The sequence below is a fragment of the Leptosomus discolor genome, chromosome 4, assembly GCF_034619465.1.
Source record: "Leptosomus discolor isolate bLepDis1 chromosome 4, bLepDis1.hap2, whole genome shotgun sequence".
Lineage (NCBI taxonomy): Eukaryota > Metazoa > Chordata > Aves > Leptosomiformes > Leptosomidae > Leptosomus > Leptosomus discolor.
The window spans coordinates 17,814,728-17,958,906 of record NC_141394.1 but is presented as its reverse complement, the minus strand read 5'-3'; the positions used below and the strand labels follow the sequence as shown (position 1 = coordinate 17,958,906).

Here is a 144,179-nt window from a genome sequence, read left to right as displayed (position 1 = left end):
CTCTTCACTGCAGCATATTCAGATCAGCTCCCAGAGGGCCCTTGATGAAATATTAAGTTACTGAGCTGGAAAAAACAAATATCTTCAAAGTTTCATTTCTTTCATTCTTGATTTCATACTGACCTACTCTGAGACATGACACAACATGGGATATGGAACACTCTGCAATGCAAAACACCATAACCACCACTATTGAAAATATGGGGGGGGTTGCCAGCTGGAAGCTGAGAAGGAGCTTTGTAAATCTCTGAAATCCTTTGTAGCCTGGTGGTTTATGTGAACAGATATTATCTTAGAATACTGAAAACTTCCATGCAATTTGTTGTTAACTCACTTCTTTTCTCTCCAGCTTTTATCTTCTAACTTAAAAATCACATTTTCACTTACAAAAGTGCAGACCAACAGCACTTATAGCCCAAACTCTGCAGTCAGTAAGGCCACTCTGTAAGTGGCATTATATGCTTATTCCTCCTTTCCTAGCAACATCTCATTAGTAAGAGAATTCTAGCACAGGATAAACAGAAGGGGATGAATATCTGAAAAATTCTACATGTAATGGTGATTTCTAGGCTGCTAACTTGTTCCTGAGGAACAATTCAAGCACAACAATCTCTTCCCAACTTTGAAAACATTTTTCAGAGCTATCATGAGATAAAACAAGCTATGTATTAAAAAAGCTGCTGAAGATATTTAAACTCTAAATAACTTACCAACGTCTCTCCCAGATACCAGATCAATCTGAATAATACATAAAAGGATAGACTTACACACTATCTCTTGTTCACCAATCTACTGCAAAATCATTTTGTGATCATGGATGGAAGGAGTTATGAACTTCTCAATGGTATTTTGAAAGGGACCTTGAAAGAGGAGTTCCAGCTCTATTAGCTTATCTAACAAAATCAGATTAGATCTTCGTTGAGACTCTACAATGTATAGTGTAATGGAGACGCCCTGGTGCAGTAGTGTTTGAATATGAGGGGCGTTCACAACTCCCAACTTTTGGGAGTTCTGACTGAAGACTTTTCAATGCCTGTGATCGGTAAAGCTCAGTTTCCTCTTCAGTGGTTTTGAAAGATCAATGTACACTTCAAAATTACAGTGTAAGAATCCATAAAATAAGCTCCTGGTCTTACAATTTTGGGAGCTAGCCTAGCTGGACTCTGTAAGGAATGTGTGATCTCTGCTCACTCCTTTAGGCAGATCATTGCCAGTGTAGTTCCCACAATAATTTAAAATAGTTCTGGACTAGTCATACCTTCACCAGGTTATAAAGGCATTCAAGGAACCAGTATGCTGATTCGGGAGTACAAAAGCTTAGCAAAACTGTTGCTGTGATGCCTTCTTTCCTAATCAGCTCTTGGTACGGCTCCTAAGAGAGTGATTTATTCAAATGTTTTTGATTGTCTTTCAGCAGTTCCAAATTAAACTCCTGTCCAAGGTGAAGTCTACATATACAAAACAATAGCTTTAAGTCACCTTGACATTAAAAGATTTGAAATGCCAGTGATGAATTAGATACGTTCTGGGGTTCATGTTATTTTTCTGTACTGAATATTTTAAATGTATCACTGTTAGTCTTCTAACATACAGGAAAAAACCCAAGTTGTATAGACATATATACATGCAAATATATCTATATCTATATATATATCCCAGTACCCTACCTGAAAGCAGTCATGGTGAATGTTTATGGAAAAAAAAGAAAAGAAACGGGCAAGCATAAGTGAAACTTCTCACACACTCTCCCACATCTAGTCATGAGTGACCTAGAGAGTTTGAGCTATTCATGTCATCCTCCTTCCCTTTCTAAAGGACCATTAAAAACAATTTGCAGCTCATATACTACTTATAGATCACTGCAAGTTGTTCTACAGAACCACTTCCTGACTGAAAACAGGAGATTTACAGTTCATTATCAAATACACATATATACATATATAATCAAGGTCCACAGATAATACAAGACAAAAATTCCCCTTGAATTCAACGGAGATCATGAATATATTACAGTCCTGTAAAGCAGAGAAGTTTGAATGACATAAGCACAAAATAATTACAAGAAATAGAGTTCAAAACTTCTAAACCACAGCAACTTACTTTAAAACCTGATGTCAGCTGAGAAGTCTTGTCTTAGCTTCAGTGTGAGATGGATCAGGCTCTAAAGATCTGGGTAGCTGATGCACAACAGAACTATTAAATCTTCATTAATTCTATAGTAATGTATGTTCAAGTTACCTCAAAGAATTGATAACATTCATAGAATCACAGAATTGTTTGGCTTAGAAGGGATCTTAAAGATCCTCTAGTTCCAACCCCCCTGCCATGGGCAGTGACACCTCCCACTAGACCAGGTTGCTCAAAGCCCCATCCAACCTGGCCTTGAACACTGCCAGGGAGGGGGCAGCCACAGCTTCTCTGGGCAACCTGTGCCAGTGTCTCATCACCCTCACAGTAAAGAATTTCTTCCTAATACCTAATCTAAATCTCCCCTCTTTCAGTTTGAAACCGTTACCCCTCGTCCTATCACTACACTCCCTGGTAAGGAGTCCCTCCTCACCTTTCCTGTAGGCCCCCTTTAAGTACTGGAAGGCCGATAAAAGGTCTCCCTGGAGCCTTCTCTTCTCCAGGCTGAACAACCCCAGCTCTCTCAGCCTGTCCTTACAGGGGAGGTGCTCCAGCCCCCTGATCATCTTCATGGCCCTCCTCTGGACCCGCTCGGGCAGGTCCATGTCTCTCCTGTGCTGGGGGCCCCAGAGCTGGACACAGCACTGCAGGTGGGGTCTCGCCAGAACAGAGCAGACAGGAAGAATCACCTCCCCCAACCTCCTGGCCATGCTTCTTGTGATGCAGCCCAGGATGCGACTGGCTTTGCAATTGATCCAGACAACAATCACAGTGTTTTCTTATCTGTGGACAAATTGGTATTTTTTATTTCATTAAAATGAAGTTAAAGTAATTAGTCACTAATTTCCACTTTGTGTTGGAGATGCCACTTTTTAAAACTTTCAGTGCAAGCTCAGTAAGTTCTTCGTATTCCATGTAAAATGGCATCTTTAGTAAAGCCTCTGATGGAAATATTTATATATTTTTCTAATGTAGAGGCAAGATGCTTATATGAATTTTGCTTTTCTTCTGTTGTTTCATGTTTTAGCCCACTTCCTGGCTCAGACCAGAACACTCTATTTAAAAATCTTTTGTACAAGTTGCCAGTTCAAGCACAGTTCAAAATGTTTGCAGAATTTTTGCTACCTGCTGTCAAGTACCACTTACAGCCATATGCTGCAAATGCTCAGTTATTAGAGAGATGCATCAAGTGTCATCAAAAAGAAACCTTTTTTTTTATCTCTAACTTAACATTTTCTCAAGAGTGCAAAAGTCCGTATAATTTGATGTTTGAGTATGTTCTAAAATATTAACATATATTTATCAAAAAAGCATGTGTTCATTTTTCTGACACAGAGTATCGATGAGTTGCATCTTAGAGCAATGCATACTCCAATGTTTCATAGTAGCACAGTATGCAGTTATCATCTGTGTATTGAAAAATGTATAAATAGCATTTGTAACACTAAAGTTAATAATGAAACATCACCAGAGCTGCCAGAAAAAAAAAAAACAAAAAACCCCACACCTGAAAAGTAACATGACATCAAAGATAAAAACAAATACATAGCTATTCAAGGAGAATACATTCTGCCTTAAAGGGTTTCATCTCCTTTAAGTGAGAGATTTTGTGCCTTATTAAGATTGCAGAACTCCTAACTTCAGAGCACAGACTATGAGTAGATTACTTTCAAAGTAAACAACATAAGCAACGTATAAAAAATTAGTCAGCAATGTTTTTTATTGTGCATTCGAAAGCAAAGAGAGACTATGCACAAATATCAGTGTCTTACTATTAAAGTAAATGCATTTATAAAACTGCGTTTTACTAATTCTAGAAATCACACAATGTAGTTTAAAAGACATTTTTACATTATTCTTGGAGGAAATCAATAACTGTTCACTGTTCTCAGTAAACAGTCTTGTTCCACTGATGTGCAATATGCAGCACAACAACGTGTGACTGTTGTACCTGATCTCCTTGGGTGCTGCAAATTCTAGTTATTCTGTTGTAGTCAATGAAACCACTTCAATCAATGTAATTATACAGGTGTACACCTGGTATCAACTGTGAGAAGATCAGTCTAGCTTACTACTACTTCAAATAGATATAAATTGATATTATCTAAATTAGTATATATAATATTAATATACTTCTAATAGGCATATATAAGATAGAAGTCAGGACTGGAGTGGATGACTTAAAAGGTGTCTTCCATCCTGTATCTCTATCGTTACTAAAAAAAAAGAAGTTTCCATGACTATGTCAAATGAAACTGTAAGTTAATATTTAATGATGTTGGTTTGTGAGTTAGTGATAATGACAAGTAATAAGAACAAAATGAATTATGAATTCTACTTTAAGGTCCATCTCGTCAGTTGAGAACCAGACAATTGGAAGGATTCTACAAAAACCTCTTTGAAATGATAGTTAAAATAGAGAATGCTATTTCTCCACAGAGTATGGAAGGAGGGTAAGTATCTCACAGAAGAACGTACTAGTCTATTAAATTTCACAGCTTGAAAAAATGCTGTAGAATAGTAGATATTTAGTAAAGTTTTTTGGTTTTCTGTTTAAATCTCTTTCTGCCTTCTTATTTTTAGGCAGTAGACACATTAGAAATTCTAGACTTAATAGCTTACATTAGTTGAGGACATGCCCTCTTGGGAGAAAATGAGTTCTGGTAGCATCACCAGCTCAGTCTTATAGTTTCAACAACTGTTAATTATTCCAGTTCATCCAGATCCCAAATATTGAACTGTTGGAGAACAGCACTTCACACAACTGAAGAAAGGAAGAAAATCTAGTTTTAAATATAAAGTATTCAACCTCGCTCCACCTACCTCCAGTAATTGGAGCTGTTTCGGCAGCTGGTGACTGCTGTGCCTGCTCATTTTTCACCATCTCATTTTTCACCAGCAACAAATCTTACCAGAATTTGAGAAGAGGTGATGCAGGGGCCACTGTGGTACACACGTAGGAGAATATCTATCTAGCTTTTATACCCACAGAAAGCATGACACGGTAGTTTCCAGCAGCTTATCAGCAGGCCTAATGTCTGCTAAGCATGTAAGGAAACTAACATTTAAAAATTCTGCTCTGTATTCAAAAATATTTAAAATAACACTCCTCTGCAAGATGAAAGCCTGACTAGAGATTTGGAACAACTGTGTTGAAAGTGGGAATGGGAAAATCTACAACTACAGAAGCTCATCCAAATACCAATTATGCTTAAAACTTTATTGATACTGAATAAATTTGTGAATGAAGAAAATATAAGTCCATGTTCTGAATTCTTCATTCATATCAATCAGATGGAGTATTAGACTGTAATATTGATGCACCAAATTCTGTATGAGTGATACAGCTAAATCCCCACTGATTCAAGCATATCATCTCAGATGGGTTTTCTGCAGCAAGAAAGTGATTTTTTTAATTGAGAGACTTGTTCTATTTGTACATTAAAAAGCCAGGACAGATGATAAATTGATAAGTTCAAGCTTATTTAGGGCATATGGTCCAAGAAAAAAAACCTATCTGCATCAAAAACTCATATAGCAAGGGACTTAAAAGACTCTTACATAGTGATTAAATGGCTAACTGTATTCCCACTGCCCTTTAGAAGCATGAGAAATCCAGGAAAAGAGGGTGGAGTAAGCTGAAAAGAAGCTGCTAATTGCTCAAGAACAGTTTATGCCAATTTAAGAGAAAAAATAGAATTATTTCCCAAAAAAGGGAGTATAAGTGAAAGTCACAATCTGTGCTTAATCCATTAGTTTGGAATTTCACATTAAGTGATGTATTATTCACCTTTCAGGAGAAGCAGCCATTGCTACAGTAATCTCAGACATACATAAACTTTATTAAAACATATTTTATAGCATAGCCCATAAATTAACACTCCAATTCACTGCAGTTTTGTACAGAGTCACATTTGATAAGGCTTTTCTTCTTCCCATTCAACATATCTTTCTCCTGCAAATAGGGCTGTGGGGACCACCACCAAGATCCATCCTTCAGAAGGATCTTCTGTACTTAATATTCTGCTTATTTATAGATGAGTTCTTACCTGCCACTGTAGTAGCATCAGCTTTCCTCAGGGCTCTAAACCAAGATAACTCAAATTGTTTTCCCTTTCCCAGTGACAACCACAGCGCCAAGCTGGCTGCCTCAGTTCCCTTGGCAATGTTTGGTGAGAGACAGGCACTTCAGAAGACAGTCCTCAAAGGGAGTAGGTTGAGCTTGGAGCTGTGTAAGTCTTGCCTACAGCAAAGTCCTTGGAAATGGATTTGCTTTTTTCCTGGAACTAGAGTATGTTTACACAACGCTAACAATTCCACCCAGTAAATCTACACCACCAGTATCTGTGCTGTGGTTTCCAGTACTGATAGCTTTGGATTTGTGTGCAGACAGAGCCAGCGGCGTAGATACGCTCCTAAAAGCTAACTCTGGGCTACCGGAAGGAACACTCCTTGAGAAGCACCCGGCCCTGGGGTTTGACTGGACAGTGGAATTCCCTCTCCTTTCACCCTCACCCACATGCAAGGCCAGAGTTCATTAACCTTTCTGATCCAGCATGATTTCAATCCACATCTATCACTTGCATAACAGGTCAGAGATGATGCAAGAATAAGGAAAGCAAAGGAGAGAAAATAGCTTATTGATTTTTTTGTGTTAAACTGACCCACTTGAAGGAAACATTCATTGGGCCAGTGCAGGGAAGAGAACACAATTTTTCCCCGTTCCTAGAGACAGGCCCAAACAACTAGCCTGGAGTATTTTCCTCTGCTCTTTCTTTAACACACACACACACCTGTGACTCATAATAATTGCTGACTAAAACCAGCTGTGGATGATTCCATAGAAATCTAGAGGAAATGACCAGTGAAAATAACAGGTCCTATGGTTTTTAGATACAGCCAGATAACAGAGTGGGCCTTCTGGAGATGAAAAAATTGTGTTAGGAAACAGAGGATGGCTCTTAGATAGCATTTAAGCCTCTAAATTGACTTTGTGATCTAGTCAAAAACTTTCACATAGATATGGGAATAACTTAAGTTCCTGGGGCTTCACAGAGCTCAGATGAGCCCAGTGAAAGATCACCGCAGGTTTTCTGGAACATCTATGTCTCGGAATTTTGCTCACCTAAACTATGTTCCAAAAGATTGAGAAATTGATGCACTGCTGTTTTACCTACTTTATATAGCATTTCTGCCAAGTTCTAAATTATCACAGAAGAAGAGATAGCTTTAACTAAAGTATCTAAAGTCAGATATCATCAGAAATCTAGCAAAACAGAGCATTCTTCTGGCATTCATAGGTTCACCTCCCATGCACAATAAGCACACCAAGACAAGATCCTCTGATCAGCTAAACAAAATTGATTTGCCCTTAATAGAAACTCTGTTTTTTCCTGTCTTCTAAAGTCAAAAGGACATTGTCTCCTCTCCTCAAGAAAGACTGTCATAAACTACACTGGCAATAGCCTGGCCTTCAGAGTATCTTACATTAAACATGTTAATATTACTTTTCATATTACTTTTATAATTAATTCTGGTTTTGTATTGCAGAGATTCTGTTTTTCTGTTGACTTCTTACTTCCCATATGTCACTTTCTATAAGTGGCACATAGCTTCAGACGTGTTATGCACATTCAACTCATGGAACCACAGGTGACTCTCTTTTTCTATCATTAAATTAAAACCAATTAGGCATTTCATGCCAGGAAAGGAGTTGATATGGTGCAATTTACCAGCACCAATCCTTTGTCTTACTCTGAATATCTCATCATTGTCCCTTCCTCATCTTATATCAGGATCAGGAAGATAACAGGTCTAAGAGAAGTCAGACTTTGTAAGCTTTCTGCCACACAGGGAATATTTTTCCCCATGAAAACTCCTAATCCTAAGTGTTCTTGGTATTATACACCTCCTCAGCAGAATGGAAAATATATTCTTTGGGTTTGGTACAGATCGGTTTCTGCAAGTTTTGACAAGATCATCCATAAACATCAAAGCTAAGCACCTGTAAAGTTCTGCACATTTCATACTCCCTGAAAGTTTTGACTCCAGAAAATCTGATGCCATTCTGTGACCTGTACGCCTTACTTCCAGAGCAATAAAAAGAATTTTCAACTCAATAGCCATCTCTGCCACACGGAGTAAGTCTTGAGTGAAGGCTAGAAATTAGGTCATTGACATGCCAATACAATACATTAAATACAGATTAATGAGACTGACCTTAGTATTTTAAGTTAAATAACTGATTCACTTGCAACAGTTCTTTAATACAGTTCTGACAAATATTGTGTGCATAATTTAATGTTAATTTTAGTTGTACTACTGACTTGCATGAGACTGATTCTGCTAAACATGTATGAGTAATAAAAAAATGTAAACTGTCGTTACTTAGATTAGTATGTCAAGACTAAGCAACTTTAAGCATAAGATGAAGCATTCAGTACCACAATGCCTTCTGCATGGTCCTGCAAAGTTCATTGGAAGAATTAGATGCAAAATTATCACACAAATCCTGAAGGCGTCATTTGTAATTAAAGTGAAGCTCTACAGAAAAAGAAGCCTGCTTGGTTTCCCCTCCCTCTAATAACAAGAGGAAATGGTAAGTGTGTGTTTAGAGAAGATTAAAAACAAAAGTCTGCTGAATTTCTTTAATAGTCACAAATGTACTTCAACAACTGTTTTATTTTCTATTCTTTTATAATATAATATAAATAACCCGGAAAATGCTGTGTTTGGAGACTTAATGAACAAACCATAGAAAGTGTAGTTCATTATAAAAAAATTTTCATTATACACATCTCTTCTATCTTCTTGAGTATCAGCCAACACATCCCTTTACTATTATTTACACAAAATTCTTTGATAATGATACAACACAATGACATCATGTTGTCTCATCCACTCAGAGTTATTAAAAATATTTACATTATAGCAGTTTTAAAAAACCAAGTTTTGGTCCTAACCCTTTCAGTGGAAGTGTCCTCAAGCACGCTATCACTGACAAAACTCCCTGATTTTGAAAGCTATTTTTTCCAGCATTAGCAAAGTGTAGCCTAACAGTGCCTTTACTGTAGTCTTGCATGAAAGTAATCACTTCTCTGTACTTTTCCTATGACAAATTTATTTTTCCTATATGCTTTTACTGGCTGGTGCAGTTGGCATGTCTTGACTGACAATGAGCCAGAAAGATGTGCGTGTAGGGAAAACTCACAGCTCTCTCAGCTGTTGGCACAGTGGAGGGCAAGAGCATACCAGAAGTGATGCATTCAAGCACAGCCCTGTGAGTTAGTATTACCTGCCTGCCAGCTTGTGAACACTACTGGCAATGCATCCAAGTGCAGATTATTCACACCCTTGTAAACCAAGAAAAGGTGTTTGAAACTAACTGCATAGAAAAATGTAACAAAATGTTGTTAAGTATTTATCAACTGTAGGAGCGAGTGAGTGCTGTTATTCGATCCCAGGAGGTGAAGTAAATCCATTTGCAAACTAAAATGCATCCCGATTCATGCATAAAACAAAACTTTTGTTAAGGATGTTAACAGCACATCTAATGTTTTACTGCATATTGTTACCAGCATAGAATTATAGCCCTATTAGGGCAGCAACCTCATGTATTCTTATAATTTGGGAGACAATCTTTGAATCATGATGCTACAGTTGAGTCTTATGGAAAGCATCTTAATAATTCCACCTGCCTACTCTGAAGGTGATACAATGCCAAAGGAAATACCAAAGTTGGTGGTACTGAATAATAAATTCATATGACAACAAATCATCCTAAACCTCCAAAGTCTCAGTTCAGTACTTGCTGGGCATTAGCGATTTGAAAGTATCACTACCTACACTTCTAAGTTTTAAGATGAGATTCAAATAAATTTTGTGAATTTTCATTTGTGCATGTGAAACAAATTGTAAAATATTTCTCTATGAAACTGGTTCCTCTGTTTTCTAAACAAATCCTAGTTAAGCACTTGCCTTCAGAAAAGTATCGTAGAAAAAACCTCAGGAGTACTGAAAACACATTAAAGAATTATTCTCATACTTTGTAAAAAACAGGGGAAACCCCATGATCAGATGAAACAAAAAGTAATTTTGAATCAAGGAAGCTGAATAAGAACACTCCCATGGGTTTTATGATTTAGGAAAGCCCAGAAGATGTGATAATGTCACAAGGCCACGTTATAGGAGAGAGCACAAACACACAAGCAAGATAAGCTAATTATCCAGTCCCACAAATGCCCATAAAGTTAAGTCTTTTTCTTTCTACTTCAGTAGAGCTCCGTGAGCTACAAAATCTATGAGAAAGAGAAAAAGCATACTGTAACCAGAAGATGATACAACTGGAGAAGAATTTATCTCAGTAAATGCTAAAGTAGATGTGAACAGAAGAATACATACATTAGGATCAAAAGCACTTTCTTTCTTGAATCAGTGATGACAGAAACCAAGATGAATATGGCACTATCTCAGTAGCCTAGGTTTAGTTGTAAGCAGCACTGGCCAAAAACCGCATTTAATACAGTATGTTTAAGATCCCATAATGAATGTGGTTGAAAATTAAATGGCAGGGAGGAATATAAAGAGATCTTCTGCAAATACAGTCAAGTAGATACCAAAGCTAGAAGTGGAAAAGCTTTAGAAACTACATTACTTGTGATATTTTTGAGAAGCGGGAAATGACAAGTAAGTTCTGTGGCAAGGAGTTTATTTTAACGGAACAGCAGTAAAAGAAATGACACAGTGGAAGCATTTTGTGTGGTCCTGTTCATATTTTCACTGGATGGACAGAGTGCCGATTCCACCATAAGCTTTTATTAACAGCCAAATCCGACAAAATGTGATTTTAAGCTAAAATATATACATATATAAATTGTTTATTATTTAAATTTCAAAACAAGCATAGCATTCAGACTAAGAACTACGCTCTTGCCAATTTTACAGAACATAACACTATGAAGGTTATATATCAGTCTAAACATTTTTCTCAGTGTACTGTGATGAAAAAACAGTTAGGGTCTCTTCCCCCACCCCTTTCTTAAACATATTCCTCCCTCAAAAGTTTGCTTTTTGGGGTTAGAGAAATGCAATGCTTAATTCTCAAATAACAATATTTCTACTCTCAGTTGGCTTCACATTCTAAGCAAATTTTGCCAACAGCCAAATGTTCAAGAACTTAAATCACTGAAGAATATACAAATGGCAGCATCAAGTAAAACCACAAAGACTATTTAGTTCAACGACCTGTCCCTGATAGGAGGCTCTGGGAAGTATCCACCAGGTCCTCAGATATTTTCAAGAACTCTGAGGGTGCTCTGGAGGGTGCTCTGAACAGCATCCCTGCCACTTCCTTGGTTTTCTATCTTTGATACTTTGAACCTAACACCCCTCCTCTTTATCACATTTGTTGTCCCCTGTAGTCACTTCGTTTTTCCAAGCTTTTGTTTCCCTTATCCCTTCCTCTTCCAAGCACAAGTTCTTAAGTCTTGCTAGGGCTTGACACCAACCTGTTCCTAAAAAGGAACTGGTGTAGACCAAGGCCAGCAAGCAAATGCCTAGGGAAGACAGTATGAGGACAAGCATGGAATGGTATTTCACCCAGTACTACAGAAATCTCCAACATTTATGGCCCAATATCTTTTGTATTTCATAATCTTCAATGGATTTTCCTGTGAATTTGCTCAGTCATGTTTAGAAACTGTGCAAGCTTTAAATGTCTACAACCTGCTACAGTCAGGAGCTACACAGCTTAAATACAGCTTTGAGAACAATATTCTTTTACTTTTGAACTTCTCATCTGCTGACACAACTCTATATCCTCTCATTTTGGTACTGAAAAAGACATTGGGGAGGGGCAATGAAATCAATCCCTACTCACTCAATGTATTCATGATTTTAAAATCAGTCAATTTGACAGTGCTCAGTTTTTCAGTTTTTCGCAAACTGCTTGTTAAGAGGTGTGTGAAAGAAAAAATTGCATTCAGTTGAGAGATTGTCTTGAGGTAGCACTCCTCTATCCCAACTCACCCATCCAAATGGTAATAGATAGGAGCTAACATTAAATAGATGGGGAAAGACTTTCTATGCCTTAACTATCTTCCAGGATGAACTGAACTTTTTTTTTTTTTTTTTTGGCTGCTTTCATTTTGGTTTGATTGCTTCAGGACCACCAGAGAACAAAAAGGCTCAATGTGACCAGATTTGTCTTTGTCAAGTACTTTCTTGTCTTCAGCAGAGCTTTTGGGGTTAGGAGGTTCAGAGTTTAGAAACTCTCGATAGCCCTAATGTGCAGTATTAAATCTTGTACTTGAAGGCCAGATAGATAAAGTACGTGAGGTTTGTACTTTGAGACAATAAAGATCTTTGGAATAGTTATCCAGTAAAGAGAAGCCTGAATGACAGAAGATACTGTTTTTTTAACAGCTTTGAATAGATTGGGCAGGTCACAGCCATATACCAGGAATCAAGAACTATCAGTTAGCCCAAAAAGGTCTGCAGTAATGATGGTAAGCCTGGGTTGAAACCCAGTGAAAAGCTAGGGCGGGTAAGAAAGAAGAAAGAAAAGTTTAATAATGACAGAGCTTGAAAAACAAGAGTGTGAATAAGTCTGGCTCACACAAGTAGTTAAGGAGAACTGGGCAGGAGAAGTGTACTTTGCTTCTTTTATTACTGTACGGACTGCACGCTAGGGAAGCAGATTCACAGCGTGGTGCTACAGACGGTGGTAGGTTAAAACTGCCTAAGAGAGCTAGCTCTGTGACAGTGCTGCTCTAGCACAAATCCCTGGTGTAAGCTACAAAAAGGATAAAAGAACAGTTATTTCCAATACAAATGCCCCTGACAGATTATACCTATATAGAAAGCTACTTCAACTAGACTGGGGAAGCAAATAAATTATTTTTAAAACTCTTTGACTCTGTAAACCCCAAATAAAAACAGCTCTTCTACTGTACTGAAGCTTAGCTAATTACTATAGAGAACAAATTTTAAACCAAATGGGAAGGTCCACACAAAGTGACAAAGCACATTGCCTAGAAGACGGTATTTGGTGAAACGTGAAACGTTACCCAGGATTAATTCCCTCACAAATCTCTTCTGAGTTTCTCAAAACTTAGCCAAATTGCAACTCTTTGAGCTGAAATTTCCCACAGCAGCTGTCTGCCTCAGGCTGAATTTATTTTGGAAAACTCCAGCCAAAACTATTCAGCCATTTCAGAGAAATACTCTCACAATCTTTTATTTGGAAACTTCCAGCACTCTAATGCTTTACAGTAGAGTGTCCGAAATTAGACGGGAAAGGAGAGAGAATGGCAGATACACCTATAACCATTCATGAAAGTCTGCCCAATTTCAGCCAAGCCAAAAATGCACACCCCACAGAACAATCCTGAATACGATCTGGTGTGAAGCTATAGGGCAAAATCAACCTTTTGCTGTAATAGCTGCTTCCAGGTATCGTATCCTTGGGCTGGGTCGACTACTATAACCAAAAGCAGAAAAATCTCTCCCCTGTGCACTCAATCTCATCATCTTGCTACTTCAGCAGGATGGGAAGAGAGCTGACAGGCAGAATATGTGTTATGCAATATGGGGAGGAAGCACGTGGTATTAATTGGGACTAGCTGGGAAAGGAAGGAAAATCTTCAGGATAAGTGGGGGGCAAATGGGAAGATTAGAGGATTTTGGGGGGAAACTGAAGAAACAGGTATTGGGTGAGAAAAATTATGACTAAACTAAACAGGATACAAAATGCTGCAACAGTGAATCTGGAAAAGGGACAAAGACAGATGAGAGCTCTGGGGAAAGAGAATGGGAGCAAGGGGATAACTAAAGGCTACGGTAGGAAAGCACTCAGACTTGGAGATAAGCCTTGGCCCAGTTTGAAGACTGGAGAGGAAACAAGCACTGCAAAAGTGGGTGAACCAGGGTCCAGAGATGATGACTTGTAAAGCAAGAAATTTAGGGCTGCCACCAGAAGCCCGAGAAATAGGCTACGTGAATGCAAGCTTTTGTCCCCAATATAAGTGAATTACATTGGGTTTTATTCATTTTTATTTTTTTTTTTTAAGCAGGCCAGCTCTGTAGTGGAATAGAATGGATGATGCAAGCAAACCTCTGTCTTCAGCAATGTCTGAGAACACTAAGTACTTTAGAAAATCTAAGCCAGGGGTTTCAGAGTAAATCCTCCAAGAAACAGACAATTAGTGATCACCTATGAAAATATTCAAGTGACTTTCCTAGAATCATTGTGTGAAAAGCTAAGGACAGAGTCTAACTTTCCAGAACAGCAATCTGTCTTAATCAAAAAACCATGTCCTCCCTTTCTGCAAGACTTCACCTCATTCACTCTATACTTTTCAAATTTCCAGGTGAGCCAGAGGCAACAGACTCCTTTCACTATGCTATTTTGATTCATTCCTAAAATAAGGTGAGGAAAAGAGAATACATAATTACATAATGACCATATCATAATTTATGGGAACAAGAGGATTCCACAAACAATGAGGATAATCATAATTTTTGACAACGTAGATAAACCTAATTGTCACTGCAACCTTTACAAGAGATTTGTATCAATCTTTTTTTCATTTAATATGCAAGACCTGACTCTCTCCTCACTTACACTGTTCCACTGGTTTAATAAGATTGCCCTTGTTTTATGTTCACATGAAAGCACAACTAATGATTGTAGCTGGAAGAAATGAAAACTACAGCATTTGGAGGAAATCAGTCTAAACAGATACTTGATGGGAACGACATACTCAGAAAATAGCATTTCTGAGAGATCCAGGGATGACACAAACACTTTGTTGGTAAATGTCAACAACAAATCATGTGATTTTTTTTCAAGTGTACTCAGAAAAACTATTTCCTTTTAGAACTACCACTACTTGATAACAAGCCTTCATAAAATCTGAAAAAAGGAAAAGGAAAAAAAAAAAAATAAATCACAGACAGGGAAGAATCAAAACCAAATTGCTACTAGAGGTACAAAAGGGAGGTGAGGGAAGAAGACAAAAACTAACAGAAAAAATTATTCTTCGATTACCTACATCACAGGTTTCTTGTGGGCTCTAAAAAACCCACATTGACTAAAAGTATGAAAATACAGTAAGATTGGGTGTGTAGGATACAGCAAGGAGATGTGGTACATGTGCTTTCACTGAGGTATACATATTTACATACTAGGAAGATGAAGAATAACTTGAGACTTAGCCGAGAAGCAACACAAAAGATTCTCTCCTAGCTTTTCAATACATTGAAGGACAGAAAATCAAACATAACGAAGGTATACATAACTCATACTGAAAGACTATCTGGCTCTGCTAGATTAACAATAGCCCGTAAGCATTTCCACACACTTAAGATTTTGGTTTAAATCTTTGCCTTTTTTAAACTACCAGTCACGTTGGTGGTTTTCCAATGGAAAATGTACCTTTAGAAAGTGCTGTAATTCTCCACTGTCACCTGCTAAATAATGGGAAATAATATCTGCAACAGAACAGATAAAGCATAATGTTTGAAATATTTAAGACTAGTCTCAATTAAAAGCAGGGGAATAAGCTTTAATACTGAATACAAGCTACCACAAGATTCTGGCCTAGCCGCAGGTATTATATTAAAGATGACATTGGTTTTAAAGATAAAAAAAAATAAAAATCAAAAATCACACCAAACAAAACGTGAGGATTAATTTAAAGACAATTGAAGGATTAGATTGTGTGGGCCTATTTGTTCCTAAAAGTAGGAATTCTCTTCAGTGGTCTAAGATTAAAGATTCTACCCCAAAGCACCAGAATGAACACCTATTTATTTTACAACTCATTTTCAATGGCAGCAAGACAGTAACCTCAAGCAGTTGTACAGAAAAACAGACAAATAATACCTTTGTGAAAGAGCAGTAAGAGTTTATAGTTCACCTTTTACTTGAAATTTCTCATCAGTTTAAATAGAGTGAGAAACACATTTTTAATGGAAATGCACAAATGCAGAAGACAATTCCTTTCATGAGGTGTCCTCTAATCAAAACATTATTTTTCCATAAATCCATTGCTTGTCATGATAGTGCTTGTTCTAGGTGAATTGAGAATCAATTTTACACACCGCTTTCCTCTCCACTGCTTCAAATTACAGATTATATGAAACTCCAGTACAAAAATACAGAAATATTGAAATGAAACAGCCATTAGCTATTTTGTTTGGTCACTTCTGTAAGCCAGATATTGTCTCTGAGGCAATATTACAGTCTTAAAGTCAAGAAACCTTGGTAACTCCTTTTGTTAAATATTCCTTTTAGTTTAGTAGTACCTTCAGTTGTAAAGACATGAATTTTTGATTACAAACTTCACTTTGTTTGAATTGATCAATTAGCTAAATTTATATTAGCTCTAATTTTTTTTACTGAAGTTATACACATTATTTCTTTTGGGGTTATCTCCCTTAATTATTAAGGAATAAATTGATGAAAACTAGGGAATTAAATTGTTCTTACCTAGTTTGGTTTCAGTAATCAAAATCAACTCAAGGAATTGCACGAAATTCCATATAGTTCTCTCAGTAAGCTTTTTACTGATATGTAATATCAGGGTCTCTGTAGAGCTCAAACCCAGTGCTTTTCCTTGTCAACTTGCACTAGTTCAGCTGCCAAATTTCAGTTCAAACAAGTAGCAGTGAACAGTTAAACACTACTAATGCTTAAAACACACCTCCTAGCTCTATAAGCAGCAACAGTAAGAATACTGCATCCATGTCCACCTCCACCTGTAAGCCAAGCCGCTCATCAAACCCATCCCGCCAGCAGTTACTACCCTTCACATATGCCAATTACACGAGTGAATCATCCCATACACTGGAGATCAAGCCTTAATCAAAAGCAAGTGATCATTTATATAAATTGTGTTTGTAAATCAGCCCATCTTTCCTGGGGGTGGGGAGGGTGGAAATCACAACTAGGCTGCCAGATTGAAGTTACCACTGAGCTTTCCTGCAGACGGGGGAAGATAACCAGTCAACGGTGTGATGGTGGCAGGCATCTGCAGTCAACACTAGAACTGAATCTATAGCCATAAACTGTCTCAAAACTTAAGTGTTGTGGAGCTCTTGATGCTCTCATCTTACACAAGGAATCTTTACCTTCCAATTTTAAGATATTTCAACAAATGATGTGTTCAATGCTACATTGCATGTGCCTGGAGTTTACTCCTAAAGGAGTTTTGTGTATTGAAAGAAGCATTTGAGAAAGAAATTTTCAAAACTGCTCCAGCTCAGCCCAATTTTGTCTACATAACTGGGAAGTCACTGATCCCATTTAATTTACTTGAATTAAAGTATTAAATATTGGCTTAACTGTTCCCTACTATAATTAACAGTGGTAATTCACTTCAGTGGGATCAGAGTTCAGATATTTAATGCTTTCACTGATCTCAAACTTACTTTCTCATTTCATATGTAATTGTGTCTGGATTACATCCTCTAGCAGCATTGAGTATTAGCATAGTTTTCATTACCTGGGTTCCCCCCCGCCCCTTCCATTAAACTAAAACATGTTAATATTGTTACCTGGCTGCAAGAAATGTTTATTCTTTGGTGCAAATGGAGAAACTGTCACAGGTAATTGTTAGGCTGATGTAAAACAGCTTGTTGAAAAGTCAGCCTGGAACTACAGCAAATATGTCACCTGAAGGATTACCTTAAAATTTACTTCAATGAACAACGTTTGATGATGGTTTATACAGTTTTATAAAAGCACCTTAACACCTTTCTGATCTAAAACAGAACACTTAAGTATTCCAAACCAACAGCAGACCACCCAATACCTTTGCCTGGAAGCCTCAGCAATTCCACCTTTGGAGGGCAGAGTACGTATTCTTAACACTATGAACATTTTAATTGCATTTAGATTATTATCTCACACTCTAGCAAACACCTATTGCATTTAATTAAAGAAGTAAATAATGTGTTAAATATTAAACAGCTATTTTTGTGTATACATGCAAAGGAATGCAAAGCATTCTTGTAATCTATAGATCAATGTTTAATAACCATTTACATACAGTGACAAAATTCAGGAATAAGAGCCCAAAGGTCACCACTAAACAAGTCAGCCTCTCGAAGCATAGCATTCTACTGCATGTTATAACCACGTACTCTTCAGAGACCCAAACCTGCATTTCCCCCACATAGGCAAGCCCATGCTGATGTCAATCTGCAGTCACTCCAACGATCCCAAAGAATTCTGATGCATTCTACTTAAGCGGCAGAGCTGGATGGTAAGTCCAAGAAAAATATCCACTAAAAATGATCTCCATAATTCATTCACATACCAAAACACAGTAACAGCAGTGATAACCAATCATTCTTTCAGTTAGACCTTGCATAGCAACAAACTCTCACTTTTTGTATTACTAATCCAGATCCATCACAAAAATAGGAGTTACAGGAAAAATCCACTGGTCATTTTGAAACAAACACACATATTTACAGTTGACAATGTCTAAAGTCTTTGGGATTTCCTGAGAAGTTTACTATACAAGCTTCTGACTCTCCTCCTTTCTTTATAGGAGGTCACGTGATTCAGCTGTAATTACTAGGTCCAGTCTTGTCACCCTGACTTACTGCAAGTGGCACTCTGCTCTGTAGGAAGCCAAACTTTCTTCACGAGGTGGTGGTATAAATTGCCTGAGCACCTGTTTCATTTGCAGATCTTGACTCAAGACAATCACAATCATTGCTGGCTACTGCTTTGTGTGAGGTGTGGATTTTTCAAGCCACGGCCTGCTGCCTAGAGATGCGGCTCCCTCTGTAGCAGGCAAAGCGATGATTTGCCTTCCCCATACCCGGTAGCTCTCCAAGGTCCTTCAGCCCCTTCAGTCCCTTCCTTTACTGCACACAAGCTCACGAACTTTTCCTAGTCAGTCCTGGGGAGCTAGACATCTGGCTCGATCTCCAGTGTACAAAGAGATTTCAAGCCTAAATCATGTTTCAATTACATCCCTTGAACTATCATACGCAGATGAAGAAAAACAAGCCCCAAGACTCACTTCAGTTCTTGATCTCTCATACTTTGTTCATGTCAGATTAAGCCTTTGATTCTCAGCAAACTACCTACATGCCAACAGTAAACACCTAGTCTGATAATCTTCGTGTTGGGTTACCAATGACCTGAGCTTGGCTTAGAGCTCCAAGAAGCCCACAGCCTAGTAGCACGCCTATTTGTGAAGACTAGGGCAACTACAGAATTAGGCAGCAACTGATGCTTTAAGCAGGTCACTCACATCTAAGTAACTGAGGGTCTGGGCAAGAGCCATCCAAAGTTTAATGTACAGAGTAGCTATTAAAAAAAAAAAAAAAAATCAACAGAAGTAGAATATTCTACATTTACACCAAACAAAGCATGGAAAATGGCATGTACACAGATCTTCAAGCCAGACCACAAGCTAGTATCAATCTCACATCAAGTATCCTACATAAAATGTAAGGGAGCTTATCCCTCTTTCACTAAACGGTACACTATGCCTTGTTGGTAAGAGAAGAGTAAGCACCAAGGCAGCAACTAAAAAGCTTCATAGACACGATGTTGGCAAAAGTATCTCCCTACATATTGAACTAGAACAGCAAAACCCAAAATAGTTTAAATTTTAAAATATGATTACATACAGAAACTGCATTCCTGCAAAATGTCTTGAAAAACAGTATCATTATCTGAAAATTTACTGCACAGTGAAAGAGCATATAGACAAAGGAGATATGGCGTCGACTTCCAGCTCTGATAGAGACTCCCTATGCAAGCTTAAGCAAAACATAAAGGTTTTGCTGTTCTCCATTTTAGAAACCAGGAGCTGCAAATACCTCTTTTCTCCCTCTCATGTCATCTACCTTTTTGTTTACACTGCAGTACTGAGAAGACACATAGCCATGACTTAGTTAAAGCACAGTTACTCTCATTCATTTTAACAGGAGTTCCTCGAGATCCTGGTCGTTCAGTTACCTCCCCCCTCTTAGTGTCTACAAACAGAATTATGCCAAGGTTTAAATTAAAGAAAAGCTTTTTCACTTACACCACGAATCAAATTTCTGTTCTGCAAAGCAGAAAGGCCTAGCACGGTATCTTCCAAAATAGCTTTATAAACCCTAAATTACTACTATTTGAACTGTGATTCAGATCACTGCCAAGTCATGATTTCTTAGAACAAATACATCTTCCATCTTGTCTCTTATTTATTTCAACATTACCTTAATCTTATACTATTCAACATTTAACAGATGTTTTTCACACAATAGAAAAAGAGAAAGACTACTTAGCAACAACATCTTTAATGACAAAACTAAAAGTATGGAAAACACAATCCGGTAATCAAGGACTGATATTTGCTATATAAATACAGCTAATCATAGCAATTCACACATAATATACTAATTTTGTCTGTTATTTATCCCTTTTTATGGTACCCTAGTTTTCCAGTGAGTCCATTTAGGATTATAAACTGTGGCCTGCTTTGACACTGAAGGACAAAGCTGCAGCTACAGCTATGGGGAGTGGGGAATCCACATTGCACAAGTTAAAACAAGATGATTTCTACCTTTCATTTCTCATCTACCCAGTAATTCTGCTTTTGATACTGCAGTTAAACATAAAAGTTCAGGGTACACTTTTATACCTTGCCCAAAGTCAGAAGACTGCTAGCTTTTCAGCCATGGTGCAACTTGCAATTCTCTTTTTCTTTAGTATTAGCAAGTGAAGAAAATTAAAAAATGCAAATTAAAACATTGAGGTAAAGTCATCATGAGATAACACTACTAGTCAGACTACAACAAAAATTTGAAAACTTAAGAGTAGATGTAATCCAATATGCAGAAGGAGCTAACCCAATACTCTATTGAAATTAATGAGCACTATTCCATCAACTTTAACAGAAACCAAGTAAGTTAAGTGCTCCTCCACTTACCAGAGTGCATTTTCAAAAAAGCAAAGCAGGCATTAGTGTTCTGAGTCTTAACTCGGAATTTTTCTATAATTCATTGTTAAAAGAGCCTTTCTACCTTTTATAAATATCTCTGTAGTTTCCTCCATTTTTCACATTAGTCACAAGGGACTACAAATTATCAAGTATTTTAACGCATGGCCACAATAGGCCATCACAGAATAAACGTGGCCTCCTGGCTACCTCTCCTCTCCCCAATAGCATTACCCTCACAGCTCTCACAAGTTTTATAATGCTCAAGAAATAACCAACTCTGAACTCCCTTGATGAAGTTTCTTGGATAGTTGCTACTTGATAAACCAGCTGATTTTGATGCTGCTACAGTAATAACACAAAATCATCCACTCTAACCTTAGTCTCCAGCTGGAAAAGAGCACCAGTGTAAAGACGGTATCTGTCTTTATAGACAAGGTTTGTAAAAACAAATTGGGAAATTACTTATGGGTCTGCTGGGAAAGTGATTTGAGGTGGTGGAAAACAGCCAAAGCCTCTGAAACATCTTTCACATAGGGACATACCTATAGTATACTGCTCACATCATTGTTTTAGTAAGAACAGTTACTCAGGAAGCATTTAACCTTTATTAGCCTAAAGTATTGGCCATTATTGAATACAAATGTACAGCCTCTCCCCCTCTCTAAAACCTTTAATCAGACATGTCACTGATTTGAATTAAATTCTAAACTTTTATTATCTCCAGTTAGCAGTCAGCTTGCTAAAATCAATGCTAAGACTGCATGTTTGTTTGATAAATAGCAAAAAAGTCTTTCTGAGCATATATCTTGTAAAGTTTTAAAACTGTTACAAAAGCACTTTTCCAGGGATCAAAATTATTTAAGATCAGTAATCAGTACACCTTACTCTTTCCTATTTGGAGAAGCAAGCCAAAACACTCAAATAAGTACCCTAAGGTTTAGGCACAGAGTTATAATTCTTAGCAAGCCACCTTTGTGAATCTGATTTTTTCCTCATGACCTTGAGGACACAGCCATTTTCATTAAAGAAAAGTATGCTTCAAGCTGGCAACAAGCTGACAACCTGTATCTTCTCAGCATCCCCTGAAGTAACATTTGTAAAACCACCTTGCGGGATAAATAGATCGATTGTTGACTTCATGCTTTTTAGAGACATAGCTCTGTATTCATTTCTACTCAGAAGCTGACCACTTGGACATACTAAAGACTACAGATTCCCCAGACTTGTCTCCTTCCAAACAGCAACCAAAGTGTGAATGTGGGGAAAAATAAAACAAAAGTTATAAATGTAAGATATTGTTAAAGGATGCCAAGGAAATTTCTTTTTCAGATCAAGTGGGAAGTGAATATGAGAGAAAAGTATATTGAGCTAAAGTGTTATTCCCATTTTCACTAAAAACTTACAAATTCATGATCAATATCAAAATGGTTCTAGTATTCTATCAGCACTATTTATACATGAGTCTAAATCTGTTTATTTTTGTAAATTTTCACTGCAAAGGTAACTCATTCTGGCTTCTCTTTAGGTTTGCAATTTTGGATCTCCTGCACACATTAGCAGGCAACTAATTTACAGCACTTGACACCTTCCAAAGCAGCATGTGGCTAGGCAACATACAAGCTTTAACTAAATCAGTATTACAAGAACTTTCTGTTCTCAACTCAGTCTTTGGAAAAACCTGTATGCTCAACAATTTTGATGCTTAGTCACATAAAATTGCTCTTTCAAGTGCTAAGATCCGAAACAGTTGTCTCTCCAAGAAAATTAGCAAGAAGAAAAAGTAGCAGCTAAACACAACGTGTGCGTAGTGACTTCCTGCAATGGTTTGGCAGGCCAGTTTGTTTATCCCGATTCAAATACCAAGTACTATATTAACACACAAAGGCAGTAAGCTCACTTTATTTTCAGACACAATCCTCTAGGATCTCATCACAAAAATCAGCAACCTTATGTGACTAAGCACCCAAAATGCTAAAAAACATACTTGCACAGATGTTAACTTCCAATGCAAAGTATCTACAATTGTTACAAGACTACACAGAAAAGACTTAAGATGGATTTGGAATGGCTGCTGCACTTGTTTTCAAGTAGTACTGAATATCAAAGAGCAAAACACAAACTGTAGTAAAGAGTTTGCATTTTTATACTGCCTTTCAGGCATGGTCATATCTTATTTTGTCAGCAGCAGTTGAAGGAGTCACTAGCTGCACTCTCCCTTTTAATCTACTCCCACCCTCATCATCATGACTCACTGTTCACACCCCCAGTCTTACCACAGATTACTTGCTTCCACCCAATACTAAGAATACACTTATTTTAAAGGGTCAAGAAAGGACCAAGGATCTCTTAACTGTTTCACAGATGCAGTTTATTGAACAGCCATGGAAGCATCTGAAGAGGCTCAACAAGGGAGATGGTGATTTCTGGCAATAAAGTAGAAATAAAACACTGGAATATGCAGCTTCAGGCTGGATCTGCTGCAGATAGAAGAATAAAGCATAAGTACAGACTTAACCTTTAAAGAGCCTTGTGCATCTTAGCACCTACTAAAAGACTGCATTAAATTTAATTTGTAAGTACAGCTTCTCTCCCCAACAATAAAGCTTAACATCATCCAGGGTAACATAGGTATCATAGGTTCTTAAAACCACTTGAACACCATCTATGATTTCAGAGCAGCAGGACAAGTAGTCAAGCTAAGTTTCAACTTATTCAACTACACTGTCAGGAGCCACATAACCTGCTGTAGGTGAACTGCTCTGGCAGGGGGGTTGGACTAGATGATCTCCAGAGGTCCCTTCCAACCCCTACCATTGTGTGATTCTGTGAACAACAACTCCAAATTTGAGACGAATACTGGCACCTAACCTGCAAGGACACAGGAGCCCTGAAAAATCAACACAAGCAGGAATAGCTCTCTAAAGATCCAAACTGTTGCCCGCTGAGGCAAGGGAGAAATAAGCAGAACAAGACTGCACTGACAGGCCTGTCCTTGTCTTCTGGATAATGTTCATCATAGAGCAATACTACTTTGACTTCATTAGCCTAAAGATAACAGGTGCTGTTTGAAATATGTACCCTTAACTTCGGATGCATTTAACTGTTTACGCAACCCTTGAATCCCCCTGAACCGTTCTTTGGGATGGTTCATGCAGAACATATTCATGTCCATTTCAAGGACTAGTCTTTTCTGAAGTGATGAGAAAATAAATGCATGTATTATTGAAGTATGTAACAAATAACGTAGAGGGACACGTGAAAGAGAAGAATACTTCAGTTTCTTTGAATCAAAATATTTTGTTACTGACCTTACTGACCAGAATTCAGAATTACCACAGAATTATCTGTAGTAGAATCATTAAGCAGGGAACAGTGGCTTGACAATACAATGCTAGGATGGATAACTGCAATCTTACCCATTCTTGGAGAAAAACAGGACAATTTCATGCCTAATAATCTTAATCTCCTTGCTTAAAAATCTATCAGTAACTTAAAATAACTGGATAAATATTTTTTGTGGGGGTTTTTTGGTTTGGGTTTTTTTTTTTTGACAGAAAAATATGAAGTGGTACGTATCTGCTTCAGTTAAGTGAACAGTAATGTACACTATATAATAAAACACACCTTGACACTATGTAATGAAAAATACTGAACTGACAGACTTGTGAAAAGCGCTAGTTCAACCAGCTTCTGCTGAACAGGAATTTTGCTGTTGATATGGAAAGGTAAAGTACCATTAAGGTCCTCCTGAAATGACTGAATCCGCTTAAATAGAGAACTCAGGCTAGTCATGAACTTCCCTACAAGGTTCATTATCAGGAAATTTTAATTGCCTTCCCAAAACTGTGGAATTCAGCCAGAGGACAAAACTGTTTCAGTAAGACAGCAGCTTACTTCATTAAGTATATAAAGGATTTCAACAGCTGAATCTTTATCCTTCGTCAACCTCTATTTCACCTTCTTTCCCCGCTGAAGGATGCTGTATCACTGTTCGATGAGCCTCCACCATTGTTAGCCTTTCCTTGCTCACAACTAAGAGCAAAGAACAGTGTCAGAAGTTTTCCTTGGCTGACATTAGTCCGGATTTACCATCAATTTTTATGGTGCTAGGAGGAAGGGTGCATTTGATCAGTACAAAACATTTCAAAAGAAATCCCTTGTACTTCAACAGCTTCTCTTTCTAAAATCTAATTTTTTTAAAAGGTGAAATAAGCAGTAAATAATTATGAGATATTAGTAGAGGTGTTAGATATTCCTACTCCTAGCAAGTAGATGAAACATGCCTTTTCCTTGCAATACTTTTCACTTTAAAACACATGTTAAAGAAACTCCATGCCACGAGTCTGAGATTACCTTGTGTTAAGGTCTCAGTACTTTAGAAGGTGCATGGGACCTTCAGGTTCATTCCTACTGTTATTGTAGGATGTTGGAGCATTCCTAACTCCTCCTGATTTGAACAGCTATCACATTTAGATGACCTACACTCAGTATATCTATCTTAATGTATGTACTATATTGAGTAATTTGGAAAGTTTGGTTCTCTTCATATCATTATCATCTTTGTTGCATTACTGGTCACTGGAACAGGCTCCCCAGAGAAGTGGTCACAGCACCAAGCCTGTCAGAGTTCAAAGAGCATCTGGACAAGGCTCTTAGTCACATGGTTTAGTTTTAGGTACTCCTGCAAGGAGAAGGGAGCTGGGCTCCATGGTCCTTATGGGTCCCTTCCAACTTGAGGTATTCTATGACTTCTATGACTTTGCAGTCACAAAGGCTGCTAAAGCCATGCAGACAATCATTAAGCAGGAAAAAAAAACCTATACAGAAAAGGATACAACACAACAACATAAGCAATGATGGAAACACACTACCAATATTGTCTTTAAACTATGCCTGCTCAAGAAGAATGCTCTTTAAAAACCAGAGCTTTTAGGTAGATTTTTAGTTCTTTGCTTTATTACTTTGAGGGTGGCAGAACACTGGAACAGGCTGCTCAGGGAGGCTGTGGAGTCTCCTTCTCTGGAGATATTCAAAACCTGCCTGGACACAGACCTGGGCAACCTGCTGTAAGTGAACCTGCTTTAGCAGGGGGCTTGGACTAGATGAACTCCAAAGGTGCCTTCCAACCCCTACCATTCTGTGATGCTGTAAAGGAATGAACAGTAACACTATAGAATAAACTATTTCCAGGCATACCCATTAGGGGAAGAAATCACCTGAAAGAGAACTGTATTATATCAAATCAATTATTGATTCCCAGACACAAATAGGTTCCTTTAAAGTGCCCAGGTTTTTTTTCCTCTCAGATAGTACAAGAGCACTCAAAGACTTCAAGCAAAAGTATAGTAAACACAAAATTATATTTATTTCAAAATTGTACAAAGTACAGAGATATAATTACACTGAAGTAAACCCTGCTCTAAGTATTCGAATACTTAAGCAATGATACTGCCATCAAAAAATGCCTTTATTATTTCTCATTACAAAATCTTATCTTATGGACCGATACATCATGAAATCAATTGTTGTACATCTAGGAAATTTACCAATAGAGCTCTCTTCCACTGGGGTGTACACTTTGATTTGTCTCATGTGAGTGTCTCTTCCATTTTGATGATTAGCTAGAACAGCAATCTGAATCATAAACGTGCGAATAGGCTTCTTATGAGTATCTGTTAAAGGAACATGAATCCAGCCGCTTGGTTCCACTAATTCAAGTTGCTGCCAAAGACAAAAAAGCAACATGTTCAGAAACAGTTAAAGTACTTAATATAAATGATCACATATTAAACCTGTTTAATACAGCAGTCTTGCAAATCAGATTTTAGTTACTTTTTCAAATTAATTTGAAATAGCATGGTTGAATAGTCACAGCTAATTAGTAAATTAGCTGGTATAAGCTATAAGTATAATTAGCTGGTATAACCGGATACAAATTAATTTAGTAGACTACAGTTGTGTTTGCTTTTGTCTTTCAGAATCTACCCTTCATTTTGTGCCTTAACATTAAAATAAAAATCAATACTAAAAAATATAGACTGGAGTAAATTCCAGAAAGTCAAAACTACTTGGATCTTGTTACTGAAGTACGCTGCACAAAGATGACCAAAAATTATGTACCTTAAATTGTTTTATCTAGGCACTCTGGACTAAAATATGCTAGAATGACTTATGTAGGAAACTAAAGCCACACAAAGTCTGAGTTTTCAGAAATTCCTTAAGTTATTAGGGCGACTGGGGAAGAGGAAGAAGGTGACAGAGGAAAAAAATACAGGATAATTCACAATCTTCATATTACCTATGTGTCAAGACAGATGCTTGGGCAATTAATAATTGTTGCACAGCCATTTAAGCACATTCTAAGGTCCATTTTGACTCGGCTTTTATACAACAAACCACATGTAATATGATTTTTTTTTTAATCCTACAGAAACCAATGTCAAAGCAAGCAAAGAATTGTATTTCATCAACTCTAAACCACAACACTGACACGTCAGCATGCTGAAATCAAGCTAGATGCTATGCAGAAGTGTAGTAACAGCTTTTGTTTAAAGCTAGTTGCTCAACTTCAAAGCACAGTTGAAAACACATATGGAAGTGCACACGAGTAAGCAGAAGTCTTGAGGGGTGGGGGACAAAACCCAAAATAGTTGTCCATAAGCAAGTGGATTTCACACAGCTAACCAAGTAAGACTGCTGTTCTTAGCAGCCAAGTTCCTCTAAGGAAAATCTACGCTTTGAGCAGCTCAAAATTCCCATCATTCTCCTGAAAATACATTGTGACAAACATCCTGTCAAATGCCTTGCCTTTACTGAAGCTTTCAAAAGACCTATCCAAGACCTACTTCATCAGAGGCAGCAAACACCCTGAGGGAATGACCCAGAAAAAAGTTTGAGGACTCCTTTAAACTTAAAAGGTCAAAAGCCCTCTCACACCTCCACCTTAAAAAAAAAAGGAAAAAAATCCACAACCCAAAACTCTCCACTGCTGCATGCTCGCCAACAAATAATTTCCAAAGCATTAAATCCACTAAACCTTAGCAGCAAGTCTTTTCACTCTGGGAGCTAGACACTTCCACAAACACACATTCACTTATTTGTTGTAACCCTGTCCCTTTCAAAAAAATCTACAATTTTTTTTTTTGCATAAGAAATTTAAGGTAATGGTTGGCTTTACAAAGTGACAGAAGTGATGTGCTATTGGAGGAGCTTTACAAAGGGGAAATGTATCATGGTGAGGTAGTAGTCAACTGAGTGAGTACACTTTTCATCTCCACAGTGAACAGGAAGGATGAGGATTCCAGTAATATTTTATTCAACTCTTACCATGGTAAAGTGGCTATGATTTAGAAGAGAATTAAAAGGTTCTGGCTAATTAAACTTGCATTTTAATGTTATTCTGACTGTTTACAAGTTTTGACTGCTGATTCAAAGTCAAAAATTTAAGTTCCAGAGCTATGATAGTAGGATTTTTAGGCTTGGATTAGTATGAAACAGATTAGTTCATACAGTTAAAAAAATGTACCACTTCCTACAGGTTGACATCATTGGTTTCAGACAGATCCAATATAATTCAGGTTTGCATGCTTCATTGGGAAAGACATTGCAAAGGGTGAAATGATTCCACCTCCAGAACCAAGCCAGCTACCAAGGGATGGGCAAAATTGGACTATTTGTACAAAAGTTCTTAAATTCAGAGAAAAATCACATCTTTCATTTTAAGAGAATTATTAGGGTCATAAAGGTAAGCATTGCAGAGTTAGGAGTTGCAAAGGTAATTTTACTGATTTAATAATATACTTGTATCTCATCACAAACTTTTGATTACATATTTATCAATGCTTTGGTTTATCCCTGATCCATGGGAGGTGGTCATATGCTTTATTTATAGCATATTATTTTTCAGTCCTGCTACAAAGGCAACCAATTTCTTCATGAGCCTTTCTACAGAGATGGGACAAGTAATTTCTGCATCTGTAAAATAGGCAACTGAGGCATTAGGTTAATTGCATTAAAATATTCCCTAGTTCCAGATGTCAAATTTCACATACTTTGAACCTGATTTTTACTATCCTTAGTAACATACAGTATTTTACATGAGGTTTAGCTCCCATTGAGTTCACTTGCAGCCGTAAGAGTCTGTATTTCTGCGAATTACTAAGAATTCTCAAACGAGCCACTAGAACACACAGTATGAGCAGCCACCTAGGAACAGTTATTTGAGTGCGGCATGTAAAAACACCATGACTAAGCACAGATTGCACACAATTCAGCAAACAGCATTCAACTGTCTTAGCCACAAAGCTTTTTCTTATTCCTGAAATCTCTGCTTCACTTACTCCACATGTTCCAATCTCTAACAGATGAATACACAGCCTTTACTGCACAAATCCTGGACTCATCCTCAGAATAGACCTGTTTCCCCATTCCAATCAAATAGATGCCTCCTGGACAAAGCATGCAACACTTCTGACGAAGTTGGTGGCTGTACTGCAACGTATTAAGGGCAAGAGGTGTGAGTGAGACTTAAGCATTTGAAAAAATGAGCTCTTGACTTTTGCCCTCTAAATAGCACTGTACTGTGACATTTTTGAGTTTAACTTCTTTAAAATTGATGCCCACATGGCTCAGTAAAATAATAAAACCTTGATATCCACTCAACTACAGCAGTTCAAATACAACAAAACCTAACAATTATTATCTGAACATCCACTAGCAAACAAAGTCATATTTTGCCAGTGGAATACACACATTTTCAGTGACCAAAGGAATGGTACAAACCAGACATGCACACACTCCTAAATTCTTCTCTTCCACATCTCTCATGCTCTTTCAGATGAGACTGTTTCTTTTTCCCCGAGGGCCCACGTCTTTCCCCAGGGAGCAGGAATAGGACATGGGAATAGGCAGTGGTGGTACAAGACAAAATGCTGCCCACTCTTAGTTCTATGTCAGCACTCAGATCCAGCCGTTACAATTCCTAGCAGAAGTGGGATGAAATATGCTGCTCTACTCTGCCTGGAGCATTCCCAGTGTGAACAGAATCTAAAGGAAACTTACTGTGAAGTTTTAAGAAATTCCTATTAAGCCCATGCAAATGGCAATTTTTCAAAGCCTTGTAAACCGTTCTGGAAATTTGGGTGGATTTTTACGGGGAGGCAAAAGGCACATCCTCTACACAAAGGCTGAACTATTGCCAAACTTCAAATCCTTGCTTCAGAGCTTGGGGGCACTGGAGCATCAAAGAAGGACACCAGAATATTCTCACACAAGCTAAATAGCATACTTCTCACTAGCCTTATTCTTGGAACCACTTTGGCTGAAACTTTCAAAAAATTCAACCCAAAGCAGACATCTGGCACAGAAAAATCTGTCTGAACAGAACTCTGGCAAAAGTTAAAGTAACTAAGAGTTAAGCCTTAAAATGGTGAGGGTCACACAACCTTCAGTACAGGTGGCACTAGTAGCTGTACCTATAGTAGATACTATACTTCAAATCCATTTCAGTTGACTCTGCTGTTAACCCTGATCTTTAAAAGCACTAGCCACTCTATATACATACATATACACGTTTCACCCCAACTCTACAGCATAAGTCCACTATGAGAAGATACCAGATTAAGTTTCCTCCTATGTAGGTCAGTAAGAATCAGTCACAACTAACTGGCTTCCAGGAAAGTTTTAAAAATCAGCTATATGATTAATTACTTGAGTGAAATTAAAAATTGGAAGTTTTTCTGTTATGTGTTTTACCAGAAAAGGTTAAAAAAAGGGAAACAAAGGGAAGAATCAATGCAAGTTCAATATTAATAACTCAGGATAGTTCTGGTGGCTCTAGACTAGTCTTACATACAACATACTAAAAGCCTATGGTTTTGGGGTGTTTTTTTAAATTTGCTATCATACATAATAACTATATATTATAATACTATCAATTTTATTACAATTGGTAAACAAGAGGATGAAAGTCAAAGGAACAAAGGAATAAAAATTAAAATTGAAAAAAATCACTCACTTGTCCTTTGCTGCTGCTGTATACTCTTATCTATCTCTTCTCCCGCTTTCTCTCCATTGCTGTCCGCTGCGTGCTACAGCTTTACCTATGAACATATACTCCCACTCCAGTAATCCATGTTATTTTGAAAGCCAGAGCAGAAGTAACATTCTCAATAGAAATGAGAGAATAGAAATCCTCCTCAGCCAATTTAATATCCCTTTTTCTTCATTTTATTGTATAGTCCAGAGGTTCTACAGAATTCTGTACACATTTGGCAAGGCAACTAATGGGTGTTCTATCAAAGACGATGCAAGCCACAAAAATTTAAAAAAAAATAAAAAAATCAAAGCCAAAGTAACTTGGGGCTGTACTTCAGAAAGATGACTGAACACAAGACCAGAGCTTTTGGAGGAAGCTTGTTCTACATTGGTATTGATCGCTTCCTTATAGGACAGGAAGTTATCTACCCAAAGAAGTATTTTTTATTGCACTTAATCCTACTTAAATTGAATATTGACCTCTTTTCCATGCTCAGTGATATCCTGCTTAAAGTCTGTGATGTCTTCAAAGTGGCATATAATTCAAATTGCTGCTTCTACTAGACTTATAAATACCCAACCAAGCTGCTATATTTACAGTAGGCTAACACCCTTGAAACAACACATGATTTTTGTTGCCCTGTGAAGATACCTTTTGTGAAGACACAGAAAGGAAAACCACCACTATAAGCAGTTTCATATTCAGGATCACTACAAATGCATCCTAGAACATATGCCAGACAGGGCTCCCAGATTTCAGGGGAGTAAGTTTTTCTGTGCATACACAGGAAAAAAAAAAGAATGCAGTTTGTGTTCTTCCCCTGGACAAAAAAAAAAATCTTCTTCTACACAGATGTACTGACAGAAAGCTGAGAATTGCGTCTGCCATCACAGCTTCAGCTTGATACAACACGATTCTGAGATGTTGGTACCTCATTGCATTTCCATTTAATCATCTGTACTACTAGATCCAAATGGCAACACATTTCTAGGAGCTGCCTCCAAAACAGGCTGTGAAACCAAACAGCGTTTGATTTTACTCCTCCTACTTTTCTCATAAAACTGTTAAAGCTGCTTCTTTGTATTGTAGTGACTTAACCACCTTTGAAATTAAAAGTAGTGGCTAGACTTTTATCCACAAATACAATTTTGCCTGTGTTCTTAACCAGTTCTTACCATACAGTTATACAAGAAACTAAGCTTTTCAAAGCAGGTGTTCTCAAATAATGTATTCTCCAAGCAGAAGATTATAAAACTAATTTCCAGAGCAAGCAAATGCTGTTTTCAGAAATGAAGTATTTATCAACACACACACACTTTGAGTTGAGTGATCAAATATGGGAAAGGCTTTTCCCTGTTTAGCTATTTATTTTATTTTTTTTTACAGCTATCCAAATACGTTTTCACAACAACTGGCAAGGAGAAAGAACGCTGGCTGAATTTCTAAAATTCTCTTTGCTTAACTGCCATGTCCTACCATACAACTACCAGGATTCAGAATCAGTAGACCTCTGCATAATTCCAAGTATTGGAACTGTCAACACATGAAGTAGCAGAGCTTGGGCTTCAGCCATCACTTCACTTAGGAAGGAAGAGAACCAGTTAATAGCAGTGATGCACCAGTTCCAGCAGAAAAACGAAGCATGTCCAAAAGAAACTTCACAAGTTCCAAGTGAGTCAAAGGAGGGACACCACATTAGCAGCTTAACAAGAAACACAGAAACATGCTCAAAGGACCCACTGTGAAAAGCACACTACTTTGCTCTAATGAAACAACGACCACCTAAGGAGGTGGCTCTGTGGTCTTAATCAGTCACCTCCTTAAACGGTCAAGAAATCTAACTTCAGTCCATTAGGTAAGAGAAGTTTTCCATTCTTCCAAACAGCAGTTCCTGAAGAGTCTAGAGGAGCACAGTCCATCCCTCAGGAAGATTCAACTATGGATTTGGGCAGACAGTAGACTAGTTGCGGAATAAGCTGTATTAGGCAGTGAAACCTGCAAATACTAAAAATTTCTAGTGCCTATAAGCTTTTTGTTCAAGTGAGCTGAACAAAATAACTTTTGAGAAGACTGGGAAGGCTGAGAAAGATAGAGGTCAAAAAGAACCTTGCGAAAAGTTTTATAGAACATCCTTCTTCAGACTATTCTGCTCCAGATTAAAACAGCAAAAATTAAACAATGCCTAGATGTTAGAAAGTTGTATCCAATTAAAATAAAGACAACACCAAGCCAAGCTAGAAAAAGTAGTTCACTGATACAAATTAATCAAAATAAATATTTGTCACAGAATATGTATCTGAGCCTAGAAGTAGCATAGAAGTCAATCAGACCACAGACACTGAAAATATACTAGAGAAGTGCTCAATCAACTCAACCTAACAGAGAAACACAATGAAAAATGACAAAAATTAGGCCAAATTTTCACGAATGCACTAAATTTGTACTTCATTTTGCACAGATCAGTTTTCAACACATCCTGCTCAGTTTCTCTGAATCATTTGTACCCATATAAATAATCAAATGCATCAAGTGTGCCAATTCAGTTTATTCAATTAAGCTGATGGTAAGTGACATTGTATATATATCCAGAATCACCCACAGTTTGTCTTCATTTCACTCATTTCTGAACTGCTGAATAAAGCGGTAAGAAGTCTTGCAAAAATTAAACATCCTTCAGAAAACGCTCTGTAAAGTGACACTTCTGCTTTGTTATGTTAAGCAAAAGAAGCTCACCATCATCTTAAGGATCTTTTACTGTGAACTCCTGGCAAAAGGCAGACATCTGAAAACTGGACTTACAGCCTCTGATGGGGAAGGAATAGGCTAAGACAATGTTATCCCACTATGAGGATCTCATCCTTTAAAATATGATTGGTCAAGTTTTAAATACACTTGACAAGTTGTGAAAGAGCAATGGATTGAGGTGTAAAAAGGATTTGAACCAAAGTAGATTTTTTTGTTTTTTTAAAAACCAGTATGTGGTAAACAGCATAAAACCACTAAATTGGAGGCTAGTGTAATGCTTGGAACTAAAAAAACAATGCTTCTACACAGGTATCACTGAAAACTTTCAAGTAGTTTTTACACCAGACATGCAGCTAGATGGACTGAGATCTGCAGACAGATCACCGATACAGGGCAAAAAAAACCCCACCATTGACAAACCTGTCTGAAGTTTATTCGAATGATGCTCCCTCTCTGACCCCCAGCTCATTGCCATCATTAACAACCTGAGCATCACTATGAGTTTGTCATGGCTATCCAACAGGAACAGTGACACATGATTGCCAGCAGGCATCCCCTTCGAGCATCACCTCAGGGACACAAAAATATGTTTGAAGAACTGGAGTTCCTCAAAACAGTGTCATGTGTAAGTCCTATACTGCCTAGTGGTCCCCTACATAAAACCCAATCTTGATTCATTCTAATTTCCCTATGATTTAACATCTAAATTCCTATGGTTTCTTAAAACAATGCAGGTTCAATCATAGCAGCTAAATTAGACCACCTCCCAGGAATCACAGTTACTGTAGGTAAATCGTACTCTACAAAAATGCATTGATAGCCTCCCAGTTGGGTAAACCAGCAAGCCATATCCTCCTTGTATGGTGGGCCAAGGATTTGCATCTATGATGCTCAAATAGAGATTCTTATACTGCTTTTCCACAGTTAATGTTTGGATTACAGAAGCAGCACAACTCGGACAATGTCAGCAGGTTATATCACATTGCCACCATGTAAATCACAGAAACACATGTTTCTGAAGTAAGCAGATTATGTCAATTGAGCTATGATGTAACCTAAGTTTCATTTAGCAGAAGCGATTCACCAGCCAGCTCGTGGAAGAGTTTCATTGACTGGTCCATTTTGATATTCATCCTGACTAGAATTTCCCTATACAGTAAAAAAAGCAAGGAACCATTTGATTTGATTCTGCTGATAAAATAATGCAATCTCTTCCCACGTGTACTTCACTGATTCACAGACAGAATTTCAGTACTACAACAGGAATGAACTTAGGAAGAATATAGCATTGAAATTGAAAGGAGGTTTTGCATTATTATTGCCCTCATAGTTTGTCTTTGAAATCTTCTGAACTCAGATGAGGAACACATAAGAGGACAAAAATTCAGTCTCAGACAGGAGAGAAGTCCCTGGTGAGTAAGTATGCCCATAGGGTTATTGTCAGATGGGAGAAAATGGGGTAAAGGCACCTGCTGCAGAACACCAAGAATTTTATGACAGATTCCCAGGAAAACCAGCTGTTTCAAAAGTATCAAGTGATAAAGAATCATAAGTACCAATGCCTGCAAAAGAGTCAAGGCTGGGCTGAACTGTCCACAGAAAACACCTTCTGACAGACCAGTCAATTCAGTGAAAATCCCCCAGGTGGGTACACAGAGGCCTATCCACAGGGTGTAGGGGTGGAAGGAGACAAACACACCCCTGTCTGTGGCACTCAAGCAATCACCACCCTGCCCGTCACACTCACTACCCTGTCTGCTCACAGTACTCCCCTGTAACACCTGAACAGTCAGGTACATGCAGCCTGAGACACAAATAAATAGCCTGGCAAATGCTCAGCTACTGCAGATTTGTCGGCCAAAATTGTCTCGATCGTAATTTCAGAAAACGTTGTCTGCTTAACTCTGGGTGGCAGAAAGTGCAAGCAAAAAGGGAAAGAAAAAGAAAAAATAAACAATCTTTGAATACTTTGTTCTGGCTGAAAACAGCTCTTCATTCTAGAAAATGTATCTGCAGAAACCATCAGGAATTTGTCACAGATTGTTTGCTACGGAAGTCCCTCTGGAAAGACAGGAACTCTTTGCAATTGTTGTACCATATACACTTCTTTTTTAACAGGTTCTATGAGGAACAATGTATAGGCAGCTCAAAATTCACTACAAAAATATATGTATCAAGATGTATATAATGTTTCAGAGAAGGCCAAAAATGTTAAATAGGCTTGGACAATTTGGTTTCAAGTTCAACATCTTTGAAATCCTATTTTTTTGTTGAGCAAGGTCACTTGAACTTTCACATAGAGTTTATGCTTGACACACCCATAAATTAAAACCTCACTAGAGATGGACTGCCTGTCTGTGTGTGTTTAAAGTGGCAGCCATCCTACCTACTGGAACTTGAGAAAAAAAAACAAAAATCTTCTCCTTGTCCCTTTGGAAAGCAGAGTGATCAAATCAGCAAATACAGAGTGACACCAGTCTAGCATGGAGTTTCGTGCATGCATGTATGGAAATAAGGCCTAAAACTCCAAAGGAAGTCTTCAGCCCACAGCAGGAAGTCATCCAAGTTTAGTTTGGTTTCAGCTAAAACAGATTCCATCTTAACAGGAATCTGTTGCTCCAGAAGAAATACTGTCTTCAACTGGAATCAGTCATAACAGCTGTGAAATTTCGGGTCTTCGATTTAATGAAAAATGGTTTTCATAATTCATTTAAGGATCAGTCAAGAGTGGAGTAAGGGAATGGCAAACATACCCTAAGCTCATTAGCATTCTCCTGCTGGGACCTATGCCTCATTAACCAGCTGTCACAATAGACAGGAACACCATCCCCTTGCAGGTGCACCGCTATTAAACTTCGAGAAGACTCCTGGTATCAGGGGAAATCCTTCAGACCTACAGGGACTTGGCTCCAATGTGAATCTCAGTTACTTCCCCTGAGCTTGGCAGATAGCATGCTGAAGCTGAAAAAGCAACAAAAAAATTCTTGAGCTTATGCTCTAGAGAGGTGGCCTGGCTGACAGTGTCAAAAATAAGTAATGCAGCCCAAAACAAACTTTCTGCTTCAGTTTGCCTACTTCTGGTACCTAAGTTGTTTAAAGTCTAAGTTGCAGACATACTGGAACAGGCTGCATCTGGAGAGTCTGGACCTAAATATGAATGGCAGAAAATCTATGGTTTGCTGCTAGTCTTTAAACTTTCCAAAATTCCAGCATTCTGAAAGAGAGATAAGGGATTTTTTTTTTTTTTTTAAATAAAATAGGGTACTATCCAACTAAAATTATCAGTATCTCAGAGTATTATAGATGCAGATGGGAGAAAGGAAACAGTACATTAAAAACACACCACAAAGTTACTAGAATATATTTAAGCCAACACTGCACACTTAGAAAGAAGTGCACATCTCATTTAGCAAAATCAAAACTTTTGTACTTTTTGGGAAGCACTTCCAATCATAAAAGCTTATCCCACTGCGAATTTTTTTTTTCATTTTATGGAGAACTAAGGAGGAGGCCCCATATACACAATGTAATCCACTAAGGAGGAGTCTGGCAGATGATGACCAACTGATAAAAGTCCTTTTTGGTGACTGTGTGATGATACAAAATAGAACCAGAAGATTCTCTAGAAATGTTTAAAGGATTAACTATTGTAGAAATGGAGCAAACTACAGCATAAACATGGCAAATGCGATTCATAGAACTGTTTCTTCAAAAACCCTTCCAGTAACTTTTACCTGATCAGAAGACAGGAAAAAGACTGGGAGACTGCTTTAAAAGCATCAAACAACAAAAAACCCTACAATTTCCCAAGTTCATTCCAGCAAATAGCACTATCTGCATTCAAACTTTCTAGACACAAAACAAAATACAAAATAGTGACAAAACTATCAAAACCACCACCTGGTTAAGTATGTGGACTGAGGTTTTCATAACACAGGAAATAAGGCACAAAGTTCTTAAGAATTACTTAACATGACGGATTACTAGCCCTTTTATTTAAATTCTTATCTTAGTCATGAATTTGAGATCCACCCAAAAAAAAGCACTGAAAAGCCCTAAGATTTTCCAGTTCTGTACTAAGATCTTAGTCCCTGTTCAAAACCGTATCCATCCAAAATAAGGACATCATCTCCTATGATCTCCAGGTGAGTCAGACTCTCAGGGAAGACAGTAGCACTTCAACCACCTACTGAAGAGAGGTAGGGGAAACTAGGAAGCAGGACAGCAGAAACTGAAAGAGCAGACAGCTATACAAAGAGAAAGAAGACAGACTGAACAAGAGCAGTGGAACATGCTACAGCAAAGTAGTCTAAAAATATATTAAAACCAACTCTGAAGTTCAGGCAAGTTTATATTACAAACGAGACTGCTGACCAAAGAAGGGGACAAGGCGTTAATACTGGCAGCTGCCTTTTATGAAAGGTAGCAGAACACCACAGAACCCTACACAAAAGGAGAGTATAAGCAGAACTTCCTGCAAGCAATGAAAGAAGTGCTTTAAAAGAAAATTCTACAGTAGCTACTTGCCAAGCGATGGCCTTATACATATAAGATGACCTTAAAGCAAACAGAAACCAGGCGATAGAAGAGCATAAAGGAAGAGGTCCTATCAATTCTTCCAAAGCAAAATTGCTGGATACAAGCAGAAACAATATAGATGGACTGTACGGATGCACTGCACAAATTTATTGCAAATGGAAGTTAAATGACTGAACACACTACTGGGAAATAACTAATCTTACAAAGGTGTGGAAGTTTGCAAAATGGATGAAAACTGTACTTCCAACATCTGCAGTTCCCATTTGTTCTAACGCATATAATGGAACGATATTATGTTTGTGTGAAAGCGCTAAGAAAACCAGCTCATACTTTACCTTCAAAATTGTTTAGCCATATCCAGGAAATATGTCTAGACACAGCTACAGTTAAATTATACAGAGAAAGTATTTGAAAAAAATCAGATTAGGAAATGAATATTAAAGATTTCAGTGTCTGAAAACTAGCCACACTGAGTTAATCCTGTACCAAATCATCTTGAATAACTTCGCAGAGATAGCCTAGTAATCACACTTCATGCCTTGCACTTTACATTGCAGACAATGCTGGAATACTTCAGAAAATTAACATGGGAAACAAAAGAAAAAGGGAGTATCACAAGATTTAAAAAAACCTTAGTAGTAGTAGGGGACAGCTGCTAGCTCTCAAGCGCCCTTTATAGGTAAGGGGAAGAAAGTACATCTAAGACAAGAGAAAAACGTTTCACTCACTGAAAAGGGCTCTTAAAGAGAACTAGATTTCTAATCTTCTACCAGAAGACCACAAAACTGCATGGCTCTAGCATTTTATCCATTACACAAAAATGTAGTTTCTGAGTGACTTCAGTCGTTACAAAAAGACTGCAATAAATTACATGAGAGCTACCAAATTAAAAAATCCTACTTTACCAGCAAGAGAACGAGCTTTTGCTTTATAAGACACAAAAACCACTGGGGTTAAGTGAAAGCATTTCTCCTGGTTCCACAGGAATAACATGTTTCTGAGGAAACAGAATGAAAGAGGATTGCCTCTCCTAAAACGTAGGAATTTAAAGAACCTAAACCTATGTAAATAATCCCCAAATCCTGCAGAAATATAGTATACAAACAAGTAAAACATTTTTACACCTACATAAGGACTCTGTGGATGCAGATACTCAGTAAAGGCAAGTGGGGCAAAACCTGATAAACTGTAACATTACTCAAGTTCATTATAGCATGCCAGATTTCAATAAGCAAATGCAGAGTAACATTTCGCAGGATCCAGAACAGATGTAATGCTCAACTCGAGGAATATTTACTCATTGGAAACAAATGCAAGAGACTGTTGTGAAAACTATTTGTGTAAATTCAAAATGCAATGCCTCATCTGAGAAAGATCCCAAATTCATAAACATGTCTCTGCAGATGTATTTTCATAGGAATGAACTTTAAAAGAGAAAAAATAGGAGTATATCTGTCAGAGGTTCAGCTGGGTAGTTTTACATGAGCCAGAATACACTTTCATAAATTTGCAAAGCTGGAATCAGGACTGTTGCCCAATGGAAGCATTTAATTTTACATCTACACACAATTTCTTTTTCATTAACATACTGGAATAAATGCAGTAGAGCTTTTACCTTCTGCTTGTGCTTTCTTACAAATCCATATGTGTGTCCAGAAAAATGCAAGGCTATGTCTCGCTGTTTAATGTGGAGGTCAGACCCTGGACTCTCTTTCTCTCAATCTAGATGAATTTCTTGATTTCCTTCTAGGAGTCAGAGTGTCCTCAAGTTACCATTGACTCAAAGAATACACCATTCAAAGAGATATTCAGATGGAGCTATACAGTGTTGGGCTAGCAACTACCTTATGGCAACAGCATATCTACTATAAACACCATTCTGGAACAGTCTTAATGCTACATTCAACAGATGTAAGAATATCAGCTCTTCAGCATAAACTGTATGAGAATAGAAATAAAGTTACACCTTGTATGCTCCTGGAGAATGAGGGGGCAGCGAAAAAAACAAAATACAAGAATGACATAATTGAAAACTTCCTTACCAATAGGCCTAAGTCTTAAACCCAGAGCTACTGTTGGATACCATCTCGCTGCTTAGAGATGTGAAGTAACAAACTGATGGAATTAGACTACAAATGTATGTGACTTGCTGTATATCTTAAAGTCCTGTGGGTACATATGCTCCTCTGCTTAATTTAATTCTGCTATGCAAGTAAATCTATCTCCTCCTGACATCCAGTATAAATAAAAAGAAAGTCTAATAATTCCACAATAGACATTCTTACCCCAGCAATGCTGGATTTACCCAAAGCTGATTTATGAAAACCTCTCCATTAAACATGGTGACCATCATAATCGCAACAGAGACTCGTTCAGAGGGAAGCCTACTCGAAAATTTTACTAAATCATTTCTCCTGATACCGAACTGCAACTCTTTTTGCAACAACAAAAAAATGAAATATTATTTGATTTAACCTTACTAATTGTCCTCAGTAACACCATCTTGCTAAGTAGTAAAAATGAATCTCAACGTAAGAGAAACAAATGAGGATTTTCCGCATTTGCTAGTAGGAATTATCAAAAAAGTCCTTCATACATAGTTGCATTTGACCTCTGACAGAAAGAGGGGGGGAAAAATAAAAAAGGAGCCTAATAAATATTGGGGGCTAGACTCTCATGGTTCACTCAGACTGATTGAGAACACTGTTCATAAAAAGCCTTAATAGAAACTGTATTTGTTAACATTCTTTATCATGAGACATGAAACACTCTCAAAACTCATTCTGAAATAAAATGGGAGTGTGACATAGCCCTAGTTTATGAACTGGATCAAGAAGGCTAGAGAGCACAGGCCCTCAAGCCAGACATATGCTACATTATAACTCATTCCACCCTCTCTTGTGTGCTCCTGCAGGAAACAGGGAAATCCTAGCAAAGGCTTTTCTGATTCAAATGCATTATCTTGCTCATCATATGACAGAATGAGACAGAAAACAGTCCTCAAAGAAATAAATTATACTTCCAACCTATCAAAACATTTCCATGCACTACTTTAGATAAGGAACAGAATAAAAATCACATTTGACACACCCAAAAAAAAAACCAACTTGGCAAAGATATGATGTAGACACTGTTTAGCAGCATCCTCAAAGCTCCTAGCAGACATGTGATCCCTGGCCAAAATAACATTTCAGCAATCAAGGGAGCAAGACCTAACTCTAGAAAGGACTGTCATGATGACAGCTTTGAAGCAACTGAATCTCTTGCTCAAGAACTCTGTATTCTTTCTAGTATCTATTACTTGCCACATGGCATTTTCTTCTGAACCTCAAGGATTGCCTTAACTTGTCATGTAAACACCACTCCTTTCCATAACTACTTGAATGACACTGTGAATGATCTGGTTTCCACAAAAATGTTAAGCTTCAGAAGTAAAAAAAAAATTTTATTCATAGAACCCCCTCATATACCTACATGAAATATATTTGTTCATCTTTTACCTGAAGAAAAAGACTGCCTTTTCATTTTTAAAATACAGAATAATATATTCTTACTACTGTTCATGCATGTCAACACTACTTCTGAATTTATGGAAATTTTTGGTTGGTCATTTTGGTGCTGGCCTGACACAAAGCACGGCACATCCAGTGCCTCTTATGGATTTGTTCTGGGGTTTCGCTTTTCCTTTTTCTAAATCTTGCTTAGTAGCAGCACCCGGTAACTCCGCCAAAAGGTAACACCTATTACAAATAGTTAAATTCGATTGAATTTTTACTGATGCAAATTAAGATACTTAGAACATGGAAGCCACACATAAGCCAGAAAATAATAAGTGGTTGACCAACTGGCTCCTAATTTCTTATACATTGTGGTCACTCCCCCCCACACCCCATTGCTAAACTGTTAAAGAAGAGTGGTTAAGATAGTCAACAGGATGTTCCCAGCTGCTGTTGCTTACAAGTTTAAGTGAAAAAGAAAACAGAATCATAGAATCATTTAGGCTGGAAAAGACCTTCAAGATCATTCAGTCTTATTAACCTAACTTTGTGAAGTCCACCACTAAACCACATCACTAAGTGCCACCTTCACATGTCTTTCAAATACCTTCAGGGACGGTGACTCCACCACTTCCCTGGGCAGCCTGCTCCAGTGCTTCGCAGTCCTTTTAGTGGACAAATTCTTCCTAATGTCCAATCTAAACCTCCCCTGGTGCAACTTGAGGCCATTTCCTCTCATCCTGTCATTAGTTACTGGGGAGAAGAGATTGACCCCCACCTTCACTACAACCTCCTTTCAGGTAGCTGTAGAGAGCAATAAGGTCTCCTCTCAGCCTCCTCTTCTCCAGACTATAAACAACCCCAGTTCCCTCAGCCGCTCCTCATAAGACCTGTTCTCCAGACCCTTCACCAGCTTCCTTGCCCTTCTCTGGACACGCTCCAGCACCTCAATGTCTTTCTTGCAGTGAGGGGCCCAAAACTGCACACAGCACTTGAGGTGCGGCCTCACCAGTGCCCAGTACAGGGGCACAATCACCTCCCTGCTCCTGCTGGCCACACTGTTGCTGATACAGGCCAGGATGCTGTTGGCCTTCTTGGCCACCTGGGCACACTGCTGGCTCATGTTCAGCTGCCTGTCAACCAACACCCCCAGGTCCTTTTCTGCCGGGCAGCTTTCCAGCCACTCATCCCCCAGCCTGTAGCGCTGCATGGGGTGGTTGTGACCCAAGTGCAGGACCTGGCACTTGGCCTTGTTAAACCTCATAGCTTTGGCCTCAGCCCATCAATCCAGCCTGTCCAGGTGCCTCTGAAGAGCCTTCCCACCCTCAAGCAGATCAACACTCCCACCCAATTTAGTGTCATCTGCAAATTTACTGAGGGAGCACTCAATCCCCTCATCCAGATCATTGATAAAGACATTGAACAGAACTGGCCCTAATACTGACCCCCTTTGGGAACACCCCTTGTGACCAGCCACCAGCTGGATTGAACTCCATTCACCACCACTCTTTGGGCCCAGCCATCCAGCCAGTTTTTTGCCCAGTGATGAGTACACCTATCCAAGCTGTGAGTAGCCAGTTTCTCCAGGAGAATGCTGAGGGAAACAGCATCAAAAAATAAGGTGTAGTGCATCAGTTAACCAGCATCAGTTGATATGACAGTACAAGACTTCCTTGGTTCTTAGATATCCTAGGAAGCTCCCATTCCTTTTATCTCTCTTCTTATGTTTAACCCAAATTGTCAACTGCTGGCTTTGCTCCAACAGATTTTAATACTGTGTTAGTAGTAGCACCCAGAGGGATCAGAATCAATCTTTGATTTGACCTTTCTGCAGATATTTAGCACTTACTGTTTGAAATTATCTAGTACTCCCTCTAAGGATTACTTTCCACAATTAAGTCTGTGAAGACAATCAGGTAAAACAAAGCTGATTATTTATAATTCACTGACTTTATCTTCCCAATTCTGATCCTAGTTTGTGGGGAAAAAAAAATAGTTCAAACGCCACTGCAAGCTATTTCCAACTGGCTAGCAATCTCTCCAAAAAGAAAAAAGGAGTGAGCAAGCAATGTCTTACTATCATCTGACACAGAACTTTGTTTTAAATCTTTCAAGGAAGATGCTAGCATTTAGTATGCCACAATGTTACACATGGGATCAAAAAACAGAGCAGATAACTTTGGATTTCTTAGGTCTGGGGAACTTCAGGATGGGAAAGTGTATGGTTGTAGAATGTGGTAAGAGGAGGAAGGAGATAGGTTAACAGCCCTCTGTTTAACAATTTCTATGCAGCTTACTATAGGAAAACATAATTTCCGTTTCAAATACAGGTCTGCTGATACCAGAAAGCACTTGTCCAAGACCTCCTTCCTAGCATGCTGCTCCCTAGAGATTAAGGAATCCCTTGTTCCAGACAGTTTCTTCCATGGTACCAACCTTCTTGCTCTGCTAAATAACTGGTCAAGTCAGGTGTCTGGATTCCTCCCAGAACACTCATCATTCCCCCCCCACCTCCCCTTCCCCAAAAGCCAAGAGGTGATACAGCAGGCAAACAAAGAAAGCAAATATTTTCAGCTTTCCTTAGCTCAAACCTTGAAGTCTTATATGACCAGGAGTCTCAAACATCCAATGAAGAAAACCTAACTGGCAATCCACACAGCAATCTCCCCTCAGGATTACACACAATTGAAATTGTTACCAGAAGCTTCCCTTCAAATCTTCACAAGCAAGGAAAACCAAGAGAGATGCGTGATGCTATCACAGCAATTAACACTGTATGGAAATTCAGAGTGCAGGCATTCCCCTTGTCAATGATTACAAAAACAAATAAATCTATTTGTGCCCAACCAACCTGTTGACCTAATTTCCACAATGGATCATAGCACCTTTGTTCACAAGAAGTTATAAAAACAGTAATATAAAATCGTAAGTAATTTGCTGTTTAAAATAGACCACACCTGGGTGGAAAAGCATTATGCTTTAATCTGAAAAAGAAATTAAGATACCTATACCTAAGAACTAGCCCATTACCATATTGGTAACAATAAAAAGGAAGAGACACACACTTTTCAGTTACTTTACTGAAAGAAAAAGACACACATGTATATAGTTCTGTCATTTATGACATGATCTTAACCACAGTGGACAGTGGAAAGAATCAAAAAAACCCAACCAAACTACTACACAAGTCAGTCTAATTTTTTTTAGATAGATAACCAAAAGCATGATTTCTATACTGGCAAGCACACACTGACATTATTTGCCACTGGCAATTATACTAGTAGAAGGACTTCAGCAGTGTTGATTCAGTCACATAAATAGATAATTATCTGGAGTATCAAGGTAAATGATCACACTGAACTTGAACATTATAATCTGGTTTAGAATAATTTCTTTTCCTCTTAACTTTTACAAATCTAGCAAAGGACTAGAAACTGTAATCACCTGTCCCTGCATCACACAGTTTGCCTACCAGGGTCTCCAACAACATGCTCAAGTGCAGAAAGATTAAAAACAAATAAGAAAGATGTTGCTACACACTTCAGTTTACAAGTAAATAGTATTAGACCTATTTTGTCTAATACTATTTGTCATATTAGACCAATCAGAGGGGGTTGATCTGATCAGGTACCATGAAGACATTCTAGATCAGCCTGCATACTGAAACTCAGTATAAGCTGTAATGCTGGATGCACTTGTACTGTTCTTAAGTGTCAGCTAGACAACATGTGTGCATGAAAAAAGGAAAGGAAGGGAAGGAGTTCAGATATTAAGTAGGGAAACTAAGGATTTGAGTCTCTTCTGTCACGCTATAATCTCGCCCTCCACCCATCCACCTTATTGCTCACTCCCATGTTCAGTCTTCAAGCAGACTGCTTGAAACAAAGGGAAGAGCATCAAGCTCTTTTTGATAGGGTTTTTACGTTGCCAACCCCAAATCTCCGCTTGTTTCTCTTACTTCTGAAGCATTAATGATTATCCGCAAGAAGTATTTAGTGAGCCTGCATTGGTAACCGTAATTAGAAATCCCTACAAACTTTGAAAAACAAATATCCCAGTGCACTCCCCAAACACAGAACCTTTATTCCAACAGGAACTTCCAGTAAAAAATGATGTGTGAACAGCAGACACTGATGTTCACACAAGCACACTGCATACAACCCAGCAGGCGATTTTTCTGCTTTTTTTGGATTATGCCCTGGAGGTGCTGGCACAATGGAATTTCAATACCACAATTGCTTATTTCTGTGTGCCAGCCTCTGAAATAACAGGTAAAAAGAAAAAAAAAGAAATACACATAAAACATCATCCTTTTTAAATTACAGGAATCACAAAATAAAACGTTTTTAATTCTCTAGTTCAAACGATGTAATTTATAACCATGACACAAATAGAGAAGAAGCACAAAAGAAGGGAAAATACAGAAATAACATAACGTTCCCAAGGTTCAGTTTACAAGGACCTCACACAAAGTTTTTTTTTGCAACTCTTACTAGAAACAGTATTATTTGCTAAAAATGCAGTAGCTGCCAAAAGCTATGATCCATCTAAAGCAAACATGTTTAAGATGGAAATAGAGTGTTAATGCTGAAGAAAGACAGAATTGAGTATACAAGTTTTATTTTAAAAGTGTTGAAGCAACTGCAGTACAGTGTTAAGTTTGGTTTTCATCTTTTAGAGCAAAAATTGATTGCATTTGCAGACAAGCATCTAAATTAGAGAGAAGTATATTAAGACAACAACAGAATTAATCAAATTTCAAACTTTCTAATTAAACCTCTTTTTCCTGCAGAAGGTTATTGGGAATTCAACACTAGCCTTGGTTCACATGATAGAACAATGGGAAAATTTTCCGAATGGTTGAACGCTAACCCTGACAAGTGTGGAGAGCCAACTACAATACATTATATGGTAGCATAACCTGCCACCCACGTTGCTGAGAGAACAGCTTTCAAACACATGCACCGAGCTGTAAAAACCACAAAATCCCTTATTACACATTGTCCCTTACTTAAGGTGAAATACACTATCCCCCCTTTACAAATCTTGGTGCTTTTTTTAAATCTTCATCTCTGAAGTTTATTTAGCAGCTAACTAGACTGTTTTTCAGACTCTTTTCCAAATGCCATTTTTCCTGTTTTGTTTTCTAACCAAAATAAAATCATGTTTTTATAGTACACAGTGAAGCCTGTTATGTCTTTCACTGTTGCTTTTTTTTTAGTACTACTTCCACCTGTGTGACATTATCCAACCTTTTAAAAGGAAATGTCTGATACATGACTAATTCATTTGTGAAGACTTATTTCTGGAGTAAAATATTTTCCTTTTTAATAAGATATATGACTCATCACCGGTAAAGTAAAAAATGGTTCCATCATGCTTTTGATTAGAAGACCAGATAGTCTGTTATTTACTGTGATTCTTTTCCATTGTTACACAATCTGAATATATTCAAAGAGATAAACTGCCACAGTATGTGTGGTTATAGACACCGGCATTCATGTAAGTCAACCATTGCTGTAGAATGAGAAACATACTCCACCCTCATTACAGCATGCTGTGGTTACTAGCCAAACATCTTTGCCTTTTCTGAAAAGGGTACATTATAATAAAAGCAGACCAGCAAAACAAATAATACAAGAGGACCTGAGATATTGCAAAAGTAATAACAATTGTTAGAAAACAACTCTGAATATGAAAAGTGAACTACTTAATGATTTTAGGAATACATATAACCTCATGCCATGAAAAAAAAGATCACTGAAAAATGCTGGCGTATAAAACTTTTAGTTAATGATTCCCCCTCCTACCCCACCACCACACATGTCTGCTGCTTGAATCATTGCATTCCAAGATAGTTAGAGGATATACACAGTTTCTTCAGGGTTTTTCAGTTGCAACTTTGCTGGCAATGGTAATTTCATTTGCAAGTGTTTCTATTCTACTGACAAGGTCAATTAGTCCAACGAACTATTGGTTGTTCTGTCTGATAGCTCAGTGTATTTATTCAAGCAAGCACTTTTATAACCCACAATTGAATGCAGACAGTTACCCTTGTAAACACGACCATCCACAGGGATTTTCACTACATTTTGGGCATGTAAAAGAAAAACATGCTTTTCTTCTCTCAGCCTGATAGCACATAAGTGTGATTACAACTTGAATTTCAGGGGGCGAAGGGCAGGGGGGCTACTGTTTTAAATATATATGATATATTGTATCTAAATATACATATTTGGAACAATTCCTGAGAGCTAAAGAACACAGACATGTGATTGATCTCTCTAGGAGATCCAAAAATTTGGTAATGCTATCAAAGAGAGACCAAGCAGCATCTCTGCTCTATCCAGGCATTAAAAAAGAAAAAAGCCATAGTTTAAAAGAAACAAAGAGATGCTACACGTAGCACTAAGGGTGAAAGGCTACATAAAATGCTTTCACAAAAGCAAGAAGCATAGAGGCAGTGGAAACCAGCTGCAGAAGTTGGTAGTGTCAAAAAAAAAGTTAAAAAAAATAGAGGAATATTCCACAGCTCTAGCTAGGCCATGCTGCTGACAAAATGTGTGAAGAGGAAGAGTGACAGACCCTAGTCTCACAGAACTTTTAACAACACATACATGTACTCTCTTTACCCTTCATACAAAATGTTGCAAAGAGATTTTTCATTTTTACTAATTAGGGATAGTAAAGGGGTAGCCTATTAGTACACTGCTCCTCATTATTCATGTCTTACCTGAACCAATCTTTCCAGGATATAAAGAAACCATCACGGAAAGCCAGCAATCTTTCATGGCTGTATTCTACCACTTTGAGTATTGCACATACACTACAGAAATTGAAAACTCTACTGAAACCACCTGGGAAGTCTGTAGTACAGAAGACTATCAGAGATAACCATTAAGCAAATATGGATTCTATAACACAATAAACTTGGTAAACAACACAGAAGTATACACTGTATATTAAATCTCTAATAGCTATTTAATCAATATTAAAGCACCACTGAAAATAAATAGCTTTTCTGAAAAATGTTACCAAGAAAAGTTGAGTCATTATAACAAACTTACGAACAAATGGGAACAATAGATTTTAAGGACTGGAAGGGGGAGTACTTTACTTTGGCTTAACTGAAGAAGGAACTTCATACATAAGTGTGCATGGTGCTTTACCTTCACTTTGAGGGGTTTTTTAGGTAGATGTAAATTATACCCATGCAAACCAAGTGATTCTAGACAGAACTAATTCATTTGAACAAGAATGTCAATCATTCACAATCTGGTACCAATGAATTACAATTACAAGTTTCAGTCACTCAGGTATAACCTGGACACAACTCAATCTGGACTTTGACTTGGGATATCACTTCAACAGCACAGATAATCTGCGCAGACTACAAACAAACCACTTAACCTTCCTACAACATGACTAGTACTACTACCATTCTGCAACAGTATTATCATCCCATATACTTGAGAAGTGTTGGAGAACATGCTTATCTAAATTCACAGCTGCTTTCCTATCCAATTCCATACTTGCTATAAGGCCACAGTTCAATCTCTACTTTTTTTAAAAAATACTAATATAAGAAGTTCAAGTATTTGGCCTGCTCTCTCTCTCACATAGAGATCACTACCTGCAACCTGCTCCCATCCGCCAGAGAAAGGACTGGGGTTTGTTTATAGTATTGTAATTAGAATACACTACCAGAGGCTTGCATTAAAGCCTATGAAAAACTCCCCCAGCATACTGGAGGACAGTTTCCCTGCATTGATAACTTTTTTTTTAATTTGAAGTTTCAAGCCATCCCTACAAGAAATATTTTTTACAGAAGTAAAATACGTAACAAACAAGCTTTTTAAGAAATCTCTTCAAACCCTCCTACTAGTAGCTCATGCACAGAAGAGATGAAACCATGTAACCAAACACTTGCTACAAGACAGGTATTACACAGCATAATATAAATTATTAGTGTCAAATTGACTAGTAAGTTATCTTGCCTTTTCTCATTGGCAGCGGAGAGAGCAGCTCTTTCACTTTTACTTGAAAAATCATACACATTTTCTAATTCTTTTCCAAGGCAGAACTTAGACCAAATAATCATGAAAAAGGTTGTAATTCCAGGAGAGGCTTTCACATACATGTAAAATGTTGTGCTTCGATCAGTTACTAGCCTCTACATACTTGAGTTCCCCTGAGGAAAGCTCTGTACTTCATCAAGTTCCTGCCTTCCATAGAGCTGTTGCCACTCTCTTTCACATGGCTTTTCCTCTGCTTCAGAAGGTAAAGTCAGACTGACAGCCTTAAAAATATAGGGCCTCTTTAATGTACCCTTGCCTAATTGAGTCCCTCTGTGGCAAGAAAAGGTTCCTTCATAGTTTTGATTTTGAATGCTGGGAAACAAAACAAAAAATATCTTACTACATGCAACACATGCCATAGCATGAAAACAATGTTTAGTTTTCCTTTTTCTTTTCTCCGAGATCCAACAGAAGATATGTTTATTTCTCTTAAAATACCATTTCAGAGCAAGGGAAGATAAAAATGCTTAACAACTTTGTGATGTGTGGACCAAAATAATCTTCCGTTCTTCAGAATTCTTCTAGATCTAATGTGGGTCTCTACTTGTACACACATACCCCATACACACAAAGGGCTATCTCAATAACTGCATTTTTCACGATTGCATAGTAAGCTCTGTTCCAAGATATTACTCCTCTGTATAAAAAGCAGGAAAACTGCAATCCTGATCATGATTTCCACAGGTTGAAGCATATTGGTTGATTTCCATAAGCATAGGAATGATGAGCAGGTCACATAATCTACAGTGATGATTACATTGGCAGGGAACAGTGATGCTGTCATTAAATTAGCCTTTCTTTTGCAAACAGAGGTTTATGTGAACATCCCAGTTGGTGACTCACAAAATATCCTCTCTGCTGGAAGGTGGAAATATGGAGTACCAACTGCATCAAATGGAAATAACCCTGCTTCCTAAGCTTGACTCCTACCCTTGACATCAATCACAAGGCTCAATAACTAACCAATACCAGTGGATCATTCTACTCCCCTGCTTTGCAGATTTCCAGTACTGGTAAATTTTAGATGTAAGGAACAGGTACTGTCTGCATCCTGATTAACTAAATCCATAGCCAACTAGCACAACAGCAAGATAATAAAAATTAACAAGCTGATGACTTCATCTGTGGAACAACCTAGAGACAGACAAGAGAGACTATAGTTTGAAATCCTATAAAACTTAAGCTTACTCAGTCTTTTCTTAGCATCAAGCGTAGTTTGCAGAAAGCAGATTGAATATTTTTAAATTGACATTCTGAACCCAATTAATAATTAGGGGTCAGAAATGTATCTTTTCTTATACTGAAGAAAGAGGACAGAGGAATGGTGTCCAACTACAGTACCTGAAGCCTAGTCAGGATTCTAAATAAACCAGTAAAAACTCAGTACTCCAGAGGAAAACAGTTTAAAATGCCCCTTAGAGATGTTTGATCAAAGACTCAGCAGCAGTACATTTTCTTGATTCATTAGCTTACCACAGCCCTAAGACAAGTTAGCATCTCCTTGCTCCTCCGTATCTAAGTTTACTCCACATACAGAAAGTAGGTGGAGATTGCTATGGGCTGAATTACAGAAAATGTCTAGAGAAGTCCAGCCTCTTCACTACAATCACAGACACTGGACGAGTAAAGAGATGACAATGGATCAGAATTCTTTAACCACCTCTGGGAAAAGCTCTGGGTTGGGCACTCCTCTGGTTGATAACTCCCTACTCCAGTGCAGAACCTCTTAGGACAGATAGGAAGCGGCCCTGTCCGTGGTGCTTGGTCCCACCCACCCCATACGGGAGATCGCTGGGCTCGCGCCAGCTCTGGAGCACCTGGTTACAACACACCAAGCAAGACCAGAAGGGCTAGGAAACCAACTGAAAACAAGGCAGACAGCAATTCAACGGAAGACAACAAAAAGCTGAAACAAAGGACTCGCACTGTCGCCAAAGACTTTCACCTGAGTCTTCAAAGTCATCTTCGGAACAGAGCCTTGTTGCAAAGGTTAAGCAGGTTTTTGTTGCAGGAGGAGAGCGCACAGCAGCCAGTTAAAGCAGGCCTTTTCCAAAGCAGTGTTTACTGCTTAGCATTATTCTTTGATGCAATGTCTGCTACATAGGACCTCCAGTGACAAAGTGTCTTTTTCCTACATAAGGGCTATCCATCGCTGCCCAGAGCTGGAGCACTGCATACCTACAAAGGCTGTTAACCAGGGGAGTTACCCTGTTCCAGCAGCATTGCTTCAGACTGAACAGCTTCCGAAAGAAGCCAAGAGCAAACACCCTGCTTACCTAAGTTACATAAAGCCATAATGCTATCTGTTTGCAGATTTGCCTTACTGCATAGAGAGAGCACATTCACACCCAGAGGCTTCCTGTCCAATGTCGTCGTGTCTGCCCCCCCTGCCTCCAACAATGAAGTATTTTTGATCATTTCCTTTTAGGCTTGAACATTAATAGATCTTATCTGCCATGGGGATTCTTACTGCCCTTAAGCAAACTGAAAAGCAAAGAACACGTAACAATGCCATGCACTAGTAATGGTTCGGTCCTATCACAAATCTTGTCAGTTTCTCTAAACTACACAAACAACTAAACGAAAAACATGTCTTACTCCAAATAAAAAACCATGGGAAAGTCCAAAAAGCATTCCAAAAAAAGCTGGAAGAACCAAGTCCTACTGGAACAGCAAGGAAATTATACCTGTCCAGTTGCATCTTACCTAGTTATGGCCAAGACACATATGACACATTGTTGTTGAGTCCTCTACAGGGCACAGCAGAATAGAAGACTTTGTCTCTTTCAGGAGGGGTTTTGCCTTTTAAAGCAACTCTAATTTTGGGATTAAACACCAGTGGCTTCTCAGATATGAACTAGCACAAGAAGTGAAGTAACTGCTTTCAGAAATCCGATCCTCACCTTCCCAGAGTGCCTTTTATATTCAAAGATGCCGAACTGGCTAATACAAGACTTTACAGGTGTCTTGCTTTGCTGTGTAAAGTCCATACACTATAGGCTGACAGCAGAAGCCACTGAAACTACTAGGTGAATACAACCTGAAATCCTATCCGCTGTCAGCATCACAACACTTAATCTTTTAATGGCAAGATGAACTGCTGATGACCTAAACGTTCTGGAGAGGTACAAAGGCAACAAGCAGGTGAGCATTATTTGAAGAGACCAGAGATCTCTTGTAGCCAAGACGTCACTCACATCCTTTGCAGTGGGTTATTTTCTCATCATGAGAAAGCATAACAACTTAAATCACGTACTGAAAGGTCTGGATGCTGTTCCACAAACGCCTTTATAGACTATCTTGTCCATCCAGACTGTTTGCACCATTATGTGGGAGAACTCTGAGACTGGAAATGACAAAATATTTGCTCTCCAAGCTTGACAGCTGTGATAAAAAGGCACTTAAGTCAGAGAAGGTGGTTTACTGCACACATCTTAACTGTAGTTCCTCCAGCTGAGCAAGGGAATAATACCGCCAGATTATGACAGCTGTTCTCACCCATACAATGGGGTGCAAATAACTTGTTTCTCAGAGGTGGGGAAAAAACCCAAAACCTTTTATTCAGAAAATAATTTCATCTTAGGTTCCAAAAAGGACATACTAGACCACAAACTAAAGCTAATCTTATATTTGTGATAAAACCTAGACTAACAGCACATTGCATTGTTTTAAAAATTAGACCATTAGGCAGAAAACACATGGAGGCATCACAGGACTTCCATTAGACACTATGAGCTGGGCAAGCATCCACGGAAAAGTATAAAATGATTTAGCTGGATTTTCCACCCAGTTAATCAGTCCTGAAGCCAACGGATTCATTGTATAATTAAGCAGATTTCTCTAAAGAGCTCATAACAGTTCACACTGCTTTAATAACCTGCCTGTGTGTCAGAGAAGCTAAAGAAAAAGTTTCATGTCTGAAGGAAATTTTAAGAAACTCATTCTGAGTATCAAGCAGTTTAGGAAATATGAAAATTGATAGCAACATTTAACATTTGTGTCGACAAAGTTAGTCACTAGTATTTTACAGCATCAAAGTATTGTAGCTCATTAGTAAGCAGCTTGGCCATATTTTCACATCAGTTTTGAAGTAAAAAAGCATATGAGCATGTGGTATGCATAAGAATCACTGCTCTCATGCAACATATTACAGTCGTTAATATACTGTAAAAAATATTAGGAACTTGTTTCATTTGGAAGTGCCTTTTTTAACTAAATACATTATGTATAGAATCCTCTATTTAACAAGAAAAAAGCTAAAGAAATACTGCCTGAGAAACTGCAGAAGACTAATATGCTTATTATACATTTTATTGTTTCTATAGAACTTTAACAACACACATACCCTCAAAAGTGGAAGTTTACCACTGTACAAGAAACTTCAGTTATTACAGTTATATGTATAACGCTGTACTAAACATTATTATAAAAGGATAATCATTCAGTTATTGGAGGAGTAGACAAGCACAAAACCAAACTGGTAATTAAGGACAACAATGACATCTAGCGGACACTGGGAACACAGACCCATAGCCCAACACAAGAAAAGATCCAGCTGCTGTTACTGCTATACAATGTGCAACTCCCAAATTGCTACGATGCAATTAAGAAGATTAAAAGACAGAATTTGCAGTTGATGAAAGTCAAAGTATTGTGGTGATTCATTTCTTTCAAAAGAATATTTAATTAAAAAAAAGTCAAGACCCTTCCATTTAAGATTTAGGATAAAAGTATAAGCCAAAACTTGAGAGAACATCACAAATCATTGAAAGGAGATAGATACATAGCGCCAACAGAGGCAGACATGTTTACTACACTTTCTATTCCCACCACACCTACAGCCTTCTACTCAAGTTGCTCTTGTTGGGACTTCAAACACTGAAAAACAAACTGAAAACACTAAAAATCCCAGCAGTAAAAATTGAAGCCACTATTTAGGACACCCCTTTTCTCAACATTTCAATCCTCCTGTTACTGTAACACCTGTCATAAGGGAGGGAAGTTAAACCCTCCCAATATATCAACCAGTAGCCACTGAGCTCCCAAGAGGAATCTGAAACATGAGACTACTGTAATTCAAAATTAGCAGATACCTGCTCACGAGTAACCCGATTAGTTTACAAGATGGACTTCTACAGAGATCATGGATATTTTAGATCTGCTTTTACTATTGACCAAAAGGCTAGCAAAACTAAGCAGTCAAAGCAAGTCAAATCTGATGTCAGTCACTCCAAAGAAACTTTTTCTGGCTAGGAGTGTAGCCATGAAGAAAAAAGTGAGTTTTAACTACGACACTTCTGTAAATAAAAACATTAATAAAACACTAAAATCTGTCCCATTTGAAGCCTTAAGCATCAAATGTCATATCTACAGAGGTGGAAACTGGATTTTGCATCATATTGTTACAACAAAAAACTGCTTCCAGAATTTCTACATCTCAGCGACTGTCCAGTATAGAAAAAAGCATTGCAAAAAGATTAGAAACTATACTCAAAAGCAAAACATCATTTATGAACACATCTGACTAATTTACATTAGATTTCCAATTTAAATTGGTATCTTGTTTCCTTTGCATATGATTTTGGAAAAGTTAGTGTTGCAATTCCGCTAGCTCTCACCATTGGTAGTGGCTAGAGCCAGCTATTAGCAAATGTGTAACAGATCTCACGTACGTGAAGATTCTCCAACCAATAGCATACAAAGAAACCTGTACGTAACTGATTATCAGCCCTTGTGTCCCAATTTTATTTAGCCAAAGTCTCAAAGTGAGCTTTGAATCAAATGCTGCTAGTTAGTAAGTGTACATGCAGCCTCCCAAAAATGAAATCCAGACTTCAGAGATATTTATATGCCATGCACAGCCATAACTAAAACCTGTAGTTTTAAATTCTGCTTCCTAGTGAGACTCAATAGCAGAGCAAAAAAAAGAAGCATGAATTCAAGTTAAGTCTAAAAATGCAAGCATTTAAAAGCTGTCTCTTTTGATGTATGCAATGCATACGGTTTGCAGATATTTTAAAGATCAAAGTTTAACCAATTCTAAACAGCCCTCTTCTGGAAAACCCCATTCTTTATTACATTACAGGATCCATATATCAAGTCTTATAACCATGTTGGTAGTAGAGCCTGATAAAAAACAGAAACCAGCCTAGTAAGTTTACAAGATAAAAACTAAAAGCAAACATCAAAATAAACCCAGCCATTTTCTCCCTCCAAGCACAATGACATATTTTTACCTCCAGAAACAATGCTACTACATCAGATATCCTAATGAGAGGGGGACAATTTTAAGACAGAAAGCAAAGCATTATTGACCTACCCGGATTTCCTGGAGGTTATGAAAATTATTTCCTACTCTGACAGAGATTTTGCTTGGAGTGTAACTTTCATCAGATTTGTAGTCTGCATAAATACATAACGTCTTCACTGTTGTTTTTCTTCTGCAAGAAGCAACAAAAGCTATGTAAGCTTCATGAAGAAAAATGTTCAGGATGAGTTTATTGCTAGTTTGTAATAATTAAGGATTCACATGTTCTAAAACTTAGCACAAGCATGTCTACTCATTTATAAGAACCCCGCTGTTAAAGCAGATAGCTGTTTCTGCACTCTAAGTGATGTACACAGAGTTGATTTTCATTGTTCTCCTTTGCCTGCCTTCGGAAGTGTCAGTATACCAAGAAATACACAAAAGGCCAAGATGCCAAAGCAGCACTTGTATGTAATGAAGCAGGTGTTTAACTTATCAAAGATGGGCTCTATTACTACACCAAAGAGGTCTCCAGAGAGCAAATAAAAAAGGTGACAAACTTCTAACTTCATGTTAAGAGTTTGGTTAAGCAAAAAGTACTAAAGGCATCCTACACAAAATAGACTAGGAAAAGGTTTCTCAAACCATCAGTTGTTAAGTTATACAGGACTACTTTAAAAACAGTCATCTATCTTTCAAATTACACTCAAAGACAGAAAGTCAGCACAAAAATGTCACCTTAGGTAGGCAAATGTGAAACTGTTACAAGTGACATACTATTAAACATTCATTTTTCTTGCTTATTCGAAAAATCTCATTTTCATAAGTGCCATCTAAATGGCTTCTTACCAGCTGGGTAACAGGATTAACCTAGTAGTCCTCACACTTCCAAAATTCCTATCCTGGTGAACAGTAATCAATGCAGTTATACAAAACACCCTAACCCATATAGAGTAACTTTTTAATACCTAAATTGGATGTTCACCAAATGAGGCTGTGATCCATCTGATTGCCAGTAAGTTTCTAGATTATCATCTCGTAACTGATCCACTCCAAATCCTAAGAAAAAGAAAACGCAATAATCTTGAATATCCCATTTCTGTGATGCAGACATCACAGATATAACTCTTCTTCAGCTGTTACAAACTAAAGTATGTATCCTGAGTTACAACATATAAGGAAATATTTCTAGATATCCAAGTTGCACCCATGCTTTTGTGACACAGAACCAAAACAGGGGAATCTGTCAGAGCTCAGTACTTGAGTGTCTTTACATTCTTATCTGGATGTTCCTATCAATATGTCCTGGAATTTCAAAAGGTTAAGTATTCATACTAATCACAAGAACAATACTTAATGGTTAGGCTTTTCCACCTGTTCTATAATCTAACTGCTGAACCACAGGAAAATGATTAGCAGAGACCCTTCATTTATTATAAAATTTTAGCCAAATACAACATTTTCTTTTCAAGTAGTCTCCTGAAATATTTTTACTTCAAATTAGTAGCTAGAACAAGCAACAGATGCCAAAAAACAGTACTCCTGAGTTACTGCTGACACATTTAAAGAAACAACTCCAAATCTTTATTTTTCCATTCACTCATTATCTGTCCTTTTACTAATCACTTCCTTTTGATTGCCCACACCAGCTGCAGTTTTAATTCAGCAATTGAAGTTTAATCTGCAATACAAAAAGTCATCTTTGCTCTGCTTGAAGCAACTAAATCCTTTGATATTCTTCTCCAAGTAAGGTAGCAGGATATCAAACTGAAGGCATTCAGCCTGAGCACAATATTGTGAAATAAGGGATCATTTGCTCTAAGCTGCAAAAAGATAGTAGATCAATTCCCAACAGATATTTCCAAAACAGCGACTCAACCACCTCAAGTGGAAAGAATACAGATTCAGGTATTTTGAGCAGGTATAAGCTACCATTAACTGCACCTCAAGACCATTTACAATAGTTTCATTTTTACTTGCATGATTTTAGGGAGCTACACTATAATAGCCAAATCCACACAAAGTTGGACAGAACATTTAGGTTGCCCCACTGCACAGTTTTTTCCAAGTTAAAAATCAAAGATACCCAGGCAAAATGCCAAAGCATAGAAACAATTACACACTGCTGGGTGTGTTTAAGCTCACAGAGTTTAGTTTGTTCACTGTGCAAGTAAAAAAACAATTTAGTATAAAATCAGTAAAAGATCCATTTTGTTAATATGAGATACTGCCTCACTGTAGGATTTCTGATGTAGTTAGAACTTTCATATTGCATCAAATACAAAGACGACCAAAATTACTTGCAGTGGCTACCCATACAGCTTACACTACAGGAGTTTTACTGCTACACTCTGTACATATCTAGTCTTATCAAAACATAAACCATTATATATTCTAAAAAGAAAACTGTACATTCAGCTTTTTATACCACCTGTTGCGATTTTACCTGGCTTACAGGATGAAAGAGACCAAACTGCTTGTGAGCCTATTTCTCTAACAGTACCAGTCCTCTCTAACTGCTTTGGATCAGCACCAGGTGGTGTCTTGTTTGGGGTAGTCATTTCTAGTAAAAAAAACAAGTGAGTTAGTAAATACATTTTTAGCTTGATGGGAAAATTAAAGGGTTGTGATTGTTCATATAGATACTTTAATTCTTTGGCCTCACACTTGCGTAACAGTCTACAGAATACATGGTTTGTACATATCCATATATACATACATGTGTACAGTTCTGCATGTCTGTAGAAACTTCTTTTTATATACAATACATGTATTTTACCTATCTTTAAATAGGAGGTTCCACACACATTTAATTTTTGTGGCCTTAAAAAATGCAATACATACTGGGAACATTCATAAGACATTTCACTTGAATCATCCTAATTCACACATACAGAGTTAGTCAGGGTTTCAGGATTTGGGGTTTTTTTTACAGTTTTGTTTAAGAAATTAACACAGACCCTGTTGATTTGAAGGCTAGCAATACAACCTTGTTTCCCCTCCACATACACTTAAGGAGTTTTCTTAATCCACAAGTTCAGAAGCCTATTCAGAAGCTAGAGCAAGCCTGTCCTCCTGGAGATACTTCCCCTTAAAAACAGTAAATTAAATCATATAGTCTCTAATTTGGCAATTTTGGTTATTGCCACATTTACCCCTGGACCATTTCCTTAACTTCACCTGGAATCACTAACCTGTGACTTGCACCGCTCAAGTAACCACAGTCTCAACACCAAGACAGTACTGCCATACATACTACAACATAATCATGTTCGGCTTCATACAGTACAGAGCACCCTACAACTTCCTGGAAAGTAGCTTACAAGACTTTTCACACACACACAAAAAGGATTCCAAAGACAAGTTCCATGCAAGGAACTACATTAAAGCTTAAAATTAAGAGTAAAGCACTCAGAAGTCAGGGAATTAAGATCTGACTTCTAATCCCATGCATGACCATCACATTATGCTCTGCTAATCTCAGAAACAGTCTTACACTACCTTGCCTAATTAGCAAAGTACCCACAGCATCCAGACCTTACCCACTACAGAAGTGATACAAGGCAGAGACAATATTTTCTATGCAAGAATAACGCTGCAGCTAAAAATTCTGTCAGACACAGGAAACCCGAATTCTGTAGTGGACATTGCTTGCTGCACCAAACACTTTCTATCAGCCCTTGGCTTTTTTCTTCCATTTTGCAAACACAGACTTGAGACAAACTTCCAGGGTGTTTTGCTCCTTTCTCATATACAAGAATGCAGTCCTGACTATCATAAAAAAACCTGAATAATTACATGTGTAGTAAAACCTAAGTACTGACAACAGCAAGTGTCACAAAAGGCCACAAACAGAAAGCCTTGCTCAAACACCATCTTTTAGAAAAGTGAGCTGAACTCTACACAGCTAATCCTACAGATCTCACATATATATTAATATAAATCATAGATACACTAATCCTAATGCCATCCAATTAAAAAAATCCTCATGCAACAAGATGTTTTAAAATCCTTGACCATGAAGAAAAGTTTTGTTCAAAAAAATATCAAGTTACTAAAAAAAAAGGAGGCAATCCACTTAGCCATTCCTCTAACAAGACACCTGCACATAAATCTTCCCTAGTCCCTGTATTTAAATATTGCAGTATCTGTTTTGAAACTTTTACCAGGTATTTACAACAGGCTGCTTCAAATGTAGCTGATCTCTATTGAACTGGCTGCACCATAAACCTGTGTATCTGTAGCATAGACTATAGACTCGAATAGGAAATAACTTACTCCAGTTGCGACTTAATACAACGTTAAATGTTATCAATAGCAACTTCAATAAAAGCGTCACAAGTATTCTAATCTTACAAGAACTTAAAACAGTCTTAGAAAAAGTTACAACACACTTAGCTCATAGCTACCTGAAAACCAAACATTTTTCACAGAATGGTTTGGACTGGTGGAAGGGACCTCCAAAAATCAAGTCTAACCCCCATCCTACACCAAAATTCATGTTATGTTTATTAAGCATTGGGAAGATTATTTTCTGCGACTGATGAATTTTAAGGCTCAAGTCACCTACTAGTCCAAACTCTGTGCTATTTGGTTACTTTTGTGACAATGGACCAACTAAGAGAGGTTGAGCTGCATTCATTTCAACTCTCAGATTCATACAGAAACCAATAATGCCGTTCTTCCCACCCCTAAATAGAAATATACATAGAAAATTCAGCTTCACAGAGTAAAGCCAAATCATTCATTTGATACAAAACATCTCTAACATCATCACCATCAAGTCTTCACACTCCTTTATTATTTTGACTTAAACAGAAAATTAACAAAAAATTCCAAACCTCATCATCACATCTTCACTCCTAGAAATAGCCAACATCAGACTAATGAAAAACCCAACCTCAAGACATAAGGAGCATGCAAATATCCCACCAAAACAAGGTAAATCATAGAAATGACATTGTAGACTCACGTGTAACCAACTTTGATATAATCTGATTTTTAGAAAAACTGCTAGAATTTTAATGTATGCAGAATCCCTTAAGATGACTATGTCAAGATTTCTTTTAAGCTGCAGCACACACACAGGGACGTTCTAAATAACTGAATGCTGCTAAGGTTTGTATTGCCTTGGTTCACATACATTTTGGGGGTCTGAAATATACAGCAAAACACCATCCAAGTTCCCTCCTGTCTTAAACAGAGCTTGTTTCCTTCTATCTAACAGGCAAAGCTACTCAGGATCCAGATTTCAACTCCAAACTACTGCTAGCAAATAAGTCAGCCATGAATTGTGCATTAGTCATGTGAAAGACTGAAAATCTTTGAACTAATCCAGTCAGTTTTTCATGACAGAACTTCCGTTTAACCAGCTTAGCAACACACATCGTGGATAGCTCTGCTGAAGCTTCCCAACCCTCTATGGATTTCAAAAGCAGAAAGTTGATATAACTACTAAGGAAAACCAATACAGCAATAGGCCAGCTCACTCAAGTAACACTTTTGGACATTTTACTAGCAGAAGTAAAAATATCTAATTTTGGACAAAACACAAATACTTAACACGAAAAATAATTGAAGACATCAAATACAATAAAAAAAATTAGCCCAAGAAGATAATAGAATGATAACTGGGTTTTATTTTTTTTCAGGCTGTGTAAAAACAAGTAACCTGGATAGAAGCCCTTCTCCTGGACATGTGCTGAAAAACAGCAAGCCACACTGCATCTATAGAAGCACTGACTGGAAACATCTCCAGCTTTCCAGTCCAGTTATTTCAAGAGATCATTTATAGGCTGCTGTTTCCTTATGAACAACATTACTATATTAATGACACAATCAACATCACACTTTCACTTTGCCACTTCACACTATATGGCATGCACATCCTTTGACTAAGACAAGGCAGCAGCAAAGCTCCCTCCCCCACCCCCACCCCCCTTGAACTCTTTATTGCTCAGCGTGTTACTTAGAGAGATGTTTGCTCTTTTCCAGAGAACATCCCTGTGAAGCAGCAGCCATGAAAGATGTTTTAGCAAATGTACAGTTTATAAACAGAGTGAAATGGATTTAAATGCTTCCACAGCCTTTCACAGTCAACACAGACAGGTCACTCCCTGTATGCCAGTGGAAGAGGCTTTCAAAAGGTGTGTGCCTGAAAGCAAACCCTTCCCTGAGCACACACATAATCTTTCACAACACATTGAAGCAGAAATGGAGGAGGATACCTCGTGGTCCTTTCCTACCAAAGCTTCATAAAAATCCAGGTTCAAGGAAACTTTTGCAGATTCAAAAGCAGTTTTCTCCAACTAAAGTTTCCAATTCCACCGTGTTAGTACACACAGAACTGTTTAAATGCACACCTGCAAGGATCTTTGAGACACCAGACTGTCCTCAACAGATGTCTGTCCAGCCATTTACTTCTCCAGGAAAAGAGAATCCACAATCTTTCTGGACAGCCAGCTTCAGTGTTTTGTCAACCGAAAAGCCAAACGTTTTGATTTAACACCCAACACAAGTATTACCTTCCAAAAACAAGCATGATTTCTTTTCTTGCTCTACAGAGAGCACAAAGACTAATTAATCACTAGCCTTTATGTAGCAACAGTTTTATAGATGAGGGCACTCATCAAATTTGCTCCTCTTTTGTTTCTTTTCTAGTGTGCCTATACCTTTCAGGTTCCCCTCACAAACCAAGTTTTATAAATCTAATATTCTCACGGTCTCAAGACCTACCTACCACGGTTAAGAAAACAGCCCTACCATTTTAGCTAAGGCACTTAATCAACAGAGCAGTGCAATCACTTTCCTTGTCGTTATATTTAATCACATCTGCTAGTATGGCAAAACAACATTTGTCTAGTTAAAAGGACACCATACCACAGATTAATATGTAATTTACTACGCACTACAGTGCTCAAATGCTTTTTTGGGATACTGTTTACTGTTCAGCCATACTCCTTCCACTAATTATGCCTCTGATTTTTCCTCCTTCAGTTCTTGCTAACTGAGCTAATTACACTGATACCCAGTCTGCTATCAGTCTTCTCAAGGTCATTTTGACCCTGAGCTGTACAACACTTGCAGTCCTCCCAACCTGCGAACTTATCTATTTTGTTTCCACCATTACAGAAAATGATGAAAATACATTCAAAGCAGAACTTGCCAGGAGGACACTTTGTGACACCCCTGTTTAAGAGTGAGTTATTTACAAGTAAGCTTCAAAAGCTATTTTTCAGCCAGCCACACAAGACCCCACAAAAACTACTTTTAGGCCACATTTCAGTCACTTGTTTTTAACACCAACCCAGACAATGGCAGAAACCCCGTAACACTCAAGACAAACCCCTTCTATTCCTTCCTCATTAACTGCATTGGCTACTGTAAAAAGTTTGATCCAGTCTGTTCTTAACAAACCAAACAAGTCCATTTTCTGTTTGCACATTGGTTTCAATTGTTTTCTACTTACTGACAAATTCTCCTCCCAAACCCCTCCTCAGAACCTTTCAGAAGATCAAAGCTCAGCTAGCTTTGCTTCCTTTTTTAAACTTTTGTTCTGATTGCATTCCCATCATATTTTATTCAGTTTTAGCAAGAATCTGACTAAAACTTTTCCAGCAAAACTGAACAAAGGCTGCATTTTCACAGCATCCATGATTTATAAGTCTTTTTCCAGTTGTTCTTAACAGAAGGGGATTTCATACCCAGACTCCCCGATTTTCATACTTGCACTAGCCATTTTACCTCATGAGCTCTTTTCCCTGCTCTCGTTTTCTTTGGATGACCCTTGATGGTTTAAGGCTTTTAAAGATCTCAAGGTGCATCTAGAAATTAGTCCTTTACTATGCTTCCTATTTTTTTATTCAGACAGAAGGTTATACAGTAGCATTGAACATTTAAAATACTAATGTTTAATTAATATTTAATGAGAGTAACTGTTCAGTAGCAACCCATTTCAACAACTAGCTTACCTGTACATTTGATCTCTCAGATTATTCTTTCAAAAGAATTTTAAACACTTATTCTTTTCACTCTGCCTTCAGTATATTGCTTTAAACCTACTAGTGAAAATTACTTAAGTCTTTCATTGTCACAAATATATTTCAGTAAAAATAAGGTAATTAGAGCAACCACACAAGAGAATTTCATTAGCAATTTTTATACACGAATACCTAATCAATATAAATAAATAAATTTTTAAAAATTATTTTTCTACAAGCCCAGACTTCCAAAGCTACCCAGTAAGGATACAAGCTGTTCCTTACAAGGGCCTATATTAAGCAAAAGCACTCTTTAAAAAAAACACAGCAACCAGAGGATGAAGTCAGTTTGACAAGTCAAGCTGCATTCACTCAGGCTTCTTGGTAGCCCTCCCTCCCGCGACTTCTTCTTAGGCCTTTTAATTACAGTTTTAAGTATAATGACTTAGTTTTACAACATTGTATTACGGCCGCGTGTCCCCCAGGCCTACAAAACACTCCATTATCGGAAGCAGCTCAGCAACACCTACTCACGAAACACCTCGGCCGTGCTCAAACACCAGCTCATGTTCCCCTCTCCCAGCGGGGGGGGGGGGGCAACGCAAACGTACAAGCACGCCCTGAGAGAGGAACCCGCCGGAGGTACCCGGTGAAGCACCCCCCGGCCCCTCGCCCCGAGCTGGCGGGCGCTCCAAACGCTAACGAGCACACCGCATCACCAGCGGGGCTCCTACCCGGCCACAGCTCCCGCGGCTGCCCTGACACCTGGAGCCGAAACGCTGGAGAAGCCGCCCTGTCCCCCAGTCCCCGTCCCCATCCCCGGCTACGCTCCGCTACGCTCCTCCTCCTCCCCCCCCCCCCCCTCAGCCCCCCGGGTCGGTACGGAGCAGCGTCCCCACCTGATCCTCGGAGCTGCTGAAGCGGGTGAGAGGGGGAAGGGGGCGAGGCCGCGGCGGAGGAGCAGCAGGGGCGACGCCACACGGATCCCCTCAGGGTGGGCAAAGGGGCGGCAGGAACAGCCGCCCGCCAAGAGAGCTGCCGCGCCGCGCACGCGCAGAGGCCCGCGCGAGCTCAGTTTAAAAGAGAACGGCGCGGAGCGGGGGGACGGGACGAGGCGGAGCCCGCCCGCAGGTACCCGCGCGCACGCCGTGGGGAGAGGCGGAGCTCGGCGCGCGCTGGGGGCTCAGGGCGGGGCTTGTCGCCCCGGGGTCTCCCCTCAGTGCCGAGCCGGTGCGGGCCGTAACGGCCCGGCGCCCCCTCACAGAGCGCCCCGGGGCGACGGAGGGAAGCCGGGACCGGCGTCACCCGCTGATGCCGTCACCAGCGCGCGGACTGACACCGCCTCGGCTGTTCTGCGCCCCGCCCCTCCCCCCCGCCCCGCCCCTCCCCGTGGCGGGAGGCGCCGCTCTCTCTCTGAACGGAGGCGCTATCTCTATGGTGAGCCTCCCTTCCTTCTCTTTCTCTCTATGGTGCGCGCCCAGGCCCCTCCCTGCGGGGGCGGCGGCCATCTTGGCCGGGTGGCGGCGGCGGCGGGAGCACGTTGCGTGCCGGCCCTCGGGACAGGGGACTCGGTTCCCCGCTGCGGCCCGGCCGGGGAGCGGGGGCGCCTCGCTCTCTACCCCGTCTCCCGGTAAGCGGCCTCCGACGGGGCGGGTGGGGGGATGCCGGCGTTCTCGCACGGGAGGGAGATAGAGGGTGGGTAGGGAAGGGGTCCCCTCCCCCTGCTGGGAGACGCCACCGGCTTCCCGTGCTGCCCGCCTTGCCCCCGCCGCTGGGCTCGGCCCGAGGGCGGCCTTCTCGCGGGGCGCCGGGCCCTGGGGCTCGCCCTCACCCACCACGGGTGCGGGGCCGGCCGGGCGCTCCTCTCCCGGGCGTCAGGGCCGGCCGCTCCCGGCCTGGCCCGGTGGGTGGGCCGGCGGCGCGGCAGCGCCGAGCTGTCCTGAAGTCGTTGTCGACCTGGCTCAGAGGGAGCCGGGCTGCAGGCCCCATTGATTCGGAGACTCGCTGGCGGTGTGGGCACAGCCCGGGCAGAAGGATGGGCCCGCGTGGGGCGGGAGGCCGTCCCTGCCCCGGCTGGCACTGCTCGCACATGCAGTTCGTCGTCTCCGGCGAGTTGTACGTCATCTTCCAGGGCTTTGCTTTTTTTGTCAGCCATCCTGTGCCGTCACCCGGCAGCAGCGGGGTGAAGAGAAAACGTTTCTGTCAGCTGCTGGCTGCAGCCGCGGGCATCGCTTTCGTGTGGGGACCCTACGCGGGCTTCTCGCGTCGTGGTGGCCGCGGGAAGGGGAAGCCGGGGGGTTTCTCCTGTGAAAGCAGGCGGCTTACCCTGCTGCAGGAAAAAAGCCGTGTTTTGCCTTATTCGGGGGAAAGTTAATACCCCTGTGCGTGCTTGTGTGGTGAGGAGATCAAGACTTCTTGCAGGTTTAATAAGGTCATAGGGTAAGGCTGTTTTTTACAAGGTGTGTGTAAAAACAAAACCAAAACTCGGCAGGGCTTTTCTCTGGGACCACGGTAGTGTTTCTTCTCTGGAGGGCACTTAAGTTATTTTACCTGCAAGTTTCTGTGACGGTTTTCCAGTTCTCATTTAAGTTTCTCTGCTGTGGTTTTCTAAAGTCTAGTCTTAAACAAGTAGTCGTGAAATACTGTAGTTTTCATATGGTAGATTGCTAATGCTTTTTACTTTGTGTAAAAAGGGAATATTAAAGCTTGAGTTATAATTAATATGGTCAAGCGCCAGCTAAACACACCCACTCATTATGCTGTGTCAGTATATTTGACCATATGCTTTTCATGTTAACGTATTCATCTTCATATTCATGTCATGTCTCATGAGTAATATAGTGAGTTAAATACAGTAGGGAGGTTTGGGGCTTGTTTAAACTTTTTGTTCATTGTCTCAGTTTCTAAAATAGATCTCAAAACCTTAAGCATAGACAAGTTCTTAATTCTTAGTAGATTTTGTTTGTACTTGTAGCGTTTACTATTGTCTGTGCTTTGACACTTAAAAATGTAGCGATCTCCCATATGCAGTTTGAAAACCTGTTCTTTGTCTTTCACGTAAATTTTCTTTGGGTATTCTAGTTCTTAACTTTCTTGTTCGTGTTGTGGGGTGACTGTAGTCAATTAGCAGTTGATTGGGAGGTAATTCTCAAGGTTAATTATTTTCAGAGGAAAGTGTAAATGCTACTCATTCTTGCTTCTTTCCATGTCTGTTGCAATGTAATTTAATAAAATGTTAACTAGTTTTCTACGAAGTAACTGAAGTATGGCTCAATTCTGAACACAGATCTTGCCTTCACATCATTGTCTCTGATTATGTTTCAGTCTTAATTTGTGTACTTTTTTTAATGTCTCTTTGTTTAAGTCTGAATAATTCAAGGCAATTAGAAATCCTTCTTGATCGTAATTGACTTTACTTAGTAAATTCTAATATAACTTTAATGCCTGTGAAAGAAAGCTGTATCGGTATTTATATATATGTAAGTAAATCAAGTACATTACATTTGTTCCATAGATTGTACATTGCTCTTGCCATTTGTGACAGGTAGCAAGGTCTGTTTACATGCGGGTGTTTTTTTTTTAATTTCTTCTGGTGTATCAGGGATAGTAGCAGCTGTGTCAGAGAGCCTGAGAATGCTGACTTAAAATGCTTGTGATAATGTATTTTGTGTCTTTTTTTAGATGTGTTTTAGTTGCTTGTATATAGTGTCATAATTGGAATGAATGGACAGCTTTTGGCTTCAATAAATGAGTGTCAAGGTCTTTAGAACTTTTTTTACTAGCAGTAGTTACTCCTCTCATTCTTTCATCTGTGTTGTCAGTCCATTGTTCTGGAAAGATTTTCTGTTGTCACTCTTTGAGAATTCACTAATTCAAAATTATTTACTCTGTAGTTAGTAACAAATTAATGTTTTCGCATTTTGTTTTTGTTCCGTTCTTGGTTTGGAAAGCAGAAATACGGGCATGAACTTAAACGCTTCTGAATATACCAGTTTCTCCTGCCCTTAAACTGCTGACTATACTTAGCAAGTACTGGTATGCTGTTGTAGCACATGCATATTGTATGTGTTGCTGACCTGTGTTCAGTGTACTGAGAGTTCTGCTCTCTGCACCTCAAAATCGGACCATCCTGTTTGGTGTGTTAAGTTAGATGCTGCCAAAGTAACTGCATATAAATATGTAACTCAAGTTCAGTCTGGTTTTGGACAGTGTGGTTTAATTTGCTGTAGACTGTTTGTTCTAAGCAGAAATTATTATTTTCTCTTGTGGCCAATTACCATCGTAGACATCAAGACAGTCCTGGCAATATTGCAGAAGTGACAGAAGTCACAAATAATTTTTACTAAAAATGGTTTAAGACCACTGCAGAGTTTTGGATAAACTGACACTTCGATCATGTAGACAGAAGCAGGGAAGCACAAGTGTATGTCTCCGTGCCAGTTCATTAGTTCTGTTGTGTCCCCCCCCACCAAGTACTTTATAAATGCTTGCTGTAGTTACTTCTGTGACCCCTTCAAAACTCTTCACCACAGGTGGGTATTTTCCCATATAAGTAAGTTAGAAGGAAAAAAAAAGAATCTTAGGCTGTTTTATTGCTTACCAACCACAGTCTGATTCAGTCCTGCGTAGTAGTAGTGTAAACTTCAGTCTTATCATCCCACCAAGAGTGGGTGGGAAAAACAAATTGTTAGAAGCCAAATTTGAACTTGGTCTTTTAGAACAAACCTCACCCCAAGCTCCTGCTTTGGTGCTTTAAGCTGAACTCCAGACTGGAAGGGTGGATGGCTGAGGAGAGAGTTTGGTTTGCTATCTGTACTGCTCAGGCAGTAACTGCGACCAGAGGTTTGGGAGGTTGGACAGGAGAGGCAAGCTCCTGATGCATGGCAGCTTTGTCTTCTAGAGCTTGCTTTTGTAACCCCTGGAAATAGTTTACATGCTAGTTAGAGCTGAGACAGCTAGCGGGGAAAGCCGGGCCCGCAAGATAGACAATGTGGTCTGTCTGCTCTGGGTGCTCAGCCACCCAGGCATTGTTGGAGAAGGGGCTGACCCGGATTAGGCACTTCCCTTGGGAAAGCCAAGACAGAGTGATTTGCCCCCAGATACTGAATGCACTGCAAACTACAGCACTTCTATGAAAGGCACTGGGATGTGGTCCCAAAGAATGTGGCTTTATTGGAAGTGCTGACAAGATCCAGTGTTCATCTCGTAGAAAATTGCCTTGACTTAAACAGACTTACAGTTTTTAAGAACAAGACTTTCAGTTTCTTGTTTTGTTATGTAAGCAAAATGTATTCAAGTGAGATCGTTCCATGTCTGTTGGCTTGGCCTATGGATGTAACTGCAATGATCAGCCCTGTTTTGTCAATCTGGTCTGATGGTACAGAACTGTAAAATCACTTTGAAAATTTTTTTAAAGTATTCAGTCATTTATTTGAAAACATCAGCTATGTTGTTACGACTTTCTGGCTTAGGAAATGTTAAAAGACTAAAGAAAAAAATTTTTAAATATTAAAAGTAGAACCTGCCAAGGTAAGGTTGGCAGCATGACTAATAATTAAATTCATTTATATCTGATTGAAGAATACCTTTAGACATTAATTTAAAAATACTTTGGAAATTGAAAAGAGAAGGAAGACTACCACTTTTTAAAGGAACCACTTAAAATATTCGTAACTATGGTAATAATTGATTTAAAGATACAGTAACATCTTTATTTCTGACTGTTGCTCTCTGTTAGATGCCAGTCTCCTCCTTTCTTTCACATTACAGTAGTATCTGTAGGATTCCTTCCAACTAAAGTTCACAGGTGGTTTTAGGGAAGGATGGGGTTTAACAGGATAAATGTGCCATACACCTGTTTTATTCTTGTTTCTTTCGGGAGACTGAAAGTCACAACCTTTCTTCATGTGTTAGCCGTATGTAGTAAATAGCTTCTAAACCACTGCAGGACACTTCAGTTTGATGGAGTAAAGATGAGCTGGACATCCAACAGAAAATACTTTCTTTAGTAAGAAACGTTGGAATACTTTTCTTGGAAGAAGGTGCACCTGCAGACTGTGTGGAAACCTGAAGTATTTCAAGACTCCTTCCCAGTTATGTCTTTGAACTACTGATATCTACTGCATTGAATTGAAATGATTTTGAATTGGCATCATCCCTAGAGCTGCCATCACTTTATTTAGTGGTGTTGAATTGGAAATGCTTTGTACTTTATCATCTTTCTTTAGACATAAAAAATCTGTTTGTCATCTGTAATATTTTGTAAACTGCTGAGAGCTTCATAGTTCTGTTGTCTTTGTTGTTCTGCAGCAGGAGCAAGTGGAGGGAGTTGTCCTCAGGTGTATCATAGGAAGGTGAAGTCATTATTATTGTTATTCTCAGTACTATGCATGAATATGGTAAAGGAAATATAAATGCATTTTAAAATACATTCCACCATTTTTTATCTGTCATGGTTTACGTTTAAAATCTTTGTCCTTCCCTTACTTTTGCGACAATTGTTGACGTAAATTCCCAGTACAATCCAGTGCTTGTCAGAGCATTGCGAATATCTAAGCTCAGGAAGAGACAGTTATGTAGAGGAATACAAGTAGTAATTTCACGTCTTGGGGTGCATTTTTTTGTAATTTCAGTAAAATGTAATCGTCTAGTACTCCCAAGACCTTGTCTTTTAAAAATAAAGTAATTTTATTAAAAGTCTTGCTTATTTTTACTGGAATATATTATAGTTGTTGCCATCTTAGGAAATGCAGAATGTTAAGAGTAGTCATTCAAATAGTAATAAAACTCAAGATAAAAGAATCAAACATCATCATGTATGGCTGTTCACATTGCCTGGGTTACTTTCCTTTACGCAACTACAGATTTTCATTTTGAAAACTGGCTTAAATTTTACAGTATTTTAATCATTTAATATAGAATACTGTCATACAGTTTGCAAAATGAATATTATAATCAGGTTCTTGGAGTAATAGTTGTAGTCACAATTTGACTTTACCAGACACTGTAGCATGAGCAAGGTTACTTGACAAAAGGCAGCTTGTGAAACTAAAATTTGCAGCAGTATAGATTCGTCTGTTCTTACTACGACATGCTTTCAAACAGATACATTTTCAGTTATAATCGCAGGTTTATTTTACAGTGGAGAAATAGTAATGTAATGGAAAGCTGCTACTAAAGATTTATGCAGTTATTTACACATCAGTACCCATACTACTTGTATCTGAGAGTTTACCCAGTTTGCCATCTTGCTTAAAAGAGGAAAAAAATCAAATCATTTTGCTTTTTTCATCTCTGAACTCTGCTAGTAGTAGCTTCAGATATGTATGTTCTTCTCTGTGCTGTCAGTAATTGTGTTCCCTTTTGGATTTATTTTTTTTTCCCCTTCAGATCTGGAAGACTCCCACTACTCCTCATAATTGGTGTATGTGTTTAACCCTATATTGTGCGTTATGGCAGACAAATTAACAAGAATTGCTATTGTCAACCATGACAAGTGTAAGCCAAAGAAATGCCGACAAGAATGCAAGAAGAGTTGTCCTGTGGTTCGAATGGGTAAGAGATGTAATTGATCAAAGTATTTAAGCAATTGGAAAAGTTTCAAATAATGTTCTGCTAGAAGGAGCTAGTTTTTTATAATTGCTAGGTTTTTGTTCATCATTTATGCTTCATTTCATAAAGCCTGTAGAAATATCACTGAAAGCATGAACAATTCATAGTAATAATGCCACTTTTCAGGTCTTAGGATGATCTGAAGCTTCAGTGAACGTTAATTATTTACATGTTCCTCTGTGGAATTTAGTAGTAGTGGCAAGAATTCTGATTCATCAGAAACTGTCTTGAGTTAATCTTATTCTTTTTCACCAGGAAAACTTTGCATAGAAGTCGCATCACAGAGCAAAATAGCATGGATCTCAGAAACACTTTGTATTGGTTGTGGTATTTGCATCAAGGTAAAAGTTATGCTGCTTTATTTAAAGTGATAAAATTTCCTTATTATGCTATTATATTTAATAATACATCCTATAACTTCAAAAAGCAGTTTTGTTTTCTCGAGTAATCGGACCATGTTAACAGATACCGTTCGTAGCAAGTGAGGTACTGTGTCGGTTTACTGAACTGGTTGGGTTGCAGGGTGTGGGTTGTGACTTTTTGTTTGTGGTTTTGTTTGGTTGGTTTTGTTTGTGGCTATAGACATCTAGCAGTAGAAAGAGAGTTTTGGAAAAGAGCCAGAGCATATATACAGTGTGCCTTATTTGTGCTGAAAAATGTGGTATAGAACTTCCTTGGGAAGTTAACTGTGTAAATGAAAGTGAAGTAATTTGGTAGAAGTGCTTTGAAAATGCCCAGCTGGATGCAGTACACAATATAGCATTTTGTTAACAAATTGTTTGCACTAGTAATCTCTAAATTTATTTCAATTACAGAAATGTCCTTTTGGAGCCTTGTCAATTGTTAACTTACCTAGCAACCTGGAGAAAGAAACAACACATAGATATTGTGCCAATGCCTTCAAACTTCACAGGTATTTTACTTTTCAAATCAATGTGAAAGAGACAAAAATTCAAGTTTTAGGTAGTCTAAACATAGTGCACATCAAGGTGGTCATGGTTATTACCTCAGTAGCTTCCTTTTTGACTGTTAATTACTTTTTTTTCTTATTAAAAAGTATTATAATAAAATGTTATTGCTAATTTTACAGAGCTCCTGCTTAAAGAACAGACTTCTCGAAAATCTTTCTTATGATCGTCTGGTCTTAAGGAATATTGATTTAATTTGAATTATACGTGGGCAGGTTAACAAAGTGGGCTGAAATAATCAGAAAGTCTGAAAACAGGTTCTAACATTTACCACCAAATGTTGGTGTCAGGTGGCATTAATATAATCCGAAGTTATCAATGTTGTGTACAGGTTGCCTATTCCTCGTCCAGGTGAGGTGCTGGGATTGGTTGGAACCAATGGTATTGGAAAATCGACTGCCTTGAAAATTTTAGCAGGAAAACAGAAGCCAAATCTTGGAAAATACGATGTATGTATCAGCGACAGAGTTGGCGTTGTAATAGCTGTGGTTGTATTTTTTCACTGAATTTTTGTATCTGTGAGTGCGATAGAATTTGTGAGGACATTGACACTTTCCCTCTTAACAGCCAGTGACCTACTCCACACAGAAACAATAGCAGAAGGATGTTGTTAACAAAGGCTTTTTTGTAAATTCTGTGAATTTTTCAAGAAAGATAACGATACTAGTAGTAATTGTAACTCACTAAAGATAAATACCAGAGGTAGGTTTCTGTCTTTGTTACACTTAAGAGGTTTTTTTTATACCAGTCCTTAAAAATGTCAGCTGCTTTTCCCTGTGCAATTTACCTGTTCCCCATCAAGGTGTTTAAGTACCTCAAGTTTTAGAGTTTCTTTTAAGTTCAACATTGTCTTTATCTGAACAGCTGTAGCGTTGATGAGCACTTATCATGAATCCTTGTGATCTCACAGGCCTTTTTATCTTTGATTCTTTTGAAGGTGATATCTTATAAAACATGTTGTTATCATAAGTTGTTGTTGAAAGTATTTCCCACTGTACACTTCAATACTGAGTTCTGAAAATACTTAGTTTCTTCATGTTGCTAGAGACTTAGAAATTTTTATACTTATTTTTGAGAACCAGGCGTAGGACAACTTGTAATCTGCTGGTCTTCGTGGGAGATCATAATCCATTTTCCTGTGTGTTTACACTAAGTCAAACGCTGCAGCCAGCAAGCAAAATAATTTACAGGGGTTTGTTAACCTACTAGCACTACTCCAAAGAGTGAATATTATTAGGTAAAAGACATAAATAATAGTGATTGTGACTCTTCTTCTCAGACGGCATTTCAGTTACCACCACCTCACCTTCAGGTGACGTGGTGACAATTGAATTCTGATGCTCACTTTTGTCCTTCAAGAAGGACTTGCAGGAACAAGTGTCTTCAAACTTTCTTCATCAGTTTCTTCATTTGAAAGAGTAACTTTTTAATAAACTATTCATTTCATGGCTGCCACTTAAAACTGCAAAGAAATAGTAATTTCCCCGCTACGTTTTCCATTCTGTTTCAAGTTTGGTTTATATTATTTTGTGGACTTCTTGTTTCAGGTGGTAGTATTGCAGAAATAGCAAAACTTTTGACTTTCTGAATGTGTACTTAATTGAATTACCATGCTTCCGAAATCAGACTTCCCTGGGAAGAGCCAAATCATGACCACAGAAACGCGTGGTATGAATTGAATCTTCCGTGTTGCTTCTGCTCTAAAACTTCTGAAGCATTTCCTCTGAGTATTTGCTTGGTTTGGAAATACAGCTGTGTTGCTCTGTTTCCGTACTGTTTACCATCAAAACAATGAACTCAGCACCATTCGGAGTAGTAAGCTGTGTTAACCGAAACAGTACACAGGGGCTTTTTCCTGCCTGATTGTTCTGCGTAGCTCCTTTTTTTTGTTGTTTTTGTCATCTCCTTCCATTTTCTTGGAAATGTTTGTTAGAAGCGAAGAGCATGACCAAATTTTATTGCATCTTTTGTGCAAGTTGATTTTTGTCAGTCCAACCCTTTTCCTTTGGATTAGCTAGATCAGATAGCTAATAAGAGCAGTTATGCTGATCCATACTGTCATTTTCCCCATGAAGTAGTTTTACTTGTAGCTTCTTCACTGTCTAAGGACAGTTTTGGGTATCCTAGGTGCAAATTTAAAATGCTTTTTCTTGAAAGGACCAGTGACAGTGTACCTGGGGGGAAAAAAAATCTGAACTTCTGCCCTCCATTTTGCAACTTTATAATTTTTTCTAATTTTTTAATGAATATATTGCAGAGGCAACATAGGTTTGATAACTAGCTTTTGTCCAGGCTTTTATTTAATCTTGCAAGCATATTCTATTTGCTGTGTTGATCAGAATTTTAAAATTAGATATTTTTATGATGTTTTTAGAATGGTATAAGTGAACACAGGCTTTAATTTTTGTCACAGGATCCACCTGACTGGCAAGAAATTTTGACTTATTTCCGAGGATCTGAGTTACAAAATTATTTTACCAAGATCCTGGAAGATGACCTGAAAGCTATCATTAAACCTCAGTACGTGGACCAGATCCCTAAAGCTGCAAAGGTGAGAAATTTCATGAGCTAATAGAAAGCTGGGAGCTTCTCCTATAATACTTCTCCTGTGTTTAAAGATTTTACTTAGCAGCGTAATTCAATGTCAAAAATCCACTGCTGCCTGAAATTTTTAATGTCAAAATAATGTTGTGGGGTTTTTATTATTTATCATACAGGGAACAGTGGGATCAATTCTGGATAGGAAGGATGAAACTAAGACACAAACTGTTGTATGTCAGCAGCTGGGTAAGTAGTTTTGTGAAGTTGAACTTCATTTGAGAAATTCATATTTACTGAAAAATAAAGTTACTACTCCTGTGATAGTAGATTTAAATTAAACCAAGTAAAAAAAAAAATGCTCTAAAGCGTAGGGCTTGCTGTAAGCATATCTGAACCAATGCAAATAATACTTCCTAGTGGCAAAGGCAAACTAATCAATACATGCTAGTTAACAGAACCCAACGCAGTTTCTGTTTAATGGTAGGAAGTGTTTGTTTTTAAATCTGGAAAAATTCCAATTACCATCTGCTGCTCTTGCATACAACTGGCAAAATCTTAGCATCCTCTCTTGTGAGAACTGTTGCGTATAAAAAATATTACCCAAGTACAAAAACCCCTTTACTTTTTCTTTACCAAGAACAGCTCTATGCAGCTCATTACAATAGGAGTAATACTGACTTCAGAACAATGCTGTGAATAAGAATAATATCTGCATAGTCCAGCCCTGGTAGTTTTTTGTAGGTGTTTTAAATTCAGTTGCTATTAAATTTAGGTGTTAATTTAGGTGTCGTTAAATTAGCAACAGGGTTCTTTTTGGTAGATTTGGGTGGTAAAGGTGGGGCTGCATCATGCCACCAAAAGTGTGGCCTTTGGGTCTGGCTTAACTTCTTAGTGACACAGTGTATTCTTGAAATGTATGTTCTGGTGAGAAAATACTGGCTTTGCCTGTTTGCTGTCATGTTTGGGGAACTTGCTTTTCCTGAAAATCAGAACTCTTCAGCCAGGTCTAACAGGAAACACTTTAAACTGGTGTAGTTTCTTTTTAGGGCCAAAAATCTTTACCAAATACATGGTGGAAAACCAAATAGAAACGTAATCCTTTTGCATGATAAGAAGCAACCATACAAATTAACCGGCCAATGCTGCAGGGAAGCTGTAACTTGCTGTGGCTTACAAATAGCATTATGATGCTTCTATATAAACTGAACACTTATTTTACTTCTTTCTGTTTTTTCTCTGTGTAGGGTGTCTGCTGTGATTATACATGTTTCTGTAGGTAATAAAAATATGAATTGTTGTGTTGGTTATAATGTATCTAAAATTAACCACTTATTTGCAGACTTAACCCATCTGAAAGAAAGAAATGTTGAGGACCTTTCAGGAGGAGAACTTCAGAGATTTGCTTGTGCAGTTGTTTGCATTCAGAAGGCTGATATGTATGTTTAATTTACTTCTGTTACGCATTGCTTCTAATAATCTGTCTCAGAATATGGTCCTCTAATTTACAGTTAATTGTTAGAAATAATACTTTTGTTTGAAATATTTGAACAAAAGGATTTTTAAAAAACTGTTTTTACCAGCTTAGCAGCCGAGATCCGTGTTTACTCCATATATACTCTCTGGGGTTTTTATACTTGAATTCATGTGACTGGAAATAGCTCATTTCAGAGACGCATGTTAAACTTCAGCATCACACTTTCATAACCTTTCCCTAATCCCATGTAAATGCGTCCTGTTTGACAGCGTACCTCAGTTAGCCTCTCTGAATGAGAAACAGACAGATCCTTCCCCACCTTTCGGGACTTGTGTCCCTCTTCCTCTGTCTTGCAACCAGGAAATTACTGTCTAGTCTATGCTGTTTCCTGACTCCTTGGGACCAAGAAAGGAAGATCAGAAGAGTTACAGGGGTTTGGGGTTTTTTTTGTTTGGTTATTTTTTGTTATTGTTGTTTGGGTTCTGGGTTTTTTTTGTTGGTGTCAGTTTTCTTGTTTGTTTTGTTTTTCTCTTTTGGAAGGTGTCCTTCTTCCAGTCTCCTAAAGTATTTTTGCACTTCTCGGTTCATGTTAAATTTAAGCTGAATCAGAACTGAGTGCATGGGATTCCTAACTAATTGCTGATTTCTTGTGTAACATTTGATAACTTTGTCCAAGCTTTTGGCAAAGTAATACTTAAATCGAACCGTTTTAACAGTTTCACGTGACGGTCATCACGGATTCAAGGCAGGTCGCAGTACATAATTCTCATTTTCTGTCTCTTTCTTAATATAAATAATAATTTTCTTTTTCTGTGTATTTAATGGCTGAAATGTTATTATTAGGTTTGACTATGTTGAACGCTTGCATTCTCTAAGACTTTGTTCTTTCTTTTGGGGCTAGCTTCATGTTTGATGAACCTTCTAGCTACCTAGATGTCAAGCAGCGCTTGAAGGCTGCCATTACTATTCGATCCCTAATAAACCCTGACAGGTAAATACAAACTTTAAATGTTTTGCTAGACTGTAATAATAGGTGACTGTTTACAGAGGGAAGAAAGATCGAGTCCATCTCCCCAGAAGTGCTGACTTCTCAGTATGTACATGAATAGATGTTTTAAATACTCCAAGTCAGTAATATTCTATTCCTTTGCACTTTGGAAACTTATTTCCTGTACTTTCTGTATTACAACGGGGTAACTTTTGTAATAAGGATGTGAAAATATAGGTGGTTATTTCTCACCTGATTGTTGCTGTTCTGTCCCCTTCTCACAAAGATGATGTTTTTTCTTAAAATGTGCTAAGTATTTTTGCTCCACTCAATCAATATCCTTCCGCTTGCTGTACATAAAAAGAAGCTGCCAGTTTGCACTGAAGATGGACTTTCAACTTGTCATTCACAATGTCTGTTTATTGGACAGTTAAAAGCTTAGCAGAGATTTGAACTCTCTCTGTCTTTAGTGTAAAGCTAAGAAACCATGTTAAATGAAAATCATGTTGATAGCTTTTGCTTATGCAAGACTAAAGTAAGAAGAAATGGTTTGTATTGAAGTATAAAAGCATCTCTCTGGCTCTGTTTTTCAGGTACATTATTGTTGTAGAGCATGATCTAAGTGTGTTAGATTATCTCTCTGACTTTATCTGCTGCCTGTATGGTGTGCCAAGTGCTTATGGTGTGGTTACTATGCCTTTCAGCGTAAGAGAAGGTAATTCTTGCCATATTTCTCTTTTTAAACATACAAAAAAAAAATCTATGGAAGGAATAAAAAAAAGTACCAAAATGCTAGTTGTCTGTTACGTGAACATGTCTTCTTCCTGTTATAGTTCAGTACCTAAAAAACTGCTGTTCTGTTTTGTGCAGAATTGCTGTTTTACATGATCCCCTCAATTTAAACTCAGCCCAAAATTCTTAAGTGTGAAATGCCCTTTGTCTCTTGCTATGGACATAATTTTGATACTTGCAGGTGTTTTGTAAACAGCGGAGTAACACAAAAGACCCTATAAATAGTAGAGAAAGGGCAGGAGACAGTTTCACAGTACAGAGGTATGTAGTGTTCCACTGAATTGACCGCACTTGTAGCACTGAGACTCAGTTATAGATGTTTTTGTGAGAATGGGTCCAACAGCAGTAATTTCTTTAAACCCTACAGGCATTACTAATACTAGGTTTTCAGGAAGAGCTTCTATAGCCTTTCTGTGATTTTTAGTAAGTTTTCTCTTCATTGGATTTGCATAATGTACACAGTTTCAGGTAGGAGGGTTTGTTGCCTCTTTTAAAATGCCATTTAAAATCCTGTGTTCTCCTTAATCTGATTGGAGTTCACAGCCAAGAACTGAAATTTGTCTTGTCTTGCTTTGTTGTAGACCTTTTTTAATGATCTTTTTTCCTCCCTTCATAGGCATAAACATTTTCTTAGATGGCTATGTTCCAACAGAAAATCTAAGGTTCCGAGATGCATCTCTGGTATTTAAAGTGGCTGAGACGGCCAACGAAGAAGAGGTTAAAAAGATGTGTATGTACAAATATCCAGGAATGAAAAAAAAGATGGGAGAATTTGAACTATCCATAGTAGCTGGAGAATTCACAGATTCTGAAATTATGGTGATGTTAGGAGAAAACGGTAAGTGCAATTCTTGTTGGAAACTGCTTCTACAGCCCTCAATATGCTCTTAAAGCCTGTTTTCAGTCTGGGAGCCAGGCTTCAAAATTAGTGTTTTTGAGTCAGGTTGAGCTGCTTGTTTCCTAGTGAAGATGTCACACCATGGCCTTGTGCTGTCTGAATAGTGGGAGCTTGAAGTTACTGAATGTTAATGATGCCATCGTGTTTGTCCGTTACTCCAGTTTAAGAACGTAGATTGGCAGGACGGTGATTGACCTGGTGAGCTTAGCCACAAGTCTAGGCTGTTGTAGCTTTAGATGTCTCCTCCATTTGAAAAAGCAACTAATAGCAAGTGCTGCTTGCTGGAAGTGAATGTAGGAATTCTCCAAGCAGTCTAATTTTCAAATGCATTCTTTATTAAGTCTCTCTCTTTTTTTTTTTTTTTTTTTTTTTTTGGTATCAGTGAATTGTAGAGATCTAAGTTACTGAAACGGCTGAAGTAATATGTAACTTGCATTTTATTTTAGGAACTGGCAAAACGACGTTTATCCGAATGCTTGCAGGAAGACTTACACCTGATGAAGGAGGTAGTGCTTAATACTTTAGTTGAAACCTATTTTGAAGATACCGGAAAGGCTCTTGTTTTCATTATAAATTTTATCTTTCTGTAGGTGAGGTCCCGGTTCTAAATGTCAGCTACAAACCACAGAAGATCAGTCCTAAATCTACAGTACGTTTAAGCCTTATTTATTAAGTATTGTGTTTGCTACAGAAAGCATGTTCTTGGCACACAGGTAGAATTTCAGCCTGGAACAAAAAGCTCTATTAATTCTGTTTCCTCTTGCTTCCTTGTGGTGTGGTGCATGAAACCGAGTGGCAACATTTTTCTTTTAACAGGGAAGTGTCCGTCAGCTACTGCATGAGAAGATCAGAGATGCCTATACACACCCCCAGTTTGTAACTGATGTCATGAAACCTCTTCAGATAGAAAACATCATTGACCAGGAGGTATTTATTGCCCGAGACAACATCCTAACTCTTTGTCTTCCATTCTCTACCCGTACCTGAACTAAATACGGCCTTATTCCCCCCTGCCCCAATAGGTTCAGACGTTGTCTGGTGGTGAGTTGCAGCGCGTTGCATTAGCTCTTTGTCTTGGTAAACCGGCAGATGTCTACCTAATTGATGAACCTTCAGCATATTTGGACTCTGAACAACGTCTAATGGCTGCTCGAGTCATTAAACGGTAAAGTATACGTGACTGGAAAAACACCTGAAATTTTCAGTAGTTTTACAAGAAGTTTACATTAAACTTTTTTTTTTTAATTTCTATTTCAGTTTCATTCTCCATGCTAAAAAAACAGCTTTTGTGGTAGAACATGATTTTATCATGGCTACCTATCTTGCTGATCGTGTGATTGTTTTTGATGGTATTCCTTCCAAGAACACACTTGCCAACAGGTAAGAGACTTGTTTGGATTAGTAAGCAAGATGAAGGAGGACAAGGTAGAAATAAGCTGTTTGTCAGAAGCATCAACAAAAGTAAGGAGGTGAAGCATCCTGCCCATGGAAATTTAAGCTGCATTTAAAGTGGCCTAACAGTGTCCTGAGGGTCTGGCTTTTGCTTTGAAGTGAGGAAAAGAAAAGGGGATTGACCCACACTTAGGGGCTGCCTGGACACAGAGCTGAGGCAGAGTTGGAGAATGTAACCAAGCCCTCAAAAAACTCGACCAGTTCCTGGCTTAAACTAGCCTTAAGCAACTGCACTGATTACATTACAATCAGAGGAGAACAAATAAGCAGCGTGGGTTGTAACGAATGAAAAACAAGGACCAGTTGTAAACTATGCTTAGGAAAATAAGTGAGCAGTGTACTAAGGATATGCACATCTTGTGACTTGCAAGGCTTGACAGCAACAGGTAATGTACGCTGTCTGTGAGTTTTTGCTTTCAAAGCTGCCCCTTTTGATATGTGCTTTTGTTCCTGCAAATAATTTCATGTGAATTGCAGAGACTTTCTGAGGAGCAGCCTTATTAGAAACGAGGCTTTTAGAACAGTATGATTACCAAGTACTTAACATGAGCCAGATGAAGTAAACACCTGGGTCTAGCAATGTGTTTACTGTGTTTACAATGCAGTGCTAGCCTGGCTCTGATGGTATTCCTTCTAAGAACACACTCGTTTGAAGTAAAATCATGCTCATACAACCGTTTCTCAGGACCAGTGTATGTTATGGTCTTTGTTACACCTTGCTAATGGTGCAACTCTGTTTTTTCTTTGAGTGTGACTAACTAGTGTGCCAGCACACCTAGATAGAAAGTAGGAAGAATGTCAAGGTAGCACCATGCTGAGATACTGCTGAAAGGTGAGAGCAGTAGCTATAACTCCTCATCTGAGACATGATTTGACTGAACATGTAGCCCATCCTGGTATGTCAAATACAGCTTGACTTGTGTTACCAGACTTGAATGAGCTCAGGGTGGAGATCAAAGCTGCCTTTAATCTGCCGAGCATAGAACTTCTGCAAACGTAGCTGCAATGTTCTTCTCTCTTAACAGTCCACAGACGCTTTTGGCTGGAATGAATAAATTTTTATCTCAACTTGAAATCACTTTTAGAAGAGACCCCAACAATTACAGACCAAGAATAAACAAACTCAATTCAATCAAGGTAAGAGAGAAGCACCTTTACAGTAAAGAAGCCATGACTGTTTAATATAAAGCCCAGTTTTAAAGTGAGCAACAAAACGAAGACTAACCTGGTAGTTTTGCTGTGCTGGAAAACAGCATGTGAAACGAGTAAGAAGAAAAGTAGAAATGAGTTTAAATTACTTTATTATTTATTATCATATGTAATTTATTATTAATTATATTTTATTTCAGCTATGTTGAAGTCTGCCAAAGACTACTTCAAGTAACATTGACCTTTTTTCTCTTCCTAAGGATGTGGAACAAAAGAAGAGTGGAAACTACTTTTTCCTGGACGACTAAATACTGAATCTGAGCATCTTTGCAACTGGCGTATAGAAATGCACATTGGAATCTAAACATTTGTGGATGAGAAGGCTCAATCAGGTTTTAGAACCCTTCATCTTTTGGAGCTTAAGATTTCTTGCTGCGTGTAACATCTGACACCAGTAGCAGTGTAAATCCTAGTCCAAGTAAAACTGCCACTTTCTATATTTTGGTGACACAGCCCTATTTTCAGTGTAATAATTTCAAAATAGATCACCTTGAAATTGTGCAAATGAGTCTCCAGATTTTTCAAAATGTAAGGGAACTTTCCAGTTCAATATATCCCACTCATGTACCATGTACTGACTGCACTCCTCATTTTAAAAACCTTTGAAGCTGTTTTCTGCATAAGAGGGAGGCTTACCAAGAATGTCAGGCTACAGAACCGACTCCTATTTTAAGAAGGCTGAATCTCTCTGGAGGAAGGTTTAATTAATAAATATCCCCCTAACTTACAGCTCTTCTGTGACAACAGTGCAAAAATTCTTGAGTTACTAATTCAAAAGTGTGTGTATGATGAGGTTGTGCACACCTTTTCTCATACTGTAGAAAGGAACGCACAAAAGCTGGAGTACAAACTACATATAGCAATATAAAGGAAGAGATTATGTAAACCATTTTTAGTCATCTGTCCCTGTGCATCTTCTCAGCACTAGCTACAGGAGAATAATCAGTTAAAGTCTTAAAATACTACAATCCTTTCAATCTTCTGTAACTTAAACCTGCACAGTGAAGAAAGGTCAATGGCTGTTTTTTCCAGTTGCTTGTTCTACAAACTGGACAGTGTACTGTGGGAAGTAGGTTTGTGAGTAATAAAGCCATCTGCTTCACAAAGTACTGACAATGTGTCAGCAAAACCCTCCTCCTGTACTGTGATATTCTTTTGAACACTTCCAGGGATGGTGACTCCACTTCCCTGGGCAGCCTGTTCCAATGTCTTAACTGCTCCTTCAGTACAGAAATTCTTCCTAACATCCAATCTAAACCTCCCCTGGTGCAACTTGAGGCCATTTCCTCTCGTCCTATCACTTGTTACTTGGGAGAAGAGACCAACCCCCACCTCACTACAACCTCCTTTCAGGTAGCTGTAGAGAGCAATAAGGTCTCCTCTCAGCCTCCTCTTCTCCAGACTATAAACAACCCCAGCTCCCTCAGCCACTCCTCACAAGACCTGTTCTCCAGACCCTTCACCAGCTTCCTTGCCCTTCTCTGGACACGCTCCAGCACCTAAATGTCTGTCTTGCAGTGAGGGGCCCAAAACTGCACACAGCACTCGAGGTGCAGCCTCACCAGTGCAGAGTAACAGGGGCACGATCACCTCCCTGCTCCTGCTGGCCACACTGTTGCTGATACAGGCCAGGATGCTCTTGGCCTTCTTGGCCACCTGGGCACACTGCTGGCTCATGTTCAGCCGGCTGTCAACCAACACCCCCAGGTCCTTTTCTGCCGGGCAGCTTTCCAGCCACTCATCCCCCAGCCTGTAGCGCTGCATGGGGTGGTTGTGACCCAAGTGCAGGACCCGGCCCTCGGCCTCGTTAGTGTGGCAGCTGCTCTCAGCACAGAGTGTACCTCACAGCTGAACAGAGTAAGGTTTCAGCTGACACGCACACAGCAAGGCAGGGGTTGTCTGGAAGGGCTCCCTTAGCACCCCAAGTAAAAGGGGATTTACAAAACCAAATCCGATGCTTCAAAGATGATAGGTGAGAGATCCCCTTGTCTTGCACTTGCTCTCCAAGAAGAAAACAAGGATGTATTGCTTTGCAGACAGCTAGTAAGCTTGCTTCATAAACCATCCCATTTTTGTATGGAGTTCACTGCAACGCAGTCATAGTGCTTTGTAACACGTCGCAGCAGTACTGTTTTTCTACTTTGTGATTAAGATCATCTCAGTTTTTAGAAGCACGTTAAAATCAAGCAGCATGGAGTCAGTTAAACACTACAAAACTCGCCCTTTGCTGGGATGCGTATGCAGTACTTCAGCACCAAAGCTGTGGTTTATAGCAAGATAACCAATTTCCTTAGGTCAGGAAACTGAGACTAAAGTGATCCCTTCAGACGTGGTGAAAGGTGTGAAAATCCCAACCAATGCCTTCCTGCACCTGTAAGCCCTGCCACTCACCATCTTCCCATAAAGTTTTTACAAGGTTAAAAGGCTAGAAGTAATTTCGCCTAAAGTGAAAGCTTTGATCCTTACTATAGACAAAAATGAAGGTAAACAAAAAGAATAGCTTGTTTAAAAAAAAAATCAGTTTCTGTATAAAGTAAGGTGGTTCAGGGAGGCAAGAAGGAAAAGAGCCTATAGTTAAGGATTCTATGCAAATGTCACACAAGTTTCACAGATACGTAAAAATAACTTTCAGCTGCCTATCTTAAAAGTAAGGAATGGTATTTTCCGTGCAACAGTTGTCTGTTCTGCCTTCATCAGCATGTGAAAGATGATGTGACATGAAAAAAGATGGCTTTGTTCTTTATTTATATCTTTTGCCTTGTAAGTTAGAGGAGGAAGCAGTGGTTATTGTCCTTTTTTTAAGCCATGATGTGTGTTAGTAACTTGGCTATTTTAGAACCTTGGCAGTATCGGGTGTTACATACGCTGCCTTGTTATGTCTACCTGACAAGAGAAATCCATCTATATTACGCCAACAGAGGTCCTCCATGAAGAAGTACAGGTAATGAACACAGCCTTACCCCACCACCGCTGTGGGCTGAGACAAAAACTTCCAAAGGCTAAGTAAAATTTACGGTTAAGTCACGCAGATGAGTGTAAGTCCTTTTGGACTCAGAGTTCTGCATCTTCTGTTGTACTTGGGTACACAACAATACGGTAAAGATGTAGTTTAGCAAATACCCGAAGCTGTAGGTCTCAGTTCATTATATGCTAAATATTATCTAGTCCCCTACGACCCAGCAGGATATTGCAGTCCTAAACATCTTGCCCCAGGGGAAAGGGTTTGGCCGATCACGCTTCAGGGCTGTAGCAAAACCCAAGGAAACCACAATTGATCAGAGTGAAGGTGAAGAGAACACTACATCGGCACACTTCAGTCCTTAACTGTCCCAGAGCAGCAAGGTGGGGTACAGGCCCACCTCAAATACTTTTAAGTCAACTTTTAAAAGTAAATTCTAAAAGTGCAGCCCTACCCCTTGCTGCTGTGCCTCTGTCTTCCATCGCTTCCCCAGAAGTTTCTGCAGCAAGCATCCTGCCGCTCTTCCTGCAACGGAGCTGACGAAATGCCCGCTCTAGCGCTGAACGATTGTTTTGGTGACTGCTGGACGGAGCTGGGCTACAACTGGGGTTACGCTTCGGAACCCTCCAGGAAAGACGATAAAAAGCCCCTTTAAATCTTTGTACATAGTAGACAGAGGAGCACAATGGTATGGGCTGTTAAATCCCTCAGTGCTTGCTTCTCAACCTGAAAAACTGCAGCTTGCCCCTTGAAATCCCAAGTACCTTTCTGAAAAGTATTTTGAGTAAAAAAAGGCAACAAAAACGCCACAGCACAGCCTACCACAACCACTTTGAGTAAGAACTAGAACTTTGGCGTACATCCCCTTTGAGTTTGTAGCTTGCCCACATACTAACCCTTGGTAGTTCTGCTGCTGTCTCCAAGTCTATCTGTAGACATCTGCTGTCTACAAGCGCCATCAGAACAAAGCCATCCATTTAGTGTCACTGCAAGTTTCAAATATGCAAATATAATTTAGAAGAAAAAGAAATGACAAACATTTATTTAAGTAGGGTTTTATACATGGCATGCATCTGAAAAGAAATTCTTTATCACGTAACTATCAGGTTTCCTGATCAAGGAAGTACAATCTCGGACGTGAAGGAAAGGGCACCATTGCCTACACGGGTATATACAGAGATACAAAAATATACACAACGGTTAATTGTACAGAGCAACGGAGCCGCGTGAACACTGTGCACCCTGCGCTCTCCGCCTTCGGACAGCTCAATATCCACACTGCGAAGGCAGCAGGAACACTGCCGAGATCGTTTTGGGGTCAGAAGAAACAGCATCAGAACTCTGACACAGTGTAAAAATATAAGGCAGAAGCCACTTTCTTCTGAACTGTAGGGAAGAGCAGAGCACACTCCATCTTGCTTTTAAAAGTAGTTCCAGCAATGAGTTGTACATGCAAAACAAATTTGCATCAACAGTGCAACAACAAAAGAATACTGAACAGTAGCTCAATCATACAAACCTAAAAAAACCTGTAACGTACTTTATGCTTCTCACCTCACAAAATATCTAGGATTTGTCAGTGCATTAGTGTTAAAGTGGCATTAAAAAAACTTCTGCTATTATAACAGATGCAGAATTATTTTGGAAATGCATAGCATCTACATTTTTATTGTCTTTGTAATTATTTAGTTGGCATAGGCACCATTCTAGTCACACCAGCATGAAGAATTCTTGGTGGAAACAGCCATTCTTACCAATTCATACACAGCTATTCTTTACTGCTTGTCTTGATTTTGATTTCAACAAATAAATGCTTTTTAAAATTCAAAAATATACCCTATGAATATTAAAAGAACTATATACAACATACCTAAGACACAGGGTTAGCTGGCTGCCGTACGTGTAACACAAAGAGGAACATTCAAGTTTGACAGATTTTTTTTTTTTTTTTTTTTTTTTTTTGAGATGAAAGGCCTTTGGGTTGGAAGCGTGTCAAAGACAACAGTGCAGCAGGCTGAGGATTCCTTTAGCTCAGTTCAGAACTAAGGCATTGTATGATAAAACAGATGTGTAGTTGGTGCAATGTTACCGTCAATTTTAGAATCTAGATCACACCAAATGCTATAATTTGTCACTCTGGTAAATGTACGTTATCATCTGCTATCACAAATTCAAACCTTTGTGGGGAAAAAAATTATCAAACACTAAACCTATTTTTTTTTCTAATTCGACATTGAGGAAAAAATGCTAAGCCAAACTTTATAAACCCAAAAAACCCATATGGTGGAATTTCACGTCCTCCTAGTCTTTACTTGCCAAAAGTTAAACATATCCTTGAACTTTACTAAAAAGAAAGATTTAAGATTTTTAAACTGCTACTTCAAATTACTTTTTTTGCATTTTAAATTTTTCAGTTATCTATTCATTCTATGCTTGATGCCCCCTCTGATTATCTCCCAGTGGCGCCCTTCTCCTGTCATTCCTATATGGCCTCCCTCTGAAGTTTCGCTGATACTGGTAGCCATCATCTCGGGTTCTGCTGGGTGGCCCTTTCCAGGCTTCCTCGTTTCTTTGGAACGGGTATCCTCCCCTACTGGAATAACCCCACTCAAGTCTGGGCCTTCTGCCTCCTCCGTAAGTCTGGTTATAAAACTGCTTGGATCTACCACTTCTCAGCATATCGGAAACTTCACTCTCATCTTCAGAGCTCTCCTCCCTCATTCTCTGTGTCCTGCTTTCCGGCTGCGGATTACCAGCGCCCTTGGAATCTCTACCTTTATCAGGCTTCTCCTTCCGACTGGAAAGGCTGCTTTTCAGTTCGGTTTTGGGCGGTTCTGCCAGCAGTGGCGGAGTGTTGGGCACCGCTGTCTGCCTCTCAGTCCCCTGTACTTGCGGAGAACGACTCTGCTGCCCGGCTGGTTTTTGCTTAGCAGGAGCCGCCGAAGGACGGGTTGGCTCCAGCTGAGAAGCCCGAGCTGGAGTTTCCTTTGGGGCACTGCACTCACGGCTTGCAGCAGCCACGGGGAACGGGACGGCCTCTGAGCCGCTGCTGCTGTCAGTCTTCTCAAGCTGTTCTGCAGAGTTTACTCCAGGAACCAGAGGGCTGCACTCTTTGGCCACGTACACGTTCGCAGAGGTGCTGGCCGTTGCCTCTTTGTCCTCAGGTGACATGATGACACTGGGTCTTGCCACTGAATTTTCAATGAAACCCTGAACTGGGTACCCATACCAGAAGTGAGGAAAGAAAGGAGGCGCTATCGGAACAGCTCCTAGAAAGTGACTGTGTCCAAAGGGTGGCTGTGGGAACACATTTTTCCCTCTCAGGGACTCCTCATAGTTCGCATGAAGAGCTTGCGCTGGGTTCTCTGGTTCTACACAGACCTGTCCTTGGCTTTCTGACGCCTGAGCCGCGGGTATTGCCAGAGGCAGCGACGGAGACCTACTGTCACCCTGTGCCATCTGACCGTTGGGTCTGGGCTCGCTCTGAACTGGGAAGTGCCTGTTTGTTCCTGCAGTTTCGTTTTCATTCTGAGTCGGTGGAGCCTCCTGGAACCAAGGGTTGTGCGGATACACAGGAAGGGACATGTTTGGGTACATTCTACAAGCAGCTAAATAGGCCTGGTGCAGGGGGTACAAGTAAGAATGGGGTGCCCACATGGGACAACTGTATGCCTGCAGGACAGGGAAAAAAGGAAAAAAAAAAAAATTCGGTGTTTCAAATGTTCAGGCAGACATAAGGGTCATTTACCATTTTGAAACAGTTAATTACAGGAAGTAAAGGTTAATTCTGTTTACAGTGACTGCCCTCAATTCTAAGTATCTACCACTCCAGGATGACATTCTTATTTTTTGTTTTCCTTCCAAATGCAGTCACAATGGGCAACAGTTGTGACCAGTAAGAAAATTTGGTAACAATTTCTATATAGTTAATTTAAACACATGATGCTATTAAGTCAAGCTTTAGCTATGCATCTGAAGACACACATTTCAAATTCTTTTCCAGAATCACAATTATTAACCAGCAATATGCCCTACTAGCTCACTATCCCAAATTCTGTGGAATAACAATCAAAACAACAAGAAGTCATACCATGCACGTATTTTCACTTAAACCCCTCCCCCCCCCCCCCCCCCCCCCCCCCCCCCACAAAAAACACACTCCACTGAGACCCAGAGTTAGGTCTTTCCACAAGGGCAGTTTGGGTGGAAAATATAACATATTTTTATAAAAAAAACAAACCCATATATATACACACAACCCACAGACCAGCTTTCTTAGAAAGCCCTTCATAAAGCTGGGAGGCAGGCTTCAGTAAAACGTACAACACACCTTCCAGCTACTGGTGAGAGTCACACAACCGTCACGCATCGTTTTCTGCAGCAACCCCTTCTGGGCTGGTAGTGAACACGAGCTACGTTCACAATCCTGGAGTCACCCACCTCAGGTGGCGACCCCCTTCCCTGTCCTCTACTTCCAGGTGAGCCCGCCAGCACACAGCTAGTTACGGTTACACTGCTCAGAGTTAGAGGTTATAAACACAGACATTGTGTTTGTACCACGGTACATAGTGACTGGCCCAAGAGCAACACTGTAGGATGTTCTTGTAGTACAATGTGCCACATTTAGGTATTTCAGGCCACACAGAACGCCATGCAAGGCTGCTAGAGGCGCGAGGCTGTCTCAGAAAACACTGGAGTAGGTAGAGGGCAGAGCCCACAACCTGGCATGGTCTCATCTGTCCCATCTGTAGAAGCAGTACCTGGAGCAAGCCATGCTGAGAAGCCTGCCCAGACCTCCCCCCTCAGCGGGAACCAGTCAGCCACTCCCAACAAGCAGCTGGAAGGGTGTGGATAGCAGCATGGCAGCATCTGGGACCAAAGCAGCAGACAGGGTAACGCAGAAAGCAGGTCCCAGGTTTGTTTACCTTACCATTTGGTCACCAGCTGAGGAGCACAACCACTAGAACATGGTACTTCGCCCAGTAGATGGTGCTGAAGCACCAAAATGACAGACCATAGCCTGACTAATGCAAAGTACCAGTAAAGAGAGCCCTAAATATACGTAGGCTTACGAAACAAATGCTGCTTAAATATATTGCAGTGGAACTTGCTAATGACTCACAGATTTTCTGTTAAGCAAAGGGACTTGTATTAGGCACGCAGTTATCAAGTCTAAATTTACTTTTAAGTTGTGCTGAACATTTCCTCTTCCCATGCACAGACCCCAAAGAAAATCATTACTTATGGCTAAAGTCACATGGAAGAAGCCTGAGAGCTCAGCACCTTTTCCAAAGTAGTTTGTCTGACAGAAGAAGTAAAAGCAACTAAGAAAAGGAACATTTTTACATGCAGAAAGGAAAAACCAAGCAAAGAACTAGTCCTTACCATGAAATGGAAAATGTTGCCTTTTTGGATGAGCCTCTTCCCCAACCACACACACAGATTTGCACCACATACACACATCAGCCGCTGTTACCATTACTGAGAAGGTTAAAGGCAGCAGCAGAGAGGACAGACGTGCAGGGAGTGCCCACGGGGAGACACACTAGGGATCTGTGCTGCAATGGCTCTGCCAGTTCACAGACACGGCCAGTCAGGGGGCCTTTACTGCATGTGGCTTCTGGAAGAATGCGTCTTCCAACTCATAGTGCTTTACTTGGGAATTTGTAAAGCCCCATCTGCTGACTGTATAGCCACAGTCAGAAGCCAATAGTTCTCACTATCACTGTTGAGATAAAATTTATTTCTGTTGACTTGAACTGCGATGTGGACCACTGTTGGGGTCCCAGTTAACAGAAGACAAAATAAGAAAGTATTTCAAATTTAAAGATTAACTTAAAGTGTACAGCTGCAGCAACCAAACCCCTGCACTCTAAGTACTACCAAATACAAGCAAATTTTATGGCATAACAAACACAAAAACGTAAGGAAGTTTGAAGAGTTACCTTCACACCAAGATTGAAGAAAAATCTAAGGATATTCTTATCTGGGGAAAAAAAACAACAGAGAAAGATCTATGAAGACAAAAAACATTACACTTCATCTGATCCAAAAATCAGTCCCTGCATAGAGTTCCATTTCAGTAGAGAAACACTGGTATTAAGTTGCTGCTTGCATGTCTTTGATGGAGTTGGGCTTTTTTTTTGCCACAGTAAGGGATCTAGAACACAACTGCAGTTTAAATTTCAGTTTAACAGTTTGTGGAACTGAACTTCTAGTTTTTAAAGCACCATTTCAGTAAACAAAGACCGCCATGCAGTCAGGCACGATACGTTCTTTACGGGCATGTTCCGTATTTGCAGTATGCCAAAACCTGTATCTTTCCAGACCAGTAAGGAAATGCTCAACAGCTTCTACGGTTCTGATTACAAGAGAAAAGCTGTTACTGTAGAAGGAAGCAGTTCTCCAAAGCAAAGCATTTACATTCACAAAACCTCAAGTTATGGTGGGTCAAGCTAAGAACCACAAAATTATCGTATCAGATTTCCAGGTGTGACCACTTAAAATAACCACCACCACGTCAGCAACACAGACCAAGGAGTTACAACTCTATTCAATGTTCCCTCCCACGCCTTAAATCACAGCATGACAACAATTAGATTTTTTTGACACAGACAAACAACAGGACCAAAGAAGTTGCCTTTATCTACATTTTAAGAGAAGAAAACCTATTAGGAAAAATGGTATAAAATCCAGACCTTCTTCTGGCTTCTCACCTTTAGGTAAGTCTTCCCCAGTATTGCACAGGGAGTAAGAGGGTGCAACAGCTCTTTCTCCCTTTTCACTAAAAGGGAATCCAGGGTATAGTGGATCCTGATAAGGATTCAGAGTCTGAGGCAAAGGCATTAAAGGCTGGTTAACTGCTTGTAGCGACACAGGAACTCCAGCAACTGGAGCAGATGTTACCTGAGCCTGTGATACAATAGAGTCAGGTCCCGTTGCTGGGGCTGGCATCAATGAAGAAGCAGGTATTTGGGCTGCAATACCTAAGGGAAAAAACACATAGATATATACATAAAAATATAGGAAAAAACCCTATACAATCACAGAAGAAAATGACAGCAGGAAAGCAAGTTTCTAAAGACAGAAGAGAAAAAAAAAAAAAAAAAAAGAAAGAAAAAAAAGGTATTCAGGAAGCCATAGGAGGAAATTCTTGAGTCGGGAAGTTACAAACAAAATAAGATTTGTCTAAATGCAGAGAAGAGTTTTCAGAAAGAGCGAAACAGTTAAGCTTTCCAGAAACAGCTAAACCCTTCCCATATTTATTTTTAAAATTATGAATACCAGAAGGAAATAGGAAGGGGAGAAAAGTGGGGGAACTGAAACTTCTATGTGAATCTCTGCAGTTCTCATTCCGACTAGTCATTGACGGTCAGCTCTGAATCTGAGCTCAGATTAACTGGGCTATGCACCTTCTGCCACAGATGCAGTCAAGCATGACAGGATTATTACCTTATGTGAAGACAGTATGCTGATTTGAAAGCTAGTTCTTGTACAGAAACACAACAGTGCGAGAGAAAGCAATACTAAATCTAAACTAGTTCTGTACATCAGAATATAAGCACAGCACAGAAAAACCATTATACTGGCTTTGCTGCTCAAGTCCAAATGGATCTCATTAGTCCCAGACATACCAGACCCAAGCTGAGGCCTGAGTGAATCAAGGAGCTCGTTACACAGAGCAGAAACACAGAGCAAGCTTCAACATGCTGACAACGCATCGTACCTTAAGCAGATCCCCAGAATAAGCCCCCTCACCACTCAATGCTATCCCACTTAGGAGAAAAATAGAGAATTGGGCGCGCAGCCCTCCTCCACCTTCAAGTTGGGAGTAAAACAAACTATACATACGGGCAATCAAAAGACCTGCTAGAACTCTCACTAGCTTTCAGCTGCGAGAAACCATACCCCTATAAATGACTGCCTTTAGAATGCGAAGTTACATGAAGCAGTGTCTCCTGGAGGGATCTTCCATTTAGCAAGACAGTTAAAGTATTTTTCATGGTTAGTAGTTTCTGACTTATGTTAATGTTTCTTCAAACCTGCTGGTCCGTAGGTTGTTGGCTCACTTGGCCAAGCTGGCACAATGGCTGGTACAGAAGGCACTGCTGGAGGTAAATGCACCTCAGAAAAGATGGGTGAGGGTGTTGGAGTTACACTTGGTAAGCATTCTGTCAGGTTCTATAAAAACAAAGAGATCACATGAAATTATTCTAAATCACCATTGTTGGTGACCCCTAATGTGCCTGACTTCTACCAAAAAAAGGCTTGACAACTCACTGTTATCCAGACTGCCACCACAGCAAAGTATTAACTAGTCACACATCAGGCTTTATATGTAAGAGAGATCTGAGATAGTTACATCAGTGTGTGAAGACATCTGCACTGAGCTCTATCCAGAACGTGCCTGGACCACAGACAGCCATCAGTGTCATAACCACCTCCACAGGCATTAAATTTAAGTATCTCCCATCCAAAACAAAAGCCACCCTCAAAAACGATTACCAATAATAACCTTGGAGAAACCTGAAAAAGCAAAGGTAAAGAATTTAAAGTGACAAGCATGGTTATCTTAGCAGAAAGATAGGAAATAAGCCCTCTCTCAGAAGAGAAAGGATATACTTTTACTTTTCAACCAAGGGTTGTCCTTTTACATTCTTTATGCTGGACATAACAGATTCCTAACTGTAAACATGGAATTTTAGCATTATCACCACAGAAATGACTACGTAATTAAAAGCCAGTATTGTAATACATACGTGGCTGTGATGAAGCTCCCCTTTGTCTGAAGTCTCCTGACTGGAAAACTTTGAAATCAAACAAACATTTCTTACTTGCTCAGCAAGAATCGGAGAATCTGTTTTTACTTGTTCCAAAGGAGATGAAGCTTTTGGATAACTCTCATCTTGACTATTCTTCTAAAGCAAAGTTAGAAACAACAGACACAGCTAGTCTAATAGTAAGATTTACTTTTTGAAGAGGCATTCAAAGATATTAAACTACACTACATACAAAGTGGGCTAAGCACCCAATCACTATTATACTAGTGTAACATTTCACTCATTGAAAGGACAGCAAAGGTTAAAAGCCAACAAGAGACCACAAATCTTCACTGAACTTCAGAGATCACGGTCCATTAGCATAGTAGCTATTAGTAAACATCAAATCTTCTGTGGTCCCATTACACTGAGAGTACAGACTGTACTAAGCAATTACAAATCCAGATTCACGAGTGCTCTTGATAGCCCAGATTTGAGAACTCAGAGTGCAGAGAAAGACTGTAAGTATGGGTTACAGGGGCTGAGGAAAGCTGACAGCAATACAAGCCTCCAACCTTAGAAGTATTTCACTAAAAGCTGGAAAGCAGCAGCAATCACAGCTCTAAAGGCAGCTATTGCTCTGCTATTCATGTATCAGAGAAGCAATAACATTAAAAAAAAAATTTGGTCTTTTCTTTAAGATTACCTCAGATGAATTTGGCTCAAGCTTCTGACTTAAGTGGATCTGCCTGGAATTTGACTCTGTAACACCAAGACATAACCTAGTAAATGAACCATTACACCATTTATGGCTATCACAACTTAAGCCAGTTAAACTTTGTCTTTCCAAAGTTAAACCTTCATAACAAAACCTACCTCAGCATATATTACTTCAGAAAACTTAAACTTCAATTTTTATCAAAGATCAAAGCATCCTAAAATAAACAGTTGTTAGGGCAGTAACAGAGCAGCTACTTCAACCTGGGTTTTCAAAACTCTACAGAAGCTCTTTACTGACGTTTGTTAACCATTTCGGTGATGCCTGAGGGAAACAGGAAAGAAATGTAGCTGTCTCTACATGCGTATCATTCATCCTACATCCCTTCTTGTGAAAAAGAAGTAAGTTTAAGGTTGCTTGAAGTGAAAATGTCTTGATCTGCATTTCCACATTCAAGTGTTAGGATAACAGAAATGTAAAGTCTTGTCTACTTTTGACCAAGTAAAAGAGAGATCAGTTTAGAAGGTTTCAATGGTTCAAAAGATCTAGGAAGTTTTCAGACTGATGAAGTTTAATTTCTCAAGCACCAGCAAACACTTGGTGGGGGAAACAGCGTCGAAACAGTCATGGCATAATCTTCCTATGATAAAATCTGTACCAGTTCTTCACATTCTAGCTTATGTTCCAGTTGGGTTACCACTGCTAGTCCATCAAATTCATGCACGTAAGTTTAAACAGTAGCCACTAAGATATGTACTTTTTAAAAGCTCAGTATATGCACCAACTAGACAACGTAAACTAAAACCACGTGGATTATGAGAATTGCTGCTAACTCCCCAAGCAGCAACAGCACTCTCTAAGTACACAGAAGGAAGTACAGTTTATTCCCACAGGATTTTTAACCTAGTTTCAGAAGAGGCAACGCAATCCAGAGTGTCACAAAACCCAGAAAGCTGTAGATGCCATGCACTTCAGCAAAATCTACCATGACACTATGGTAAAGAGCTTTCTCTACATGAACATTCTTTTCAGCATTGCCGATGAAACGAGTTTTCAAATGAAACAGGTTTTCAGATGTTTGGAGAATGAAAAATAGGTAACATCAGTCCTTGTGAGACCATTCAGGAAGGCATTACACGTTGTAAGAGGGACTAAGAAGCATGAGTACCATAAATACACAACAGCAATACCTCTGCTGTTGCCAGAGATAAGGGGACAAAAAAAATTAAAACAACAGAGGGAAGGAACAGCTTCTAAGAGGAAGCTAAAGAATTTGAATTTTATTTAGCCAGGAAAAAAAAAAAGTGGAAGAAGCCAAGATAAAGTTCAGTATTTAGTTATGGCATACCTGACAGGACAAAAAAAAAAAAAATTACTATCAGTTGCATTTAGCAAAAAGTTACTACCTCCCTCCTGCCAGGTAGAGCCTTCATCTATTACTGCCCCGTTCCACTTCGTCACAGAAGATGAAAAGCTTAGAGTCAATGAAGAGAAGCCAAAGAGTGTTACAACAGACCGGGTGCAGGAGGGAAAGCCAAACACGTTTGGACCACGTGACCGTGCTTTCTACTGCAATCGGTGGTGGCTGGTTGGTAGGTAGGGGCGGGGAGGGGGGGTGTGTGGGGTGTCGGGGGGTGTGTCTGTGTCACACTGTGTCAACTCTTCTGTCCACCATCTTCTCCCCTTTCTGTAGCACTGTATGCTAATTCTTAACCATGCCACGCTGAATACTTTTACCTGCTTCTCTCTTAACTGACTCCAGTAAGCACTCTTAATACTCCCCCACCGGCACTTTCTCCTACACTCACTAGAATTTCAACAGGATCTAATTTGGGGTAGCTCTGACAGTCGTTTTGTTTCTCTCATTCCTCTTCTCAGTTACCACAAAAAAATCCCACGAAGGAGCCTGCTCTCTCAGCCACATTCACAAAGCAGGAAAAGACCTACTTTCTTCCCAAACCACACCTTTGCTACCTTGAGTCTAGCTTAGTGTGGCACTACTACTGATGGTAACTTTTGCCTAAACAGATGCCCCATCTTGAATAAATTCTGAGGCTGGTAATACAAACAAGCGAACAAAACAAAACCTTGATCTAAAACCATTTATTTTTACCTTTATCCTTCTGCTCTTCCACCTCTGCTGTCCACTTGCTGCTTCTTCTCTCATTATTTGAGAACTTTTTCTCCCCAGTCTGCGTGGCAGCCTGACAGACTGACTGATTCTGAAGAAGTTTACAGAAACAGAAATACAAATTATTATTAGGAGTCCGACAACACTTTGCCATCACCTGATTTGACACTATTACACCTTCATGACAGATAATACTTATCCCTGTGATGGGCAGGAAGGGGCAGGGGGGAGCAGTCTTGATCAGCATCAGATTCACCCACTCTTTCATTCACTGCTAAATTTGCAAAGTGTCCTTTAAAAGCACTCGTGTAATTAGTTTATATGACAAACAAAAACCCCTTCGCCCAGCCAGTACCCACTTTCAAATCACATCCTCCTCCTGCAGGTAAGCAAATACAGCACATCGTTAACCACAGCTCAGAGCGCAACCTCTGTCCGTTAGGCTTCTGTCCCAGTCTGCTCTTTGGAGCACAGAAGAGCTGCACATTTCTTCTCAATTACACCAATATCAGTAATCACTGCTCAAGAACTTAACGATACAGCACAGGAAGTCACTTCCACAAAGCGAGAGATCTAAGGCCCATCTTTCCCCTACTACTTCTTCCCAGCCTGGTTCCTGTTTCTGTTTGCCCTAGGATTTAAATCCAAAAATCCCCCCACACCTCTAGAATAAACCTACATAGACAGCCGCTCTTTACCCACAGGATCTGCTCACTCCCTGGATGTACTGAGACTCCAACCCACTTTCTTTAAAAATTGCATCAATAGAGTAATTACTCAAAATCTAAAAGCCACATTGTTCCCTCAGACATAGACAAGTCCACTGAAGCCAGCTCAGCTCCACAATAGAAAAAGACCAAGTGTGACAAAGAATTTGCATTACTTATGACACCAGGCGAGTTCTCACACCAGTAAGCTCTCAGGCTACATAGAAAAGTCTCTTATAACTAACGGGTTTATGTGAACCAGATCAGAACAATCACCTGATCACCTCCGATACCAATTCAAGCACCACAGTGCCATTTTACTGAGCTATTTCTCAGCTAAATTAAACTGTACTTCAGAGCAAGTTCTGTCCTCACCTTGAAGACTTATCCCACCGTACAAGCAAAAGACAACATCTGAGTGAGTAACTGCAAGGCAGTGCAAAGCCTTCCAAAGGCAGGAGGAACATGAAGAAAGAAGCCCACAGCTTCAGAAGCTCACATGCCCACCACAGGTACATGCCTAAAGAACTGTGTATGGTGGACACGAATTATTTGCATGTAAGAACTACTACACATGTCTTACCTTGACTACATAAAGCACTGTAGATTCATGTAATTCCACGTAGAAAGTGAGCGTGAAGAACACCCCTAACTTTGGAATTGTACGGTAATGCAAGGACAGCAAAACAACAACCACTAAGTAAAGGTTCACGGACAAGTATGAAAATGCACTCTTAGTTACAATGAAAAAGCATACATTGGAAAGAGCAGGGAAAGCTTGTTCATCCCTCTGCTGGATCTCATAAAGCAAGCGAGATTCTTCTATAGCCTGTTTTTCCCTGCGTTCCTCTGGAGACAGGCCAAAGTAGTTACAATCTCTGTTGCCGTGGTTCAGATCCTCGGTTCTCTCCCGGTCTGGTTTTCTGTAACGGCAAAAATGAAACATGATTACTTTGACAAAAAAATTCACCGGTATCAGACACAACACAAACTCATGGTTTAGAAGAAAGAAGGTAATTATATAGGCACTGCTTATGTGATTCCACATACACCAGATCCCCTTCTGCGTATTGCAAGTTACCCATATGCAGAAAATTAAGGAAAGAATGGATTTTATCCATGGGTCAACTCAGTTCAGCGCAGTTTTCAAAGACTTGATAACAAATGGCAATTATTCGATCACAGTTAAAACCCAAATGCCTACATCAAGCAATCTATCCATTTCTGTGTCAACTGAGAACTGACTGCCCCCAATCTGCTATCTATGAACATGCAAGAGAAAGCTGAAGAAGAATGTATCTGTAAATAAAACAACAAAAGGGAAAATGCATTAGGATTTTCAATGTCTGAAGCATCACTACACAAAAGTTACATCACTGTTTCAGCTTTCCAAATTACTTAACTAAACGTTTTGGGATACTCATGTATTTAGGTTAAAGGTGGAAGAAAAATGAGCTTAAAAAGTTGCATGTGGCAGACTCCAAAGACACCCCAGCCCCACTTATTCCACAAGGAGTTATGGTACAGAAGTGTGGCAGAATAGACCATGAAGAGTTCGGGTTTGTAGTGAAGAACGGAACAGTCTTTTAGACAGGAGAGAAGAAGAGTGGCAATGATGAAAACAAACTGTTGCAGCAGCACAATGAATAAAAGAGTCACTAACAACAAACGCAGGCAAAATGCTGTTCTCTTAATCCTTCAAGTGATCAAGCATAACATGACGCAGTCCTCTATGACAGGTTCTGCAGAAGCTGAGGGAAGATCTTAGCCGTGCCTAAGAAGCACTACACGCAACATTACCTCAGCCCTAACCAGAAAAAAAACAACATCCACTTTCCAAGAAGAAACGGCAGTTTTGTGTATGGTGCTTCCAGGGCAGATGTTGCCATGCAAGAAAAAAAATGTGGGAGCTCACAATGGCAGCAATTTTGAAACAGGTTTAAAAAAATAAAATATTTTTCCTGTGCTTGTGTGTATTCTTAAGAACTTGGAACACTTCTTAAGAGTTCAATGGCAACATATTTCAAAAGAGCATGTTGGAAGCACCTGAAGCAGGCACCCAGGCTCCAGGAAGCTCAGCTAGAGCTCAAGATAAGGAAGATGTTATCTGCAGTTTTACCTTACAGTTTGGGAAGGATTCCTGCCTGGAGCTTTTTGCTCAGTTGAGGTCTGATGAGGTTGGGGTCCAGAACACAAGAACTGATGCTGCCTGGTTCCCACAGTATGCTGAAGTCGAGGAGGTAGCGCTGACTGGGGCTTTATTGACTTGCTCTGATTCTTTGACCCTCTGCAATCCGCATCTGTGATAAAGACGTGAAAACACATCATTTTTCTTTAATCATTTTTTAAGCTCTTTGGGACAAAACATCTGACAATAAAGATTCTCCACACAAAGACAGGTACAATCCTACCGGGCTGAGCATTCTGCCCCCATGTTGGGAAAAACTTTTTTATCTTCTTCCCTGGCACAGTGTTCCAGCCCTCCATAGGAGAGGCCTGTGGAAGAGGTTTAAGGCTCTTCAGTGAGACAGCATGCCTACAAAACAAGCAATTATGGAGGGAAAAATATCTTAAAGACCAGACTGGGGCTTGCATAAATTAATACCACATGTTTACTAAGACTGATGGACCTTTCCATTCCAAGTCCTTTGTTCTTTATGATTACACTCAAGCAATGTGTAGAACAAACCACCTACTTTGTTGGTTTTGTTTTTTGTTTTTGTTTGTTTGTTTTTGTATTTTTTTAAGTAAAAGTTGATGCAAACTTATTTAGTAAAGACTGATCAGCCATGTGTCAAGTGAGTATTATAATGTCTTCACGGCAGACAGAAAAGAAGAATGATCAGAAAGAGCAATATACTCAGATAAACTCATCACAAACACCGCAACAGATGTTAAAATTGTAAAACATCGTATTGGTGGTTTATATCCCAGAGCAATTACTGTGTTTTTAATTGAGGATGCAGTAGGATGTCCATGCAACTGTTTACATTATCATAGATTTGAATGTCTTCCTTTCAAATAGACAATTCAAATCAGGTTAAATCTCAATTTAAAAAGCAAACAAACTGGGAGACAATCTTCAGATATCCCAACTTTTTTTTTTTTTTTTTACTTTTTTTTTTTTTAACAGAAGGAGAGCACATGAGATTAATGGGCATCTTTCCCCTTCCCTCATTTACCTTGACTGAAAGTGCTTCCTCTTCCCAAACTAGTGTGGGGTTCCCCCCCCCCAAGAAGAAAATTTACAGCAGAAGTCAAAAAGATGTCTCAAACCAACCCTCCCAAAAAAACTCCGAACAAAAAAAACCCACCCCCACCCACCCAATCAAAACCACCACCATAACACCCCAGAAAAAAACCCAAAAAAGTAAACCCCAACAAAATCAGCCAACCAACAATGCATCAAAAAACCCCGCAACCCCCAACTACTTTAAACGCCCAGTTTGTGCTGAGGTTGGGCAAAGATGATGCTGATGTAAACAGCAACTTGGCACTCTGAGGTCAGGCAGAGCTATTCAACCAACAGAGTAGCTATGGGCTTCGATGGACCTTTTAATACAAAGAGCTTGTCACAAATCTAGCATCTCGTTATTAAGCACAACAAGCAACGCTTCATTAGGATGGTGTCAATCCGTTTAGGACTGAATCTCATGAGGAAACAAAAATTCTAGCACTAATATAATTGCTGTTTTACTCAGCGAGTAATATCCAGACTACCCAGCACTGAAGGAAAAAAGCCTGCAGTGACAATCAATGCAGAACCCCTTTTTCCTTTTTTTTTTTTTTTTTTTTTTTTAAATGTAGTATGTTGTTTTCTTATCCATGCTGTGGTATTACTGCTTCAAGTAAAGAAGCAGATACACTTCAGGGGCAGAAATGAACTCTGAACTACAGTAATGCTGCCATTATCAAGGTTCAGTTTGGCACTCTTCCAAAAGAGATTAAGCACTCACTTTGCTCCAAGCTCTTCTACAAATACAACAACTGGCCCATTCTCCGAACAAACTTCTTGAATATGGGCATTATAAAATTTCCCATTATGGTCTAAGCGCACCTATAAGGAAAAAGAGTAAGAAACAAAAAAAAAAAAAACACCAAACAAACAAACAAACAAAAACAAACAAACAAAAAGGTGCATTAGCTTCAAAGACAACAGTGAGAGGACCTAACTCTCAGCAATGTTAAAAATAGAACTTCTCCTCTGGGCAACAGAAGACCTGAGAAATAAACATCATGTAATTCAGTAAATGTATATCAAAAGCAAGTCTTCAATCCATATTGCTTCTTCAAAAAGAAATAAAAATACTAGTAAAAAAAAAGCTTGCCAGGTGACACTACTTAATGAAACGTGGCTTTCAAAAGTACATGAGAATGTTAAAAGTTATCCGTGTATCAAGGCTTTACAGCTATCCTGAAAACACTTTCTCTTAGAATAAAACCCAAAGCTTTTCCTTGTTAGACTCCATGTAAAGAAAAGAAAAATTCATTACTAAATTCAGGGAAATTTAGTTTAATTAAGAACATAACAAACAAGTATTTCTGAAGTTGTTCTCCAGAAAGTTTTTTAAAACAACCAAAAAAAAAAGTTGTTCAGACAGGATCACAGTGCTACTTGTCTGACTGACATTCCATGCTCTTAAAGTTCTTCTGTTAAATATAAAATAAGTTTCTAACATTCTGCTACAACATTCAGCTTTCCAGTTGTATTAATCTGGTCAACTCCACTTTTCACTATTTACTTCATCTTCCCTTCCCATGCTTTTATCCCATGTATTTACTGTATTGCAACAAATGTATAAAATTTGACAGGGAGTGTCTGTTCATTACCAGAGTTTTTTCTACTAATAACATCTGTACCCTTTAGTAAATACTACACAAAACAGCCTTAGGGTCTTAAAAATAAATTTTAAGCCTGTACTATTATGCAATAAATAATCAACTCCACACTAGGTTTTTCAGTTTGTTTTGTGTGGGGTTTGGGGGGTTTTCTGTTTTGTGGTGTTTTGGTGGGTTTTGGTGGTTTGTTTTTTTTTTTTGAAATTGAGAGGTATGTTCTTCCTGCAATTTATTCACTATGCTTAATTCCATCACACAAATAAAAATAGTACAAAGAGCCCACATGCTACATAATAAACCTAATTTAATATTTTCACATTAATATTAATGATGGTCAAATGTCCTAGAAAGAACCATATTTAGCCAAGTACTCCCAGTTTAGTTAACACACCTAAGGAGATGAATCTAAAATTTGAGTACTATAGAATTTAATGGCAAATCTTATTTCTTCAGGTGACAAAAGGATGGGGCCAGGCTCTTTCCAGTGGTGCCCAGTGACAGGACAAGGGGCAACGGGCACAAGCTGGAGCACAGGAAGTTCCACCTGAACATGAGGAAAAAACTTCTTTACTCTGAGGGTGACAGAGCACTGGAACAGACTGCCCAAGAAGGCTGTGGAGTCTCCTTCTCTGGAGCCATTCAAAACCTGCCTGGACGTGTTCCTGTGTGACCTGCTCTAGGCTGACCTGCTTTGGCGGGGGAGTTGGACCAGGTGATCCCCAGAGGTCCCTTCCAACTCCAACCATTCTGTGATTGCGAAGCACCAATACATGCTACAGCTTCTAACAGAATTTAAAGAACAATTGTGTAACACACTTTGAATACTTCAAGAAGAAGAATCGCCCAAAACTTCAGGATCTTCAGGATCTGCAGTAACTAAAGTGAGCTGTATTCCATTACTTGGAAGTAATGAGATTAGAACAAAGCCAGTTCACAAACAGTAATCATTATTTCCAGAGTTCAACATAAATACATGGAACACGATGTTGGTTTTGGTCTCTCCAAAGAAAAGCCTATATGACAGAAAACACTAAAATTTTGTCCTTCATCATGCAACTGCATGCACGCAAACACTTTATCATGCAGCAGTAGGACAAAGCAAGTGTGGCCATCAGCAAAAGATGCACTGGAGATAATTAGTGTTATAAAAAAGACCTACCCCACACTTTTGCACATCACAGGAATAACTAGCTAGCTCACTGAGCCAAACAAGAGAAGAACAGAACTTAGGCTGAACCAAGTCAACTGCCCTAAACACACCTACTTCTCAGACAGAGGTTACCACTCTACAACACCAAACAAGGACTCACCACGGAGGCAAGCCTGCACAAACTTATTTGCATACTAAACGTTAAGGTCCACAGTCAGCTTCTTAAACGCACTCTTGAAGTTAACCTGACTTTTTAAGGCAGTACAGTTGCACCAATCAGATGCTCCATCACATGCCTTTTCTACAGGTATGCTGCAAGTCATGAACACTGCCAACAATTACATAACGAAGACACAAGCAAAGAATATTCAGAAAGTAGCAATTACATGTCAAAATAGTTAACAAAAAGGGAAAACTGGCATCTTGAGCAAAACGTTAATGTCTCTAGAAACTATAATTCAATACTACTTACTTTACATTTATCTCCAACTGCGTATTGCATGCCAGCAGCAATAGAAAAATCTTGTTTTTGCTGATCTGTAAATATATTAGCAGTAATATACTGTTAGTTTCAATACACCAGAAGAGTTACTTTCTCGATGCAGTAAAAATGTAAACCAGAAGTTCAGGCCCAAATCTAAACACTGACTCCTGTGAGGAGTACCACTGCCTAGAACCAAACTGCCATTTGTATCACTGTTCAAGAGTGCTTCACTTCATACATCAGCTTGCAAAGTTGAAACTTTGAAGCATTCAGTTACTTACCCCATTTGGATTGGAGCCAAACATCATATTCAACATTTCTGTAAACGGATGGATTGAGTGATTTAAGAACTTTTTTAGGCAAGACCAACAAGGCAGAATTCCCGTTGCTCTTAAGGTGCTGTATGAAACAGAACAGAGTGCTAAATAGTCAACTACATACAGATGCTCAGCTTTCCATTTTTCAATCACAGTGCTCAAGCTTTAAACTCAAATATAAAGAAGCTGAAAATACATAAAGTATTAAGACATCTGAATTATTTTTTCAATGGTGTTAACCATACGAGGACAAAATTATAGCAGCATTAAAATAGGACTCTATCCACTTTTTGGCATATCAAAAGCAAACATTTTACAAGGAGTCACATAGAAAAGATGAGGAGTAGTGGGTACAGGTTACTCCTGCAGAGTCTCCGACTGGACACAAAAGGAAAATTTTTCACAATGAGAACATTCAGCCACTGGAATCACCTCCCCAGGGAAGCGGTGGATTCCCCAACACTGGACGCTTTTAAGGTTCAGCTGGACAGGGTGCTGGGCCATCTTGTCTAGACTGTGCCAAGAAAGGTTGGACCAGACGATCTTTTGGGTCCCTTCCAACCTGGCATTCCATGACTACTTTTCAAAAAAATAAGTAGTTTTTAAAATGCTACATGTTAGGAAAACTAGAAACCCGAGATTGTCTCATGAACATTAAATACTTAAAAATATAGCAGAGTAAAAGCTGCTAGGAAGAAAATAAACCTTAACATAAATACCTTGTTGCCAGAAAGAGACTTCAATCCATTCATATCACTAACTGTTGTAGCTTTATTTCTGCAAAAGGACAGAAGTGAGCTGTGGTAACACAGTATTAAGAAGGCCTGGCAATCAGATAAGAAACATCTCGGAAGTGGATAAAAGAACTGAGACTACCACTCTCCATGTATTTTTCTACAATAAGTATACCACAAAACATCTTGAGCTCTTAAAATAAAAAAGCCAAGTACTACATTTCTATATCACATAAAGCTAAAACTAAGATTTTTGTTTCTAAGTACAAGTTTTAGGAAGTCTAACTTATGTGTACTGACTTAGCCATCATTTAAGAAAAAAAAAAAAAAAGCAGGGAGGCAGTCAGAGGAAACAAAAAATTCCTCTAAAATTTAAAAAAAAAAAAAAACCCAACCCAAAAACCCAAAACACAAACCAAAACTCAAACCCAAAAACCACTCCATTATTTAACTGGCATGGGCATTCTAATTTACTCTAATTTTCTACACCTGACATGGGTGGAAAATTACTTTCCACAGAGAAAAAAAACCACATATTTTTCCCTACAGCACTTGTGGTCAACTGTCAGCATTAGTTTCTCCTAAAAGTAAAATAAACTATTATATTTAACAACAACATAACTGAAAAGTTCATATTCACAAAATAAAAAAAAGATCTTCTGGAAAACTAGGTAATGAAACAAGCTGAAGTCAACATTAAGACAAGGAAAAAAATTTAAAACAAACACAGCAAAGCATTTGTAATTTGGATTAACTAGGTCAGAAGTCACACACACTAGCTCTTGTGTCATAAAACATATGGTTTAAATCAAAAACACTGAATTTGATAGCCTCAAGTGAGTATATGACCTTCATTTATAAAGGTGCTATGGAGGTTAGCAATATATTTCTTTATGAATCCCAAAGATACAGGGTAACGCTACTGCATATGAAGGCCAGGAAAGCTCCAAGAACAGGAAGGGATAAAGAAGGTTTCCACTCTATGACATTTAACTACAATAATTGTTCCCTGAGGCAGAAATACTTTGTATTTTAATTGGAAGTGTTCCCTAGTATTTTTTTTCCAAACAAGAAAGGAAGCTAATCCCTTTCCCAGAACTTGGTCTTCTTTCTGTGGTGATTTCCATCATCTTCCTTTCTGCTGTTTTCAGCTTGAGATAAAAATCAGCTCCTGATCTCTCAAAGAATTTCTTCTGCCACATGCCACACAGGCTACAGCAGAGCCCCCAGAAAGCGCTCGAACGATGTTCAGCACGAACAGGGGACACGATGCACTAATACAGCATAGTCTCCATGGCTTCAATGGAATTCCACACAAGCTAGAGTTTTAAGAACAGTGTTAAACAGAAGAAAAACTGCCAATATGTAATGGCAAAAAAGACACTGTGAAAGACTGACTGTGCTAAAGGAATCGGGAGGTCAAAACCTCAAAGCTAGCCAGAGCATCTAGGTCCAGCAAAAGGAACACCAACCCACAAATACAATCCTTTCATAAAGATCAAGGAACAAAACGGAGCAAGCTACATCTGTATTTCTGCATTAGCTACATCTCAAGCAGGCATTTCAGCCCACAGATGTGGAAGCAACACAAGTTGGATTAGATTCCTGTAACTCTACTCAGTTGCAAGAATGAGCCAAGGAATTCTCAAGGAGTTTACCATGCCAGACTGGCACACTGACAGTTCTCCCAGGGGATTCAGCTATTTTAAACAGGAAGAGGGACATGTTGCAATGGCAATATTCCATTCTGTAAAGAGACCCAAAGCTAGATCACAGGAAAAACAGATGAACCAGAACCCTGTCCTTCGGTACAGTGAAGGGTACACATTTTAGCCTTTCATACTTCTAACCTTACCTCTCCGTGTTTCTTTTCCTAGTAAATTGTAAAGGTTTTCAACCCTGTTAAATTCTACTACCTACCACAAATTCAGAAAACTCAATTAACATGTATTGCTCAGAAGCATCTTACACTAACTTTTAAATCCCCTTTACCTGTAGTTGTCATCTTCTGAATCTGATGCAGACACTTCACTGCTACCATTGCTTTCCCCTGTCACACCAACAGCACTAAGTTCTGCTATGATTTTCTTTACATCTGTATCAAATACTTTCTCATAAAGCAACTCATACAGCAGAGCTGGGGAAGAGGAGGAGAAAGTGGAAGGGTAAAAATCAAATTACAAGGTAAATGAGATTTTATACCACCATTACAAAAGCATTTCAAATCACTTCAATCAAAGCAAGCAAGCATTTTGATCTGTTAACCAAAACAGTGAAGGCATTAGAAGCAAAACCAGCTGCAGCTACTATGGCTTAATGGGTATCCATGAAACTACTAGAAATCAGGTCTCCTGACAGGCAAATTTGGCCTTAGCCTTCTGACTCTGCACATAAGCAGAGATTTCATGAAGAATTAGAATCCTTGTAGCAGTTGTCACAGTGACCCATCTGCCACCAAACCTGTTGAGGACCTTTTGGCATTTCTGCAATCTACTAAAGAAAACAATAATCCATGAAGACAGTTATTGTTTGCATGTTCAATCCCATAATTTCTATGGCAAATTACACACACAAGGATAATTTTAACATAAACAATTAGTTTGCTAATATAGTCTGAAAAACAAAATTAAAACCAGAGTGCTGACCAAAGACAATGCAACAGATTATAAATTAGTACATCAACATTTTATGTTTACATTAGACCATCCAGATTCAAAGAAGCAGGTAAATCTCCTCTTGGCATATAATCTGCTCTGTCAAGAACCAGGAGACAGTAAGAATTCATGCTCTTGCAAAATCATACGGTTATTGACAACCCAAATGGAAAACTAAGCTACTAAAGAATGATCGTAACAAACTTTTATACAGAGCCTTTTCCTCTAACCTGTGGAAATGATAACCTGACGGTGACTAATTTAAGATTTTTGGTAAAAATACATGCTCTTAACTAACCACATAATACTTACACTGGCACAGAGCAGCCTTTTCTGAATACTCTATGGGATAAACAATATCATAGTGGTTTCCATTTGAGAAGCACAGCAATACCTATTAAAAAAACCACACATATTTCAGGTTTTGCATCTCACTTGATTTTTCATATGAGCACTGCCTTTTAAATTCAATTTCATGTACCAACACACTTTGTTATCTCTGAGGTTCTCAAAGTACAAATAGAACAATCAAAGTCTTTAGTGGGTGTCCTTTAAACCAAAAAGAATTTGTCCGAAAGTCAAAAAGAATTCAGACAGAGGTAGCTCTGCCAGTTAGCACTTGTAAATTGACTTTTACAGAACCTTAGATTACTAGGAACATGTATCACACCCCAAATATGGGCCATCTTTTTAAAAAGAAGGGCTGCACATATTAACAGAATAGCTACCTTAATTTCTTTTGTACATATTTAAAATTGAATTCTCAGAACATTTTATTGTGTTGAATAATAAGACTCACATGAAACTACTTGCTGTTTATAAAGTAGTCTTAATTCAGCCTTTCACAACAGCTGTATTTTTTTTTTTTTACCTTATCAGAAAAGCCATTTTCAGTTACATGTGAAGGAGAAGCATTTGGTTCCCGGTATATTATGAAATCTTTCCTGAGGAAAAAAGTAGCAGTTAAGAGTTCATTTAAACATTAATCTCAATAAAAATGGAATATTCAAGTCAAGTTCACGGAATATACATCACCACAGAAAACACCTACTGGAAAAGAATACTGAAGCAGAGGAGCACAACTATCGCTGGTCAAAAAAGGCTTACTTCTGTGAAAGAATGTACTAGAATAAGATGTGCTGGCACAACATGCACAGAGCCAATGACAAGTAAAACAGATTTCCAGACACAGCTTTCTGGAGCTGTGTCTAGAAAGGTGATGGCTCCCCAGTCCTGGAGAAATTCATTACGCTTTGCCATTTGGAAACCCACCAGAACAAAGAGCAGGTTGGTTTTATGAACAGAGCCAGGAAACAGTGGTTTAGTTTCCAGAAGGTGAGCAACGGCTTAGGCTAAATCCCTACTAGCCGACTGATTACATGCACGCAAGAGCCCTTTTGGGCATAGAGGCCCGACCACAACACAACCCATGTCCGTGCTCAGGAACTCTCCTTGCCTCCCAAAGCAAGTTCTTCAGCTCAGAAGGGTCCTCACAACGCTTCTGCTCCCCAACGGTGGTCCAGCTGCCACAGCATGCTAAGGAGCATGCCAAAAGCCCGACGGACCATCAGCAGCCATTGCCTGAGGGTCTCCAGCACCTCTGAAAATCATGCCCTTCACATGTCTCAGTTTTTCCTAGGTAGCAAGATGACTCTTTTTCTGCATTTTAAAATGAGTAATGCACTGCCAAAAAGACACAGAAGGCTCACTTTCCCTTTCTCCTTGGGTAACGACTCCATGAAGTGTGGAGTCTTAACACCAGGTTGTATTCATTAAATCGTTGGATTTAAAGTGGCAAAGAAACCCCTCTGTTGTCTCTTCAACTGAGAGAACAAAAACAAACTTTTTAGGAAGCTTGGACCGAAACAGCAGACAGCATGCTGTTGCAGTGTGGGCAGATAGTCATCATCAAGGGTACCAGTCTAATATAGTTTTTCAAAACAGGTTTAGAAAATGATCACTGCAAACTGAGGTTGGGTACCTCATTACATTTAAAAGGATTAAAAATACCATAAATGAAGAGTTGAGCTACTACGGTTAAGCAGATTCAGAACTTACATTCCAGACTTATAATTGTTTTTTAACTTGTTAGATTAAAAAACATAAGAAGTTGAACCAGATGTAAAGTGACAAATACAGGAAAATCCACAACCGACACTGGCATGACATGCTATTTGATTTCTTATTTTCTAAAAACTAAAAGACCATCAATCTTTGCTACTTGTTTTTCTGCTATAATCAATCCCTGTCATGATCTTAAATTTAATTATTATTTTCTCTCTCTCTTTTATCCCTAATCCTCCTATTTTATCCGTAATCCTCCCTTTGAATTCTTTGCTCAGCAACCTATCACTTCCTTCATCTTCTTCCTTGCTCACACAAGCAAAATTTTTATTAGTCTTTCAAAATGATTAAGTATATTCACAGGTGCAGTTTTCAGATTAAAAAAAAAAAAAAAACACCACCAACAAAACTTTCTACAACAACTCCGAAACAGAAATTCTGAGGAGAAAAGAATTTCATAGTTCTGAGACCCACCTGCTTCAGGAAGGCAAGGAAGATTTACTAGATAACCAAATTATACTTGTGACAGATCTGAGGAATGAAAATGAAAACAAACCTATTCATACTGCATTTCTAGCCTATGCTTGAAGTCTGAAACCCTTTCACTTCTCCACTTGGCATAGAATAGGAAATTCGTACTTCTGCTTTCCTTCAGCCTGCCAGCATGTGGGAAGCTAAGAACTCTCTCCCCTACCTCCATCACCATTCCTACTTTCCCAGAGCCTCCAAATTGCCTCTTTAATAGAAGCCAGTCTTCCCAAAACAAGTATGGCAGTAACAGTTCTCGTGCGTTCAACTCTGCACTGAAATACTAATATATACTTGCAACTACGCCACAAGCCTCCTCACACTTCCAGTGAAAATTTAAAAAACACTATTATCAACCAGGATTTGTCTCTGTATTCATGTATCAGCTGTGGTTCCGGATACCAATGCATCATGACTTCAAAAAAATATATCTGATTCTATTTCATAAGAATGCTTTTCTCATCGCCAGAAATAGAACAAACAGAAGATCACGACCATCCAGTTCTGTTGTAATCACGCATGCAATTTTCATGAGTTAAACTGAGTTACGTCCCTCTACACCCTGGCTCAATCCAACCATCAGACCTTCTCTCTAAGCCTCTTGAGCCAAACTTTACTCTGACTTTCAGTTCAGTCCTCTTCCACCCATGCAGCACGTGCAACTCTAAACTGTCCCATTAACCACATAAAATGCAAAGATAGAATTTCCTGCAGTTTCCCACACTTACCGCTAAGTAATTGAAAGCAGTATTTAACTAGTTTGTTTCTTTCCTCTTATCAACAGTCTCATCAAGAGTCAAAGTACAACGACAGTAATTAATTTACAGTAAGCACTTTGAAATACTGAAGTTTAACTGGTTTACAAACAACAGAAAGAGGAGAGGCTGTGCATTGCTCACTCCCTTGCACAGTAATTAGAAAGCCATTACAAATATTTAGCATATTGTTTCACACTGTTTTGTGAAGAAAGATTAGTATCTAGGATTACATTTAATAAAAAACTCATCAGCAAAACTGTTCATCACCAAGAGGAGCATTTATCTATGCACAAATACCAAAACATTTCTTAAGCATAGCTCAAGCTATGGCCCTTGACAAACTCATGCTACCTCATCTATACTAATAGAGTGGAAAAAAGAAAATTTAGACAGAAAGAATAAGCTACAGCAGTACTCCAGGTATTCTGTATCAGTACTTAAAACTTCACACCAGGGGAGTGTGATGGGAGAACAGCCGTCTAGTATACAGCCTACAATACTCACACCACTAAGCTACATCTCAGCATTTCTACAGAGGCAATAAAGAAGCCCACAGCTTAGCAATAGGCTTAATACTGAAGGTAAGAAACAGAAAGAAAAGCAATTTTAACAGAAAAATTAAGATATGAAAACTAACAAAATACAAACTGTATGACTCTACCCACAGCTAGCTGCACAGGTGAGATGCATGACTATTGCAAACCTGTATTCAAATCCCAGATTAAACGTCATTTTCAAAGCTCACTTTGCTAATTTTATTTAATACCTTGAGCACTGCAATTTTCAAAGCATATTTGTAATTTTCTGGATAACTACAGTATAACATACAATTCCATCCTTGCTATTCCAACTGATTTACTAACGAACAACTGAACTGATCTAAATAAAATTTATTTAAAGGTTTTCTTACTTGTACATAAGAGAAAGGGCACTTATTTCTACTTGTCCAACCCATTCCTGTATTGAAAAAAAAAACAAAAAACAAAAAACAGAAGAAAATTAAGTTCAAACACACAATTATTACACTTCCTTATGTTTAGCTCAAGAGAAACAAGAAATCATTGTCAAAAATAAGTACATTAACACTGAGTCTGGAGTTCAGCCAAGACACTTTGATTGTATTTGAAGGTTTTTTGAAATAGCAATAACTATTCCAGTGAGGTGCTTAAGAGGTTCAAGCTACTGGGTTTCTTCCCAAATTAGAAATGGATCTGTATGAAAAAAGAGAACTAAAACCAATCACATAAACGCAAATCCATCATTAAAGAGTATGATTTTGAGATGTAATACAGTGTTTCTTTACTTTTTTTTCTTGTGTTAAACTTAACCAGTAGTCTTCCTTTTCAAAAGTGATATTTGAAAAAAGTGAGTGTCAGATCTACCAAGTGCTTTTAAAAATGTGACTCTCTACCTTCAAAACTGTCTGGTTTTGTGGGCCTTTAGCTTTAGCTGAACAGGAAAAAGAACCTCGAGGCTTAACTCTCATGCCGAACATGCAGATAACTCCCACACAAGTATCTTGACATGGTCTTGTGAAGTGCTCCAACACAAAGCAGACAGACCACTTCCAAATAGCCAAATTAAACTTGTGATAGTCGCATTTCTCATGCTAGCAGCTGTGTATCAACACCTGAAGACAGACCAAAAATCTGCCCTTTAAAGCTGTTAAACAGTGAAATGTCAGTAACACCATAACCCCGACTCAAATCATAGAAAAATAAAAGTTGTTGCTTCCATTACCAGCCTAACAACTGTACGTGTGTCCTCCGGTATGATGTGACTAGACCCTTCTCACAGGTTTGGGGTTTTTTTGTTCAAGTTTTTTTTAACTTTTTTTTTTTCCCTTTTCTTTTTTTAAATACTTACTAAATTAAAACCAACTCAAATTAAGTTTAGGGCAGAAACTTGTAGCAGTCCAATTTTTAAAATTTTTTAAATTTAATTTTTAAAATTCTCATTACAATTTTAAAATCTAGGATAACTTAATATTAATCTCTCTGATCACGTAAAAAAACTACTGTATTACTTTTCAAAAAGATTTTTTTAAACATTAGCAGACATGCATGAAAGACATTCTCTAAACGCATAGTGCAGTGCTGTAAACCATTTACATTGGCATAGTTCAGTGCAGCATAAGTTCTAGTGGAAAATGGCAGGATTTACCATTTAGCATAGCATAAAACCTCGAGATTTGACTAACAAAGCTTCGCGATTAAAAATCCTGGAATAAACAAAGCAAGACAGAAGCAGAATAGGCTAACACCCACTTTTTTCTCCCCTTCCACCATTGATTTTGCAAGCTGAAATAAAGAACCATCTGCTCAGCCATTCTAACTAGAGATACTGTAAGCATGGCAGGAGAAAAAAATAAAAATAAAAATCATGCTTTAATTTCTAAGAGGGGAAAAGTTTGATATAATCTATATACAAACGCTTTTAAAAAATTAGCAGATTTTACACTATTGCACTAGATAGTCCTCTCCCCGCCCTTTAGCTTAGACAAACTATTAACTCCCTAACAAAAATAAACAGGGGGGGAAATAATAATTTTGCTTCAAATCAGTATCTTCATTAAGAGCCTGTGGCTACTGTTTATAATATCCCTTACATCAGTACATCAGTAACTGTCTTTTCATCACCTAAACTTTTAGGCCTTTATCCAAGCTGTCTTCAGGAAAGTGCTAGCCACACTGTTGGCATTTGCAGAGGCTAGAAAGGTTTGGATACAATTTTGAGGAATAACAGGTTTAAACCAAAACACACACAAAGAGTTCCCCAAATCATTTTACAACAGAGAATACACGCATAAAAGTATATATTCACATAATTCAAAGACCTCTGAAGCTGAGTGAAAAACATTTGTGAGGAAAAAAAAAAAACCCAATTACCCATCAACTTCAACAAAACTACTGCTTTCTATTATGAATCAAGTTTAACATACCTGTGGATTTTCCAAACATTTTAAATACTCTTCAAATGGCCCCTCTATGAACTGTAATTAAAAAAAAAGTAACCGTTCATTATTTTTATTAGCGTAGGATATGGAAATCCCAGTCTGTGACCCACTGTACCAACGGGAATATACCATTGGAAATTTAAGACTGTCCTGCCTTCCAAGAGCTTACAATCTAAGTATAAAGTGATGTAGAGATGAATGAATAAGTTACCAAACATATAGGTCTGCATTCCAGAAAATAACCACATAAACAGCTTTCGGAGTCATCACACAATCAAAGACAAAACAAACAAACAAAAAGAAATCCAGCAGCCAAATGGGAAATCTGAAAGCAAGCAAAGATGCTGTCAAGTAGATGTTCATGGACAATGCCTCTCAGGTGTGCATAGCATCACTGGAGAGAGCACATGTGGCCTTATTCAAGCACCTCATTAGAAGAAATAGGCAGCAATCAACAACCAGCAATAGGAGTCACATTTCTGTAGTACCGAAGCAGTGATAAGATATAGTAGCAGCAAATCATAAAGCACTTTTTCCTCTTCTCTGTATCACTTCAAACAAACTGCTTTTACTTTCAGTGAAAGGATGCAAATAATCGGGCTACACTGTCAGGCTAAGAAAGTAAACCTTCAGCTGCACTCCTTAACATGCACGAAGAGGCCAAGTTCCCATTTGTCAAGTCCAGAGAAAGATGCTGCAGTAATTGAGACACACTAACCCCAAAGTATTTCAGCCACGCTGGCCAACAGAGACACAGTATTTAAAAACAAAAATGCTATTTAGACACAATCTTCTTGAGTTAGTCAAAATAAAGATCCATAAAGGTTCAAAGAAGTAATTCCCATTATGAACTTCAGCTACAAGTTGGATGGCCTCTTTACCCTCAGTGATTAAGAAACAAGGTAATAAGGAAAACTGAGCGGAATAGTGAGATTAAAAGTTCTGCTTTAGCCATTTTGAACCTGGCTGGACAGCGTTGTTCATGAGAAGAATCAAAACGTCTGGCCAAAATTTTTAATTTAGACAGAAGCCGATGAGGTACGAAGTTAAAAGGTGGATCAGTAAAACATGATCATAGACAGCAGTTGTTTTGTGTGTCAAAATTAAATGACCTAATGATAATGCCAGAGGAAGAAAAGAAGGGCAGCAGAAAGGTCTCATAGGAAACTGAAGAGTTAAAAAAAGAGAATGAATGTAAGACAGCAGCAATCAAAGGTAACCCTTCAAGAAAGGATGAAAATTAATGGTTACACACTGTCACCTGAAACTTTGGTTATAGCAGTATCAATGGAACAAAAGAGACAGAAATCCAAGCTGAAATGGTTATAATAGACAGAAAGAAGAGGAAGACCAGTACACATCAATACAGCCTAACTACTGAGGTGGCAGATGAATAAATAGTTGAACTAAAAGACTAGGGAGAGAGGCATTTGTTGTGCTGTTTCAGGCTTGTTGGTTTGTTGTTGTTTGGTTTTTTTAAAGAGAGCTAAGGTAACAATGCCATATCCCAGATGGAAAACACAAAGCATAGTAAGAGATTTCGGGAGCAAAGGAGATCAGCAGAGCTGAAGTGAGGTACCTGAGGGAGTAGGAACACTAGGAAATGAGAGCAGATATGAAGCACCTCAACCCTGTAGATGAAACACTGATTCTGAAAAATAACAGGAACTTTTCAAAAGAAAAAAAAAAAAAAGAGAGACTTTAAGAAGGACAGCAAAGATGGACAGAGGACAGGTCATACCGCTTGGATCAAGTCTGAGGCAAAAAAAAAAAAAAAAAAAAAAAAAAAGAACAGTGAGACCAGGACTTTGGAGGAGACAGACCAAGATAGTAAAACCAGCTAGGGCTGACAAAGATGCCACTGAGAAGATGCCAGAACTGGGGAGAGGAAACAACGCACGTTTAGAGTCAAGAAGGGTCGTGGTATTTCCAAAAACTACACAGTTCAACAAGAAAACAGAAGTGGGGAAGCAGATAGTGGAGTGAGTGGGGTAATTCTGGACAGAAAGGGATTAAAAAGCAGTGAAAAAATAAAATAAAAAAGAAGGGAAAGAGATCCAAGAGTTAAGTCTTCAGGTCGACCAGAAACAAACAATCCTGGCAAATGGAAATAGTCAAGCCAAAGCTGCATTCTGCCAGAGATTCCCTGTATTTCATGTCATTTATTCTTGACAACTCCCACATTAAAAATGATCAGATACATTTGATCATAGGGCACTTTGTCAGAAGTTATAGCAAATACACACACCCTTATTCCTGCTTTCCTTCTCTTCCCTATGCCAATGTGCTCTAAAACAGCCTTTTTATTTCAGGTCTGGGTAAATTTAGAACAGAAAAAGAGAGATGAGTAATAATCCTCTAGCAACAAATGCTTAGACATACACTTGGTTTGGCTATCCTGGAAATTATTTAAATGGGACACACACTAGAACACATACAAACACAAACAGGAGCATCATTATTTATTATTGTTCTTTTAAAAGGAAGAAAAAAGGATTTTGTGATGTTAAAATTGATGACATTGGCCAAAGATAGATCAATATAAAAATATTTTATGGTCCAAGGAGACCTTCATTACAGATGTTTTGAGAAAAAAAAAAACACACAGTGGCAATGCATAATAAATTGCAGACCCTGAATCAAATTTCACTAATATCAAAGCCCTTATATGTTGTAAATGCAATTAAATAGCACGATAAGAACAATTTATGACCTTCATTAAAACAGGCATTATACTAAAATAAAATCCAGATTGCGATAGCTCCACGACAGACCACTGAAGTTTAAGAAAGTTTGGTTTGTTTTTTAATGAGCATTAAAAACTCTTCCCACCCCACATCCCTCCAGTCCAAGCAGTATAAGGTCTTTCTCCAGGCTAACGAAAACTAGTTACTAGCACACATGTGCCAATTAACGTAAAGAGCACTCCCTTTAAAAAGCATCAATTAATTTATGGCTATGATGAATACTGTCACAAACAGCAGAATACACCTTTGAAAAGTGGAAGGAATAAAGTAACATTTTTAAATGCTTACGAAGAAAACAAAAATACTTACTGCTTCAAATTTCTCCCTATTTTTCCGAAGATAGTCTACACAAGCCATCCTAACATCAATATGCCGAGACTGAGAGTGTAACACCTACAAAGGGAGAAAGAGAAAAAAGTGACACTGGTTCTTAGGAGTTCTGATGATGGGTCACAAATAATCAATGACTGCTGTCCAAACACAGGCTTGGAAATACTCTAGTTTTATTTTTAAGAATACTTAAAATGCTTATTCATTCAGTAAGAACATCTTCATGCGGGTGACACCTCAATCACGTAATCAAAAATAAAGTAACTGCAGAATTCACAGAAGTACGAAATTCAAACGTTCAATTTTATGAGGGTTTACTGAGTGAAATGAACAGCACTTGCTGTCATTCTTTAACCAACTCCTTTGTAAAGGACCTTAACTGAAGAAGTAAGTTACTGCAGAGGCGGATGAGGAAATCAACTACCAACATGCACTTGTTCAAATGAAATCCAACCAAACCTAAGAGAGTGCAGGCTTACTTTCTCCTGCTTTAGAAGGTGTTGCCCAAATACCGATCTGGAAGCCAGGAATTCAGATCTCAATATGCCACCTGCATTCTAACTCCTGTTCAAATTTCTACTGGGAAAAATACCATTTTCATCATAGGTTCAGAGTTATCTCCAACATGACTTTGCATCCTCACTACAACATAGGCAAGTTCCAGTCAATTTAAGTCAATCCAGCCTGTCTTGCAATCCTTACACACTACCCTCACTTTAAAACACCTCCAAATTCAGATCAGTTCAGTTTTTCTGCATAAAGAGTACAGAGATTAGGCCAAATTTGTGGATAAATACCTACTAACTCTGAATTAAAGACCTTCCCTTTAATAAAATAAGAATGGGATGTTAAAAATTTAATTACTAGTTGAAAAAAGTTCTATATACACTGCAATGTGGGCGAAACCTATTTATATTAAAAAAAAAAAAAATCAGAATATCAGTGTATATTCATTGCTTATTCCCTCGATACAAAAAAACCCCACTCCACATCAATAGTGTTTGCTTGCCTGAACTTATAAATTCAGTGGGGAAAGTAATTTTAAAAGAAAAAAAAAGTGAACTGTGTATAATTAGCACAGGAATCTGGGCTCCCACAACCAGAAGCACCAGAGCTCCCACTGCTGTTTGTTTGTATTTAAGACAAGATGACGCTGTCACTTTTTTCCTTCAACAGTAACACTGAAGTGGGGGAGGGGAACTTAACAGGAAGAACTGAAAATAAATTAACTTTCTCTGATTTTATAGTAAACTAAGTAACAAAACTAAGAACAAGCCGTGTCAGCTCTTTCCACTAAACTCCGTTTTCTAAATGGTCTCATACAAAGCAGTTGTACACAAATGTTGAAATTTTACACTGAAAAAAAAGCGCTGAGGCAGCAGCGGAAGGTCAAAACAGGTAACAATTTCTTAATGTCGGAATAAAGCTGTACGTATCGAACTTCTCACCCCGCAAGATGCAAATGGTGGGGTTTTTTTCCCTGGCACACGACTGCGTAGCCTTAACCCAACCTCGCCTGCATTTTAACATTAATTATCGCCCACTAACGAGACCCACTTCCCATGCTTTCACGCAAGCACTTACCTGCTCAGCCACAGCCCTGAAAAGGCAGGACCCATCCTTGGCAACTCTCTTTCTGTACAAACCCTGAGATCGCAAGTAGCAGTCCATAGAGGCGTCCCCAGGGGCGTCCATGCCGCCGTCTCGATGACTCTGCTCCCCGCCGTCGCCTCTGCACGCCGCCTCCATGTTTACCGCTTCACGCCGTGGAGGATCGCCGCACCCTTCCTAGCCCCACATGGCAGCTCACCGCCCCCGAGCAGCTCCAGGGCCGGGCAAAGGAGACGGCGGCGGGCCGGGCGGGAGAGCGCTGCCCCCCGGCACTCGAGGCGGCAGCGGCGGCAGCAGCAGCAAGAGGAAAAGCAGCCGGTCTCACGTTAGCAACTTGCATGTGGGAACAGCGGAGAGAAACTACGAAGTTTTACTCCGCAGCCTGGACTTCCAGCTCCGTCAAACCCGTCGCTTCCAGGCTCCTCTCGAGGGCCGGGCGGCGGCTCCGGCGGGGTCCCGGTCTCAGTGTCCCCCCTCGGGACGGCGGATCGCGGCGCTCCCGCAGCCGGCCTGCCGGGCGGAAAACAAAAGAGAAAGGACATGTGCTGCTGCTGCTGCTGCTGCTGCTGCCGCCGGGGAAAGGAGGGGAGGAACGAAACGTAACCTGGCGTTTGTTTTCACTTTCAGCCCGGGCGCTGCTGGGAGCGGTAGTCCCGGAGGAGGAAGCGAGCGCCGGACGCAGCGGCCGGGAGGGGCCGGGGCCAGCCGCCGCGCTCCGCTGTCGGGGCGCGTTAGCCTTGCACCCAGCCGGGCTCACTTCGGTCCGGAATAGCTTTTCAGTCGTATAACCAACACGGGGATGTCTGGCGCCTGACCCATAGACAGGTGTGGTCTGTGGGGTGGGGTTTTGGGGGGTTTTCCCCCCAACAGATTAGATTATAGGATTATTTTTTCAATCCATCCACCTGCAGGAAAGATGGAAATAAAACTGAGATAGTAAAAGTAGGTTTAATTTAAAAGGGATTAAAAAAGCAGCCATAGCTGTTCAATACTTTTAATATACTTTTTTTGTATACCACTCTTAGTGGCAAGAAGCAGCAAACTTTTTTACTACCATTGTACAACTAAATTTCAGATAGCATTGTAAACGGGCTTTAGGAGATTTTGGTGCACAAAACGTGACAAGAAAGGAAGCTTTCCAAACTTGTAAGGCTTTTTCTACTGTGGTAGAAATGAGAGCAGATATCCTTTCCCCCAGGAGGGAAAGCCACAAAGCTCTCAGTAGCATTAGCAACAAATAAAATGCCACCAGTTTCTTCTTTGCTTAAATGAACAAATTTAGATGCCAGATGGAGAGGCAAAGACGGAAGGAACAAAAACCCAGACTTTTACTTTCAGCCAACAGTAATAAGACCAGGGAAGGTGGTGACTTGAACTGAGGCCTGCATATAATAACAACTGATGGAGTAAGCAGAAGTTACAAGCCAGGCTGAGCCTAGTGCTTTAGCAGCTCTGTGTAAGCAGTAACAAATCCCTTTTTCCTAACAGAAACCCAGGTTTGCCAGAAAGGAGTTGGTCTACAGAAACAAAAGCAATGTCCCAGGGATCTCTGTAGAGAAGGAGAATAGAAATCAAGATTAGTGAAAGTAAAGAGTCATCTGAACCTCCAAGACACAGAGAGCTGGTTGGGCAGCACAGGGATGCTTGAGACAAGGACAGTGAGGTAAAAATACTAGTGAGGGGCTGCAGGGAGAGCTCAAACTTCTCACCAGTGGATGGGAAAGGTCAGCTAACAAGACTGAACTATAAACAGTTGCTGCCACTGACTTGGCTGCCACATTCACTTAAGAAACTCAGACTAGCAGAGTCCTGCATGTGAGAGGTACTTCTTCCATTGAAAAAAAGTGATTTGGCCCTTTCAAGACCTATCAAACTAGTGTCCAGTTACAGAGTTTCTTAGGAATATTTCATTTTTCCTCACCCTATTTGTCATGATTAGAGACAGAACTATCCTCTAACATGTTCAGAAATTTGTTTTCCCTCATATTTAAACATTTTGTCATTATGATTCCAAAGGCCAGTCAGGGGAAGGGCAAATGCCTTTCATCACATCTGCTAGACTCAAGAACACACAGGGTTATCCAGTATGTGACAGAACGTAAATGTAGTTCTGATAACTGTATACGCTAACAAAATTAAAGAATTAAAGTCATAGTTGTCAGCCTCCTAAAGTCTGCTCTTTTTGCAACTGACTCCTGAAGTCGATCAAGCAATGGTGACCTACAGGTTTTTTTTTTCCAAGCACTGCAATACAAGCAATCTATTTCTAAAAAGGTGAAGTTCTCCCTGAAGAAATCTTGCCTGTACACACACAGCTTCTAAGGCACAAGGAGAAATCAGTTCACCAAAATATACCTGAAATACCTCAACATTAAAATAAATGCTCCATCAAGATAAGAATGGACAAATTATAACTCATGAGTTATTATAGATGTACTAATTAGCAAGCAGCTTTATTAACGCTTTAAACCAGCACTTCTACCACAAGCAGCAGCTCCAGCCACGAGTTCCTCCTCTGCACCAACCTCTGTTAGTGCTTCTGCTGCCCGTACACTGAATCAGCTCAGGAAGCTGACTCAAGCTAAAAAAAAAAAAAAAACAAACAAAAACCAAAAAAACCCACCCTCAAACTTTATTTCTAAATCAAGATTAGTTTTGCGATTCAGTTCACGGCCTGCCTGTGCCGACGCCTGAGCCAGCAAAGGGGAGGGGGGGACTGCCTGTACTCCTCGAACTGCAACCTTGGGAGAGAGCAGAGCAGTTCTCGCCCCCCCTTTCCCGCTTCAGACAGCACCCGTTCACCAGAAACCTCCTCCCAGTCCGTAAGTCCGGCATGGGCGGCTCGGCAGGGGCCGGGGACGGGCACCCGGGCAAGGGCGGCTCCTCGGCCTGCAGCCCGGCGGCTTCCCGGAGTAGAGGCAGACCCACGAGGGCCCTGCCTGCCCGGCGGCCCTCCCTGCGCGGGCACCGCTGCGTCGGAGCCGTCGGGCCGCGCTCCCCACCCGGAGGGGCCGCGGCGCGGCAGGGCCCGCACACTCCCCCGCACCCGCTGACTGGCACTTACGGGCGGAGGGGCGGGCGGCCTCCTCCTCCTCTCTTCTCTCCAAGCAACGGTGGTGGTGGTGGTGGTGGTGGTGGCGGCGGCGCCGCCCCCTCCCTTCCCCGCCTCGCCTCGCCGCGGCCCCAGTGCAGGCACTTCAATCTCCCGCGGCGGCCGCTCTGCTCGCGTCGCTGCCCGATGATGCGGCCGCTGCCAGCCCCGTCCCGGTCTCGCCTTCCCGCTTCGCCGCCTCTCATCACTCTTCGTCTCACGCGCGGGCGCGCCGCCCTCCCCTTCCCCCCCCCCGCCCGCTGTTGGTTTGTCCCACCGACCACACCTGTGAGGGCTGCTGCGGCTCGTACCATTTGCCGCACGGGGGGGGGGGGAAGGAGGCGACCGGCGAGAACGCCAGGAGCTGCAGGAGGGAGCGGCGTTTAGCGCGGGGCTGTTTCTCTGGGCATCGTCGCTTTAAGCAGCCGGATGGTGCCGAGGCGAGCGGCAGCCCCCTCATGTCCCCACCCGCAGGCGGTACGCAGTGGTACAGCCGGGGAACGTCCCTTCCCCCCGCCCCGCAGGTCGCAGCGCTCGGGTCCGCCGCCGGGAATACGGGTTCCTCAGCGGCTTGGCCTGGTTGCGAGGCTCCCGACTGCGGGGTGTAACGGGAAACGGGTTTTTTTAGGAGTTTTACTGACAGGTAATTTTCTGACAGGTGGATTTCTGACAGGAGAGGGAGGACTTGGCGATCACATCGGCCGGCCTCGCTGCCAAGGGGGAAATTGTTAAACTGCGCTCGGTATGTGTGTGCTGTTACAGCAATAGTGTCTGTTTTCATATCACATTGCCCTTTCTGAGAAATGCTGTAACAGAGGTGAAGAAATATGTAAAATGTCTGTAAATCAGTAGTGGGAAGGTTGTGAGAAGAGTAAGCAGGTGTGTAGCAGTTTATTTATTTTTTTTTCCCCCAAATAATATGCATATTCCAGCTAGGAAGTCGTTACTCAAAACACATGATCAAGCCAAAGTGTTTGGGGCAATTAATGGAATAAATAAATACTTCAAGGTAGCTAGTGATAAAGCCTGATGCTTACGGGGTCACAGTAAAAAAAAAAATAAACAAACAAACAAAAAACCCCCACAAACAGAAGTATGGTCTCGTTAAAAAAAAAAAAAAAAATAGTTTACCTATTTGCTTAGTAGTCCATTATGAAACTTTTTTCTTTATCTTGAATGACCACTTTTGGTTGAAATAGAGTGTGAAGTTATATAAACTCTTAGGCTTAACTGGTAAGGTGCAGTTTGTTCAAGGAAATAAATCACTTGACGCAGATGTGAGTATCTCTGGGTTTGCTTTATAACAACTCAGAGTTGGGCAAACACCCCAACTGTGTGGCAATGGAATTCCAAATCCTTGCAGGTTTTATACCTTTTCTTTATCAATATACAGAGTCCAAAGTCTTTGTAAATTTTCACTCGACCTTTCAATTCTTCATATTCACCACTTATTAAGTCCGGTCGCAATCCTTTATTCAGCTGGCTTCATCTTTCTGGTTCCAATTCTTGTTTTTGGTTTCGGGTCATCTCCAGGTCCTCGTGCACAAAATTATCTTTCCTACTAGCCCTATATGGTTACAATTCTGAGAACTTCTTACATCAAGTATTTATAAGGCACAAATTTATTTAAGACTTAAGCAATAAGTAAAATTCAAACAATCCTAGTTCTAATCTTATTTACCTTATTCAGCACCTGTTATTAATTAATCACTGTTATTTTCTGTCATTTTCCTACATGATCTGCACAACTGGGTTGGGAGGGTCTACACAAAGGACAAGGCTAAGAACATTTCCTTGGCCTTTAGAGCAGTTTATTCAACTGTAAAATTTTGCTACACAGTTCAGTCTACCTTTTCTGTGCGTGTTAAACACCAGCTAACAGGTGAACAGTACTTCTGAAGACAGTAGGCCACAGAACAATCTGGTCTAAGTCATTTATCCCCATCTGGCCTTAGGTTTCCAAAGTTACAGTAAAGTATGCGTTTAAGCTGGTCGTGCCTCTGTGTGCCTGTGTTTGTGCCGAACAGTGAAGCACACTGAGAAAACTGACCCAGCTGACAGCCAAGCGTTCCCCTGCAATATTTTTTCAGTGAGATCAGGTCTTCAAACTATTTTGTTGAGCACTTGCTGCGCAAACACTAGGAGAAGGAGAAGGTGGGAAGGAGAAAATAGATGAAGAGGAGGTGACAGCTTTTCGTTCCGGTGTAGTGCCAGGCCAGATCCTTGTCAAACTTCAGCCTGAGAGACCAAGCATGTTAGAGTTGTCCCAAACCCCTCGTATGAAATCTAAATGGCCCGCTCAATGTTTTAGTTTAATCCTTCCATGGCAAAATTGGTTCCCCGTCAGGTGACAAATCACGATTACTTGGTTTTGGAGTCTTTTGTGAATGTTTACAATTCCTTATCTGAGGAGGAACAAGGAGAGAAGGGATGGAAAGAATTAACAGGATTCAGGCAGCTCCTGCCCTGAGCCTTGAACGAGAGTGAAGGGAGATCACAGGGAAGTAAACGGGTGCCGACCCTTAGACAGGAGAGGAGCAGGAGCGCAAGCCTGCGGGACAGCAGCCAATGGGGTCAGCGGCGGTGGCGCGCGGACACTGCCTGTGCACCAATCACGGCTGGCTTAGTGGCGCCGTGTGCTGGTAGAGACAAGTATATAATGAGGCTGTAGCGAACAATGAACGTCTTCGGTTTATCCCCAGTCGGAGTCCATGCCCTTAATCCGTCACACTTATCCAGGTTGTGTTCATACTGACATCTACAAACCAGTTATGCCCCTTATGCAGAAGCTTTAACATATATATATATATATATATATATATATATATATACACAAAATAATTGAACAGCAAGTAATTCTGTTACCTGTTGAAAGGAAAAAATAAACTTTTCCTGGCATGAGAGGTAGCATAAATACTTCAGTGCAACATTTAAATGAGTCAGTAGGAAGATTTTTATTGCCATTAGTGAGTGATAGATCAGGCTTAAATATAGAAGGTAAGAGCATCTTCAGCGTAAACCACTTTATTTATGGATCTCTGTGTGTTGAGAAACTTTTTTTTAATTCTGCTGATGAAGGACAGACCTGGATTTCACGTCCACCTTGCAGAATAGCAGTGCAACCATAGCAGAATACAGTAATGGTTGCATTACTCCTGCATACTATTTACAGCTGACTGCATCTTTGTGCTCTGTGTATGAGTCAAAGATCATACAGTCACAGGATCTGTATTGCTTCATTACATCTCAGGGTACTCCAAAAATGCAGACTATTATTCTTCAAAAATGTAGTAATCGTCACATTTTGCCTTCTGGAGACTTTTGGTCAAGGCTAGAACCCCAGCCTGATGGTTGAACTGCATTCCTTCCATGCGGATTTAATACCGCATCAGATTTGAGGTGCTTAACATTCAGGTGGGCAGTACCTAAAAAATGATGTGCTGGTGGCACAGTCAGCAGCTCAATATCTCAGCACAATAGGGCAAGCAACAGAAGGGTTGCTTTGAGTTCGTGGAATGAATTCCCGTGAGAGCAACTGATTAACACTGTCCCACATACAGAATGAAAAAGACAGGATAAAAGGGCTACATGTGACAGGATGGTCACATTTCTTAATTCTTTACCAGAAGTATTTTTGATGCTGCTGTAGGAGGTGTGTTCTGCGATTCTGGCCAGAATATCCCATTGCAGTCTCTAATTTGGGGTAGAAAATTTTCCTTGGTTGGATTTTTTTAGACAAATGGTTACCATTCAGTACAAGAAATGATAAAAAGCGTATTGTGGTAAAAGCTGTTCCTTCTACCCTTGGGGAACACTTCTTCATAAAATGTCTTGAAGATGTTGGTCTGAAGTCATAGGTTTGTGTAGTCAAGAAATATTGAGAGGTGAGACAAGGAAACTAATTTAAAAGGTTTTGGAAGTCACAAATGGTTGCAGCAACAGAAATACTGAATCCTGTGAAGACATAGTTTTGTGTCTTCTGTCTTTACATCACCTGTACCCCTGCCCTGCCACAACACTAGCACGAGCTTCCTGCTGTGTTTCTGTATTTCTAGATGCCACACACATTGCTCTGGCACCCCATTAGACTTTAAGCTCTCTGACATGCCCTGTAATACGTTCATCTTCCCTCTGTGCTCCCAAAGGCCTAGCCAAACAAGAGGTAGCAGGTATCATGCCTGATTCTGAAATACATTGTGGTTTTGTGCTGAGGGACTTGGCATGTGCTCATTATCCAGCCAGGAAGCCAAACAGGATAGGTAACTTCAGTGTTCGGCAGTGACAGTAATTTGGGTCTTTCTTCTCGGCTTGAACATTGATTTTTATGATGCTTAGAGAATCTTACCGTCACAGAGACTTCTATTTGTCTGTCATATTTGTTGACAATTTGTGGATTGATAACAAACATGTGTGAGACAGAAGAGAAGAAACAAACAGATAATCAAGCAAACAGTATGAACTATCTTTTTTTTCCCTTTTTTTTCTTTTTCTTTTTTTTTTTTTTGCAAACTAGGGTAAAAGTGATAGTCTTAATGCTAAATGAAGGGTTTGTCTTTATGAGTTTAGAATGCCTTTCACGGTCAGGTTTTGACTTTGAAGTGGGAAGATGTAAGTCTATCTCTAAACCTTCGATTAATTCAAAGCCAAATTTGTGACCTGAGGTATTGAATGATCAGAAGAGAACAGAAGGCCACAGAGAGAAGTTTGCAAGGTAGTTGGCACATATGTAGAGAAACATCACATGCATTAATATAGGATTCTAGTATAGCTATGGAGTTAGATGAGGGGTCTGGAGTGCTGTGTGATGTCGAAGTATGCTCTGAGGCCAAGAAAACTGGCAGGAAGGAAAATGGCAAAGCCATATCTATTTAAAATAATGTCTTTAGTTGTATAAAGACAAAACATGAGTAATTAGAATAAAATTGGTGTAGGATATTGCTGTAGCTAATGTGAACAGTTACGTTGTACCCAAAAAGTGTACTTTCCCCAGTTTTGTTATACTAACATAGACTCGTATTGAGTTTGTGTGGCAAGGTTTTGGTAGCGGCAGGGCTACAGGGGTGGCTTCTCTGAGAAGCAACTAGAAGCTTCCCCCATGTCCGACAGAGCCAATGCCAGCTGGCTCCAAGACGGACCCGCCGCTGGCCAAGGCCAAGTCCATCAGTGACAGTGGTAGTGCCTCTGGGATAACACATTTTAAAAGGGGGGGAAAAGCCTGCAGTGGGAGAGAGAAGTGAGAATATGTGAGAGCAACACCTCTGCAGACACCAAGGTCAGTGAGAAGGAGGGGGAGGAGATGCTCCAGGCACCAGAGCAGATATTCCCCTGCAGCCTGTGGTGAAGACTATGGTGAGGCAGGCTGTGGCCCTGCAGCCCATGGAGGTTAACGGTGGAGCATGTGTCTGCCTACACCCCGTGGAGGACCCCACACTGGAGCAGGTGGGTGCACCCAAAGGAGGCTGTGAACCTGTGGGAAGCCTGCGCTGGAGCGGGCTCCTGGCAGGATCTGTGGACTGTGGAGAGATGAGCCCACACTGGAGCAGGTTTGCTGGCAGGACTTGTGACCCCATGAGGGACCCACGCTGGAGCAGCCTGTTCCTGAAGGACTGCACCTCATGGAAAGAATCCACGCTGGAGCAGTTGGTGAAGAACTGCAGCCCATGGGAAGGACTCATGTTGGAGAAGCTCGTAGAGGACTGTCTCCTGTGGGAGGTTCCCCACACTGGACCAGGGAAAGAGTGTGAGTAGTCCTCCCCCTGAGGAGGAAGGAGCAGCTGAAATAACATGTGATGAACTGACCACGACTCCCATTCCCCATCCCGCTGTGCTGCTGGAGGGGAGGTTGTAGAAAAAAACAGGAGTAAAGTTAAGCCCAGGAAGAAGGGAGGGGTGGGGAAAGGTGTTTTAAGATTTAGGTTTTTGTTTTCTTATTATCCTGCTCTGATTTTGATTGGTAATAAATTAAATTATTTTCCCCACATGGAGTCTGTTTTGCCCATGATAGTAGTTGGTGAATGATCTCCCTGTCCTTATCTTGACCCACGAGCCTTTCGTTATATTTCCTCTCCCCTGTCCAGCTGAGGAGGGCAGTGATAGAGCAGCTTTGGTGGGCACCTGGCATCCAACCAGGGTCAACCCACCACAAGACTGTTACAGAAAAAGGGTTCCACCTTTTCCCCAAGTTTCCTCCAGCTCCCTCCTCATGTGCCTACACTGTCCTTCATAGAAAGTAATCTGCTGTTGTTTTCAACAAATTTGTTTCATCTGGATCAGGGAACTGGTGCAGCTCACCGCTTGGCTGCAAATCAGTAAAAGGTGGACAGGGGGAGTCCATGGTGCAGGTTAGGAAGTGAAGGGACATAACCCTGTTCACAGAAGTAAATGTGTGACTACAGATAGAAAAAATGAGGAGTCTGGCAGCAGTATCTTGTTTCAAAACCAGAAAAAATATTTTCTGTAGCTCAGGATGAACAAACAGTAACATATATTAGATGAGTGGTTTAAATCAGCCATCATGAAAATGAATCAAATCAGTGAACAGTAACTTTGATTTAAATGATTGCTTTTAATCTTGAATTACAGTTGTATTTTTTCTTAAAGACTGATTTTTCACTGATTGGTAACCATTAAAATGTGCTGATTATAGTCTTTATGCATAATTTAGCATTTCTTTTTGCTAACAAAGAGGGCATGCTTTATCTACACACATCTGAGACATTTCAGACTCTAACAACATTTATATGGATTCTTAATTTTTACATACATTTTACTATTTTAGAAGATGAGGACTGTTACACTTCTTTTTTTACTAGATAATCATTACACTTGTACTTGTGATTCATATCCTAGTGGATAAATACGTGAATTGAAAGAAAATCATGAAAAAAACCTTCTGTAGTTGCATTTAGATAAATAAGATTACTATAAATGTATTTGAACTTTCTTCTTAAGGAGATTATCTAAGTATGTTTTGCATTGAAAAATATTTAAATAAAAAATGGAAGTTTATTTGTAACAAGAGAGTTTAATTGGTTTGATCACTCAGCCTTTCAAGTGTGTAGAACTAGTAGAGACCATCCTGTGCTTTCCATCTGTTTTTTATGTATGGATGGAAATAATGAAAAAAAATCAGCTGGGATATTTCATTTAAGTGAGCTAGATGAATAAACAGAAATGAAGAAAATACTGCCACCTTGCTTGCAGAAAAAGATGCTTGTCAAAAACAAATTTAACACTTCAGCAAACAGATTAATCGTTCAGCAGCTTGACTTTCCTTATAGCTTGAACAGAAAGTCCATACTGCTTAATAATACTGCTTTTGTAGTATTTGTATTGTAAAGCAAGCGTATTTAAAATTTAATTTTAAATTAACCAGCCTGATTGATTTTATTATTATTTGATTTTAGAGACCTGGAGAAGTTACCAGGGAAGAAGCATTTTTCAGTCTTCCACTTAAATGGAGCAGAAAGTCAGGATCTTCTAGAAACCAGGTAGTTTTCTTCATGTTTAAGAAGCCTGTATGAGATTGGAGAAGCCTGTCTTTTAGCAAAGTTAGAAAAAACATAATTCAAATATATAAATCTTTAATATTGCTGCAGAATATTAATTCTTTGACCTCTGATGCGTTTTGAAATAACCAGCAGTTCATACTACTATCAACTTTGCTTAAAGTAAGTGCAAGTGCAATGAAATAATATCCATCATTAAAATCAGGATAAAAATCATATACAAAGAGATGGGCTTTGTATGAGACAATCTTGCTGAGTAATAAGATTTTTTTTTTTTTTTTTTTTTGTCATTCCAGCTAAAGCCTTCTGATGCCTCCGCTGTTCTCAGCAACAGAATAACTGAAAATCTGTAGCTGTTAGATGCAGTGGTTTTCCTCATGGTTAGGAGGCTAGTGAGCGTATACTGTAGTTCAGCTTATTAGCCTTTAGATGGCATTAGCTCCTTGAACATGTTAGGCTTTGATTTAATAACGTGTTCAAGTGTGAGATGAGGGAACACAGCAATAACTTCTGAACTGGTGTTTTGTTAGGGGAACACAGTCAGTACACTCAATGCATACTGCCCCCCTCCCCCCCCCCAAAAAAAAAAAAAAGGCAAAAATAAAAGCAAAAAGAGTTTTTTGACTGAAAACATGAAGGATGCAGCCAAGCTCCAGAGCACAGGGCTGAGAATGTCCAATTCGGGGCTCGGTCTGTCCCCAGGCATTGTACTGCAACAACCCTGAGGTGTAAATAAAGCAGCAGGGGACTGTCGGGCTGTTTTGCCATCTATTCTGCCACTGCCAGCTACATACAGGCACAGAAATACACTGTTTTGTTGGCTCGATGCCATGAGAGGCTCTTTGTATGCTGAGGTGATACACTAGTGGCTCCCTGTGCTGTGGCTAGGTCTAGTTCTATTGTTGAGGTACGAAGTGGCAGTATTGCAGCATGTAGCTGTGATTTAAGATTATGAAAAGAAGCACACTGCTTTGCTGAAAATACCGTTGTGTCCCTGCGGTTTGTGAACCACTGCAAGTAACATTGTTTGAAACTAGATTTTCCACATACTGCATTGCATTTCGGTAGGGTACAGGGCTTCTGCATGTTTTTAAGTAGAAAATTCGTGTGCGTTCTGTGCCAGACATAGTATTAATTGGGATGACACGTAGGTGCATTTAAACTGTGTATGCCTCTGCTGCAGAATGTTTCCAAGTGATATGCCAAATTAACTGAATGATGCACTAACTGAAAAGGAAAAGAACTGAGTAAGGCTGCCATAGTTAGTAATTTACAGTTCCTCCTTAACTGCAGACCTTTTAAGCCTTTTTCCACCACGGCCTCAAAGCACAGGACTACTTTAAAGAGTGCTGCAAGACCCATTTTGTAGATGAGGAAACTGGAACAGCAAAATTTGATGAGATGCACAAGATCATCCAGGAAGTGTCTGACATATCTGGAACCTGGGTGGTTTCCTGGTCTCTGTTCTTGTGCCTTAACTGCCAGATTAATTTTCCATTTGCTGTGCATCTTTTTATGGCAGTGGTGTTGCTGTTTTCCACGAGATAGTCTGAGCTAGTGTCCAGATCAGAACGATGGCTATGACAACTGTTTTCTCTCAGATAGAGTACCATAAGAATGCACAGTGCTTTGAAGTAAGCACATATGTCAACCACGAATGCAAAGTAGTGAGTGCTGCCAATGCCTGTTTCCTTGACTTAAAAGTGTCATCTTTTGTGTGCATGAAGTTTAGCCTCCACTTCACTGAATGCTACTCCATGGATTTTCACTGTTTTTTTCTGAAGTCACTGAGGTTGTAGCTATATAAGTGAAATCTGAATTTTGCCTTCTAGTTTCAAAGTAAGCATTTAATAATCAAATAGACATCAGAGTGTATTTCGTGCTGGCTTTTAGCTCAATGATATACAACATGGCAGTTGAATAGCCTTTCATTGCAGCTGCATCTCAGTTTGACTTAGGTTGCTAAAGGAATGTCTTGTTCTCATGCCATATTTGTCTTGCTTTTTTTTGTAATTTATTTACTTTGGAGAACTGAACCAGACTTAAGCATCTGTTTCTCAATGAGGTTTTTTTGGGGGGGGAGGGTGTTTTGACCCAGTATTATGGATGATTTCACTAAAGAACATAACAGTTAAGTGATTAGCCCAAGGTAATTCAGTGAATGGCTCGGCCGTCCTGAAAATGTTCTGGCTCCTTGTCTTTTAAACTAGTCTAGCCGCTAAATCATATTGGCTCCCAAATGAAACGAAACTTTGAGAACTGGAAGTCACTTTTCATACTGTCTAATTGCCCATCTTCTGTGGGAAAATGTCTGTAAAAATCCCGCCTGGGAATCCTACCAAAAATTCTTTTAAATAATGTTAAACAAAGCTTTTTTGCATCAAACAGTTTATTATCTGTTGACATTAATTCACAGGGAGTATACTTACGTAAAATTGAGCACATGTTCTACTGGAACAAAGCAAGAGTGTGCAGCACCTGTAAGGTGAGGTTGTATGTGATCTGCCCAGCAGAAAAATAGGTGCTCTTTAAAAAACAGATGACAGTTTCTGCTACAGCCAGTATCAAAAGAAAGGGAAAAAATTATCTCAGAAAAGCATCTTTTCTTGTATAGTGCTTTTTAAAAGACAAGCATTTCCAGTTACTTAATATTTTTCTTTCCAAGTATTATTCCAAGGGTTTCTTCTCTGTACCCTTTTCCCTTTCCCATTCTTTTTGTTCCAGGCTGGATAGTGATCCAGTCTGATGACCAAGCTAATTTGAGGCAGTAAGTGAGGAAAGGTTTGTGAGGAGAATCTGATACTAGACTGATATAGTGGTAAAAAATGACCATACTTTAAGGCACAGGTGTGATCCGAGGAAGGGTTTGTTTGTCCAGTACCTTATCTGCATTTGTTACTGTGCCATCTGGTTTAATAGTAAATAAAAAACCCAACCACTTGGCTTTTATTTTCATTTGCCTGTCCAATTTCCCTGTCCATCCCTGTTCAATTGTGAAAACAAAGGGAGTCAAAATATGGAGAAAGTTGAATAGAAAAGGAATGCTAAAAGAGTTTTTTTCCTTATTCACAGGGTGTTTTGTTTGCTTTTGGGAGAGGAAGATGTCTTCTGGTAGCAAAACATTACTTAAAAAGACATCAGTAAATGCTACTGTATAAATAGATTGTGCGTATAAATTAATGTAAGACAAAAATTATTAACTGAAGATGTGTACCTTATCATTTTAAAGTTTAACTTGCATCTTTGTATCTTTTTAAAAATATTATTTTATTTTGTACATCAACTTTAGAAACAAAATATGTCCGTCTTTAAGTTCTGTGGCTTACAGTGTAGTATTACCCACTGATGTAAAGGTAGTTTACTTACATTAAATCCCAAATTCGTATTTCTTTTAACAGTCTTAAAATACAGATTATTTATGTAACTACCTCTTCAAATAAAAATCTTTCCTGATTAGATGTATAGATGTATTATACACCTAGCTAAAGAATAACCTGAAACAAATTCTAAAAGTTAGAAATTCTTCTGATCTGGGAGAAATCAATGTTTGAATACTGAGGTTTTACACATCTTTAGAAGTGGATTGACACAGCTGTTGCGTAATCAGCTATTCCAGGAAAACAGTTTTGCTTGGATAGGCTCTTCCAGAACAAAAAATGGGTATATTCCAAAATAATCAATCTTTTTACAAAGTAGAATTACTCTTCAATGATTGGATTATTGTATGCTGAAATAAAATACTCACTTGAGAAGAGCTTGTTCAACAAAACAACCCCTTTGTAACAAATACTTTGGTTAGTTTCTCTGGGGTAGCTAGGGTAAGATGTTGGCATCCTGAGGTTTTCAAACAACGGGAAATTAAGTAAGTTTTGACCGAAACAAGTACCTAGCTCATTGTATCACTCCAAACTCATCAAGACATATAGTATGAAATTTCAGAAGAACAATATTTGGGAGAGCTTTCTCTAAAACAAAATGCTATGTTTCAGGTAGAGGTTCTTGGTTTCTTGGTTTTTTAAGTAACATTCACATTCAGTTCCCTTCAGCATTATCATACTCTGGCAACAACTCAGCCAATGTGTTTGGCTGACATTGTTCGCCTCTGCTCTGAGTTTAGGCCATTGGAATTCTTAACATATCCAAAGGGGTTTCCATCAGTTGTTACGGATTCAGAGCCCTTCCTGCTGTGATAGCAGAGCATTGTCTCATCCAGATATGAGTCCAATGATCAGGCAGCAGAGTGGTGACTGAGTGAGACAGATAGCGTCTTCTCCTACTAGATTAATCACGTAATTGTCTGTCAGATTACTCAACTTTCCTCCATTGGCACTGGAACTGAGACTGTCTGTATTCTTGCCAAAGAGTATTCCCCTATCTTTGGCTATATTTTAAGCTTTTCCAACTTATGCAGGCTATCTCTGCCTATTATTTTTCTGACATCATACATTTTGCTGTCAGTAATCCAGCAACACACAAATAATTTGTTTTTTATGTCTGTAATTTATGCTCCAGAGTTGAGTAAATTGCTGCACTTCAGACCCAATCCAAAGTCTAATGAAGTCATTGGAAACATTCCAGTTGACTTCACTAGGCTTTACATCAGGCCCATAAGTAGTACTTGCCTGCCACTGAGTCAGAACTTATAAAAGACAAACAATGCAGAACATTTTTTACCATTCTTAGCCAGTCATGGTAAGGAAAAATAGCAAATGATGCAGAATACAGTTTAAATTGTATGAGCTGCTAGTCCTAAGTAGTGCTTCATTCAAAGACACAGTTTGACTATAAGAAAACTACTGAAGCATCACTGCATTAAAGGATTTAAGAAAAGGTTTCTTTTATTTATTTCTGATGTTTTTCTGATACGTTAATTGGCTATTTAGTGGATTCTACATCATGCTAAAATGAGTAAAGCTCTTGTGATTGCTAAATGTTACTTTTATTTTCGAAGTCTCATTTTTACACGTTATAGGGAGAAAAGTGCTGCAGCTAATACCAAATGTGTGCATCACTTGATGAGAAAGAGAAATTAAAAAGGGAAGAAAATTAAAGAGTACTTCTTTTCTCTTCTATAGAATCCAGATAGCACTGTGAGAAAAGGGGACTCTTTCTCCTCCTAGTAATGCTAAAAATTCATTAAACTGTTAAACTTTTCTTGAAGGAAGTGAACTTGAAATGTTTGAAAGAAAAAAAAACCTACCACACTATGACTTTTCCCCAGGGGCGCAGCAGCCTTTGTACGGTAAACAAGCTGTAGCACTGTGCTGTGGGTGCAGGTGGCTAATTAGTGCTCATCACTATCTTTAATCCCAGGGGAAGAAAACCTTTTAAATGTCTCTATCAAAAATGGAGGTAGTCAAGCTGCAAAGGAAGCCATGACAAGCTGACTGGGTAGAAACTGTGTGAACAATTAATTCAATTAGATCTTTAATGCAAATATATTTAGTATACTGTTGCATTTGCATATCCCTCATCTAGGGCTTAAGTCAACATTTTTAGTACTTCTATTGAAATGAAATTTGTGAAATATATATAACTTCAGCATTTAGAAGATAACAGATTAAAGTACCATTCATTTACTAAATGAAAAAGAAGATTAACTGAGTTTTAGGGTGCCAGAGAACAATCTTGCAGTATCTGAAGAATCTGGCAGAATCTACCAGAATCTGAAGATCAGGATTCTCAAAATTCTAAACAGGTCACATAAGATTAGATTCACAGATTTAATTAGGTATCTAATTTCCTTTTGGCTGTAATGTTATTAAGGATCTGGTCCCTAGTTTTGCAGGTTGTGGTTCTATGAATGTTTCTCTTAACAGCATGTTCTCAAAAATAGAAAAAAAGGGGAGGGGAGGAGGAGTGCTTTTAGAGTTGGATCAGCTCTCTGATCTGGTTTATTACTCAGCTCCACAGACAATCGCATTAGAACAAACAGGGCGTCAGCACAGGCCTTGAAATGATCAGTGATGAGGAAAGGGGGCTGGAAGCACTTAGCTAGCTTTGTCAGTGTGAGAAGTGTCCTTGGAACCAGAGAGCCTCATTTCCTCAGGCCTCATCTACACTACAAAGTTTTCTAAGAAAAGTTGTCTTGTGTTCCCATGCAAGTTTGTAAGCTGGCAAAACATAACCCTTCCTTTGAAAGAAACTGTCTCCCCGCACCACACCAGTCCTCAGCCACCAACCACATTGCTAACGACATGACAGCATTGGCACCTAGAAGCTTCTGCCCCCACTCAGAACAAACTTTTTACAACCTCTAAAATTTCTTACAGGGATAGACAGGCTGCCCTGGCAGAGGCACCCAGGTGGGCATGGGCTCTGGTGACACAGCAGGTCAGCAGATGTGAGCCAGTACAAGTGCTTCTGCTGCTTCCCACAGCTGGGAAGTGAGAGGACTGGTACTCGTGTATCTCACGGGGGTCTTTTGAGAGGGGATAGTAAAGCATTCCGGTACCGGGCTCCATAGGAGCTCTTTGGTTAGATGGATAATACCTACCATGAAAACTACCCTTAACTGGTTTCTTGTAGACTGGTAAGTTACAGGCTTCGTCTTAAAATCTGTTCGTTAAAGTAGCACTGTTACTATGAAGAAGGATTGAATTCAGCATTTATAAACTATATGGTTTTGTCTGTGTCCCAAAAAAGTACTGTTTTGGTTTAAAATTTTCAGGGATAGTTTTACGGTTGTAAGATCTTGTAATGCTTGATATTTTTCTTATAAGCCCACCTGTAATTAGGAGATTATTTTAAAAATACCACTACTCTAAGGAAAAAATGTCTTTCTAGGTCTTTTTGGGGGTGGGGAGAAAATTTTGCAGGTATGAGCCCCCAAAAATTTGAACAAGAGCAGACAAGAAACCTGAAAGTTAACCAAAAAAAATCGTGGAAACAGTGATTAAAGGTGGAAAGGAATAATGTATTAGTAAAACAGATCTCAGTTGTTTGGTAGAGCAGGAGGGGAAAAGGGAGAATAATTTTACCTGTCTCAGTAACTGTGATATCATTTTGTACTTCCTGTTGTAGGAAATGAGGATTTTGGTATTTCCAGACCTTCAACTTCTCTACTATATTTTTCTGTTTTTCTATGGAAGTGAGCTCTTTGCATTCAGACTGCTGCTGCCAGTCCACTGTACTAATCTTTAAACCTATTGGTCAGCTAAACTTAATGGAGAAGTAGGGCTGTCAAAGGCATTAGGACACCCAAATACACTGCTTCCATGGTGGGAGAAAGTTCTTCCAACCCACCATCTTTTGCCTACAAGAAGCTGTAGTCAGTTGCCTAACCAGTGTGGGGACCAGTGAGGCAAACTGCTTGCGATAACTCCACACCAGCCGTAGCACATATTGCCACTTGCTAATCCAAAAGAGACAGAGTACCTAGAAGAGGACTGGGAAACAGGGAGAGGGAAGAAAGGAGAAAAAAAAAAAAAAAAAGAGAGACAAGTAATAGTAATGTTAGTTAAAGTAGGATGTCAGCTTGACTGTCAACCAGACTATCTTTATTGCAGAGCTTACCAAATTGGCTCGGTCTTTGCAAACCATTTCTCTGACACCACCGGTCTGCAAGTGTATCTACATTCATGAAATGTAGAGTCTCAGAGCATTGCCATGCTTTAGGTCAGGAAAATCTTACATTTAAAGACGACTTATTAATCGCAGTTCTTGCACATGGTTCTACAGAAATATCTGAATTTCAAAAAGAGAAAACATCATCTGTTCCGTTCACATCTGGGAATGATAGGAAGGAGACGAAAATGGAATTTTGTATCTATGAGCGGGTTTCCAGAATTTGATTTAATTGTATTGGGGAGACTTGTCTATTGATGTTGTAGCATTTACACTGCAGAGTGACTGATACTGCATTGCTTGGTAACTGTTCAGGCAGGAAAAATAATACAGTACAAAAGTAGAAACACATGTAGTAAACCAGCTTGGTGTGCACAACAGCAGGAAGTCTTTGTGAATGCAACAAGTGCATGAGGTACGTACCATAGCAAAGAAGCCAAAACCAGGACAAATATTTTTTGGTGATTTCCTTGCAAAAAATGCTTGAATCAGTTGCACTCTCCAATGATTAAGCCAGCAACATGTTTCTTTTCTATGAATACTGACAGTGGCAAGTGGTCATGCAAAGGGGTGTACACCAGCGAAAGCAGCAGAACTGAATGAAAAGGCTGTTCCTGTTCCCCACCTCAATATTCAATCAAATGCACTAAGTGGAGCACGTGGGTTTATTTTAAAAACTTTTGTGTATTAATTGTCTGAAGAATGTCTGCAACACAAATAGGACAACTGTTTACATTTTTAATCTGGTGGTTTTTTGCTAAATTAATTAAGTTCTTAAAAAGCTATGTAAGATTTGCACATAGGCATTCCAAATCCCCACAACATCCTTATTTAGTGGAAACTTGAAAAACTAGGCCATGATATACAAATGCGTATGTCTGTACTACCATAATCTAAGCTAAGGCTTTTACAAACTGTTGAGTTGTTATCAATTCTCATTCTGGTGGCAGATGCTGCGAACATTGTGGAACAGCAGTCTGAGGTGGAAAAATAAGACCAAAATATGCATAATTTCAGAATTATGAATGCCATAGTCTCCATATTAGGAGGGCTTCTGCTGTTGGTTTACATTATTCCCTCCTTTATGCAGTAGTATCAGTAAGCACAGTTCATCATGATAAATTCCATAGTAATCACAATGAATGTGGTTTTCTCCTCATCCTTGAATAGAGGGGCATAAACCATTATTACCAAAAGCACAGAAAAAGCCTAGAAATCTTTTCATATTTCTTCATTGATTCCATCCTCGTTGAAACATGTTATTGCTGTAATCTGAACATAAATTTCTCTGAGTTTGTAACCTGTCAGTTTTCTTTTGACTTTAGTATTAAGACCTCTTTTGCACTGATCAGATTGATCCTATCTTTCAACCAAAAGCCTTCATTCTGTGATTCTATGGATTCAAAGTATCTTTTCTTCAAAAGCCTTACCTAAAAATTAAAATAGCCAGTGTTAATAGATGTGGGATGTAATACTATGGAGTAACTATTTTATATGAAGAAAACAGATAGAGTAATTCAACACTGCAGCATTAGCCCTTCTTTGTTATCAAATGAAACTTTAAAAGTACATACACTTTCAAATACTACTTTTATCTAGACTCTGCAAAATTTGAAAATATTGTAACTTAAAACAAAGAAAAGTTTTCCCTGTCAGCTGTAGTGAGAATAATGTACAGGAAAAGGTGATGTAATGATCATATCACTTGCATTATTCTCTCCCTAATGAATAATCTTCCACACGAAGGATGAGCTCACTTACTATTACTGGCGTCACATCTGTAAGCCACAGTACTCTGCTGAATGTACTAGAGTTTTGATGCTGTATGATCTGCCTGTAGCTAATACTTGTCATTATAATTGCAAAAGCATTATATGTACTACATATGGAGTAGATTTTCCTCATGAGGAATCCAACAGAAAAAAAAGAAACAAAGCTTTTACTTGCAGCAGTTGTACTTGGGATTCACACCCTTACTAAGCACAGCTATATCTTTCTTTGAAAACCAGTCCCAGACTATTATTAGTTTGGAACGTCTAAAACATGTGATGAATGTCTTCTGTTCTCATTTCAGACAGAGCTCACATGATTGATATGGTAGTCTAAGTTTAATTTCAAACTAAGGATAGAAAATCCTCTCTATTTCTATTCCTGTGTGTAGCTTCAGTGCAGTCAGTGTGCTCAGTTGTGAAACTGTGTAACTTACGTGATGTGCTTTCCGTAAATGATGAATCATATTTAAACCTGGTAAAATGAGTAAGGCTGGGACTCAATTTGGAATTCAAGAAATAACATCATTAGAGCCACTGACTAATGTAATTCATTATTATAAATGTCTTGAATACACAAGCTTTTATTAATATTGATGAATCAAGAATGGACAGAGAAGAATACAGTGTGTGTAGAAAGTCTAAAGAAAGAATCTCTCCCTTAGAATAGGCACAGTCCCTTATGCTGTTCATTTTCCATGTGTCTAATCCAATGACCATGCTGGGCTGGAAAGAATACTAGGAACATTTTAGGCTCTGATTCAGGAAAGGGTTAAGTATATGCTTAACACGTTGCTACGTGTTTTGCTGAGTGCAATACTAGGACCTGAACATAGCAGACCAGATTCCCTTTTTGTGGTGGTGCTGTGTGTTTGTGGGGGCAGTGATTCTGTGCCTAACTGTGAGCTTCTCATTTAGGTAGGAGTTAAGTTTCCTCACTTCAGTCATTTGTCTCCATATTTATAAAACTGCTTTGAGAAATCAATTTGCATTAAAAAAATTTAACTAAATAAATATCAAGGATTACAAAGGAAACTTAACAATCATTCCTCTTCCAAATATGGTCCTAACACTGTAATCTTCCCCTTCAGCTAAACAACCTGTCATCACATATGTGTCCCCCATGTACACAGACATACCCCTATATAAGCAGAAGTTAGCGCAGTTTCAGATTCAAGAACTTTTCATATTTTACAGATCATTAGGAAGAAAATTGTTTCGCTCATTCATCAGTCTTCGTGCACATTAAGGGAGGCCTCATGATTTCTGTTCTCTTACACTTTTTCCCACCTTTTTTCCCTTCTGCTTCTCATGATCGCCACATATGTAAAACTTGGGTGGGACAGGCTGCTGATACATGTCAGCCACATATTTCATCTGAGCTGTGCTTTAGCAAGCCGGTAAGCTAACCTGCAGGCATTGCCTGGATTCCTGCAGAACTCTTGCCCTCAAATTTAGTAGTTTTTTCCTGATTAGTAGACAGTTCATTGTTGCTTTCTCCTGTGAAGCTACTTTTTTTCCTTGTTCATAATACTGTGATTTTTAACAGAAATTAATTAATAAAAACAGGAAAAAGCAAACAGGTTAGCATGTGAATGATGCAGATTAAACATTTGAATACATTAGGTAACGTCTCCGTACATCCTGCCATCCTGCCTACCGGAGCAAGAATGCTCAGTTGTGCATGTGGGATAACCAGTAAGTTTACCTCCCTGGGTAGTGTTAACCCACTCAGGCTCCTCCACATCGATACTCTGATGTCCACATTCTTGTAATAATTGAGCTAGCTCCTAGTCCCTCTTTGACTATTTCATAACATTCTGTCTCTCAGTGTGCCGTAGCAGAATTAGTCAATGCTGTCTATATGCATGAAGATGAAGTGGGTGAGTTGCTGGGGTGATCTGTGTCCCAGATATGCCGCTCTGTGGAAAGTTCTTTTCAGATGATGCTAGCTGTAAGCTGGAGCAGCTTGTCAAATTTGAACTGAGGTCCGCACCAGCCTAAGGCCTTGCCCAACTGGGCTGTGCTAGCAGTTTGGATACAGCCTAAGAGGTACCATACCTCCTTGAAGACTGCATGTCATCTATCCCTATGGTTATCTGTAGAAATTGATACCACCAACAACTGGCATTAGTGGAAGCTTGTCATGGGTAGAGATTTTCACTTATTAGAATTTGAACTGGACACATTGCAGTGCAGTGGCATTTTGTCTTCCTGTCTTATGTTTAACTGCACATCTTTCTTCCATCACTCTAAGAAAGCATTTTAAACTTTAATTTTTGCAATATGGATGTTTCTTCTAGATTTACTAAATGGGGCCTATGGGGCTTGCCTTGACACATTTCATGATTTTTTATGTTCTGTCAGCTCTCTTTCTCCTAGCTGTGTACCACACCCTTTCCTTTGAGAGACATCAAGATTGTTCCCCTGCCCCATTTCAAGACCTGAATAACTCTACAAAATTAATGCATGGTGTTACCTATGGGTGAAATAAGACATTATGCCCCTCATCACTATATTAATTGTTGAATTATTGAGCTCAGTCTCAACATTCGTACAAGTGTATCACATTTTATAAAATTTCTGTCACTTGATATTTTTAGTGAATAAATATCAGCCAGGAAAATAAACATTTCCATGCCGTACTATGAGATAGAAATTAGGAAAATATGTTTGATTCCTCATATTAATTTCAGTTGTCCAAGTATTTTTTTCTCAGTTTGTGTCTAGTCCTTCCTGTGTAGCAATATTTCTATAAATCATAGAACAGACCAGTTTTGTTCTGTGCTGTGCACCACCAAGTGAAAGCATCAGCCCCCTAAACTGATAAGCCAGTGAGTAACTTTCCTCTTTCTTGGACTGCAAAATATTCAGAAATATATATGTATATATGTGTATTTTTTAACTACAAATTATTTCTTCAGGGAATGTGAAATTTCTATAATCACAGCAATGAGCATGGGGTACAGTAAAACAAGTGTACAGATGATTACAGTTTGCACAAAGTGAATAGAATTTTGTTTCCCTGTAGAGCAACAGGTAAGGAAAACAGGTAAAACATCTTTGTTGAAAAGAGATTATGTTTCTGCATAAATGCACAGTTTTTACTTTTACAAAAAGCACTTGTTTTGTCAATTTTCTTATTTAGCGTCACTTAAAAAAACTCAAGAAGAGTGAATTGAATGGAAAATAGAAATAAAACTGTTTTCTGTGATTCTATGATTCTGTGAAGAAAACAGCGAAGGAGTAGAAGCCATTCAGAGACACTGATCAGGCTGCCTCTTTACTCTTCACTCATGCTTCAGCATTTACTACTATGCTTCATTTCATATCTCAAAGCTGAATTGTAGTCTACAGCAATCCTTGAAAGGGATTTTTTTTTTTTTTTTACTCCTTGATTTGAACATTTTTGAGGCAGTTAGTGGTAAAGTGGTGAATACCTTGCTAGAACCATGTGATGAGAATGTGCTTCCTTGATAGGAGTATCTGATAACAAAGTATCTGAATCATAGGATAGAGTCATAGAATCATTTAGGTTGGAAAAGACCTTTAAGATCATCGAATCCAACCATTAACTCAACACTGCCAAGTCCACCACTAACCATGTCCTGAAGTGCCACACCTACACATCTTTTAAATACCTTCAGGGACGGTGACTCCACCACTTCCCTGGGCAGCCTGTTCCAATGTTTGACCACTCTTTCAGTAAAGAAATTTTTCCTAACGTCCAATCTAAACCTCCCCTGGTGCAGCTTGAGGCCATTACCTCTTGTCCTATCGCTTGTTACTTGGGAGAAGAGACCAACCCCCACCTCACTACAACCTCCTTTCAAGTAGCTGTAGAGAGCAATAAGGTCTCCCCTCAGCCTCCTCTTCTCCAGACTATAAACAACCCCAGTTCCCTCAGCCACTCCTCATAAGACCTGTTCTCCAGACCCTTCACCAGCTTCCTTGCCCTTCTCTGGACACGCTCCAGCACCTCAATGTCTGTCTTGCAGTGAGGGGCCCAAAACTGCACACAGCACTCGAGGTGCGGCCTCACCAGTGCCGAGTACAGGGGCACAATCACCTCCCTGCTCCTGCTGGCCACACTATTGCTGATACAGGCCAGGATGCCATTGGCCTTCTTGGCCACCTGGGCACACTGCTGGCTCATGTTCAGCCGGCTGTCAACCAGCACCCCCAGGTCCTTTTCTGCCGGGCAACTTTCCAGCCACTCATCCCCCAGCCTGTAGCGCTGCGTGGGGTGGTTGTGACCCAAGTGCAGGCACTTGGCCTTGTTAAACCTCATAGCATTGGCCTCAGCCCATCAATCCAGCCTGTCCAGGTGCCTCTGAAGAGCCTTCCCACCCTCGAGCAGATCAACACTCCCACCCAATTTAGTGTCATCTGCAAACTTACTGAGGGAGCACTCGATCCCCTCATCCAGATCATTGATAAAGACATTGAACAGAACTGGCCCCAATACTGACCCCTGGGGAACACCCCTTGTGACCAGCCACCAGCTGGATTGAACTCCATTCACCACCACTCTTTGGGCCCAGCCATCCAGCCAGTTTTTTACCCAGTGATGAGTACACCCATCCAAGCCGTGAGCAGCCAGTTTCTCCAGAAGAATGCTGTGGGAAACAGTGTCAAAGGCTTTACTAAAGTCCAGGTAAACAACATCCACAGCCTGACATACAACCTGTAGTAATTAATCTGTTTAGAAGATTGCTTACTGCAAGTCTTCCTCTTATGGCATATAATAAAGGACAGTCCAAATAAGAAGTGTAAGTCTGGTATTGCTAAAAAAAAGAGAAGTTCTTTCAAGCAAAAAGATTATGGGTTCAGTTTTTTCCAGTAAGGATCCGGAAGATTGAATTAGTTTCTGAAGTAAATCTAAATGATTTACTTTGAAAATCAGTTTGAAAACCTCAACCTCTTGTGCAATTTAAGTGCTATCTTGTTTTATTTGCGTTTGACATACCACAAAAGTCAGACGGTTTTGTATTCATGTTCCAGTGCAGATGGTTCTCAGGACAGATCATGGATATGATAAATCAAGCTACACATGAATTGTCTTCACAGTTAAAGTTAAAAGGCAACTATTTCTGTGTTTAATCACGGTTGCTGGTTATCAGTGCAGAGCAAAACTATGGGACAATTACAAGAGAAGTGAGATTCAGCTCAATGGAATACAGTTATCCAGATAGTATTTCTCTATGTGTGATGTGTCCAAGAATTTTGACAGGTTGAGTCTAACTATGCAGCCACAATTACGTAGTGCTACAAGATTTCTCCTTTCTGAGTGTGGGACCAGTTGTTTCCTGCTTACATACATTAAATCCACTGGGCCAGAACACAAGGGATGTAGTGTCCAGCTCCATCATGCACTGATATTCACCATAAGAAAATTAAAACTCATCAGTGAGAGACACAAAATTTTACCAACAAACTGTTTAAGGCACCTAAGAATTATTGCAAATCATACTGTCTTCTTTTCTCTGTATAAGATAGACTTCTTTACCTGACTTCACTAATATAAATACACAAGATACATATTAAGAAGCGAAATAGCAAATAGCCAATGAGATATTTAACAAAAACAAAACAACCCATGGCATACAGTTCTACAAGCTAAAAAATTATCACATTTTTTATTTCAAAATATTTTTTAAAT

General features: G+C 39.4%; 3 protein-coding genes across 6 annotated transcripts; 1 reads left to right on the top strand and 2 right to left on the bottom strand.

Annotated features, from left to right (window-relative positions):
* Window positions 1-23,462: 23,462 nt before the first annotated feature.
* Window positions 23,463-65,220, bottom strand: ANAPC10 (anaphase promoting complex subunit 10). 2 transcript variants are annotated; one of them, XM_086464214.1, is made up of 6 exons: window positions 65,104-65,177; window positions 58,672-58,788; window positions 57,194-57,284; window positions 56,298-56,418; window positions 26,630-26,804; window positions 23,463-23,560 (listed from the first exon to the last, which is right to left on the bottom strand). In XM_086464214.1, exons 2-6 carry the CDS (start codon window positions 58,784-58,786, stop codon window positions 23,547-23,549), a joined length of 516 nt encoding a protein of 171 aa, XP_086320340.1. In that variant the 5' UTR covers window positions 58,787-58,788; window positions 65,104-65,177; the 3' UTR covers window positions 23,463-23,546. The 2 variants fall into 2 exon arrangements, with proteins under 2 accessions (XP_086320340.1, XP_086320341.1); XM_086464215.1 differs by lacking the exon at window positions 23,463-23,560 and having other exon boundaries at window positions 26,497-26,804; window positions 65,104-65,220.
* A 557-nt stretch (window positions 65,221-65,777) lies between these two features.
* Window positions 65,778-83,266, top strand: ABCE1 (ATP binding cassette subfamily E member 1). Of its 2 annotated transcripts, none has more exons than XM_086463931.1 (18): window positions 65,778-65,834; window positions 71,594-71,758; window positions 72,071-72,156; window positions 72,631-72,728; window positions 73,115-73,232; window positions 75,197-75,334; window positions 75,501-75,570; window positions 76,664-76,760; window positions 77,700-77,789; window positions 78,380-78,501; window positions 79,195-79,416; window positions 79,923-79,982; window positions 80,067-80,125; window positions 80,293-80,403; window positions 80,499-80,641; window positions 80,734-80,856; window positions 81,954-82,065; window positions 82,338-83,266. In XM_086463931.1, exons 2-18 carry the CDS (start codon window positions 71,656-71,658, stop codon window positions 82,383-82,385), a joined length of 1,800 nt encoding a protein of 599 aa, XP_086320057.1. In that variant the 5' UTR covers window positions 65,778-65,834; window positions 71,594-71,655; the 3' UTR covers window positions 82,386-83,266. The 2 variants fall into 2 exon arrangements, with proteins under 2 accessions (XP_086320057.1, XP_086320056.1); XM_086463930.1 differs by lacking the exon at window positions 65,778-65,834 and adding an exon at window positions 70,519-70,557.
* A 2,843-nt stretch (window positions 83,267-86,109) lies between these two features.
* OTUD4 (OTU deubiquitinase 4) lies at window positions 86,110-118,728 on the bottom strand. 2 transcript variants are annotated; one of them, XM_086463939.1, is made up of 21 exons: window positions 118,557-118,728; window positions 116,952-117,035; window positions 113,881-113,931; window positions 111,850-111,896; window positions 108,461-108,533; window positions 107,902-107,983; window positions 106,928-107,072; window positions 104,921-104,978; window positions 104,166-104,283; window positions 103,873-103,937; window positions 101,368-101,468; window positions 99,823-99,947; window positions 99,531-99,711; window positions 98,169-98,334; window positions 96,687-96,795; window positions 94,562-94,617; window positions 93,856-94,014; window positions 93,139-93,277; window positions 91,813-92,082; window positions 91,042-91,082; window positions 86,110-88,768 (listed from the first exon to the last, which is right to left on the bottom strand). In XM_086463939.1, exons 1-21 carry the CDS (start codon window positions 118,719-118,721, stop codon window positions 87,524-87,526), a joined length of 3,480 nt encoding a protein of 1,159 aa, XP_086320065.1. In that variant the 5' UTR covers window positions 118,722-118,728; the 3' UTR covers window positions 86,110-87,523. The 2 variants fall into 2 exon arrangements, with proteins under 2 accessions (XP_086320065.1, XP_086320066.1); XM_086463940.1 differs by having other exon boundaries at window positions 93,931-94,014.
* Window positions 118,729-144,179: the final 25,451 nt, after the last annotated feature.

Bases quoted from the DNA above. Each gene is read 5' to 3' on its own strand.
- ANAPC10 (XM_086464215.1), bottom strand. From the start codon at position 58,786: ATGACTACCCCAAACAAGACACCACCTGGTGCTGATCCAAAGCAGTTA. The intron at 57,285-58,671 runs GTAAAATCGCAA...TCTTTTTCTTAG, and splicing joins TCTTTCATCCTGTAAGCCAG to GATTTGGAGTGGATCAGTTA. The intron at 56,419-57,193 runs GTATTAAAAAGT...TGCTTCTTGCAG, and splicing joins TTGGTGAACATCCAATTTAG to AAGAAAAACAACAGTGAAGA.
- ABCE1 (XM_086463931.1), top strand. From the start codon at position 71,656: ATGGCAGACAAATTAACAAGAATTGCTATTGTCAACCATGACAAGTGT. The intron at 73,233-75,196 runs GTATGTATCAGC...TTTTTGTCACAG, and splicing joins CAAATCTTGGAAAATACGAT to GATCCACCTGACTGGCAAGA. The intron at 77,790-78,379 runs GTAAATACAAAC...TCTGTTTTTCAG, and splicing joins TCCCTAATAAACCCTGACAG to GTACATTATTGTTGTAGAGC.
- OTUD4 (XM_086463939.1), bottom strand. From the start codon at position 118,721: ATGGAGGCGGCGTGCAGAGGCGACGGCGGGGAGCAGAGTCATCGAGAC. The intron at 96,796-98,168 runs GTATGCTTTTTC...AAACTTCTTCAG, and splicing joins CTTTCCCTGCTCTTTCCAAT to AATCAGTCAGTCTGTCAGGC. The intron at 91,083-91,812 runs GTGAGAAGCCAG...TTTTTTCCCCAG, and splicing joins TGGGGAAGACTTACCTAAAG to ATAAGAATATCCTTAGATTT.